General features: G+C 43.2%; 3 protein-coding genes across 4 annotated transcripts; 2 read left to right on the top strand and 1 right to left on the bottom strand.

The window, feature by feature from the left end:
* Positions 1-79728: 79728 nt before the first annotated feature.
* Rdh10 (retinol dehydrogenase 10) lies at positions 79729-108270 on the bottom strand. The gene is made up of 6 exons (XM_021170724.3): positions 107292-108270; positions 105602-105837; positions 85199-85297; positions 84104-84249; positions 82249-82380; positions 79729-82165 (listed from the first exon to the last, which is right to left on the bottom strand). The coding sequence occupies exons 1-6, from the start codon at positions 107578-107580 to the stop codon at positions 82042-82044; spliced, it is 1026 nt and encodes a 341-aa protein (XP_021026383.1). The 5' UTR covers positions 107581-108270; the 3' UTR covers positions 79729-82041.
* A 696-nt stretch (positions 108271-108966) lies between these two features.
* On the top strand, positions 108967-112347 carry Rpl7 (ribosomal protein L7). Of its 2 annotated transcripts, none has more exons than XM_085835747.1 (7): positions 108967-109210; positions 109885-110062; positions 110253-110419; positions 110742-110879; positions 110973-111082; positions 111636-111845; positions 112283-112347. In XM_085835747.1, exons 1-6 carry the CDS (start codon positions 109197-109199, stop codon positions 111842-111844), a joined length of 816 nt encoding a protein of 271 aa, XP_085691873.1. In that variant the 5' UTR covers positions 108967-109196; the 3' UTR covers position 111845; positions 112283-112347. The 2 variants fall into 2 exon arrangements, with proteins under 2 accessions (XP_085691873.1, XP_085691878.1); XM_085835752.1 differs by having other exon boundaries at positions 111636-111852.
* Positions 112348-119398: 7051 nt separating this feature from the next.
* On the top strand, positions 119399-141670 carry CUNH8orf89 (chromosome unknown C8orf89 homolog). Its single transcript, XM_021174404.2, has 5 exons — positions 119399-119723; positions 130922-131085; positions 133215-133347; positions 138855-138910; positions 141402-141670. The coding sequence occupies exons 2-5, from the start codon at positions 130959-130961 to the stop codon at positions 141548-141550; spliced, it is 465 nt and encodes a 154-aa protein (XP_021030063.1). The 5' UTR covers positions 119399-119723; positions 130922-130958; the 3' UTR covers positions 141551-141670.
* Positions 141671-144179: the final 2509 nt, after the last annotated feature.

The following is a 144179-nucleotide window of genomic DNA, read 5'->3' as shown; positions in this document are numbered from 1 at the left end:
CTGCACACTATATTTGGAGTAAGCAGGGAGTTCTCTCTTGCAGATACAATGGGCGAGTTGCCATGCACCGGGAAGCCACTGAGAAAGGGTTAATATGGACACAGGACATTTGGTTTTCTTTAAGGACTGCTCAGCCTCCCTAAATACACCTGAAAAACTTGAAGTCCCAATTCCCATGGAACCCACAACCAAAGAGCCCCGACCTGTGATTTATATAAAGTGGCTATTCCTTAATTTCCCACAATGGCCTCATTCTTACCTTATAAACCTGTTGTGCCAGTGTGCCCTTTGATTTGTGGAGGAATTCCAACCCTGAATAACTATCCCTTTTCTTTTCATTAAAGTTAATCCCCACAAAGACACTTTCATCCGCAGATTAGTCATGCCCCAGTGCACTCCTGCTAACCAGGGGCTAAGTTACTGATGTGTTGAAGATGTAATCTCTAAGTCTTGGGACCACTGGAGAAACCCTAACATGGTATTCAACAGTCGGCCCTGCACAATGTATCGCCTCCTTTGAGCAGCCTTCGTCACACATGTTCCTTGGGGCTCATACATTTCTGTGGCTCATCTGCCTGTGTGGGCTGAGTTTACTGTGGAGCTGAGAGTCAGCTGCCAATGCGGATGGCTGTGCCTTCTCCAGGCTCACATTTCCATTCCCAATAATTGGAGTCCAGCAAAAATCAATAATTGGAGTCCAGCACAAATCTATCACGCTAGCAACTGCCACCCAGGGCTTGAGCCCTGCCTGCAGCCTCTCTCACAAACTCTCACCAGCCCACACGTCTGTAATCTGCATGTGCTATGGGCCCCAGAGGCACTGTTCCTTCTGATTTGGAGCATGCATAAGCTGGGTTCAGTCCTGAGAGAATCTATTTTGCACATAGAGAACCCTTCATGGAAATGTGTGGCAATCTCTCACCAACCAAGTTCAAACTTGTAGGTTTTAAGAAGAATATTTTTTTAATTTTAATTTTTTTATTTAACACCTGGTGTCCATATACATGCTTGGTGTCTGCAGAGACCAGAAGAAGGCATTAGATTCTCTGGGATTCAAGTTACTGACAGATTGTTTTTCACCATTTTTAAAGATTTATTTATTTTACATATGTGACTATACATTGCTGTCTTCACACACACCAGAAGAGGGCATCCCATTACAGATGGTTGTGAGTCACCATGTGGTTGCTGGGATTTGAACTCAGGACCCCTGGAAGAGCAGTAAGTGCTCTTAACCGCTGAGCCATCTCTCCATCCTAGATTTCTTTTTATTTTTTTAAGTGATTAACTGGAGGGATAGTTCAGTGAGTAAAGTACTTGCCACACATTCATGAGAGATGAGAGAACCTCAAATCTTAACACTAGACAACCAAGGAAACTACTATGATGGCAATTGTACCCTGCAAGCCCACATATTAAAAAGCCAGCAAGTTTGTAATCTTAGCTCTGGAGAAGTAAAGACAGGAATGTCCTGAGGGCTCACTGACTAATCAACCTAACTTACAAGTCCCAGGTCCTAGTGAGAGACCCTGACTGAAAAAGCAAGGTGTTTGGTGTCCTGATGTTCTGAGGAGTGACACATGAGGTACACACAGACACATGCACACACACAGACACACACAGACACACACACAGACATACACACACACAGACATACACACACACACAGACATACACACACACACACATTTTCCTGCAGATGGTTTTAACTATCCCTGAAAAGACAATCTGCTGACACTCAGTTTAAAAACATAATAACGGGCAGTGGTGGTGCATGCCTGTAATCCCAGCACTTGGGAGGCAGAGGCAGGCAGATTTCTGAGTTTGAGGCCAGTCTGGTCTACAGAGTGAGTTCCAGGACAGCCAGAAATACACAGAGAAACCCTGACTTGAAAAAACAAACAAAACAACAACAACAAAATAATAATAAAATAAAAAGTCACAAATGGTAGGAGTGGGTGTTCCCCCCCCCCCAGCCTCAAATATGGTGTTAGACTCATCCTGGGAAGCGCACAGTTGTGTCCCATGACATCTTTTACCCCAGTTTTGTGACTTTGTTGTTTAAATGACACATATTACAAGCATAAAGTTCTATGGCTCAAAAGACCAGATGGCCCACAGTGGGTATTATGGGTAGAAATAAAGACCATGATCTTGTTTTTGTTTTGTTATTGTTGTTGTTCTGTGGGAAGAAAGAAATTTATTTCAGTTTGCAGTTGTAGTCTCTTATGAGGGAAGCAAGGGCCCGAACCCAAGCAGAAGCCATGGAGAAATGCTGTATGCTGGCTTGCTCCCTTGGACCTCTTATCCTGTTTCCTTTTTCAACTGGGGAACAGGAGTGGCACTGCTCACAGTGGGTTGGTCCCTCTCCTGTCAGTCATTAATTAAGAAAATGTACCACAAACTTCTCTATTGGCCAAGCCAATGGACATATTCTCTTAAGTGAAGTTCCTATTCCCAGATGACTCTGGCTTGTGTCAAGTCAACAAAAATCTAACCAGGACAGGTTCCATGCCTGCTGCCATGAGTGGGAGGAAGAGCTGTATTGCTGGGCCCTGACAAGGTTACCTTAGGCTTTATAATTTCCTTTCCCTGCTTTTTGTTTGCTTCTCTTTCCCTTCTCAAAACCCTACCACATGCCCCTCCCCATTACCTTCACATTCATGGCCTCTATTTTCATTAACAATTATTTCATCACATATGTACATACATATATTCATAAACATAACCTGTTCCAACTACATATTGTTACTTGTATGTATATTTTAGGACTAAGTGTGTAGCACTAAACAGTCAATTGGTGTGCCCTTCCTTGATGAGACTTCATGGGCACAGCTTCCAATGTTACTAATGAGGCACAATCTCACATCAAACCCCTTGACTCTTTTGATTTTACAATATTTCCACTCTCTTTTCAGAAATGTTTCCTGAGCCTTAGATGTGGGGGTGTTTTTTAAGTGTTTCCTTTGGGACTGGGCTCCAAAACAAAGCGCTTGATTGGTTGTAGTTTTTTATAATGGTCTCCATTTAATACATAAAAGGTTTCCTTGATGAATAATAAAGACCACATTTACCTGAGGGTAAAAGACATGTTTATAGATTATTGTTAAGATCACCCTGGGCTGTAGCTTATCCTCCAATAACTAACATGACTGTAGATTATCCTCAAATAACCAACATGACCTCACTAGCACCAGGTAGTTGGCTAGTGTTCCCGTACCAGGAATGGTTCCATTCTTGTTTACTGGGTCTAAAGTCCAATTGGAAAGCTGTTGGTTACTGCCAAGGTATGTGAGCTGCACCACAGGGTACTGCACCCTTAGGGTTATCATGCCACCCTGGTGGTTGATGTGGTTGGTAGAGGTCATAGCTAGATAGTGCTGTTGTCTAACTCATCCCTTTGGAAGCTCACATGATGCTTTGCAGCTCCTGGTACCACGAAAGTTGGCCCTTAGGGAGGAGGTATTTAGGTTAGTTGCAGCTCAGGGGCTCTGGGTCTTGCTTCTGAAGTGCATGGTGTCTTCAGCCATAGGGATTTACCTTCTATCGCTGGGGGACAGAAGCATCAGCCTATATGACTGGAAAGTCCCTTGGATAGCCTTAGCCAACTACTCAAAAGAGGGCTTCCCATGTCTGGTATTTGGGTTTTTGTTAGAGAGCATTGTCAACCTAACCGTGTTCTTTAATCTAAATCTCCTTCTTTACTAAAGCAATTGGGTAATTTTTTTTTTTTTTTTTTTTGGAGGAAGGCCATATAGCCCAGACTGGTCTTTGCATCTTATTACCTCAGCTGCCTTTACCACCATGCCTGGCTGAGACTTATGTTTATTGCTCATTTAAAGATCCTCTTTGAAAAACAAGCTAGGTATATTTGTGACCGTTTTTAAATTGGCATGTTTAATTCTTAGTAATTTATATGCATTGTTCTATGTTTTAACTAATCTTTTGCCTTATGAGATGTAAGTTTTTCTTACTTTCTCTATTGCTAAAAGTTTGACATGATAGTGCCTCATTGTAGAGGAGACTTTTATGTCATAGTTGTCATTTTTTCTTCTATGGCATTTAATTTTTTTATTTTTGATCTTGGGTTTATAAGTCTTCTATCATATATTAAGATGATTATTTCTTCTAATTTTTATGACTTTTTTTTACATGTGTGTGTTTCTGTCTGTCTCTGATACAAAATGGCGACCTCAGGTCTCACATTTCCAAGTTTCATGTATTTAATAATCTTCCCTTTTCCCACTGAGCTGAAATACCACCTCTATCTGCTTTGCCATGAAACCCCATCTCTATACACCAAGCAATTTTTTAAGAAAAAAAATCTGACCCTGAGTCAATACCATGCCCTCTTAATTACCTCAGGCTTCTGATCCATCCCCTTCTCAGGTGGGAGACATCTTGCCTACTCCATCTCCCTTTGCGACAATTATCTTGGTTATTCTTAAACATGTTCTTTGTGAATTTTACAATCAGCTTGTCAAGTGCCAAGGAAAAATCATGTTAAGATTTTGGTTGAAATTATTTTAAACTCACCGATTACTTTTGGGAACTTCACACAGCCATTGTCAAAGATTTGTAAAAATGAGATAAAAATCAAACCTCAGTGCAAAGTTGTGAAGTTTGAAGCTGGAGTCACCTGGGACAGAGTTCGTTTCATGCAACCCCAAACCGTGTCTATCCAGAACTAGTGCCGCAGGCTTCCATTTCCAGAGCTGATTTGACCCTGTTCTCCTGGAGGGTTGATGTCTCCTCATAAAAAAAAAAAAAAAAAAAAAAAAAAAAAAAAGGTCTCTCACTTTAATTCTGTTTTCAAAATAGGAAGGGTCGATTTCAAAACCTTAAAAGGGGAAAGATGGCCCAGCACAGGTAAAGAGACTTGTAGCCAAGCCTGGCAGAGTGAGCTCAATCCTTGGAGCTCCTTTGGAGAAGGAAAGAAGCAATTTCGCTAACTGTCCTCAGATCTCCTTGCTTGCCTCTTAATGGATGCCTACATCTTTACACAATAGGGAAATCAATGTAATTAAAATGTTTTGATGTTTAAAAAAGAAAGAGAGAAACAAGAGGCAGAGGCTGTATAACATGAAATGAGGAAAACACATCATTTGTATGTTTTTTCAATAGGATGAGTTTTTTTAAAAAGATTTTATTTCAGTTCTATGTGTCCGTGTGATTGTATGCATACCTCTGTCTTGGTGTTCATAGAGGCCAGAGGATGTCAGAGGCCTTGGAGCTCCAGTTACAGCTCCAAGTTTGTGAGCTGCTTTATGTGGGTGCTGGGAACTGATCTCGGATCCTCTGCAAGAGCAGCAAGCGCCCATAGCAGCAAGACTGGCGCTGTGTCTCCAGCCCCTCAAACAATCATTTTTGAGCGTTTTTTTTATGACTGAGACACTATGTCCATCCACCCCTACACTTCAGGTCATCTTTAGATTCCTTACAATGCCCAATACAATGTGCACACTGCTACTAAAGGATATTGTTAAGGAATAATGACCCCAAAAATCTGTACACGTTCAATAGATGTGGGTTTTTTCTTTTAACCTAAATATTTTAAATCTTCAGCTGGTTGAATCTGTGGAAAATGGAGTTCACAGATAAGAGGAGCAGCTAGAGAGATGGAGATAGAGGGTCTTCTCTGGGGGAAACTGGAGCCACCACGTGACCTGGCCCAGACTGCTAAGACCTGAGGGCTATGGCTTGAGGGAGAAAGAATACAGCCTTGAGGCTCCCATGGAAGCCAGTATGCAGACCACTGGGGATTACACACAGGACTCTGGGCAGACATTATTCTACCCATCCTGAGCAGCTAGGCAAGAAGCTGAGGGGAGAGCTAGGTGCTAAAAGAGACTCCGAGACCAACATGTTTATAAGTGGCTGTCTTCTAGAATTATTATTTACTATGTTTAAGATAAATTTACTATCTTTGCAAGAAAATAATCTCAGACTAGGCAAAGACTACACACACTACCTTGCCTTTCTTGAAATAGTAAAAACAAAACAAAACAAAAAAACTCAAAACAACGACTATAAAACAAAAAATAAACAAGCAAACAAAAAACCAAAAGCAGTTCTCACTTCCATCTAGAAGCACTTTGTTTGTTTGTTTGTTTGTTTTTGCCTTTGTTTTTCTGAGACAGGGTTTCTCTGTGTAGACCTGGCTATCCTGGAACTCACTCTGTAAATCAGGCTGGCCTCAAACTCAGATCTGCCTACCTCTGCCTCTCAAGTGGTGTGCACTGACACTGCCGGTTAGAAGCATTTTGAAATGCTGCAGTGCTGCTTACTGAGGGGAAAGGGTCCAGTAAGGAGTTCTTCCCCTTCCTATTTGCTGTGAAATAGACTCAACCTTGAGCTGATAAAATCAGAGTCTGCTAAAGCTCATAGTGTCTATCGTAATCTAGGAAAGGACTTAGCCTCCTCTAGAAAGAATTTGCTCTCAGACCATGGAGGGATGCTCTGTGGCCTGAGCCTTAACTGGAGAGCATTCATTTACTCTGAGCTTCGATCTCCTCCTCAGGCTCTGGACAGCATCCTTCAGCGTGAATAAATTCCCAGCACACGCACTTTATCTCACCCAGCTCATCAAAAGCCTTGGCCAGGCGCAACCGACAATGAAAATACTCAGTTACCACAGATGGGATTAGGTGCATACGGATTAGGAACTGACTCTGATACAGGAACCAAAGAGAAATAGAAACTGGTAGAAACGTCCAAACAGTGGACAGACATTCCCTTACCTGTAACTGGGAGTGGCGCTTTAAAAGCCACAGTGCAAGCCATCCAATTAGGTAATCGACTTCACAGCTGTAAACGGCACTGTTAAAACTGCAGTCCGGGTGGGCGTGGTGGCACACGCCTTTAATCCCAGCACTTGGGAGGCAGAAGCAGGCGGATTTCTGAGTTCGAGGCCAGCCTGGTCTACAGAGTGAGTTCCAGGACAGCCAGGGCTACACAGAGAAACCCTGTCTCGAAAAACAAAAACAAAAAAACAAAAACAAACAAACAAACAAAACCCTGCAGTCTGACAGATCACTCCTTGGGTGAATTGTAAAGCGTCATTTCTTTGATCTGTAAAATGGAAGCCAACGTACCTTCTCATTGGGCGGTAAAGATAATGAGATAGGTTAGCTTAATGTCTGGGAGCGCTCTTCTGCTTGTAAATGTGTACTAGTTCTCCTTCTCAATGCTGTGACAAGACACCTGAGGAAGGCAGCTCAAGGGAGGACGGCTTCATTTTGGCTCACAGTTCAAGAGGAGGTGAGGGAGGTGGCAGAGCACATGGCATTGTGGCTCTGAAACTCCTTCGTATCTTGACTGAACAAGAAGTTGAAATGGAACAGGAAGCAGGGATGAACTGTAAAGTTCAAGACACCCACTTCTCCACAAAACCCATCTCCCAAAATACTGTTACTAGAAGAGGCCCCAAGTGCATAAGACACATGAGCCCACGGGGATGCTTGTCACTGAAACCAGAACAAACCATTAGTCTCACAGGAAATACCAACCCAAGACTGCAGAATACCTCAGTGGGGCTGTCTAGTACCTCTACAGAATATGTACAATCCATGCCCCAGATATTTATCAGACTTGCAGGCCTGCCCACCCTGCACTTCTTCAAATGTGTGTCTCAGCAGCTCTCCCACTCCGTCTTACCTCATCTACATTTTAATATTGTCTCTAAGTATCTATCACGGTTTTTTTGTTTTTTGTATTTTGTTTTTGGGGTTTTTTTTGTTTTTTGGTTTTTTGGTTTTTTGGTTTTTCGAGACAGGGTTTCTCTGTGTAGCCCTGGCTGTCCTGGAACTCACTCTGTAGACCAGGCTGGCCTTGAACTCAGAAATCTGCCTGCCTCTGCCTCCCAAGTGCTGGGATTAAAGGCGTGCGTCACCACACCCAGCCTATCATGGTTTTTATCCTTACCTTCTGGCCCATATTTTATACCAGAGGCCAGGAAATCTTCTCTTAGAACAACACATAGGTGTGTGTGTTGTTGTTGTTGTTGATGATGATGATGTTGATGTTTTCCCTGCTATAGTTTCTGCCCTAAGTGTTATAGCTGCCTTAGGACTGGAAGAAGAGATTGATTCCTGAAGCCCCACCCCTCATCACCATACCAAGATCTATAGATATTCAAGCCCCTTAATACAAGATGGTTTGGTAGTGCATGAAATCTCACTTATCCAGCTGTATACTTTAAACCCTCTCCATGTCTATTGCACTACCAAAGCAGTGCGAATGGTGTGTAAGTGGTTGTTCTACTGTATTGTTTAGGGAAAGGAAGCTTGTTCATGTTCAGTACAAAAGTCCACATTTTGCACTGGAGTTAGATAAGTCTGTGAATGCACACCGGCAGATACATATTGCTGAGTGGTTTTAACTCTACAGTTCTAGTAGGATGGCAGCTACAGGCAGTTACTTAAAGGAATGAGCCTGTCTTGGGGTGCAGCTTAGCCTGGGGGCCTGGCCTGCTCAGGTTCCAACAGCATTGTTCAAAGGGTGGAGGTGGGAGGGGTGTGGCCAAATTCCAACAAAACTTCATTCACAAAATATAATAGAGACATAATTTCATTCTCCACATGTAGTTCACTGGCCTCTTGACTTAGCCTGTGCACTCCCTGACTATGGTCCCCTTGAATGCCTGCTATAGTCCTGACACACTTCTGTGCTAGAGTACCATGTAAGGCCATTCCCCCGCACGGAGCTGCATCTCTGCCCTGAGTTCTGCCACTTTTACTTGCATCTTCCAATAGTTTCTTATTTTTTCACATGGTGACTTTGGACCATACTGTTAGAAAGCCAGAACTGCCTTCTTAAATTCAGAGTTCTGGGCTCCTCTTCAGAATCATGAAAACATCGTTGCTGCTGGATTGTTAGGGCAAAGAGCTGGGTTCTGCCAATGGCTCCAGTAAACTACGTTTCATTACTCACCCCACTACACTGATTAAACAGACAAGTGGTGCGGAAGAGCAGGGAAAGGAGGTTTCATCAATGCGCATTGGGAAAAGGAGCCAAGAAAGGGACCTAGGGACTCCCAGTCTTTTATCAGGGTGCTCATGTAAGCTTTATTTAGCTTTGAGAGGAAGTACTGAGTCATGAGGCACATGTGGTATGCAGAATCAAGTGAATCCTGATCAAGGTGTGGTCTGGTTGACTATTGGCTTTGTTCTATTTCTACGAGTGATTCAAAGGGGTTGCCATCACTGTCACCTTGAGAGGATCAATATGGTTCCCATAAGAAGGTTACTCCTACTGTAGAGTATGGCCTTCCCATCAGAGAGAGCTATTCACATCTAGGGAGTGTTCTGTCCCGTTTATGATTCCTTGGAATCCAGGTGACTACAAGTTTAGAAAATAACTCATTTTTATGGCTTCAGGCTTAAAGGGGATGAGATGGGTCGGGTAGATAGTCAATATTTAATTGATCACCACCCCTCGTCAGACTCAAGTAGGAGTCTGACCCAAAGTAACTCAAACAAGGCAGAGATGCCAGGCTCTTAGCTTACTCATGAGCCCAAGTGAGGAGTCCACAGTCTAGATCAACCTTTAAGTAAGTGGCTGTCTTGTCTTCATTTGTGGTGGGCTGCTAGGTTTGATCTTTATGAGCTCCTAATGCAGGAGATTTCACAGTGGGGGTCCCTAGACCTATGAGACCCTATATGTTTTAGTGGAGGTTTGCAAAGCTGGAAAGAATAATGGAGTGTGCTGTGTGGGAAAAGTCTAAGAGGAGCAATGCCTCACAAAGAGGTGATGGGTAAGGCAAGGCCTGAAGGAGCCAGGAAGCACCTTGAGCAGGTGCCTGGGGGAAGGGGGCAGACACTGCAAGTTCAAGCACCCTGAGACTTGAGCAGCCCAGAGTGGCTGGTGTGAGGAAGGGTGGGATCTCATCAGTGGGGGTTGGGAGAGGTGTGAGCAGGGTAGTGAGGCTGAAAAGAAAAGGAACCAACGGATGGAGCAGGGCCTCTAGGCACTTAGAGGACTTCAGCTTTTTCTCAGGACAAGAGCAGTGTCTTGGCATGTTCTCACAGGTTGAAGTATGGAAGCTATTCTGGGAATCTAGCCCTGTCTTCCTTCTGGACATCCTGCTTCCTTTTCTTCAAGGGTTTTCATCCTCCCATAAACCCTGGAAGCCCCAACTTTGCCCTATGCACCACTAGCCTCAATACGAACCTCAGCCAGGCGCGCGAGGAATCCAGCAGATGCTGGCGAGGAGAACATCACTGTATTCTTTGGGGCGTGGCTCTGGCTTGAGGTAGGAGAACTTCTTAGGAAAATTCAAAGTTTGTTTTTTTTTAAATAAATAAATAAAAGATTGAAAAAAAATCCTGTTGGTAACAGTAAATTATGTATTATCTTAAAAGAATCCATCATTAAAAGACAGTACTTCTGCAGAAAATCAGACATCACCAATCTGTTCCTTTGCAATTATGAATAAAGCTGGATAAAAGAGAAGAATTCTCTGAGTGCAATTCTCAGACATTGGGAAAGCAAAAACCCCTTTTCTGTTTCAGTTCTCTGGAGGAATTTCACTGTGTGTATGTGTATATGTGTGTGTGTGTGTGTGTGTGTGTGTGTCCTCTTCTCAGATCGGGGCTGATTTACCCTAGTGTGACTACCCTTCCCTTATTAAAAGTCCAAGGCCAGACCCCAGCTACTATGGAGCATGGCTTCCCCTGACTTTGTGCCTAGTCTTATCCTCTGCCCAGTGTTGACCTCATCAACTCCCACGGGGCCAGTGGGACGGGAAGTCTGGAAACATTTTGGACCCCTGTCCTCAACCCATGCTTGAGAAAGGGATAAGGGAAACCAGTCCCCGAATTCTTTTTAGTAAGTGCTGGGATCTCTGCTGAGCTAGAGTGTGGGCTAGTCCGTGCTGTGTTGATAAAGCAGAGCACCACGGACTGGATAATAAAGAAAGTCTCTCACCTCATGAATCTGGAGAGTGAGAAGTGTCACATCAAGATGTTCCATTTAGAGACTGCTCTGGTTGGGGAGAGAGAAATCCGGCCTACATAGGGCCACTAGCCTCTTCCGATCAGAAAAGCACCGGGGCAGCTAGGGCGCAGGGTCGGCTGACACTCGCCAGCTACCCACAACACCTGCCACAGGATCTTAAGACTTCTGGTGAGTGGAGCACAGCTTCTGCTCCAATCCAAGTGCTCGGGACCTGAGACTGCCTTAGTTAGGGAAGCAGAAACCAGCCTGAGTAGGGCCACAGGCCTCATCCAGCCGGATCAGCGCCGGGGTAGCTAGAACACAGGGTTGCCTGACACCCGCCAGCTACCCACGACCCCCGCCACAGGATTTTGGGACTGCTGGTGAGTGAAACACAGCTTCTGCTCCAATCTTTAAACAGTGACAACGATAACAACTAACCCCAGAGATTACCAGATGGCGAAAGGTAAACGTAATAATCTTACTAACAGAAACCAAGACCACTCACCATCATCAGAACCCAGCACCCCCACTTCGCCCAGTCCAGGGCACCCCAACACACCGGAAAAGCTAGACACGGATCTAAAAGCATATCTCATGATGATGGTAGAGGACATCAAGAAGGACTTTAATAACTCACTTAAAGAATTACAGGAGAACATGGCTAAAGAGTTACAAGTCCTTAAAGAAAAACAGGATAACACAATCAAACAGGTAGAAGTCCTTAAAGAAAAACAGGAAAACACATCCAAACAGATGATGGAAATGAACAAAACCATACTAGACCTAAAAAGGGAAGTAGACACAATAAAGAAAACCCAAAATGAGGCAACACTGGAGATAGAAACCCTAGGAAAGAAATCTGGAACCATAGATACCAGCATCAGCAACAGAATACAAGAGATGGAAGAGAGAATCTCAGGTGCAGAAGATTCCATAGAGAACATCGGCACAACAATCAAGGAAAATGGAAAATGCAAAAAGATCCTAACTCAAAACATCCAAGAAATACAGGACACAATGAGAAGACCAAACCTACGGATAATAGGAGTGGATGAGAATGAAGATTTTCAACTCAAAGGACCAGCAAACATCTTCAACAAAATTATAGAAGAAAACTTCCCAAATCTAAAGAAAGAGATGCCCATGAACATACAAGAAGCCTACAGAACTCCAAATAGACTGGACCAGAAAAGAAATACCTCCCAACACATAATAATCAGAACAACAAATGCTCTAAATAAAGATAGAATACTAAAAGCAGTAAGAGAAAAAGGCCAAGTAACATATAAAGGCAAGCCTATCAGAATTACACCAGATTTTTCACCAGAGACTATGAAAGCCAGAAGATCCTGGACAGATGTTATACAGACACTAAAAGAACACAAATTCCAGCCCAGGCTACTATACCCAGCCAAACTCTCAATTAACATAGATGGAGAAACCAAAGTATTCCACGACAAAACCAAATTCACACATTATCTCTCCACGAATCCAGCCCTTCAAAGAATAATAACAGAAAAAAACCAATACAAGGACAGGAACCACGCCCTAGAAACAACAAGAAGGTAATCCCTCAACAAACCTAAAAGAAGACAGCCACAAGAACAGAATGCCAACTTTAACAACAAAAATAACAGGAAACAACAATTACTTTTCCTTAATATCTCTTAATATCAATGGACTCAACTCCCCGATAAAAAGACATAGACTAACAAACTGGCTACACAAACAAGACCCAACATTTTGCTGCTTACAGGAAACTCATCTCAGAGAAAAAGATAGACACTACCTCAGAATGAAAGGCTGGAAAACAATTTTCCAAGCAAATGGCATGAAGAAACAAGCTGGAGTAGCCATTCTAATATCTGATAAGATTGACTTCCAACCCAAAGTCATTAAAAATGACAGGGAGGGACACTTCATACTCATCAAAGGTAAAATCCTCCAAGAGGAAATATCAATCCTGAATATCTATGCTCCAAATACAAAGGCAGCCACATTCATTAAAGAAACTTTAGTAAATCTCAAAGCACACATTGCACCTCATACAATAATAGTGGGAGACTTCAACACACCACTTTCACCAATGGACAGATCATGGAAACAGAAACTAAACAGGGACACAGAGAAACTAAGAGAAATTATGAATCAAATGGATCTGGCAGATATCTACAGAACATTCTATCCTAAAACAAAAGGATATACCTTCTTCTCAGCACCTCATGGTACATTCTCCAAAATTGACCACATAATTGGTCACAAAACAGGCCTCAACAGATACAAAAATATTGAAATTGTCCCATGCATCCTATCAGATCACCATGGACTAAAGCTGATCTTCAATAACAAAATAAATAATAGAAAGCCAACCTTCACGTGGAAACTGAACAACACTCTTCTCAATGATACCTTGGTAAAGGAAGGAATAAAGAAAGAAATTAAGGACTTTTTAGAGTTCAATGAAAATGAAGCCACAACATACCCAAACTTATGGGACGCAATGAAAGCATTTCTAAGAGGAAAACTCATAGCTCTGAGTGCCTCCAAAAGGAAACTAGAGAGAGCACACATTAGCAGCTTGACAACACACCTAAAAGCACTAGAACAAAAGGAAGCAAATTCACCCAAGAGGAGTAGACGGCAGGAAATAATCAAACTCAGGGGCGAAATCAACCAAGTGGAAACAAGAAAAACTATTCAAAGAATCAACCAATCAAGGAGCTGGTTCTTTGAGAAAATCAACAAGATAGATAAACCCTTAGCCAGACTCACTAGAGGGCACAGGGAAAGCATCCTAATTAACAAAATCAGAAATGAAAAAGGAGACATAACAACAGATCCTGAAGACATCCAAAACACCATCAGATCCTTCTACCAAAGGCCATACTCAACAAAACTGGAGAACCTGGATGAAATGGAGAAGTTCCTAGACAGATACCAGGTACCAAAGTTGAATCAAGATCAGGTTAATGATCTAAACAGCCCTATATCCCCCAAAGAAATAGAAGCAGTCATTAATAGTCTCCCAACTAAAAAAAGCCCAGGACCAGATGGGTTTAGTGCAGAGTTCTATCAGACCTTCAAAGAAGATCTAATCCCAGTTCTTCACAAACTATTCCACAAAATAGAAACAGAAGGTACTCTACCCAACTCATTCTATGAAGCCACAATTACTCTGATACCTAAACCACAAAAAGACCCAACAAAGATAGAAAACTTCAGACCAATATCCCTTATGAATATTGATGCAAAAATACTCAACAAAGTTCTTGCTAACCGAATCCAAGAACACATCAAAACAATCATCCATCCTGACCAAGTAGGTTTCATCCCAGGGATGCAGGGATGGTTCAATATACGGAAATCCATCAACGTAATCCAGTATATAAACAAACTCAAAGACAAAAACCACATGGTCATCTCCTTAGATGCGGAAAAAGCATTTGACAAGATCCAACACCCATTCATGATAAAAGTCTTGGAAAGATCAGGAATTCAAGGCCCATACCTAAACATGATAAAAGCAATCTACAGCAAACCAGTAGCAAACATCAAAGTAAATGGTCAGAAGCTTGAAGCAATCCCTCTAAAATCAGGGACTAGACAAGGCTGTCCACTTTCTCCATACCTATTCAACATTGTACTTGAAGTCCTAGCCAGAGCAATTCGACAACAAAAGGAGATCAAAGGGATACAAATTGGAAAAGATGAAGTCAAAATATCACTTTTTGCAGATGATATGATAGTATATATAAGTGACCCTAAAAATTCCACCAGAGAACTCCTAAGCCTGATAAACAGCTTCAGTGAAGTAGCTGGATATAAAATTAACTCAAACAAATCAATGGCTTTTCTCTACACAAAGAATAAACAGGCTGAGAAAGAAATTAGGGAAACAACACCCTTCTCAATAGTCACAAATAATATAAAATATCCTGGCGTGACTCTAACTAAGGAAGTGAAAGATCTGTATAATAAAAACTTCAAGTCTCTGAAGAAAGAAATTATAGAAGATCTCAGAAGATGGAAAGATCTCCCATGCTCATGGATTGGCAGGATCAACATTGTAAAAATGGCTATCTTGCCAAAAGCAATCTACAGATTCAATGCAATCCCCATCAAAATTCCAAATCAATTCTTCAACGAATTAGAAAGTGCAATCTGCAAATTCATCTGGAATAACAAAAAACCTAGGATAGCAAAAACTCTTCTCAAGGATAAAAGAATCTCTGGTGGAATCACCATGCCGGACCTAAAGCTCTACTACAGAGCAATTGTGATAAAAACTGCATGGTACTGGTATAATGACAGACAAATAGACCAATGGAATAGAATTGAAGACCCAGAAATGAACCCACACACCTAAGGTCACTTGATCTTCGACAAGGGAGCTAAAAACATCCAGTGGAAGAAAGACAGCATTTTCAACAAATGTGCTGGCACAACTGGTTGTTAACATGTAGAAGAATGCGAATCGATCCATTCTTATCTCCTTGTACTAAGGTCAAGTCTAAGTGGATCAAGGAACTTCACATAAAACCAGAGACACTGAAACTTATAGAGGAGAAAGTGGGGGAAACCCTTGAAGATATGGGCACAGGGGAAAAATTCCTGAATAGAACAGTAATGGCTTGTGCTGTAAGATCGAGAATTGACAAGTGGGACCTCATGAAACTACAAAGCTTCTGCAAGGCTAAAGACACCATCAATAAGACAAAAAAACCACCAACAGACTGGGAAAGGATCTTCACCTATCCTAAATCAGATAAGGGACTAATATCCAATATATATAAAGAACTCAAGAAGGTGGACTCCAGAAAGTCAAATAACCCCATTAAAAAATGGGGCTCAGAACTGAACAAAGAATTCTCACCTGAGGAATACCGAATGGCAGAGAAACACCTGAAAAAATGTTCAACATCCTTAATCATCAGGGAAATGCAAATCAAAACAACCCTGAGATTCCACCTCACACCAGTCAGAATGGCTAAGATCAAAAATTCAGGTGACAGCAGATGCTGGCGAGGATGTGGAGAAAGAGGAACACTCCTCCATTGTTGGTGGGATTGCAAGCTTGTACAACCACTCTGGAAATCAGTCTGGCGGTTCCTCAGAAAATTGGACATAGTACTACCGGAGGATCCAGCAATACCTCTCCTGGGCATATATACAGAAGATGTCCCAACCGGTAAAAAGGACACATGCTCCACTATGTTCATAGCAGCCCTATTTATAATAGCCAGAAGCTGGAAAGAACCCAGATGTCCCTCAACAGAGGAATGGATACAGAAATTATGGTACATTTACACAATGGAGTACTACTCAGCTATTAAAAAGAATGAATTTATGAAATTCATAGCCAAATGGATGGACCTGGAGGGCATCATCTTGAGTGAAGTAACACAATCACAAAAGAACTCACACAATATGTATTCACTGATAAGTGGATATTAGCCCAAAACTTAGGATACCCAAGATATAAGATACAATTTGATAAACGCATGAAACTCAAGAAGAATGAAGACCAAAGTGTGGACACTGTGCACCTTCTTAGAATTGGGAACAAAACACCCATGGAAGGAGTTACAGAGACAAAGTTCGTAGCTGTGATGAAAGGATGGACCATTTAGAGACTGCCGTATCCAGGGATCCATCCCATAATCAGCTTCTAAACGCTGACACCATTGCATACACTAGCAAGATTTTGCTGAAAGGACCCAAATATAGCTGTCTCTTGTGAGACGATGCCGGGGCCTAGCAAACACAGGAGTGGATGTTCACAGTCAGCTATTGGATGTATCACAGGGCTCCCAATGGAGAAGCTAGAGAAAGTACCCAAGGAGCTAAAGGGATCTGCAACCCTATTGTTGGAACAACATGATGTACTAACCAGAACCCCGGAGCTCTTGTCTCTAGCTGCATATGTATCGAAAGATGGCCTAGTCGGCCATCAATGGAAAGAGAGGCCCATTGGACTTGCAAACTTTATATGCCCCAATATAGGGGAATGCCAGGGCCAAAAGAATGGGAATGGGTGGGTAGGGAAGTGAGGGGCGCTATGGGGGACTTTTGGGATAGCATTGGAAATGTAATTGAGGAAAATATGTAATAAAAATAATAAAAATAAAAAAAAAAAAAAAGATGTTCCATTTAGTGATGGCCAGTCTGCTGTGACATGACATGGAGAGAAAGCCCCTAAGAGACAGCAGGAGACCCAAGTGCAGACTCTTAAGGCCTCTCTAGAGGATGTTAATCCACTCCCAGGGTGGGCTCTTCTTCACCTTACTACTTCCCACCAGGACCCAGCTCCCTCCCTGTTTGCACCAAGGGTGGACTTTCTCACAGGCAAGTCACAGAAGGGAGTAAAGAAGATGATCGTTGTTTCAAGGGGTGGGTGTGTCTTATTGAGTCATAAGTGTGACCTCTGCAGCATTTTCATACTCGGCAGGATTTTTTTCTTTTATCACTTTTCATTTATGAACCAAAGTTGGGGGTATATTAAGAAAAGATTTTTTAATATAGGTTTAATCGGGAGGAAAGGGAAGAGAAAAGTTGTACATCCAAGTGTGGCTCTTTGTTTTGTTTTTATTTTTATTTTTATTTTTAGACAGGGTCTCACTATACAGACCTGGCTGGCCTGAAATTTGTTCTGGAGACCAGGCTGGCCTCAGACTCACAGAGATCTACCTCTCTCATGTACTACCATACCTAATGGACTTGGACTTCTCCTAAAGACTTACCTAGATGTCTGTCCAGTGTTTTGTTCCTCATGTGTCTGCACAGAGCACAGGGTTTCCAGTGCATGAGAGATCATGGCTGCTTCCTCCAACTTGCAAGCTGTGCTCTGCATTTTCAGCTCCACAGAGCAGCAACTGTTACTATTTTGCTTTTGAGGTAGAGCCAGTAGCTATATAGTGACTGTCACAAGCAAGACAGGCTCAACTAATATTTATTAAACATATGAGATGTGCAGTTTAAAAATGTTAATCTCTGCTATCCCCAGCCTTTCCTTCCAACCCCTACCTCTTGATCCAACTAGGATAGACAGCCATGGAAAGGAACTCACTAACTTGTGAGCTAAGGAGCTGGCAAATGGGGCTTGTGAGAGAAAACCCAGGACCCAAACTATCAACTTGACAGTATTTGATAGAGTTGTAAATGAAGTTACAATGAAGACTAAGTTCATGAAGACTAAGCAGGGACTGAGGAAAGAAGGGCTTCCCTAATTCACTCTCTGTCATTATGTCACATCCCAGATGGAGATGACAGCATAGCCCCACAGATGTCTGAGGAGAGAGACAGGGCCTGAGTTCTAGCTCAGTTGATCTCAAAAGAAAGCAGTTGCCAAGACTCCAGAGTGCATAAGGATGTGGAGCTGGCTTCCTTGAAGCTGTGCAATGCTCCTACATGTGCCCAAGGATGGTAAATAATGGTGGCAGACTGCCTCTGTGGGTATAACCACAGTCCACTGCCACAGCTCAATGTGGCTTCCCAAAAGCACAGCCAACAAACACAAAGAGGCCTTGAGACTGGAAATGGCAATGATAAGGTTAGAAAGTAGGGCATCAACTACAACAAGAGTGAACAGCAGCCACAGAGACCTACAGAGCATTCGGAGGGTCCTTGTAGAGGTTCAGGGACACACATGGTCTCCATCTACCCTACCCAAACTTCTAGCTATGCCAGCTGTCAGATGTGAGCTCCAGCTGGAGAAATGGAAGACAAACCTTGAGCAGAGAGTCAGTAGTTGTTCTCCTACCTGGGCATATGGAGGGTTTGGGTTGAAATCTGATTGGCTATAGGGAAATGAATGTATTTTCTCTCAAGTGTGAGCATGTCATCACTACAAATGAATGAATGAGGGAGCCCTAGGAAGACCAATCTTCGACATCCTTTCTTTCATCCTCCCCCCCCCCTTCCTTGGCCTGATTATGATAAGACACACAAAAGTAGAAAGAGGGTCCCCACCCTTGAAACCTGCTGTGTGGGATATCCAGAGGGAGAGAAGCCAATGAGATAGAAGTAGAAATTAAGTCAGAAGGTTTTGTTCTGGGAGTATAGGATGTAGGATGGCTCAGTTTGGGGAGCTAATACCATGATTTATAATGACTGCTTTTACCCCTACTATGGCATACTTAGCCAATCTTGGGATACATTAGGTGTCTTCATTAAGGTTTCTAGTGCTGTGAAGGGACACCTTGACCATGTCAACTCTTATAAAGGAAAGCATTTAACTAGAGGACTTGCTTACAGTTTCAGAGGCTTCGTCCATTATTGTCATGGTGGGAAGCATGGCAGCATGAAGGTAGACATAGAGAAGAAGCTGAGAGTTCTACACCTAACTTCTTCCAACAAAGCCACACCTACTCCAACAAGGCCATACCTCCTAATAGTGCCACTCCCTATGGGACAAGCATTCAAACACATGAGTGTATGGGGGCCAAACCTATTCAAACCACCACACTAGGCATTCATGAACACTAGTTCATCTCATCTCTAAAACAATTCTGTGAGGTAAACATATTCCTGTTTTTTATTGCTAAACTATATATAACATTTTATTATTTTAGGTATGCAATTCAATGCTATTCTCGGTACCTTGTATGAATAGAATCATGCAATATTTCCCTTTTGATACTAGCATGCTTTACTTATCATGAGTTTCATCTATGTTGTAGCAAGTATCCAAAGTTCATTATCTTTTTTAAAGCTAGTAGTCTGCTACATGTATATGCTACAGTTTGTTCATGCACTCATGCATTAGTGAACGTATGAGTTGCTCCTACTTTGGGGCCACTTTTAATTTATAGTGCTATTTGTGCATCTGTTCAGGCATCATGAGTTCCTGCTTTCAGCTCTCCAGCATGAGATTTCTAGAAAATATAGTAATTCCATAATTATTTTTCCCAGCGATGATCCCATTCTGTCTTGCCACTAGCAAAACACAACAACAGTTCTTCTGTCTTGACAACTTCACCATTATCTTCTCCATAAAATAATAAATATCCTAGTGTCTGTGAAGTAATATTTCATTAATGTAATATTTTAATAATGAAAGGTTAAAGGTAATATTTCATTCCTCCTTCCCTAATGACTAGTTATATTGATCACTTTTTCATGGGCCTACCGATCAGTTACGTTTCTTTTTTGAAGAAACATCTGTTGACATTTTTTTGTCTGCCTCATAGAGATCAAACTCCAGCCCTTGCACATGCTGGGCTCACTAGCACCTTCCCACTGAGCTGTAGCTTCGATTCCTAGTTTCAAACTGGATTTTCGGGGATTTGTTGTTAAATTCTAGTGGTTAATTTATATTTTGGATATTAATCCTTGCTTATCTTGGGAAATGCTATATTTATATGGTTTGCAAATATTTTCTCCCACACTGAGGAATGGGATTTTTTTTGAAGATGGTTAATAGTGTAAATTTTTCCATTGTCTGAGCTTTCCATGTCTTTATCCCAACTTTTCATATGGACAAACCATAGCAGAGAGGTTAAGTAGATTGTGTGTGATCACTATTGTTGAGATTGAAGATGTAACTGTGAGCTGAGGCCCTAGGCTATAGATCACCTGCTGGTGAGACACTCAGACTACTTAGTTGCCTCTCTTGCTAACCCTGGGACAGTGCTTTGCACAGCGTAGGCACTTGCTGAGTAGTGAGCTGTTTTACCGAGGTGCTCAGTGATAATCTCCAGCTCGCTACACTTCACCTTAGGCAGTTGGAACACAATGATGCCCATTATTCATCGATGACTGTGGAGACATCACAATACTCCTACTAGAGACAGCAAGGGAAATAGCTGACCTGCTGGTTATCTACCTTGCATCTGGCAAGTCATTGTGGTGATGATGCTGAGATGGCCCAAACCCAGATATTTGCTGATTGGGAGGACAAGACTCAGGTAGTAAAAGGAGGTTTATTAGAAAAATAAACATATAAAAGCCAGATGAGGTTGACATCATTGCCAGGGGAATAGAGTGGAGAGAGACTCTGGGGGACGAGGACAATGAAATATGAACTGGATTGAAGGGAGGGGGAGGCATGCTTTCGGTGAGGAGTAACCAGCCTTAGTGTTGCTGAACAGTAGATGAGTTCAGAGTCTCAGAAATGTTGAACTAACTGGAGATGATGAAGAAAAAAATTCGGATCTAGGAGTCGTAGTGCTTGGGTAGCCCTAATGCTCAAGGCTCTGACACAGGAGGATTCTAAATTTGAGATCAGCTTGTATTGTACAGTGAGTTGGCAACCAGCCTGAGGCTATATGTAAGACACTGTCTCAAAAGGGGAAAAGTGTGGGCAAAAAGAGGAAGAGGAGGAGGAGAGGGAGGAGGGGGAGGAGGAGGAAGAGTGGGAGAGGGAGAAGGAGGAGGGATGGGGAGGAAAGAGAGGAAGTGAGGGAGGAGAAAGAAGACTGCAGTTGTGCAGAATAACCAACCTGCTCTGCCTTTCAGTGCTGAAACATGGTTTTGAAAAAGGAATGTCAGGATATTAGTAAAATGTATGAGCATCAGCTGTCAAAAGGCTCTCATGGCAGGTTCCTGAGCCTTCTCCTCCCCTTTCCTCACTTTTTAATGATCCATTTATTTTTCAAGCAATTCTTGCAGGAATTTGAAAGTTTAAGCAGGGGTTACAGAGAGAACTAACAGGAAATGTCTCATCTTTCCAAGTTTATTGTTGAGAGTGGCCAGATGTCATTTGTTTGTAAGTGGGGAATGGGAAGTTAGATCACAGAATGTGAAATTTAAAACTATATATATATATATATATATATATATATTCTAAGAAAGAAGAGAGTGTAGCAGAGGAAAATGCTCGCCTTTGCAGCCTGTGTCAGCATCGGAGGGCAGCGCTCAGGAAAAAGCCACTGACGCGAGAACATGTTTACTGTCTGGAACTTTGTTCTTGCCATGGTCTGTGGTGAACAGCTGGTCTCTGCCTAGCCAAGGCATGGTGTTAGGAGCTCTCTGTGGATCTGCTGCAGACGGCCAGCAATGGATGCCAGCATCCTTAGTGGTTGTCATGCTTCAGAATAAAGAATCAGGACATTAACTTACCAAGAGCCCTTTGACATTCATTAACAGAAGTTACAAAAGCAACTCTCTCAATTTTATTTTTAAATTATATTTTCATCCTTGTGGTTTAAACTCTAGGTTAAATACTTCCAAGCTGCTAGGGCCTGCTGGCTAAGATCTGGCCCTTGTCTCTAAATTGCTCTGCTGACAATCCAGGAAATACCCTCTCCATCCTTCACTGTTGCTACAGTGGGGTTTTGGCATGCTCTGCTTGGCCAGGTGTTGTCCCCAGTCATCACCATGACAACAATATACAACAAAGACTCCAAGAGGCTCGGAGTTGACAGGCCAGAGATGGTGCCTGGATTCCTGTCTCTAGCCCATGGTTAGCTGATCTACCTGTCAGAGAGAGAGAGAGAGAGAGAGAGAGAGAGAGAGAGAGAGAGAGAGAGAGAGAGAGAGAGAGAGAAAGAGAGTTGTGTGTGTGAATTGGGCTTCTTTGGAAGGTCATGGGCTCCAAGCCAGACAAGCATGAAACCTTGGACTTTATTATTGGACCACGGGGCTAAACATGGTTCACTTAGCTGAATGCAAGGATACAGAGCAAAATGAGGCAGGAGCAGTCACAAAGCTCAGCTTTCAGCTTTGCAAATGAAAAGGAAAAAGGAAGCCCCGACACCACTCTGCTTGCTGGATATCCAGGGGTAAAGGGAAGATTTTCTTCCAAGCCCATTTCCTCCTCTATTCAAGGTCTTCATCAGCTCCATGCTCCTTGAGTCCTGCCTAAAGTCCTCAAACCCCATACCCGCCTCTTCTTGAAGTTATTCTCACAGCTTCATTCTACACAAGCATTGAGCTAAGCAAGCCAACTCTTGACTAGGTCCATATGTCACACTGACTTCTTTGCCATTTTCTGTGAACAGCTGCAGGGGTGTGGAAAACAGACATGGGTTGTTGGTTTGTTTATTTGAGATAGATAGCACTATATAGCCACACTGTCTTCTAAACCCTACCTTCCCCTGCATCAGATGCTTGCATTCTTATGTTAGTAGGGCTAACAGTTACGATTTTAAACATTTTCAAGAGTAGAGCCCAGTGTTATTAAGTTACTGTGTTGTGTGGCCATCATTACCATTTTGGAACATCCCCATTTTCCCAAACAAAAACTCCACCTTTTAAACAGTAATTATTTAATTCTCCCTCCCCATCAATCAGTAACCTCCATTTTCTATCCAATCTACATGAACATTGCCTTGTTTGAGTATCAGCAGATAAGCTATAATAATATTATTACTTTGTAAAAAGTATGCAGGCACACACACACATATATATATATGCATCTGTATTTGTATATATATTGCCCATTCATACACAATAAAATTGTAAAATAACAAACCAGAGAGATGGCTCAGAGGTTAAGAGCACTGGCTGCTCTTCCAGAGGTCCTGAGTTCAATTCCCAGCAACCACATGGTGTGGCTCACAAGCACCTATAATCAGACCCTCTCTGGCCTGCTGTATACATAATAAATAAATTAAGTAATTAATTAATAAATCTTTTTTTAAAATGTAAAATAACATGTCTAATGTGTGAGTTATCATAACATTTGTCTAGGCTACTTCATAGAGACTTGAATGTAAAGCAGCATTGACTTTACTGATAGATGACTAAAAAGATGAGGGAAAAGTTTGGCATCTCTGTATTCATATTATATCTGTCGGTTCTGTCTCAATCTTTGAGTCAGACTCTGCTCAGCTTCACATGTGGACATGCTTGAGAACTGTGTTGTCCAAAACCATAATAGAGGGTAAATTTGGCCTATTGCCTGGAGTGTGTGTGTGTGTGTGTGTGTGTGTGTGTGTGTGTGTGTGTGCCCTATCAGACCCTGTGCTCTCTCAGAAGACCAAGCACCTACAGCCCCATCATAGGTCAAGGCATTTCTGTGAGACAGTGATGCCTGAATGGATGGGGCTGACTATCCTTAGCCCACCAAGTACAAAGTTGGAATGTTCATGTACAAATGCCCATGACCAATGGGCAACTGCCAAGTCTTAGCCCATCACCCAAAAGAGAATCCTAAGCTTGCTGTACCTCTTCTCCACATAAACAGTAGCTGGGCCACCTCTGGCCAGTACTGGTACCTTTTGCCTTAAGTCATCTGGCTCAAGTTGAGCTCCCAATAACAGAGCCTTGCCTTGGCTTGGTTTCCTTTCCACTGTCTCCATGTTACAAGCGTGTGCTATCCAGTGTCCTTGGGGCCCAGCCAGCCCTGTGTACTGACATGGTGAATTCCCTTGAGTGATCTCAGTTTCTTGTCTCCATTCTACCCCAATCTGGCAGATGACCCAGCACAAAAGTGACTCCTCCAGGCACACAACTCCAGATCAGATCTGCCCTCTCCTTCTAGAACCATCTCTTTCTGAACTTTCTCCCTGAATGAGTTGTCACTTGGCAAATTTAACTAAAAAACAAGATTCCCCTTTGAATGAGCATTTCTTGTTGGTGTTGTATAGAGTACAATCACGACTACCAGTAACAAATTCCCACGAACTGAATGCCTTAGGGCAAGCTCAAGTTCATTCATGGGTTAGGGATACACGTAAAGAAAGCCACTATCAGTAAACAGCATAGAGTGTTCCTACACAAACTATGTCACCTATGAACCAGTAAGCATTATAATGCCACATGCTATTTAACCCTGAAACACTGGGACATAGCTCATAGCTGTAGTCTTCACAGCTTTAGAGACTAAGAGTCTAAAATCAAGGAACCAGATTGGGCCTCACTCCACATAAAAGCTTTAAGAGAGAACATTTCCCTGTCTGCCCAGACTTTTCTTGGTGGCTTGGGATAAGCTGACATTCCTTAGCTTGTTATTGTACCAGTTCAATCTCTACCTTCTTCACATCTTCACATCTGTTTCTCTCATATAAGCACATTGACATTTGATTTATAGCCCAGTCTACTCTATTGTAATCTCATCTACTTATTTTGTTTGCTCACTATGTAGAACAGGCTGGCCTTGAATTTATGGAGATCTGTCTGCCTCTGCCTCCCAAGTGCTGAGATTAAAGGCATGCACGAACACACCCAGCTTCTCATCTCTAGACAGTCAATTACATTTAACAAATACCCTTGTTCCAAGTAATGTTGTAGTCCCTCTTTCTGCGTGGATGTGGCTTTGTGGTAAAGGGACGAATGTGTCAAGCCCACCAATCTTGGGCAAAAAAGTGCCAAACACAAACTTTACTGCATCACAGGAGGCAAATTCTACCTTCCAGAGCAACAGTGACTGCTAATGTCCCTGCACCTTGTCATTTCACAGGAATTCTCCTTAGGGCTTAGAAATACACATCTACAGTGGATACGAGAGCAAGAAGAAACTTAAGCGAAAAGCTACAAGTCCACGAGGCTGTGTCCCAGTCTGTATAGCGGGTTCTCCTGTTGATCATACAGATACCCTACAAAGGGGACTCTGTATGATTTGAACAGTCCCCAAGTTTATAGAACATATGATGACAAATTATTTTAAGGATGTAAACATTGTCCAGAATATACATTAAAACCTGAAATGTTTGGTTTGACTTCGGGCTGTGCCCTGTGGGTATGGTGGTCAGAATTCTAAGGCCTCCCATCTCAAAGAAAGCAGACATGAATGGATCTACATGTGTAGATCTTGGCTCCATGCTGGCCAGGAGGCATTGACACTATTTTCTTCCAAAACATCTCTCTCTCTCCTCTTCTTTCTTCCCAGTTTATTCTGCACCAAAGTCAAGATACTTGAGATGGATACTTCTCTGATCCCAAAGATTCTCATAAGAGAGGAGACTCATTTCTCATCAGTTTGGCTCCCGGTCCTCTCCTTCCTTGAATCCTTCCTCACTGTGCTCTGGCTTCACATTTCAGGTATCTCTGTGAAGTCCTTTCTTAGTGACTTCCTTTGTCAACCCTTATCATATACATCTTTGCTGATACTGGAAGACAGATAATGCCAATTTCTTGCCTCTATCCCCATCTGTGTGATGTCAATATTGACTGGCACTGAAAGCCTCTGGTTTTTCAGGAATGTCCCCAGCTCCTACCCCAGGCCACCAGTAAGACCCATAGCTTCATAGAATTCATATATTTTAGAATAGTTCCCCATCAATTAATATGTAACTATTCTCAGAAGTAGTGGTAGAAGTTCCTGGCTTTGATCCTTAAGAAAGACTTATTACTAATTGTATTATTTGGCCAAAAGAAAAGCATCATATTCAGGGATCTGACCATTTCTATCTATGACTAATGTTGTCATCACAGAATCCATGTAATAGGAACTATCAGGCATTAATTCTCCAAGGCTCCTTTTCTAGAAAGTGACTTTCCAACAGCCTGCTTACTGTCAAATGCATGATTCAGTGAGAGACATTTTCTGTCACTTCTGTGTCATAGGTCACACAGGCCAACCTGAGTCAGCCACTGTCCACCTGTTCTTTAAAGAGCTGAATTCTCTTACAGGCCTATGTAGAGAATGTTATTATCATATCCATCTAAAAAACAAGAAAACTAGGATCCTGAGTGGTTAAATAACCCACCCAAGGTCATAGAGTTGGACCCTGGCTGGCCTCAGCTACCCATCTGACCACTACTGTGTCATAGCCATGGCCACAAGACCACACACTGCCACCTTTGGGAAGAAATAGTGCATGCCTTAATGACCTGCACTTGGAATGTCACAGTGTGTAAAGGAAGCATGTTCAATGTCATAAGGCTTCCATGGACAATGCCTTAGTTAGGCTTTCTTTTGCAGCAATAAAACACTATGACCAAAAAGCAATTTGGGGAGAAGGATTTACTTGGCTTACACTTCCATAGCACTGTTCATCATCAAAAGAAGTCAGGACAGGAACTCAAACAGGTCAGGAACCTGGAGGCAGGAGCTGATGAAGAAAGAGGCTGTGGAGGAGTGCCACTTACTGGCTTGCTCAGTCTGCTTCCTTATAGAATCCAAAAGCACCAGGCGCCGATGGCACCACCCATCATGGGTTATGCCCTCCCCATCTATCACTAATTAAGAAAATGGCTTACAGGCTTGCCTACAACCCAATCTTATGGAGGCATTTTCTTAGTTGAGGTGCCCTCGTCTCAGATGGCTTTAGCTTTTTTGTAGTGACGTTAGCATTTTTAGCATAGAGGTGTTGTGCTTAATAATAGATCTCACTCAATACACAGTCCTGTGTCAAGTTCATAAAACTAAACACCCAGGTTAAGAATGAGGGCATTGTCTTTAGATATATTTTACATATGAGGAAACTGAGGATAAGAGAGTCTGAGTCCAGCTCCTCTGTCCTCAGGTCCTAAGTTCTTTCTCCCAGTCTTAGCTAGTCTCCAAGAACACCCCTTTCCCACCAAGCTGACGTGATGCCTCTGGGTATGCTCTGCTTCTATTGAGAAAGCCCATATCCTAGAAAGCAACTTTTGTACTTGTTGGTCTCCCTGTCTGCAGCCTGTCTACAACTCTACCTCTCTTGATAGCCCAACTCTATAGGATGTCCTCCTTCAGAAGGGCTGGAGTTATTCCCAGAATGGACCCATTTATTCCCAGTAAGCTTCCCCCAGGAAAATTTCAGTTACAATGCAAATATGTTTCCTGGCAGAGAGGTCTCTGTTTATTGTTTTCATCCTAGAGAACACAGCTTGGAGTTGGTGAGATTTTCTAGGGTGAAATGATGGGGGTGCGTAGTGCAGAGGACAGTGGTCAGAGAATTCAAGTGCAGCAGGAGGAGACAGACAAGGATAGAACAGGCCCTACTCTCTTCAGTTTCACCATAGGCCACTTGGCTCTTGGAAGCAATGAGTCTGATCCAGGCTGCAGAGAACGGCTAATCATGGGTAAGTTCAAGGCTATGTCTTCCTCCGTCCCTAGAAGGGCAGTAAAGTAGATTTTCCAGGAGTGCCCAGCTGCTCACTCACTCAACCTCTCACGTTCATTCCAGGTCTGGCTTTTTCCTCACAGAACATCAAATGGGGAGGAGGCAACATCCCTTAACCACCTCCCAGTAAAGTTCATCAATGAATCTGCTTTCCCTTTCCCTAAAGGCAAGCTTTCTCCCAACCCTCTAGGCATAAAAACAACAACAACAACAAAAAAAACAAAAACAAAACAAACAAACAAAAAAAACAGATAGAGATGTTGTGCTTAATAATAGATCTCACCCAATAAACGGTCCTGTGGCTTATAGTTCCATTTAAATATATTGGACATCTCCCTGTCAATTCCAGTAGACAACCTATAGTTTTGTTTTGTTTTGGTTTGGTTTTTCGAGACAGGGTTTCTCTGTAAAGCCCTGGGTGTCCTGGAACTCATTTTGTAGACCAGGCTGGCCTCGAACTCAGAAATCTGCCTGCCTCTGCCTCCCAGGTGCTGGGATTAAAGGCATGCGCCACCATTCGAAACCTATAGTTTTAAGACAGCTGCATTGTATCATATACTACAAACTCTTTGTGTCCTGGTATTCTTTGGTTGCCTCTCTCCTAAACAGCATGGTCCTCTTCATGGTGGCTTTTTGTTTTGTTTTGTTTGTTTGTTGTTGTTGTTGTTTTATCTTGTTTTTGAGTATTGCTGCCAGTTACATGTGTGTGCCAGTATCTCCTGTATGTGGAATGACAGCTGCATTTTAGAGATGTCATGGACTTCAGTGTTTTATTCCTGTGGTCTTAGGAAGGGAGAGGAGAGAAAGGAATGCCTCCCAGACTCAGCCTTAGAGGCTCAGCGCCAGACTTTTCTTCTGACTGAAGGGCAGCCAGTGAATCATTTCACCCCAGATCGGAGCCAGCATCATGGAGGTCAACCATGAGTGAAACTCTTGACCCTACAGTCACCACCCAGGTGGCCTCTGGCCTCCCATTCCGGGGCACGCAGGCTCTCCTGCATCATTTTCTGTAAATGTCAGAGGAAATCCCCAGAGAAGGTGGACTCCCTCCCTGCCTCCCAGAAGGTACTCCCACGGAGATAACCGGAGATAACCGGATGAGCACTTCCCTCATCCCCACTCACAGTTCTCAATGGACTCTGCCTGCCAAAAAATGATAGTTTAGTTCACTGCTACCGCCACCATACACAGCACTTCCTAGAAAACCCTAACTCCATTCACTGTCTAATCTCAGGGTGGCTAATCATTTCCCATAAGCTCTTGCAGTCTGAAACAGGTTTTTGGTAAACCTCACCCAGCATCTACGTGGGGAGGTGCTGAGTATCTATCTCACATACTCAGTGTTTAACGTTCCAGAAAAAAGGAAGCCAAGAGCTTATCCTTGGTTCATGATAAACAGAAACATTCACTCGTTCTCTACAAAACTCAATACTGTTTTACCAACATTCTCTTTTCTGATGTAAAAAGTCCCTGCACTATGTAGGTACAGAAAAATAATAAGATCATTTGCTTGTTACAGGATGGACAGCACAAATTTTCCACACTGATCTTTGGATTGTCTTTGGATTTAGTCAAATATTCTGTGAACAACTTATACAACTAATTTCTTGTGATATTTAACAGCATTTTTAGTTGCTGTAGTTTCATCCTCAGTAATATAATGGATTTGGCATGTTAATTGTATCTTTAATGCATATTAAAATGTAAAATTGTTGCCTATCTCCTAAAGTGCTCTGGAGCCCAGAACAGTGGCACACTGCCAAGCACTGCACCACATGAGGTCCCAGGCTCAAACCTTCCGCAGGGAAGCTGTCTGAAGCTAACATGGGCTAACTGATTAGTATTCAGACATGGAGAGATCCTGCCGTTTCCCTCTACGTTTTATATATCACGAGTCCAGAAGCTGGGTATTGGGAAGGATGGAGAAACTGCATCCTTTTCATTTGAAAGATAGAGAAGCTGAAGGGAGAACAGTATAGACCTAAGTACCCTTGTGAGTGGCAGTAGGCCCAGCTCCTCATTTTAAAAGGGGGCATATTTCTAAATAACTCTGAGAGCTACTTTCTAAATTGGAATAAAGATTAAATGAGGTAAAATATGGAAGGTGTCTGAAGTCAGCATGACTTTCAGAGAAATTGCAAATGTGAATATCCCCCCAAGTGTAGGCAGGCCTAGCTTGTTCCTGGAGGACCCTTGCAAAGAAAATGAAAACTCAACAGACAGAAAGCAGCTTCAAGTGATGGGAGAGTCAAGATCTCTGGGAAATGGAACCCCACTGTGAATCCATCAAGAGTCCCTTTGAGATGTCCTGAGTTAAATCCCTGAGTATTAGCCAGCTCCTGCTGTGAGCTTAGGTTGGCTTGCATGTCTTTTGGAGGGCACAGTGTAGGACCTTGAAAGAAACTCTAAGAACCCCAGCTAGTTATTGGAGCTGACATTTGAGGGTCTGTTGAGTGGTGGACATTTTTCACCTGAGCTTCTATTCTGCCCAGATGATATCAGGCATATCACAGAGCTGATGTCTATTTCTCTATGCCTGAAATAGAAGCTGTGGTAAACAGTTTAAATGCCGTAAGAACAATATTTATCCAAATTCTTGTTCCTAAAAGGAAATGGAAATCTTCCATTGTAGTCAAGTTGGCCCCAAGTAGACACTGTAGACAAGTTGGTCTGCAATCTGAGATGAAGGACTGTCATATCTGACCCAGATCAGGTCTTGTTTCTGCTTCTTTACAGCCATGTGATCATAGCCAACAGGGATCCCAGGGCCTTCAAAGATACAGTAGAGATAACAGTATCTAGACACAGAACCATTGAAAAGATCAAACGAAAGACACAAAAGCCCCACTTCCCTAAGCCCACAGAAAAAGCTGGCTGGTAATGTTTTAGCTCTGTCCCAGGTCACCTGGCTTATTGGTACCGAAAGACTTGGTCTCTTCTCTCACTGTGTTGCAGAACTGGAGGGCACAAAGAAGTACTCTTGGCCCTAAATAGCATTTCTCAAGTTCTAACAGCCATTCTGGATTCATGACTACATTAATGAAGCCATAGCCATACCAGGAAAAACTTGTACATCAGGAGCTTCACCTGCCCTTGGGCTGGGTCCAGTGTACCTTAACAGCTTCCGCGTGGTGTGGGGTCCAACCCTCTCCAGCTGATGCCACAGAGCAGGACAATGTTGAGCCACGAGAAGGACTGTTCCAGCTAACTTCCTGCAGTGAGATCTCACACAGTCGGCCTCCCTTGGAAGATGCGCTCAGATGTGCTGCTGAGAAAACAAGCCACTTCCTGTGGAGACTTCAAAAGCCCACGCCCGCTCTACCGCTGCACATTTTTGCAGCTGAAGGAGAAACTGCTGGAAATAGGAGTTTCCCTGATGTCATCCTCCAAGGCCAACTGTGTTCTGTGGGAGACACCAGGGAGTTGGCTCAGGAAGGGCTGGGTGGGAATCGATGCTCCTTTGCCTTCACTAAAGCTGTGGTTCTGGTCACATGACATGACTTTACACTGCACATGTTGTGACTCTGCAAACAGCGAACACTGCCCCCAAAAGCTCAGCTTGAATTAGAGACTTCTGGCTTCCACATACACACTGTGGCATAAGTGTGCCCACACACTCATACACTCACACTCATACACACACTAATACTGCAGTGTTTTTCCTGTACATATAAAGAAAAATTTCTCATTGAAATATATAGGTTAATTTCATGTAATTAATTTAAATTCCTACTATCATTACTCCATGTAAACATCAAATTACTCTACCTTTGTCTTGAATTGTATTAGAATATTCTCATATTCTCTCTCTCTCTCTCTCTCTCTCTCTCTCTCTCTCTCTCTCTTTGTGTGTGTGTGTATACATATATGAGACAGAGTTTCTCTATGTAGCCCTGGCTTTCCTCGAATTCTCTCTGTTAGACCAGGCTGGTCTCGAACTCACAGAGATCTTCCTACCTGAGCCTCCAGAGTGCTGGGATTAAAGAAAGATGAGCACCACCACCACCCAGTTAGAATGTTTGACTTTAAGAATTGTTACCAATGGGCTGGAGAATTGGCTTAGTGATTAAGAACAATTGTTGCTCCTGCAGAGAACCAGGGTTCAATTCCCAGCATCTGTAGTAACAGCACAACCATTTATAACTACAGATCCAGGGATCTAACATTCTATCCTGGCCCCTACAATCACCAGACATCCATATAGTTCACAGACATACCTGTAAGCAAATCACCTATTCACATAACATAAAAAACAAAAACAAAACAAAACAAAACAAACAAACAAAACCAAATACTGTCTGGGGACTGGGTGAAAATCAGTAGATAAGTGTTTGGTGTGCAAGCATGAGACTCTAGTGTGACCCGGAGGACCCCATGAAAAGTGTAGACAGGAAGGTGCATACATACTTGTGATGCTAGCTCACAAGAATCACAATGGGGAGGCACAGACAGGTGCATCCCTGGTGCTCACGGGCCAGACAACCTAGTGAATGAATTCTAGTGAAAGATCTTGTCTCAAAAAAACCAGTCAATTAAGTTAGTGGTGAGGGAGACGCCTGGGTTAATGTCTGGCTTCCATACATTTGTATACACACACACACACGTGCACAATCACATGTGCTGCATGGAAATGCACTCACAAACATACACATGTACATGCACACACACATGCATACACAACATAGAAGGGTGACTAGCAAAGGCAGAAGGACAGAGAGGGGTGATCAAGCACACTATGTACATGTATGAGAATGTCATAATGAAGCCCGTTATTATGTATGATTGATATATACTAAGAAAATCACTCTAACTCTTCATCTAGAAATAAACAGGCAAATCCATCATATCAGTTTGCAAACTTTCTTTCATATTAGTAAATGACAAAAGACCAATGGATTGTTACTATTACCAATGAATTGTGTACTAATGAATTGTTCTTTTAAACTTTTCTTTGTAACATTTTAATCAGTAAACATCTGAATTGTACATCTGTTCTGTACATCTAAATTCCTGGTGCTATATAGGAATGTTTGAGGCAAAGAAGGTCCAAGTGGCTAGAGCGCAAGAAGTCTCATTTAGACTGAAATAGATGAAGCAGCCAGGTGCACACAACACATGACCTTTGTTTGCTTCCTCAGCAAGCAGTTACTCAAAGAGACCTCGGGAACAATCCGGAAAGTCTGACTATTGGGACTGGCTATTAGGTCATATTAAGATTTTATTGCTTATTTTGTTGGAGGTAATAATGGCATAATAGCATTCACAAGGACACACACATACATGCACACATACGTTTATCTGTTAGAATTGTGTGATGGATGATTTTAATGTCAACTTACCACACATTAGAGTCACTTGAATAGTGATTCCCCAACTAAAGAATTTTCCTGACTGCTTTAATTGGCACAGGAAACTGTACCCTAACTATGGTCAGCACCTTCTTGTTGGGAGCCCAGATAAAGGAGGTGACAGAGGAGGAAGGTCACTCTTACCTTTTGCTCACTTGGCCTTCCTGCCCTCTTGCTGCCTGGCCTTCACTCTAGACACCAAGTTAATTTATCCTGTTGCTCCTGCTGGCGCTTCATTTGATGCTATCAGAACCAGCGTTTCCATCGTGGACAAAAGGCCCATGGCTCTCCAGGACCTGTCTAGGGTTTTGCTGCTAAATTGGAGGTGCTGAGGTACCTGCGCTTGTGAACTGAGCAACTACCTACCTGGGTCTCAGCTTCTCAGGTGTGAGAGAGACAACATGTTACTATTTAACATAAGTTGTATTAATAGAACACACACACTCTCTCTTGAACGCACATACACGCATGCATACACACATTCTGCTTGTTTTGTTCCTCTAGAGAACCCTAACTTACAGAGAGTGTAATTACAGGTATTTGCTTTAAATACTTTTGGAGTCCACAGTCATGGTGGTCTGGAGAAAGGACACCAGATGGATACAGTTCTAAGCAGTCAGCATCCAGAGCTGAGAGCACTGCTTACACCTGAAGTCCCAGCACCTTAGGGGTTGAGGCAGGAGGATAGCTGTAAGTTTGAGAATTGCCTGGATGAGATAGTTATAGGATACCCTTGATTATGGTGACCCTATCCAAAAATAAATTAATTAATTAATTAATTAATTAATTAATTAGAGGTGTGAAGAGGAGGGAGAAGAAAAGCCCCATCCACTCTGGCCTCCAGCCTTGTGGTGTCATAGATCATGCCTTTGTTATCATAAAGAGTGCAGCTACCCAAGAAAGCAGCTCAAAAGTCCTGGATTTCTAAAATGGGAGGAGGATTGACAAAGCTTGAGGTCATCTAGGGAAGGTCTGGAAGGAGCCTAGGGTGAGCCAGACCAGATCATCCCACAGGCTGCCACTCGTGTGTGTGTGTGTGTGTGTGTGTGTGTGTGTGTGTGTGTGTGTGTGTTTGAGATAGGATCTTACTATATAGCCCCAGCTATCTTGGAACTTGCAATCCTTTCGCCTCAGCCTCCGGAGTGCTGTAGAAGTCTCCTTTAGAAGACTCTCACAAAGGTCCTGTCCTGGACTTACTGTGTCACTGGGAATTAAGTTTCCATAAGATTTTGGGATGACATAAACAGTCCAACTGTAGCAGATGGAAGCCTTCAGTTACCTCGTCAAGTAGAGAGAAGGGACAGAAAGCATCCAAGGGGGTGCAAAGCCTCACTGTATATAACACAGGCCCTGGAGATGCATGTGCTAGGATTTCATTTAATCCACTGCATCTGTTGACCAATTGTGTGGCCTTGAGCAAATAGCCCTCTAAGCCCTGGTGCCTTAAAAATCAGGCCTTTAATATTCCTGTGAAAAAATGATCATATAGCATAATGCTGGCACCTGGTAAGCACTTGATAAAGGACAGCTGTGGGTGTTGTATCACTATCATTGAAGCACTGAGTTCTCCCTGGCTAAGTACGCTTTGCTCATAGGGGTCAAAGTATACATCCAGACAGAAGTTTAGCCTGCTGCAAGCCCAGGTTAGACCTGCACACCGTGCTGCTGCAAGCCCAGGATCTTCTTTCTTGTCCTTTTCTGCCACTGCCTTTTCTCTTTGTTTCATTTTGACAGAGTCTTACCATACTGCTTGGGCTTGTCTTGAACTCACAGCCTCCTGCCTCAGCCTCCCCAGTGCTGGGATTACAAGGCACACTAACTCAGTCTCTAGACGTCAACTGTGCAGCCTTCCTCTTCCTTGGTAAGGATGGTGTGAATGAATGGTGGATAGAGAAATATTCCTTCAGAGGAATATTCGCTTTTATTTTGTTTGATTGATGTTTGTTTAGTTTCAGTGTGTGTGTGTGTGTGTGTGTGTGTGTGTGTGTGTGTGTGTGTTAGTCTTTGTATGTAGTACAGGGTGTTCCCAGGCTGCGTCAGCCTGCCAGGTGCTGAAATGACAGGCATGTACTACTATTTGCAGCTGATAAATTTGGTTCTAAGCTCAGTATAAATTCCAAGTCACAAACCAGTAGTAATTCCCAAGTGCTATTACCAGAAAGGTACTTAATAAATATTTATTAAGTGATGAATGGAGGTTTTGGGGGTTTTTTGGGTTTTTTGTTTTGTTTTGTTTTGCTTTGCTTTGCTTTGTAAGGCAGTGTTGTGGAGTCCTGAGGGACATCGTTTAAGCCTGAGGTCTTTGCTGAGACCAGTCTAATCACACCACAGAGGGTGGTTTCCTGGTTGAGGTATCCACAAAGCCAATCCTGGGTAAGAGCCTAAGACCAGAGTGTCTGAGAGTAATAGTGATGGGGGCTGGAGCTCATCCTAGCTGGCCTCAAATCCATTAAGGTCTGCTGCTATGGGATGGCTTCCCATGGGGGTGGGGGAAGAAAATTCACCACTTAAGTCATTTATGCTCTGATGGTCCTGGCCTGAGAAAAAGACCCCTGGGAGCAATCCTGAAGTGCAAGAGGTTGTGTTAAATGGCTTAATAGATCCTGGCAGCTTCAGGAAAGACTAATGGTTCAGCATTAATTGAAGAGGGATTTCAGATTTGCACGTTCAGCTCTTGCTGGCTTCAAAGCATTGCAGGCTTCCAACTCCACAATGGTTATGACAGAAATAGGAACTCTGGATTCCCACACCTATAGTCTTCTCTGGACGTCTCATCTGAAGCAGACAGAGTGCCTAGGTTGTGTACAACATGGGGAGGGAGTCCAAGAGACGATGAAGTTGCTGGCCATGTCCCCAGGAGCCTCCATTATGGTGGGCAGAGTTAGCATAGAAAGAATGAGACTGGCGGTGGCCCCCAGTATATCGGAGGAAGGCCTTTTCAGGAAGCATGAATCTCATGGCTGTGCTGGGAACTGGAGGGGGACGGAGGCAGAAGCTTCCTGGAAGGGAGGATTGTAGCCAGCTTTTCAGGTGGGCAAACAAGGGCTCTCAGCCAAGGAAGCCCTGTGTTAACCGGTCCGGGAGAGACACAGGAGCACAAAAGACCTGGGGCAAAGAGCAAGTGGACAGGGTAGGTTGGCAGAAACCGGATCTGGAAGGGCCTCGGCTTCCTCGGGAGTGTTTTGCTTACACTTGCTTACACATGGTCTCTGATGAGACCATGAGTCACAAGAGGTTGGGAGCACAGCTATGACATGAGCAGTTATGGGCTGTGGCAAAGCGCAGAGAACACATACACGAGGTCAGAGACTTCTTAGAGTAACGATGGAGGCAACCGTCTGAAGTAGTGTTGGGGCTGCTGCTCTCACTGTAGCACTGGGCAGCTTCGTTCTTTTCTCTGAAATCCTTCCTCAAGAAATAAAAAGGAAGATGGACCTGTTTCACACACACTGGGTGGCAGTAAAAAGTGTTTACATGCCAGGAAAATGAGGATTCTCCGAGAACCACACCCTCCGGTGCCGGCTTGTCTTAGTTAGGGTTTCTATCACTTGATAAAACACCATGACTAAAAGCAACTGGAGGAGGAAAGGGTTCGTTACGTCTCACATGTCCAGGTCAGAGTCTATGAATGGTGACGCCAAGGCAGGAAGTCAAGGCAGGAACTGAACAGAGCCCATGGAGGAGGGCTGTTTACTGCTTACTGGATGTCCTCACTCATGACTTACTTTGCTCGCTTTTTAATTGCGTGGAGAAATACCAGCCTGGCAGTGGTGCCACCCACAAAGGGCTGGGCTTTCCCAGATCAATCATTAATCAAAAAGAAGTTCTACAGTCTTGCTTACAGCCAGATCTTTTTTTTTTTAATTTTATTTTTTTGGTTATTTTTTTTATTTTTTATTAGATATTTTCTTTATTTACATTTCAAATGTTATTCCCTTTCCTAGTTTCCTCTCCAAAAATCCCCTATCCCCTCCCCCTTCTCCCTGCTCCCCGACCCACCCACTCCTGCTTCCTGGCCCTGGCATTCCCCTATACTGTGGCATAGAACCTTCACAAGACCAAGGGCCTCTCCTCCCATTAATGACCGACTAGGCCATCCTCTGCTACATATGCAGCTAGAGCCATGAGTCCCACCGTGTGTTTTCTTTGATTAGTGGTTTAGTCCCAGGGAGCTCTGGGGGTACTGCTTAGTTCATATTGTTGTTCCTCCTATGGGACTGCAAACCCCTTCAGCTCCTTGGGTCCTTTCTCTAGCTCCTTCATTGGGGACCCTGTGCTCCATCCGATAGATGACTGTGAGCATCCACTTCTGTATAGTGTCAGGCACTGGCAGAGCCTCTTAGGAGACAGCTATATCAGGCTCCTGTCAGCAAAATCTTGTTGGAATCGGCAATAGTGTCTGGGTTTGATGGTTGTTTATGGGATGGATCCCCAGGTGGGGCAGTCTCTGGATGATCTTTCCTTCAGTCTCTGCTCTGAACTTTGTCTCTCTAACTCCTTCCATGGATATTTGTTCCCCTTCTAAGAAGGATTGAAGTATCCACACTTTGGTCTTCCTTGTTCTTGAGTTTCATGTGTTTTGCAAATTGTATCTTGGGTATTCTGAGCTTCTGGGCTAATATCCACTTATCAGTGAGTGTATATCATGTTACAGCCAGATCTTATGAAGGCATTTTCTCAGTTGAGTGTCCCTTTTCTGGGGTGGAGAGATGGCTCAGCTGTTAAAGGCTAGTTCACAACCAAAAATATAAGAGTCTTTCTGCCCAAATGACCCTAGTTTGTGTCAAGGTGACATAAAACTACCCCGCACACTGCATCTTGTATTTCTTAGTCTCCAAAATTCAGAAACAAGTGTGTGATATTTTGTTGTAGAACCCCAAGTTAAAATAGCAAGTAACCACCTCCCTCATACCCCTCCCACAAATACTAGACAGCACCAAAAAAATCCTTTCCAGGTATTCAAAGTTGTCGGGATAGAAGGGCCTGTCACTCTTCGAGACCACAGCTGCTTGGCTCTCACTGCTCGACTCACAGGACACAGAGTATTTTCCTGAACATGGTAGGAACTTTCTTACATGTGGTATTGGATTAGTGAACACCATAAACTGAGTTAATGGACAATATAACACACAACGGGTTCCAAGTTGCTAAAGTTATCATGGACAATGGAAGTATCATGCAATCATCACAACCCTTGAAAACTCCCCCAGGAAATCCACTATAGAAACCAAGTGACCACCATCATGGCAGAATCATGTTTTCCTGAGACATGTTGGTTGAACATGTTGGCCTTACCTGAGGGAAATACTTTTTGAGAATCACCAAACTCGTGCTGAGCACAGTGAGACGTTCAGATGAGACCAGCTGAGCCAGTCTCTCCATCCGGCTGTCTGCAGTGAGCTCTCACTGAATAGTGAGACACTTCAGCATCAATGGAAAGACCCTATTTCCAACATGGAGAAGGAGCTGTCAGCCAAATCAGCAATGTAAGAAAAGTTGCGGATGGTTCTTCAAGCTTTGTTAAAAGATTTATCAACACTGCAGGAGGTAATGTGGGTTTGTTTGTGGGTGGTGGGTGGAGTCCTGAGGTAAGCAGCTTCAGTCACAGGCAAAGCCAGGAGCCTATCCTTAAAGTTGATTGAGAGAAGAGGGAAGGCAAATGCGACAAGGCAGCAGACATGGTTACTATGTGACAGAAGTCACAGAGACCCTAGATAGGGGAATGGAGTTAATTAATGTACCACCATGGTCAAGCTACTTTGTGGACCTGGGTGCTTCTAAGAACAGTGGGTGGTCTGTCAGCTCTTCCCAGCAGCACCCAGAAGGGAGGGAGTGTACAGGGGGTGTGCTCAGGTTTGTGAGGCAGGAGGACCTTGAGGGAGGGAACAGTGGCCAGCTTCAGTCCACAAGGTCCCACTGCTGTCCCATAAGGGCCACAAGTTGGAGTCCATGCCTTCAACACTGGAGCTTTGGACACTAAGTATTTAAGATACAAACATGAATGAGACAGAAACCTTGGATAAAGGAGGCACCCAAGAATCAATGGAGGTGACCTTGGCTGTGACTCACTACATTGGGGATATGGAACCTGAAGAGGCCACCTCCTGTACAGACAGGAACCCCACTGAAGTGATAGAGTTACCAACCCACCCACAAAACTTTCAAACCAAAAATTTATCCTGTCTACAAGAAAAGCATGAGAGATAGAGCAGAGACTGAGGGAATGGCCAACCAATAACTGTCCCAGCTTGAGACCCATCCCATGGGCAAACACCACTCCTAACACCATTAATGATACTGTACTATGCTTACAGACAGGAGCATGTTACCCTCTGAGAGGCTCCACCCAGCAGCTGACTCAGACAGATACAAACATCCACAGCCAAACAGTGGATGGAGCTTGGGGACTCTTATGGAAGAATAGGAGGAAGGATTGTGGGCCTGAAGGGGATAGGAAACTCCACAGGAAGACCAACAGAGTCAACTGACCTGGACTCTTGGGGCTCTCGGAGTCTGAACCACTAACCAAAGAACATTTGGGCTGGAACTAGGCCTCCTTGCACATATGTAGCAGATGTGCAGCTGAGTTCATATGGATCCTGGACAACTGAAGTGGGGGCTATCCCAAAAGCTGTTGCCTGTATGTGGGATATGCTCTACTAGCTGGACTGCCTTGTCTGATCTCAGTGGGAGAGGAAGTGCCTAGCCTCACAGAGACTTGAAGTGCCAGAGTCAGGGGTGGGAGGGGGAATACCCAAGGGGGCACCAACTGCTCAGAGGAGAAGGGGAGGGAAGTGGAGGAAGGGCTGTGGGAGGAGCTAACCAGGAAGGGTAGTGAGTGGGATGCAAAGTGAGCAAGTAAAAAAAAAAAAAAAAAAAAATCCAAACCTAAAGCAGAAGTGAAACTGTCCTTAGGGATCTTCCTGACTTTCCTCCACACTCCATCCTGATTGGTTCTGTATTATTCAGTCAGCTCTCAGCATCCGCCTAGCCCGGGTGTAGTTCAGATTGCCTGATGCCTAAAGCCCACTGCTCTGGGGCTCTGCCGCTAGGGAGGTGATCTTCGGGGACACTGTGTTCCTTATATCTGCACTGGGATCAGACATTATAAGAACTGATGTCTGCTGGATGATCCTCCTCAGGACAGGTGGGAAACCCTGCACCTATACTGCCAGGGTCATTATGAGGGTGGGACTCAACTCCAGAGATCTGCTGCTGAGGACAGCTCTCTCCTCTGCTCTGCTGTCACAGAAGGGGCAAAGTGTGTCCACTGCTTGGTCTGACCTGCTCTGGGATGGGATGGCTTTTTCTGCTGTAGGCCTTAGATTCACATCCCAGATGCAGCACCTAAGGTCATGGGCAGGGCCACCAGGTACCACAGAGCAAAGCAGCCACCAGACTCACCAGCAGCCAGGTCACTCACAAGCTACATGGAATGCAATATGCATTTTATTTTGCTGCAGAAAAATAAAAGTAGAATGAAATTCTCTGTGTCTATAGATACATCCATTTAAGCCTATTAGGGCTACTGTAACAAAAAAGATCATAGACTGGATGGCTTATGACCAACCAAAATGATATTCCAATAAAAAAAAACCCACAAGCCTATTCTGTGTCTGCGAGGCCCACTTCCTCATAGACGGTGTGTTAATCAGCTTTCTGTAACTGTGACAAAATACTCAAGAGAAACAACTGATAAAGAGGAAAGGTTTATCTTAGCTCAGGGTGGGTGCAGTTCAGACCATGGTCAGCTAGCCCATTTTCCTTTGTAATTATGTGGCACAGAGAAATGGGAGGCTATATAATGGAAGAAAGGGTTCACCTCAGGGTAGCTAAGAAACAGAAAACAAGGGGAGTGACCGAGGTTGCAACATTTTCTTCAAGGATGTGATGTAACAATCTACTTCATTCCACAGACCTCCCCTTCTAAAAATTCTTCCATCTCCCCAAAGTGTCACAGCCCAGGAACTGAGAGTTTGACACATGAGCCAAACTATACAGTAGAGGCCATGAGGGTGCTACTCTTACCTCCCAGAAGTCCCATGTCACCCATCAGGGGTGAGAGATTCAGCATATACATTTGAGGGTGAAGGATATGAATATTCAGGCTAGGGGCTGGAGAGATCCCTCAGCAGTTAAGAGCACTGACTGCTCTTTCAGAGGTCCCGAGTTCAAATCCCAGCAACCACGTGGTGGCTCACAACCATCTGATGCCCTCTTCTGGTGTGTCTGAAGATAGCTACAATGTACTCATATAAATAAATCTAAAATAAAATAAAATAAATATTCAGGCTATAGCAAATACAAAAACGGAGTGATATTTTACAACCTGATCCCCTGCCCCCCCCCCACACACACACACTTTTCCACATCAGGATCACCATCCAGTGCTTACATGCAGCGATGTCACCCTCTTCTTTTGTAGCTACATAATATTCTGGTATATGAATTTGCCATCATTTCTTCAATAGTGTCCTATTTATTATTGGGCACACTGAGTTGTTAGCTATCATTTGCAATTATTATAGGCAATACTATCATGAATGCTTTTGTGTGTAATCACATTTGTTTGATAGTTCCTAAAACTATTTTCCTTGAAGTACAGGCATAGAGCTGAAGGATGTGAATGCTATCATATTGGGTCAATTTACATGCTCTGAGCAACAGACAGAAAGTCTCAATGAAACCCAGATTGGTGGCACACAATTTTAATCCCAGCATTTATAAGACAGATGGAACCCTCAGTTTGAGGCCAGTTTGGTCTACAAGGTGAGTTCCAGGACAGCCAGGGTTACATGGAGAAGCCCTGTCTTGAAAACCAAGAAATAAAAAAGTGTCAATGGATATACTGATTTTTAAGTTGTAATTTTATCTTCTATATAGATGTTTTGCCTGAATGTATGTCTGTGCACCATGTGCATGCCTTATGCTCAAGGATTCCAGAAAAGGATATTGAATTCCCTTGGAACTGGAGTTACAATGGTTGTGAGCTGCTACGTAGGGACTGAGAATTGAACCGGGCTCCTCTGGAAGAGGTGGCACTATCTCTCTAGCCCCACATACATTATTTTTCGTCTTTACTACTCTTTACTACTTTGTTCTAGCTTTTGTGTTTTTCTTTACTTTTTAAAGTTAGGCATGCGTGTTTATATGCTGTGTGTGCGTGTGTTGATGCACGTGGCTGCCGTACCGATGGAGAACAGAAGAGAGCAGAGATGTCCGATTCCCTCTGGATCTGGAGTTACAGGTAGACAGAGTGGACAGAGGAGGTGCTGGGAACTGAAACCAGGACGTCTGCAAGGGCAGTAAGTGCTCTTACCTGCTGAGCCGTTTCTTCGGCTCCATTGAGTTTTCACTGTTGACCACTAGAGAGTTTGGGTTCCTCCTTCTACATACATAATGTTACTTTAAATTATAACGAAGGTAACTTGTATGTGTATGTATGTATATTTGAGACAAAGTCTCACACTGTAGAACCCTGATTTGCCTGGAATGTGCAATGTATATCATGCTGGCCTCAAACTCACCGAGTTCTCCTTGGCTCTGCCTCCTAAACACTGACATTAAAGGTGTGCACCACCACACTGGTACTTTCAAGTCTGAGCCAAAATGGCCTTTTCCACTTCATAAGGTAATTATGTGGACAGCAAAGACCCAAAATCTCTTCTGTCACTGGGTCTCGGTCCAGGCCTCACCTCCTCCAGGAAGTCTTCTCTGGCTTCCTGAGCTTATCTAGCTGTCCATCACCTCTTGGAACAATCCTTTCCCAGGGACTTACTCAATGCATATCACCTGCTACTCATTTGTCTGCTTCCCAAGGGTGGCACCCATTAGGTCACACTTGCATTCTCAGTGAGTAAGAGATTATAAACGTCAGAGGGCACTGGGTGTGGGGAAGAAGGAAGCAGTGGCTATCAGAGAGCCCCAGGACAGGCAACAGGTGATGGGATTAGGCAAGCAAAAATAAAACTTTGAAGATTTGGTGTGGCAGAGGAGGAAGATAAGCAGGATGGCTGAATAGGCAGATTCAGGCAGTGTTCTGGGGAGAGAAACCTCAGCTCCAGCCTGCGACTGTCTGAGACCGAATTCCAGGTCTCTTTCTGGATTCCTTAAGATACTCTGAAAACTGTCTGTGCCTCCATTTTCCTCTGGTAGAAAGGCCTGTCAATCACGGCAGCACCAGGCAGGGCCAAGCAGGGCCAAGCAGCAGACTAGCATCCTCACATCCCCCCATCCCACCCCGTGCCCCACATCCTCTGGGCATCTCTTGTTTTCTTGAGACTCTGCTGGAAATGTGGAGTACAGGCAGCCCAGGTGGGCCCCAGGAGAAGGGGATTGTATGCATGCTCCTCTCCCGCTGCTCCCTGGAAAACACTCCTCCACTTTCTCTCTCTGTGAACTGACCTGCTCTGATGTTTCATACAATGGACTTGTACGGAGTGTGACAGTCTGTGACTGAGCGTGAGTCTGCTTTCATTTGTTTTATTTTTTGGAGACTGGGTCTCGTGCTACCCAGGCTGGCCTCAAGTGTCCTATGCAGCTGATGACTGAGGCTGACCCCCTTGCTGGGGCCTCCCCATTGCTGGGATTACAGGTATGTATCACACCTGAGTCCCTTAGCATACGTTTGAGATACAGTGTATCAATTGAAGGTACTTGATTTTTTTTTCTGGCTAAATAGTATTCCAGTTATTTCATACCTTCTATGGATAATCCGTGTATTCATTCATTGGTAGGTGTTTGGGTTGTCTCTTCTGTTGATCATTAGCAGTACTGCTAGGAAGAGTAACAGCATCTTTTCCCTTAGCTGCAGAGGAGATGGTCCATGAGCTCTGTTTGCATTGTTCTGCTTTTACTCATACATGCACATCTATGCTAAAGTTCGATTCGTAAGTTAGGTACAATGGGATTAGCAATAATAATTAGTGATTAAAACAGAGCAGTTAAGTTATCAGCTTGACACACCTAGGAAGAGGGAATCTTAACATTGAGGATTTGCCTCTGTCAGATTTGCCTATGGGTTTGGCTGTGGGCCATTTTCTCTTTTTTTTTGTTTTTTGTTTTTTTTTTGTTTTGTTTTTGTTTTTTTGTTTTTTTTTAAAGATTTATTTATTTATTATATGTAAGTACACTGTAGCTGTCTTCAGACACTCCAGAAGAGGGAGTCATATCTTGTTATGAGATGGTTGTGAGACACCATGTGGTTGCTGGGATTTGAACTCTGGACCTTTGGAAGAGCAGTCGGGTGCTCTTACCCACTGAGCCATCTCTCCAGCCCCTGTGGGCCATTTTCTTAACTGCTAATTGAAGTAGGAGAATTCAGTCCACTGTAGGCAGCATCATCCCTAGGCTGGTAGGACTGGGCTGCACAGAAAATGTAGCTGAGCTGACCCGGGGACAAAGCAAGTGAGCAGCACTCCTCCATGACTCTACTTCAGTTCCTACCTCCATACTCTTGTCTTGGCTATGTTTCTGTCTTGGCTCCTCTTGATGATATAAACCAAATAAATCCTCCCTTCTCCCAAGCTGCTTTGTGGTCAGACACAGTATCAGAGAAGTAAACTAGGAAAAAACAGTGACAAGAGCTACTTGAGTGGACTCTTTCTTTGTTCCTTGACATAACTTTCCACACTGGCTTACCCACTCCCCTCCCAAAGCTGAAGAGAGGTAAAATACATGCTTGGTGTGAGCTAGGGTGATGACGTCAGTGTCACTCTTGAGTGTGAGCTGTTATGTGTGTTACTGAACACGGGCACCATGTGCTTTGAGGCTGATCTGGTAACTGACAGGAGGGGTATACATGCTGGATTTGTGTGCTGGGTCAAGGGGAGATTCATGTTCCTGGCCAGACAAAGCGGGATAAAAATGTAGAACTTCTAATTGTTTGCTTCTGGATGTTTTCTTTCAATGTTTCCTACTGAGATTGACGACAGAGAGTACCAACAGTTCAGACAAGGAAGGCTACTCTGAATATTTTCACTCCTCAGATTCTTTGGGGTATGTGTAAGAATTTCTGGGTTCTGTGATAACTCGACAGCCTGCTCTCAGAGGAGGAAGCTGCAGCATTTTGCATTCCCACCAGCAATACTGAGAGTCCCTGTCTCTCCACACTCTGATGCTATTTATTTTCTGGAGTTTCTGTTGGTTTGGGTTTTACATAGCTGTGACAGTCAACCTGACTGGATTGAAAGGTATCCAGGAGTAAAGCCTATTTCTGGGTTTATCTGTGGGGGAGTTTCCAGCGGCCAGACAGGTATCTTCAGTACCTGAGGATGAGAGACCCACCTTGGATGTGGGAAGCAACATCCAATAGGCTGGGGTCCCAGGCAGAATAGAGGCGAGGGACAGCCAGAGAGTGAAACTCAGCTCTTTCCCAGGGGGAGAACCGGAGGCTGCAGCTGCCTCAGCCTTTCTGGATACCAACACCAGCACTAGCAGGACTTGGGGGAGTCCCCAGGGCCTTCAACCTCCGACTGATTGCATCATTGTTGCCTTTATTCTGAAGCCTTAGCTCACTGGGCAGAGCAGCTACAAGGCTCTCTACATCCACTTTCCTAGGTACTAGGTCTTTTGAGAACTCTCGTACTCTTGGCACTATGTTAAAGGTGTAGGGCACACAGACATCTCACTCTGGTTTTGATTTGCATTTCCCTAATGACTTAGCTTCTTCCTACACACTGAGTTCAGTCCCAGGCAAATTTTGGTTTGATGGCCTTGTACTATACAGGAAAAATGTCTTTAGAGAATTCAAGCTTCTCGTTGCCTTGTCCTTCCTACCCAGGTTGTGGGGTTGTCTGCCAGGTGTGGCCACCATCCTGTGTCAAAGGAAGTCAGTGGTACCTGGCTCAGACTGAAGGTGCATCATACAGTGGAGTAGCTGAGAGTGAGAACTTTGAAACCATTGAGTTGTAACCTTGGGTTACACTCAAGGCAGCACTCAAGGGCACTGGCTTGGCTTCTTGTGTGTAGCTGATTTATAATAATAATGATTGCTCCACAGAGTCATTACAAGAAATACATTATGACTATCTTCAGCCATCACTCACTCAGCACAGCGGGCTGGTGCTACCTTGGGCCTGTTGTCCTTGAGCTCCCTGTGGACGTGGGGTTAAGCTCCTGTGTGTTCTTCTGTTCTCAAGCTCCTTGGAGGTCTTTATGATCCACCTCCTTTTGAACTACATAAGGACTCTCGCCTCTGTTGTTTGTCTGAGCCAGTCTTCAAATCAAAAGAATGGGTCTTCCTGCGATGGTGCATTTGTGTCCGAGCAAGACTTTGAGGAGAGCTGTTAAGGAATTAGAAATGCCAGCCTCTTTCACCACACCAAGCTGTCAAGGAACACCAAGGTGATAGCTTTCCTCTTCCCATCTCCGAACACGGAAACCCTGAGGCATGCAGCTGGGCTATCCTAACTGAACATTCCAGAAACACCTTGATCTCACCCATTTCCAGCCATGCTTTCTTCTATGCAATCTGAGATTCTGTCATGTTCTCACTCTTGGTCTGAAACCTATCAGACCAAAATGTTCTTAGTTGGGGGAAGAAAGTTCCTTTGAAATTTTACTTGAACTACCCTTTAAAGCTCCCCTTTTCCCTAATAGCTACAACGAGCAAAAAACATTTTAGATCATGGGAAATACATTGTTCTATTTTACTTTGCAGTGTAGGAGATTGAATTCAGGCCTCCCTAGTCCTGTGGAAGCTTCTACCACAGCGCTGAGGCCGAGCCCGCTGGAAAGCATTCTCTTCTTTGTGGAGGAGTAAGAGATACTTTATTCTGGAGCCATCTAGTAACCATGGTCAGGGCACACAGGATTTAGGCTACTCCAAATTTCCTGTTCCAATGTGAAGCAGTTTCACAAAGTTTTTGTATTTTTACAGAAGAAAGAAAGCCACAAATCAGGACAAGTTTAAAATATGTCCGTGTATACATCAGAGAGATGGAGATGGGTACAGTAAGATGTATAGGTCTAAGATGGAAACCATTCTTGTAGCAAAAAAGCCAGGTATGGGATAGACTGTTGGGGTGGGGAACATGTTAGGGTAATACCCTGGCTGTGAGGGCACTCCCTGCTCACCACTATTTGACCAAAAATCTAGCTCTAGTAGGTTTTTGTTTTGTTGTATTCTGTTTTCTCTGCCCATATTCTGTAATCCAGCCTTAAGCAGTCCTTTTGGACAGGTTAGCTCATGCATGTGCTTCTGGCCATGAAAGTGGAGACCTACACATGAACTCTCAGTGAAGCAAAGGAATGTGTCCACATATGTACATACCTGCTTGTAGATTCACTGTGCTGCGTATCTATCTCTGTTAGGTTTATGACTAGGGTAAGCATGTTCCTGCCTCAGAACTGTCAGATTGGCTGTCTCCTTTACTTAGTACCGTCTCCTCTCAGAGATCTCTATGGCTTACCTTCTTTCTTGCCTCCTGCAGGGACTTTTCCTTGAAGGTTTGTTGACTGAACTCATATGTGGTTAAATGACTTAAGTAGGCACAGTTTTGGATAGTGAAGAGAAAGGAGACTGGGTGCCCAACTGACTGGGTTTGGTGCCTCTTCTGTGCCTCATAGACCAGGTTAGCTAAAGAAATCATCTGGAAATGTGGGTTTCTCCACTCCCCCATCAATCAAATGGGGCCTTTGGTACTCATCTGCTGTGTTCTGGACACTTACCCAGTGCCCTGCCTTGGGAACAGGGCAATTTGTGTCTCATGAAGCAATGCAATATTCAGTCCACATAGAAAGCAGTTTTTGTTTGTTTGTTTGTTTTTGTTTTACTAAAAATATTTACCCTTAGCATAAATAAGCCACTTGACCCAGAACCTAGTTAACAAGAAAACCAGGAACTAGTTAAATGGATATCATGAAAGAAAACAAGCAAATTTAGAGTTTGGACTCTTCCACTGGAAGCACATGGGTTTTATGAAAACAGTTATAAAGGTGAAGATCTGCTCTTGATGAAAATGTTGGGACTGTCACAGTTGATGCTGACAGTCAGTTTGACAGGATCTGGAACCCCTCTGAGCATACATCCAGGAACTGTCTAAATCAGGTAACTGAGGTTAGAAGACAAACTTCCAACTGTGGGTAGCAGCAGTGCCTAGGCTTGCATCCTGAATTAAAAATGGGGAATTTGGGACTAAAGAGACTGTTTGAGAGCACTTGCTGCTCTTGTAGGGGACCTGGCTTTGGTTCCCAGCCCCCTTATCTCCATAGTTAGCAGCTCACAACCATCTGTAGCTTCAGTTCTGGAGGATTCCTCGCCCTCTTCTGGTCTCCTCAGGTTCTGCATGTGTGTGGTGCACATACATACATGCAGGCAAAACACCCACACACATAAAATTAAAAAGCAATAAATGAAAAAGAAGGATTACGCTATCTGAGCATCAGCATTCATTACTCTCTGCTTCCTGCCTGTGGCTACCATGTGACCAGCTGCTCCACACTCCTCCATCCCCAACTTACAGAGATGGAGGTACCTTGAATCATGACTGTAAATGAACCATTTCTCCCATAAAGCGCTTTTGTCGTGTTTTACCACAGCAGAAGGACAAGGAGCAAATAGAGAGGCATGGGGCACATGATCCTGGCTTGGAATGCAGTTTTTAAAAACATCATTTGACCAGCTAAGACATGATGACCCAGTATTTAGGGGACTGAGGCCAGGGGATTGCTGTGAACTAAAGGGCATCTGGGTCTACACAGAGACATCATTTCTCCAAACAAAAAAAGCCAAGGAAAAAAATTTCTATCTATATAGGCAAAGCCTAGAGAAAATAGCAATGCATAAAATGCTCAACAAACACCTAAGCATCAAGTATAATATCAAACACTATCAGGAAGGCAAAGCAGCACTGTGTGCCCCCCAGCCCCCAATTCCCCAACCCTGCCCCCTGTCCCTAGCTGGCTTTGACCATGTGACCCTCCCTTCTCTAATACAGGAGGGTGGCCTCAGATACCTGTGCCATGCATGAGGGTAAATGACCCTGGTTGGCATCCTACACTCTGGCTGTGGAGAGAGAGAGAGAGAGAAGTGGAAGCTAGCGTTCTCCAAAGACATTCCCCTGTACAGGGCAGTCTTGGATACAGCTATCCTATCAAGCCCACTAGGGTCACCTTTTCCTTCTTAGGAAAGCTTTATTTCTTCATTTTTGTTCTTCTAAATCATGTGTATGAGTTTGTGTGGATATGTTCACATAAAGTGCAGGTGCCTGAAGGGCCAGAGGTATTGGATCCTCTAGAACTGGAGTTCCAGACAGTTGTGAGCCACCAGTGTGGGTGCTGGGATTCAACTTCAGGTCCCTCAGAAGAGCAGTAATTACTCTTAACTGCTAAGCCATCTCGCCAGCTCCTCCCATTTAGAAGAATAACTTTTATTGGTTCTTTGTCAATTTCATCCATGTATCAATGTATCTTGATCATTCTACCTCCAGCTATCCCCCCACCCCAGAGCCCTCCTACCTTCCTGCCCACTGTTTCTTGTTAATACAGTTCACAGAGTTCATTTAGCTGCCTGCTGGAATGTTGGCTGATTTTGTTGGCTTGATCTGATGCAGGTTAATCATACAGATTGGCATCTGGCCAGAACAACATCTTTCAGTGTGCCTTCCCATTCTCTGGCTCTTAAAGTCCCTCTACCCACTTTACATGATGATTCCTGAGTCTCGGAGAAGGGGGAAATATAGATGCTCTGTTTGGAGCTAAACGTTCACCTCTTACTGATTCTCAGCATCTTAACAGGTTATAAGTCTCTGCACTATGATTGCTATAATACCAACCTGCCAAGAAAAATGGCCCTAATATCTAAAAACACGATGTGAATTAAATAAACTAAGCTCAGAAGGACAAAAAGTCTATTATCTGGATGCACTGGAGTGTGGATTTTGATGTAAATAATGTCAGAAAATTATTAATGTCGTGATATAATATTTTGGCTGTGTGTTTCAGAAGATTCACATACTGGAGCTCTTGAAATATATGCCTTGAAGTACTAAGAAAGAGGAGGAATGTGAGAAAAGGAGGGAGGGAGACAGTGTTGGTCTAGTTAAAGAGGAATAAAGGAAAGTTGGGCATGGTGGCACACACCTTTAATCCCAGCATTCTGGAGGCAGAGGTACATGGACCGTTGTTAGTTCAAGGCCAACGTGGTCTACAGAGTAAGTTTCAGAACAGCCAGAGCTAATACAGGGAGAAAACCCAATCTTGAAAAACCAAGAGAGATGGGCTACAGAGATGGCTCAGTGATTAAGAGCCCTGATAATTCTTCCAAATATCCTGAGTTCCATTCCTAGCAACCACACGGTGGCTCACAACCATCTGTAATGGGATCCAATGCCCTCTTCTGGTGTGTCTGAAGACAGTGTGTTCATATACATAAAGTAAATCTTTAAAAGAGAAAATCAGTGAGAGAGAGAGAGAGAACAAGGATCAGTTGACAGCTACAAGATACTAGGTAGTATTCATTGTATTGTACGCTTTTGTCTTTTTTTTTTTAATATTTTTATTACATATTTTCCTCAATTACGTTTCCAATGCTATCCCAAAAGTCCCCCATAGCGCCCCCCACTTCCCTACCCACCCATTCCCATTCTTTTGGCCCTGGCATTCCCCTATATTGGGGCATATAAAGTTTGCAAGTCCAATGGGCCTCTCTTTCCATTGATGGCTGACTAGGCCATCTTTCGATACATATGCAGCTAGAGACAAGAGCTCCGGGGTTCTAGTTAGTACATCATGTTGTTCCAACAATAGGGTTGCAGATCCCTCTAGCTCCTTGGGTACTTTCTCTAGCTTCTCCATTGGGAGCCCTGTGATACATCCAATAGCTGACTGTGAACATCCACTCCTGTGTTTGCTAGGCCCCAGCATCGTCTCACAAGAGACAGCTATATTTGGGTCCTTTCAGCAAAATCTTGCTAGTGTATGCAATGGTGTCAGCGTTTAGAAGTTGATTATGGGATGGATCCCTGGATACGGCAGTCTCTAAATGGTCCATCCTTTCATCACCGCTACGAACTTTGTCTCTGTAACTCCTTCCCTGGGTGTTTTGTTCCCAATTCTAAGAAGGTGCACAGTGTCCACACTTTGGTCTTCATTCTTCTTGAGTTTCATGCGTTTAGCAAATTGTATCTTAAATCTTGGGTATCCTAAGTTTTGGGCTAATATCCACTTATCAGTGAATACATATTGTGTGAGTTCTTTTGTGATTGTGTTACTTCACTCAAGATGATGCCCTCCAGGTCCATCCATTTGGCTAGGAATTTCATAAATTCATTCTTTTTAATAGCTGAGTAGTACTCCATTGTGTAAATGTACCATAATTTCTGTATCCATTCCTCTGTTGAGGGACATCTGGGTTCTTTCCAGCTTCTGGCTATTATAAATAGGGCTGCTATGAACATAGTGGAACATGTGTCCTTTTTACCGGTTGGGACATCTTCTGGATATATGCCCAGGAGAGGTATTGCTGGATCCTCCGGTAATACTATGTCCAATTTTCTGAGGAACCGCCAGACTGATTTCCAGAGTGGTTGTACAAGCTTGCAATCCCACCAACAATGGAGGAGTGTTCCTCTTTCTCCACATCCTCGCCAGCAACTGCTGTCACCTGAATTTTTGATCTTAGCCATTCTGACTGGTGTGAGGTGGAATCTCAGGGTTGTTTTGATTTGCATTTCCCTGATGATTAAGGATGTTGAACATTTTTTCAGGTGTTTCTCTGCCATTCGGTATTCCTCAGGTGAGAATTCTTTGTTCAGTTCTGAGCCCCATTTTTTAATGGGGTTATTTGACTTTCTGGAGTCCACCTTCTTGAGTTCTTTATATATATTGGATATTAGTCCCTTATCTGATTTAGGATAGGTGAAGATCCTTTCCCAATCTGTTGGTGGTTTTTTTGTCTTATTGATGGTGTCTTTAGCCTTGCAGAAGCTTTGTAGTTTCATGAGGTCCCACTTGTCAATTCTCGATCTTACAGCACAAGCCATTACTGTTCTATTCAGGAATTTTTCCCCTGTGCCCATATCTTCACGGCTTTTCCCCACTTTCTCCTCTATAAGTTTCAGTGTCTCTGGTTTTATGTGAAGTTCCTTGATCCACTTAGACTTGACCTTAGTACAAGGAGATAGGAATGGATCGATTCGCATTCTTCTACATGTTAACAACCAGTTGTGCCAGCACCATTTGTTGAAAATGCTGTCTTTCTTCCACTGGATGTTTTTAGCTCCCTTGTCGAAGATCAAGTGACCGTAGGTGTGTGGGTTCATTTCTGGGTCTTCAATTCTATTCCATTGGTCTATTTGTCTGTCACTATACCAGTACCATGCAGTTTTTATCACAATTGCTCTGTAGTAGAGCTTTAGGTCCGGCATGGTGATTCCACCAGAGGTTCTTTTATCCTTGAGAAGAGTTTTTGCTATCCTAGGTTTTTTGTTATTCCAGATGAATTTGCAGATTGCACTTTCTAATTCGTTGAAGAATTCATTTGGAATTTTGATGGGGATTGCATTGAATCTGTAGATTGCTTTTGGCAAGATAGCCATTTTTACAATGTTGATCCTGCCAATCCATGAGCATGGGAGATCTTTCCATCTTCTGAGATCTTCTATAATTTCTTTCTTCAGAGACTTGAAGTTTTTATTATACAGATCTTTCACTTCCTTAGTTAGAGTCACGCCAAGATATTTTATATTATTTGTGACTATTGAGAAGGGTGTTGTTTCCCTAATTTCTTTCTCAGCCTGTTTATTCTTTGTGTAGAGAAAGGCCATTGATTTGTTTGAGTTAATTTTATATCCAGCTACTTCACCGAAGCTGTTTATCAGGCTTAGGAGTTCTCTGGTGGAATTTTTAGGGTCACTTATATATACTATCATATCATCTGCAAAAAGTGATATTTTGACTTCATCTTTTCCAATTTGTATTCCTTTGATCTCCTTTTGTTGTCGAATTGCTCTGGCTAGGACTTCAAGTACAATGTTGAATAGGTATGGAGAAAGTGGACAGCCTTGTCTAGTCCCTGATTTTAGAGGGATTGCTTCAAGCTTCTCACCATTTACTTTGATGTTGGCTACTGGTTTGCTGTAGATTGCTTTTATCATGTTTAGGTATGGGCCTTGAATTCCTGATCTTTCCAAGACTTTTATCATGAATGGGTGTTGGATCTTGTCAAACTTTTTCCGCATCTAAGGAGATGACCATGTGGTTTTTGTCTTTGAGTTTGTTTATATACTGGATTACGTTGATGGATTTCCGTATATTGAACCATCCCTGCATCCCTGGGATGAAACCTACTTGGTCAGGATGGATGATTGTTTTGATGTGTTCTTGGATTCGGTTAGCAAGAATTTTATTGAGGATTTTTGCATCAATATTCATAAGGGATATTGGTCTGAAGTTTTCTATCTTTGTTGGGTCTTTTTGTGGTTTAGGTATCAGAGTAATTGTGGCTTCATAGAATGAGTTGGGTAGAGTACCTTCTGTTTCTATTTTGTGGAATAGTTTGTGAAGAACTGGGATTAGATCTTCTTTGAAGGTCTGATAGAACTCTGCACTAAACCCATCTGTTCCTGGGCTTTTTTTGGTTGGGAGACTATTAATGACTGCTTCTATTTCTTTGGGGGATATAGGGCTGTTTAGATCATTAACCTGATCTTGATTCAACTTTGGTACCTGGTATCTGTCTAGGAACTTCTCCATTTCATCCAAGTTCTCCAGTTTTGTTGAGTATAGCCTTTGGTAGAAGGATCTGATGGTGTTTTGGATGTCTTCAGGATCTGTTGTTATGTCTCCTTTTTCATTTCTGATTTTGTTAATTAGGATGCTTTCCCTGTGCCCTCTAGTGAGTCTGGCTAAGGGTTTATCTATCTTGTTGATTTTCTCAAAGAACCAGCTCCTTGATTGGTTGATTCTTTGAATAGTTTTTCTTGTTTCCACTTGGTTGATTTCACCCCTGAGTTTGATTATTTCCTGCCGTCTACTCCTCTTGGGTGAATTTGCTTCCTTTTGTTCTAGTGCTTTTAGGTGTGTTGTCAAGCTGCTAATGTGTGCTCTTTCTAGTTTCCTTTTGGAGGCACTCAGAGCTATGAGTTTTCCTCTTAGAAATGCTTTCATTGCGTCCCATAAGTTTGGGTATGTTGTGGCTTCATTTTCATTGAACTCTAAAAAGTCCTTAATTTCTTTCTTTATTCCGTCCTTGACCAAGGTATCATTGAGAAGAGTGTTGTTCAGTTTCCACGTGAAGGTTGGCTTTCTATTATTTATTTTGTTATTGAAGATCAGCTTTAGTCCATGGTGATCTGATAGGATGCATGGGACAATTTCAATGTTTTTGTATCTGTTGAGTCCTGTTTTGTGCCCAATTACGTGGTCAATTTTGGAGAAGGTACCATGAGGTGCTGAGAAGAAGGTGTATCCTTTTGTTTTAGGGTAAAATGTTCTGTAGATATCTGCCAGATCCATTTGATCCATAACTTCTGTTAGTTTCACTGTGTCCCTGTTTAGTTTCTGTTTCCATGATCTGTCCATTGGTGAAAGTGGTGTGTTGAAGTCTCCCACTATTATTGTATGAGGTGCAATGTGTGTTTTGAGATTTACTAAAGTTTCTTTAATGAATGAGGCTGCCTTTGTATTTGGAGCATAGATATTCAGGATTGATAGTTCCTCTTGGAGGATTTTACCTTTGATGAGTATGAAGTGCCCCTCCCTGTCTTTTTTGATGACTTTGGGTTGGAAGTCAATCTTATCTGATATTAGAATGGCTACTCCAGCTTGTTTCTTCAGACCATTTGCTTGGAAAATTGTTTTCCAGCCTTTCATTCTGAGGTAGTGTCTATCTTTTTCTCTGAGATGAGTTTCTTGTAAGCAGCAAAATGTTGGGTCTTGTTTGTGTAGCCAGTTTGTTAGTCTATGTCTTTTTATCGGGGAGTTGAGTCCATTGATATTAAGAGATATTAAGGAAAAGTAATTGTTGTTTCCTGTTATTTTTGTTGTTAAAGTTGGCATTCTGTTCTTGTGGCTGTCTTCTTTTAGGTTTGTTGAGGGATTACCTTCTTGTTGTTTCTAGGGCGTGGTTCCTGTCCTTGTATTGGTTTTTTTCTGTTATTATCCTTTGAAGGGCTGGATTCGTGGAGAGATAATGTGTGAATTTGGTTTTGTCGTGGAATACTTTGGTTTCTCCATCTATGTTAATTGAGAGTTTGGCTGGGTATAGTAGCCTGGGCTGGAATTTGTGTTCTTTTAGTGTCTGTATAACATCTGTCCAGGATCTTCTGGCTTTCATAGTCTCTGGTGAAAAATCTGGTGTAATTCTGATAGGCTTGCCTTTATATGTTACTTGGCCTTTTTCTCTTACTGCTTTTAGTATTCTATCTTTATTTAGTGCATTTGTTGTTCTGATTATTATGTGTCGGGAGGTATTTCTTTTCTGGTCCAGCCTATTTGGAGTTCTGTAGGCTTCTTGTATGTTCATGGGCATCTCTTTCTTTAGATTTGGGAAGTTTTCTTCTATAATTTTGTTGAAGATGTTTGCTGGTCCTTTGAGTTGAAAATCTTCATTCTCATCCACTCCTATTATCCGTAGGTTTGGTCTTCTCATTGTGTCCTGTATTTCCTGGATGTTTTGAGTTAGGATCTTTTTGCATTTTCCATTTTCCTTGATTGTTGTGCCCATGTTCTCTATGGAATCTTCTGCACCTGAGATTCTCTCTTCCATCTCTTGTATTCTGTTGCTGATGCTTGCATCTATGGTTCCAGATTTCTTTCCTAGGGTTTCTATCTCCAGTGTTGCCTCATTTTGGGTTTTCTTTATTGTGTCTACTTCCCTTTTTAGGTCTAGTATGGTTTTGTTCATTTCCATCATCTGATTGGATGTGTTTTCCTGTTTCTCTTTAAGGACTTCTACCAGTTTGGTTGTGTTTTCCTGTTTTTCTTTAAGGACTTGTAACTCTTTAGCCATGTTCTCCTGTAGTTCTTTAAAGTCCTTCTTGATGTCCTCTACCATCATCATGAGATATGCTTTTAAATCCAGGTCTAGTTTTTCAGGTGTGTTGGGGTGCCCTGGACTGGGCGAAGTGGGAGTGCTGGGTCCTGATGATGGTGAGTGGTCTTGGTTTCTGTTAGTAAGATTCTTACCTTTACCTCTCGCCATCTGGTAATCTCTGGAGTTGTTATAGTTGTCTCTGTTCAGAGGTTGTTCTTCTGGGGATTCTGAGTATCCTCTGTCAGCAGACCTGTACAGACTAAGTTCGGTGGAGTCCCAGAGCCAAGATGGCGCTCCCTGCAGGGCAGGTCACTGTTCTCCGGCTGGGAGGGTGTCGGATGTCTGCGGCCCCAAAAGGGTGCTGCCTCAGCGGTTCTGTGGCTCCCGCCTGTCCCAGAAGCTGTCTGCCTCTGTGGTCCTCACTCTGACCTGTACAGACTAAGTTCGGCGGAGTCCCAGAGCCAAGATGGCGCTCCCTGCAGGCCAGGTCACTGTCCTCCGACTGGGAGGGGGCCGGATGTCTGCGGCCCCTAAAGGGTGCTGCCTCAGCAGCTCTGTGGCTCCTGCCTGTCCCAGAAGCCGTCTGCCCCCGTGGTCCCCACTCTGACCTGTAGAGACTAAGCTCGGCGGAGTCCCGGAGCCAAGATGGCGCTCCCTGCAGGGCAGGTCACTGTCCTCCGACTGGGAGGGTGCCGGATGTCTGCGGCCCCAAAAGGGTGCTGCCTCAGCGGCTCTGTGGCTCCCGCCTGTCCCAGAAGCTGTCTGCCTCTGTGGTCCTCACTCTAACCTGTAGACTAAGTTTGGCGGAGTCCCGGAGCCAAGATGGCGCTCTCTGCAGGGCAGGTCACTGTCCTCCGACTGGGAGGGTGCCGGAAGTCTGCGGCCCCAAAAGGGTGCTGCCTCAGCGGCTCTGTGGCTCCTGCCTGTCCCAGAAGCTGTCTGCCTCTGTGGTCCCCACTCTGACCTGTACAGACTAAGTTCGGCGGAGTCCCTGAGCCAAGATGGCGCTCCCTGCAGGGCAGGTCACTGTCCTCCGACTGGGAGGGTGCCGGATGTCTGCGACCCCTAAAGGGTGCTGCCTCAGCAGCTCTGTGGCTCCCGCCTGCCCCAGAAGCCGTCTGCCCCCGTGGTCCCCACTCTGACCTGTACAGACTAAGCTCGGCGGAGTCCCGGAGCCAAGATGGCGCTCCCTGCAGGGCAGGTCACTGTCCTCCGACTGGGAGGGTGCCAGATGTCTGCGGGCCCAAAAGGGTGCTGCCTCAGCGGCTCTGTGGCTCCCGCCTGTCCCAGAAGCTGTCTGCCTCTGTGGTCCTCACTCTAACCTGTAGACTAAGTTCGGCGGAGTCCCGGAGCCCGCTTTTGTCTTTAAAAACAAAATTATGTTTTTTTTTTCAGGGTTTGTGTTAGGGCCTAGTTAACTGTTACCTGTCTAAGCCTTTCATTTTATACTGTCACTAGGTTGCTTCTGCTGTTAACTAGGAAACTTTCTTGTGCTTAAGTTGACTACATATTCTGTTATGTTCTGTGCCCTTGAAAAGCAATTACAATGGAAGTCAGTAGAACTGCTTTGTAGAATTAGCCATAATAAGCTTGAACCCAAACCAATCACCCAACAGTACTTCCTTCACCTATGTATATGCTTTTCTGGCTACTTGCCTTTATAAGTTGTCCTTGAGATGGACCCCCAACATAAGAGAGACACCTGCACCAATCTAAGAAACTATTTGGAATAAGACTTCCATGTTGAATAGTGGTATTTAAGTTTCCAAGACCTCCCGGGAAACTGACATCCAACTTGGCAGAAAGAGACATATATACAGGTAACTGACATCCTGGTTGGCAAATTAAGACAAGAATGTTAGACAAGACAAGTTCCATCCTGGTAGACAAGACATGAATATTAGACAAGGTAAGTTCCCTGCCACAGTTTGATACCCCAACCAATGAAAACAGGATAAGTGTCCAACCAAGACATGTTCCTAAGGAAATCCCCTATCCCGAAATCCTGATGGATGCAATAACTTGGCACAGATCTCAACTCAATGTCATGGTTCAGTTCTTAAATCTGGACCATGACCCTGGTCAACCAGTCCTGGAGCCTATGCTCAATAAACTCTCGCTGTCTGAGTAAGATCGGTGTTTGTGTGGTTGCTGAGGCAATCCCTGCACTACCAACTGGGTGTGCTTGTGAATGTGAGTGCAGCACCCTCAGAAATCGCAAGAGGCAGTCGGGTACAATTCCCCATCTTGGCTACTAGGAACCTTTTTTTTATTACTGTTTTGCATATTATAATTAAAAGATGTGAGATGAAACATTTCTATAGACTACAAGGTATCTTAGTGGGTACTTATAGTCCCAGCTCCTCAGGAGGCTGAGGTAGGAGGATTGCTTGAACTCGGGAATTGGAGAGTAGGGCAGGCAGGAGGACAGAAGTGAAGTTCCATGGAGCTCTTTCCTGTGCTTGTGCCTTGATGGCTGTGAGCAGTTTGGATGATGCTCACTTCTCACTCAGGGGCCCTGGGAGATCCCTCTGCCACACTTAGAGGGTGCTATGCTGGCGTGAGCTGCTTTGTGGTTGCTGCTGCTGCTACTTTGTTTTGTTTTGTTTTGTTTTGTTTTGCTTTGTTTTATTTTGTTTTGTTTTGTTTTTAAATGTTCCTTGAGAGGAGCTCTGAATGCAAAAGAAGAAATCCTATTTGAGAATAGATTTTAGACATTGTGTTTAGGGCTAGGAAAGTGGCTCAGTAGGCAAATTGCTTTTCATGAGAGAATGAGGGTGGGGCATGTCTTCCTGTAACCCCCATGCTGGGGAGACAGATTCAAGGGGAACCCTGGGGCTAGTCAATCTAGCCAATCATTGGTAAGCCTCAGGTTGGCCATCTGACATTTCCGCATATGTGCCACACATAAATGTATGCATTTGCATATACAAAAGTTGTCTTCAATTTACTTAAATACATTGAGGAAAATAGCTGTTTATTCTCTCTCTCTCTCTCTCTCTCTCTCTCTCTCTCTCTCTCTCTCTCTCTCTTTGGTTTTTCAAGACAGGGTTTCTCTGTATAGGACTCACTTTGTAGACCAGGATGGCCTCGAACTCAGAAATTCACCTGCCTCTGCCTTCTGAGTGCTGGGATTAAAGGCATGCGCCACCACATCTGGCACATTTGAGTTTTTAATTTCAAATGCTGAACAATCAGAACATTCCCAAACTCTAATAAGGATAATTAATTACACTTTAGCCGGGCGTGGTGGTGCACGCCTTTGATCCCCGAACTTGGGAGGCAGAGGCAGGCAGATTTCTGAGTTCGAGGCCAGCCTGGTCTACAAAGTGAGTTCCAGGACAGCCAGGGCTATACAGAGAAACCCTGTCTCAAAAATACAAAAAAAAAAAAAAAAAAAAAAAAATTACACTTTAAAATACAGAACATCTCAAGTACTCATAAACATTCCAGTATTGTTTACAAATCTAGTAAAATCACAAATCTAAACAATTACTCAGTTACACATTTTAAACTGGAATCATGAGGCTCATATATTAAATTCTTAAATACTGACATACAAACACTGGAAATGCCCAATATACACAGATCACTGTGAAACCACGGAGAAAAGTGTTACCACTCCATCTGAACCAAGGTCAGCAGGCGCTTGTGCAGAGAGAAAATAATTAGACTGACCCCGGCAGCTTGCAGTTTTCACCTGGGAAATTGAGGCAGCATGGAAGGTTCTATTTATCCTGAGACATTCACAGACAAGAGGAATCACCACAGCAGAGACTCCATGAAGGGGCTGGAATCCACTGCCTAAATGACACATCTGTTCTAAGGTCTCTCTCTCCCTCCCTCCCTCCCTGCCTCCCTCCCTCCCTCTCTCTTTCCTCTCTTTCTCTCTCTCCCTCCATCCCCCTCCTCCCCTTACATAGTTTTGATGTGTTTATTGATTGCCTAATTTTGGTCATGATCTGCTCCTCACATTCAACCCTACCTATTACCCTAGTGGGACCGACCACAGCTCTTAGCTGTGGTACCCAGGTAGAACCTACATCTCTCTAATGGCTTTGTTTAGCTCCACATTCAGAATGCAGAACTCATGCTGGAGGTTGTCCTGGAGCCCAGAACTCACAGACTGCCTCCCTGCCACACTGAGGGAAGATACACACTACGCTTTCTGGCACAGGTCTCTCCTACACGCCAGTCCTAAGAAGCTGGCTTGGCAGGGCAAGGACAGGGACCGCTTTCTTTTGTGTGCTTCCCATATCTGGAGGTATTTTCCTGCTGTGCCAGTGAGTAGGGTGCACGGGTTTCTCCAAACCTCATGAACTCAAGAACTTTATCTCTACTTTGCCTTTCCAGGAAACTTTCCCCCCTTAAGAGCTTTAGAAGGCAAACACAAGAGATTTCCACATCTCTCACTCCTTGCTTTTATTTATTTTATTTTGCGTCTTTAAGATAAGGTCTTGCTATAGAGCCTGGGAGGCCTTGCTTATGCTGGGCAGGATTCCATAGAAGGGTCTTCTTGCCTGAACTGTTCTATCTCCCTCCCTCCCTCCCTCCCTCCCTCCCTCCCTCCCTCCCTCCCTCCCTCCCCCCCTCCTTTCCTCTCTCCCCACTCCTTCCCCCCTCCTTCCCTCCTTCCTCCCTCCCTCCTCCTTCTTCCCTCCCTCCCTTCTCCCTCCTTCTTCCTTCCTTTCCTCCCTTCCTTCATTTTTTTCTTTTTCCTTTCTACTTTTAGAAAACTATGGAATATTTCAATCATGCAAAGAAAAGATAAAGGACGTCCAACACTGCCCTTTACTGTTTATTTAAAGGCAAAGCATTGCTTTTTAAGTTCTCACCTCTCTTACTCTCTAGCCCTCCTTCTCTCTCTCCCTTCCCCCATCTCTCCACGTCGCCATGGCCTCTCCCCCTCTTTCTCCCTTCTCTCTTTCCCCCTGCCTTTCTACAATAAAGCTCTAAAACCATTAAAAAAAAAAAAGCATGTTGCCAAGAGGATCTCTGAGTTCAAGGTCAGCCAGGTCTACAGAGCAAGTTCCAGGACATCCAGGGCTCCACAGAGAAACCCTGCTTCAAAAATAAAATAAAATAAAAAATAAGTCAGGTGCTTGGCAGTGGAAGCCCTTGCGCTCTCACCCTCACCTGATCTTGCTTTTGCCTCCATGAGTCTGAACAGTTTGGAGCAGGTTCTTACCACTCATATATATTTATTTACTAAGTTCATCCATTGTCAACAAACAGCTCTACATCTCTGGATCATAAATAAATGACATCATATAAAGTAGCCTCTGGCCATTTGCTTTGGTATTCGGGAGTACGTTGGTTTATATACAAACATGTCCTTCCTTCTTTCTCAGCTTTTTAAATGAGCGTGCCACAGTGGGCTCATTCTCCTTGTGATGGACAGGTTACTTGCATTGTATCTACCCAGTCATACTAGAGAGAGAGAGAGAAAGAGAGAGAGAGAGAGAAAAGGAGAGAGAGAGAGAGAAAAGGAGAGAGAGAGAGAGAGAGAAAAGGAGAGAGAGAGAGAGAGAGAGAGAGAGGGTCTTGCTACATCCTCTGTGGTGCACATTGAAACCCTTCTGTGTGTGGGGTGTGTGTGTGTGTGTGTGTGTGTGTGTGTGTGTGTGTATGTATGTGTATATGTGTGTGTTGTGTGTATATGTGTGTGTTGTGTGTGTATGTGTCTGTGTATGTATGTGTATATGTGTGTGTTGTGTGTGTGTATGTGTGGGTTGTGTGTGTGTGGTGTGTATGTATGTATGTGTGTGTGTATGTGTGTGTGTGTGTGTGTGTGTGTGTTATAGGAGTGGATGGGTGCATTCACCTTTACAGAGTGAGAGGTGGGATCCTTGCACCTGCAGTGATGGGGATGTCCCTCCCTACACACGCCAGAGAGCCGCTTCAGACTTTGATAGATGACGAGAGACATGATGTCTCTGGTTGCTAATTGTCAGTCAGGCTGAATGAGACAGTGAAACAGACTCACTGACCATTCTTTGCAGAATTTTCTAAGCTGCAGTTTCATCTCCTGCACTCCTGAGCAGAGCTAGTCTGGTAATTTTTAAAAGGAAGAAAGGGATGCGTAGCTTCCTCAGCCCTACAAGGAGAAGTGCTTATTTTTCATTCTGAGGTCCTGGGGATCGAGCCCAGGACTCAGCAGGTGCTCCGTGCCCCAACTCCCCACAAAGCCTCTTTTACTGCTCTGTAGTTGCCTGCAATGGCAGGACTACCTTACTCCAGCGCCTTCATCTTGTGTTGCCTGTTGCCCAGACAACAGGGATCTTTTCTGTTTTATTTTGTTTTTTCAAGACAGGGTTTCTCTGTGTAGTTCTCTCTGCCCTGAAACTTGCTCTGTAGACCAGGATGACCTTGAATTTAGAGATTCGCCTGCCTCTGCCTCCTGAGATCTGGGATTAAGAGTGTGCACCACCATGCCCGGCTAAATATCCTGTGACTGTCCACACCCAAATGCTTGGTAGCTGCATGGAAACTCTTCCAGCCGACATGTTTGTCTGTATGAGCAACTTGGCCCTTTGTGCTTAAAGTGCTGCACATCGGAACGTTCTTCATCTTGATGTCTGACCACTCCCTTTCTCACTAATGCCTGGATTCCCAACATTAAAGAGTGTCCACATTTTCCCTAAAAGCTTAGAAGCTTCCACTATATGCTAAGAGCATGGGCAGCATTGAGCTGTTAACAGGTGTCTGGTATCTATTAACTGTGTCTCTTTCACTTCCTTTCTACAATCATTTACTATAGTTTTTAAGGAATACTGAAGCCACCTGTGCAGACCCACTCTCTAGTACCCAGTCTCCCCACTGGATCCAGGGCTCTCCAGGTATAATCCAGCTTCTCAGTTTGCACACTTGAAATTAGATGTTAGCAAACCTTAAATAGTAGGCATGGCAAAGCCCTTGGTGTATTGTATGAACATTCTCACCCATTAATGATAACCTTTGACTATTAAAAGTTTCTTAAGGGCTAGCAAGACACTTGCTACAGGTAAAGGCACTTGCCACCAAGCCTGATGACCTAAATTCAATCACCAGGACCATGTGATGGAAGGAAAAACCCAACTCCAGACCCCTCATACCCAAGAATGTATGTGTGCACAAGGTATGTATGTATGCATGTATGTATGTACGTACGTATGCATGCATGCATGCATACATGAAGGAGTGTGCATGCTCGAACACACACAAATACAAATACACACAGTAAATAAATGTTAGATGTATTTTTTAAAATTTATTAAACATGTTCATTTGTTTTTTCATGTAATTTTAAGAGCTCTATTGGAATATAACTTACACATCATAAAAATTACCATCTTGAAATGTGTGGTTTAACAGCTTTCAGTATCTAGAGTTATATACACCCCCATCATGATCAGTTTCAGGTCCCTTCACCACCCCAAAGGCAGACTCAGTCTCGTTGAACTACCACTCATACCCGCAGACTAAAACACCTACTGATCTTTCTGTGCCTATACATTAGCCTCTCCTGGACATTTCATAAAAGCGAAGTCATTTATCTGGTATGTTATGACTGGCTTCTTTCACTTCACACAATGTTTTCAAAGCTTGTCTTGTTATATATAGCACTCCGTTCCTTTTTAGTGGTCAAATAACATTCCATTGTATGGATGTTCCACATTTGTTATCCGTTCACCCTTTGGTGTCCATTTGGATTGTCTTTACTTCTTAAACATCTGGACTAGGGCTTCTATGGACATTCATGTATATGTTTTTGTTTGAATACCTATTTTATTTATCTTTGCTTTTGGTTTATTTATTTTTGGATAGGTTCTTATTATGTCCTCAAATTGTCTTAGAATCCTAAGGGCTGATATTACATATGCGTACCTGCACAACTAACATGCATCTCTCCCATGTAAACATGAGCACATACATGACTGACAAGGTAGGCTGGGTATGTAGCTCAGGGGTAGAACCTAGCATGTTTAATCTTCAGCACCATAAAAAATAAGGTAAATTTTGAAATTTTACAAGAAAAAAGCATAGCATAAAAAAACAAAAAAAAAATAGAAAGTTTCACCCCATGACCATTACGACCTGGGACATCTGTAGTAACCCTGGACTTCCAAATGATTGCCAGAGTAGCTGCACCCTTACGTATTCTCAGAAGCCAATGTACAGACTTCCATTGCAGTAGCAAGAGGGAAGCTCTGTGCTCTGTGCCTGGGCTGCATTGCTCGGGCTTATGGGAGTTATTGAGAATAGGTGTCCTTGGCTACTGCTAGGAATTATCAGCATTAAATTCTGGACTGGAATGGAGGGTCTGTGACTATGTGTGGCCTCAGTCCCTGCCCTAAGGTTACCACTTGACTGTTGAGGCACCACACTGGACTCTACAGACTGCCTACAAGCTCCAGATGCCAGCCTTGCAGCTACTCATCATACCACAGGGCATTTGCTATGGAGAGGAAAATCAGAAGGATTCTGTAGAATAAAGCTCCATTTCCATCTGCCAGGAGCCAGCCAGCTCATTCCCATGGGGAAGTACCTTTCTGAATGTTAGCAGGAAGATACATAGTACAATAGTTGCTCTGTCCTGAGGGCCTACTGAGTGCCAAGTACTGCAGTAGGAAGGAAACCAACTGGAGCCTGACTCAGGAAGACAACTGATGCAGCCAGAGTCAAACTGTGAGGTGTGAAGACTCCCAGAACTGAGTGCCTCTCAGAACAGAGGCCAGTGGTATTGTCACTGGGAGCAGTCTCTGGCACTTAAACATGGCTTGAATAATACCCTGCCAGGCTACTGTTCCGAGGGGCATGGATGGGGAAATGTTGCCTTATGGTGCTTGACATTATGTCTGGGTGAATCTGAGGGTGACTGAGAAAATGACTGGAAAAGCCTCAGTAAGCAAGGTCACCATGGTCACCAGCGAGATGATTCCTGTGGAATGTTTTGAGCTGAGCTGAGAACACTGACATGTTCTTGTCATCCTCAGCGCCTGCAATAGCACACTGGCTTGCAAGCTATGTGTTTGTCCTGTGATTTCTTCCTTCCATGTCCTAGATAGGCCTTGGAAAACATGAGCTTTGGTTACTTACAGATGGAAATCCACTCTCTTAAATGTCCTAAACAAGCCAAGCTAGTCTAGAATTTTATACATATCTGTGGCTATGTCCACAAGAATTTAAAGTCACACTGGTGGCCAAATGTACTGGTGGCTACCTACAGTTTTTGTTGAGGCAGGAGGATCACATAAGTATAGAGATTAGGACCATCCTAGGCAACATAGAAGTCTTTATCTCTTAAAGTAAAAAACAATATTTGACAAAGCAAAGAGAACAATGCTAGACTATGCATTTAATATGCACGAGGACCTGTATTCAGTCCCTAAGAGAAAGAAAGAAAGAAAGAAAGAAAGAAAGAAAGAAAGAAAGAAAGAAAAAGAAAAAAGATAGTAAAATTCACATTTTATCACCTTGGTAACATTTACCATCTTAACAGCTTAAGATACATGTCATCATGAAATCATGATATCATTAGGCCTTTTTGTGACTGATCTATTTTATGCAGTCCACAAAGGCCCTCGTGGCTCATTCATGTCAGAGTATGTATGCATGTATGTATGTATGTATGTATGCATATATGTATGTATATATGATGGTGGTGGTGACCATGATGATTTGAGATAAGGTCTTATTATGTTGCCCAGGCTGCCTTCAGACTATGGAACTCAAGGGATTCTTCTGCTTCAGTCTCACAAATAGTTGGGACCACAAATATAGATTAAGCATACTTGAATAACAACTTCCTTTTGTATGCATACGTGCTTGAGTGTGTGTGTGTGTGTGTGTGTGTGTGTGTGGTGTATTTGTATGCATGTGTGTGGTGTATTTGTGTGCATATGTGTATATGTATGTGTGGTATATTTGTATGCATGCCTGCGTTTGTGTGATTTGTGTGCATCTGTGAGCCCTGAGGCCAGTGTCAGATGTCTTCTTCAATCATTCTTCCCCACTTATTTTTTGAGGCAGGGACTCTTATAGAACCTGAGACTCACAGATTTGTAAACAACAGCTGGCCAGCAAAGCCTGGAGATCTTCCTGACTCCACCACCCAGAGGCATGAGATGCAGTACCTGGCTTTTTGAGCTGACGGGCCTTTCAAATGGGGATACAAGTAAGGTCTTCACTCTTCATGCTTTTGTGGTAACCTTTACCCACTGAGCCATCTCTCCGGCCTGCCTTTCTTTCTTTTTTTATTTATCAATCATTTTATTTGTTTACATTTAAAATGTTATCCCCCTTCCATGAGCCCCCACCCCATACTTCACCACTTTGCTTCCAAGAGGGTGTTCCTCAACCCACCCACCCACACCCACCCATTCCTACCTCACCCCACTAACATCCCCCTTTGCTGGGGCAACAAGCCTCTACAGGACCAAGTGCCTCCACTCCCATTGATGCCAGATGAAACAGTCCTCTGCTACGTAAGTGGTGGGAGCCATGGACCCACACATTTATACTCTTCAGTTTGTGGTTTAGTCCCCAGGAGCCCTGAGGGGTCTGGTTAATTGATATTATTGTTCTTCCTATTTGGTTGCAATCCCCTTCAGCTCCTTCAGTCCTTCCTCTAACTCTTCCATTGGAGCCCCTGGGGTTAATTCCAATGATTGACTGGGAGTATCTGCATCTATCTTAGCCAGATGCTAGCAGAGCCTCTCAGAGGACAGCCATACCATGCTTCTGTCTGCAAGCACATCTTAAGCAATAGTGTTGGCGTTCAGTGGCTGTGGATGGGATGGATCCCAAGTTGGGGCAGTCTCTGGACGACCTTTCCTTCAGACTCTGCTCCATTTTTGTCCCTGCATTTCCTTTAGACAGGGACAACTCTGGGTTAAAAATTTTGAGATGAATGGGTGGGCCCATATCTCCACTGGGGGCAATGTTTATCTACTGGAGGTAGTTTCTTCAAGTTCCATCTCCCCACTGTTGAGCATTTCAGCTAACGTCATCCCCCACTGTGCCCTGGGAGCCTCTGGAATCACTGGGGTCTGGGAATTCCTAGTGGTTCTCCAAATTCCCCACCACTCACTGCTGCTTATTTCAATTAGTTCTCCTAGCCCTCTGGACTTCTCTCCTGTCTCTTCCCATACCTGGTCCTGCCCCCCTCTTCCCCTCCCCTCCCCTCTCCCAACCATGTCCCTCCTTCCTTCTGCCTTCCATGATTATTTTATTTCCCCTTCTAAATGGGCTTGAAGCCTCCACACTTTGAATGATAATTTTTAGTTCTGACTATTTACCTGTGAGTTTCATGAAGTAATTGTTTTTAATAGCTGAGTAGTACTCCATTGTGTAAATGTACCACATTTTCTGTATCCATTCCTCTGTTGAGGGAAATCTGGGTGATTTCCAGCACCTGGCTATTATAAATAAGGCTGCTATCAACATAGTGGAGCACATTTCCTTGTTATATGTTGGAGCATCTTTTGGGTATATGCCCAGTAGTGGTATAGCTGTATCTTCAGGTAAAGCTATTTCCAATTTTTTGAGGAACTGCCAGATTGTTTTCCAAAGTAGTTTTACCAGCTTGCAATCCATCATCAATGGAGGCGTGTTCCTCTTTTTCCACATCCTTGTCGGCATCTGTTGTCACCTGAGTTTTTGATCTTAGCTATTCTGATTGTTGTGAGGTGGAATCTCAGGGTCATTTTGATTTGCATTTCCCTGATGACTAAGAATATTGAACATTTCTTTAGGTGCTTCTTGGCCATTTGAGATTCCTCAGTTGACACTTCTTTATTTAGGTCTGTACTTCATTTTTTAATCAGGTTATTTGGTTTTCTGGAGTCTAACTTCTTGAATTCTTTGTATATTTTGTATATTAGCCCTCTATTGAATATAGGGATGGCGAAGATCTTTTCCCAATCTGTAGGATGCCATTTTGTCCCATTGACAGTGTCCTTTGCCTTACAGAAGCTTTTCAGTTTCATGAGGTCCCATTTGTCAATTGTTGATCTCAGAGCCTGGGCCATTGGTGTTCTGTTCAGAATATTTTTCCTTGCACCCATGTGTTTGAGGCTCTTTCCCACTTTCTCCTTTATTAGATTCAGTGTCTCTGGTTTTATGTGGAGTTCCTTGATCTACTTAGACTTGAGCTTTGTACAAGGAGATAAGAATGGATCAATTCGCATTCTTCTACATGCTAACCACCAGTTGAGCCAGCACCACTTGTTGAAAATGCTGTCTTTTTTCCACTGGATGGTTTTAGATCCTTTGTCAAAGCTCAAGTGACCATAGGTGTGTGGGTTCCTTTCTGGGTCTTCAATCATATTCCATTGATCTACCTGCCTGTCTCTGTACCAATACCATGTGGTTTTTATCACTATTGTTCTGTAGTACAGCTTGAGGTCAGGGATGTTGATTCTTCCAGAAGTTCTTTTATTGTTGAGAATTGTTTCCACTGTCCTGGGTTTTTTTGATATTCCAGATAAATTTGAGAATTGCTCTTTCTATCTCTGTGAAGAATTGAGTTGGAATTTTGATGGGGATTACATTGAATATGTAGATTGCTTTTGGTGAGATGGCCATTTTTACTGTTAATTCTGATGATCCATGAGCATGGGAGATCTTTCCATCTTTTGAGGTCTTCATCAATTTCTTTCTTCAGGGACTTGAAGTTCTTGTCACACAGACCCTTCGCTTGCTTGGTTAGAGTTATGCCAAGGTATTTTATAATTTTTGTGACTATTGTGTTGTTTCCTTAATTTCTTTCTCAGCCCTTTTATCTTTTGTGTAGAGAGAAAGGCTGATTTGTTTGAATTAACTTTATATCCAGCCACTTTGCAGAAGTTGTTTATCAGGTGTAGGAGTTCTCTGATAGAATTTTGGGGTTGCTTATGTATACTATCATATCATCTGCACATAGTGATACCTTGACTTCTTCCTTTCCAGATTATATCCCTTTGATCTCCTTTTGTTGTCTAATTGCTCTAGCCAGAATTTTGAGAACGACATTGAATAAATAAAGAGAAAGTGGTCAGCCTTGCCTTGTCGCTGATTTTAGTGGGATTGCTTCAAGTTTCAGTCCATTTAATTTCATGTTGGCTGTTGGTTTGCTGTATATTGATTTTTACTATGTTTAGATATGTGCCTTGAGTTCCTGATATTTCCAACATGAGGGGGTGCTATATTTTGTCAAAGGCTTTATCCACATCTAATGAGATCGATGATCATATGATTTTTTCTTTGAGTTTGTTTATATAGTGGAGTACATTGATGAATTTCCATATACTGAACCATCCTGCATCCCTGAGATGAAGCCTACTTGATCATGGTGAATGATCATTTTGATTTGTTTTTGGATTTGTTTTCAGAGAATTTTATTGAGTATTTTTGCATCAATATTCACAAGGGAAATTGGACTGAAGTTCTCTTTCTTTGTTGGGTCTTTGTGTGGCTTAGGTATAAATGTAACTGTGGCTTCATAGAATGAATATGCAGTATTCCTTCTGTTTCTATTTTGTGGAATAGTTTGAGAAGTATTGGTATTAGGTCTTCTTTGAAGGTCTCATAGAATTCTAACTAAAACCATCTGGCCCTGAGCTTTTTTGGTTGGGAGACTTTTAATGACTTCTTCTATTTCCTTAGGGGTTATGGAACTGTTTATATAGTTTATCTGGTCCTGACTCAATTTTGGTACCTGGTATCTGTCTAGAAAAACCATCTATTTCATCTAGATTTTCCAGTTGTGTTGAGTATAGGCTTTTGTAATAGGATCTGATGATTTTTTAAAATTTCTTTAGTTTCTGTTGTTATGTCTCCCTTTTCATTTCTGATTTTGTTAATTTGGATACTCTTTCTGGGCTCTTTAGTTAGTTTGGCTAGGGGTTTATCTATCTTGTTGATTTTCTGAAAAAAAACTAGCTCTTAGTTTTTTTTGAATATTTGTATAGTTCTGTTTGTTTCTACTTGGTTAATTTCAGGTCTGAGTTTATTTCCTGCCATCTACTCCTCATGGGTGTATTTGCTTCTTTTTGGTCTAGAGCTTTCAAGTGTGCTGTTAAGCTGGTACTGTATGCTCTCTCCAATTTCTTTATGAAGATACTCAGTGCTATGAATTTTCCTCTTAGCACTGCTTTCATTGTGTTCCATAAGTTTGGGTGTGCTGTGCCTTCTATTTTTGTTAAATTCTAGAAAGTCTTTCTTTGTTTCTTCCCTGACCATGTTATCATTGAGTAGAGTTATTCACGTTCCATGAATCTATGGGCTTTCTGTTGGTTTTGTTGCTGTTGAAGACTAGCCTTCAATGTTCTTCAGTGTTCTGATAGAATGCATGGGATTATTTTAATCTTCTTATATCTATTGAGGCTTGGTTTGTGTCTGATTATATGGTCAGTTTTAGAGAAGGTACCATGAGGTGCTGAGAAGAAGCTATTTTGTTTTAGGGTGAAGTGTTCTATAGATATATGTTAAATCCATTGTGGTTCATATCTTCTGCTAGTTACACTCTGTCTCTGTTTATTTTCTGTTTCCATGATCTGTCTGTTAGTGAAAGTGGGGTGTTTCTCATTCATATTGTGTGAGGATCAATGTGTCTTTTAAGCTTTAGTAATGTTTCTTTTACAAATGTGGGTGCTCTTGCATTTGGGGCATAGATGTTCAGAATTGAGAGTTCACCATGGTAGATTTTTTTCCTTTGATGAGTATGAAATGTCCTTCCCCATCTCTTTTGATAACTTTTGGTTGAAAGTCTATTTGATTGGATATTAGAATAGCAATTCCAGCTTGTTTCTTGGGACCATTTACTTGGAACATTTTCTTCCAGCCTTTTATTCTGAGGTAGTGTCTGTCTTTGTCACTGATTTATGTTTCCTGTATGCAGCAAAATGCTGGGCCCTGTTTATGTATCCAATCTGTTACCCTATGTCTTTTGATTGGGGAATTGAGTCCATTGATGTTGAGAGATATTAAAGACCAATGATTTTCAGTTCCTATTATTGCTGTGTTAGCGGTGATATATATTTGTGTAGTTCTCTTCTTTTGGATTTGTTGTGAGAAGATTCAGTTCCTATTTTTTCTTCGATGTAGTTTCCCTCCTTGAGTTGGACTTTTCCTTCTATTATCCTTTGTAGGGCTGGATTAGTGTAAAGATATTTTTTAAATTTGGTTTTGTCATGGAATATTTTGGTTTCTCCATTTATGGTGATTGAGAGTTTTGCTGAGTATAGTAGCCTGGGCTGGCATTTGTGTTGTCTTAGGGTCCGTATGACATCTGTCCAAGATCTGCTTTTAGAGCTCTATTGAGAAATCTGGTATGATTCTGATAGTTCTGCCTCTATATGTTACTTGGCCTTTTTCCCTTACCGCTTTTAATATTCTATCTTTGTTCTGTGCATTTAGTGTTTTGATTATCATGTGACAGGAGAAATTTCTTTTCTGGTCCAATCTATTTGGTGTTCTATAGGCTTCTTGTATGATTATGACCATCTCTCTCTTTAGGTTAGGGAAGTTTTCTTCTATGACTTTGTTAAAGATGTCTACTGGCCCTTTGAATTTGGGATCTTTACTCTCTTCTATACCTATTATTCTTAGGTTCAGTTTTTTCATTGTCCTGAATTTCTTAAATGTTTTGAGTTAGGATCTTTTTGCTTTTTTGTATTTTCTTTGACTGTTGTGTCAATGATTTCTATGGTATCTTCTATGCCTGGGATTCTTCTGTCTCTTGTATTCTGTTGGTGATGCTTGTATCTATGACTCTTGATCTCTTTCCTAGGTTTTCAATCTCCAGGTTTGCCTCCCTTAGTGATTTCTTTATTGTTTCTATTTTCATTTTTAGATCCTGGAAGGTTTTGTTCAATTCTTTCACCTGTTTGATTCTGTTTTCCTGTATTTCTTTAAGAGATTTACATGTCTCCTCTTTAAGGGCTTCTATCTGTTTACCTGTGTCCCCCTATATTTCTTTAAGGAGTTATTCATGTCCACCTTAAGGTCTTCTATCATCTTCATGAGATTTTTAGGTCGGAGTCTTGCTTTTTAGGTGTATTAGTATATCCAGGGCATGCTGTGGTGGAAGAACTGGGTTCCTATGGTGCCAGATGGCATTGGTTTCTGTTGCATATGTTCTTGTGCTTGGCTTGCCTCTTGACATCTGGTTATCCCAGGTGTTAACTGACCTTGCTGTCTCTGACTGGATCCTGTCCTTCCTGCGAGTCTGTGAGCCTGGTTGTGTTGGAGCTCCTGGGAGTCAAGCTGTCTCTGGGTATGGGAGGGGGTCTGCTCCAGAGGTGGGCCAGAAGGAAGATGTGTCTCTGGCAGGGTCTGGCCTTTCTTTCTTTACCCTTTCAGGTTCAATTTCTGAGTGTGTCTCTTGTGCTTTCTTTGGGTTGCTTTCATCTTTAGGGGTTGTATTCAACCTGCTACAACAAACCCACGAGTGTATACATTGAGATGACTTTCAATTTTGAGGGGGTATATACACAGGAGTTGGTTCACATGGATTTCCTGGTTTTATTTTTATCCTTTTGAAACCACATTTCCCTATATAGTTCAGGCTAGTCTTGATCTCAAGATCCTTCTGTTTCGTGCTCTAAATGCTGGGATTATAGGCATATACCACCATGCCTGGCTCATTTGTAAATTTGAAGGGCTATTCCGCCTTCTCTTCCTCCAACATGGAGCATTCTCGTCTTTTCCATAGCTATTTTATTATTGGAGTGTGCCCCTTGAATAGGTTTCATTTGAAGTTCAAAATGTAGACATTCTCCTCATCTTCCTTTTCCTTCTTCTCTTCTCCCCCCCCCGCCCTTTTTCTCCTCCTCCCTCCACCCCTTTTCATCTTCCTACCTTCCAGGAGGAGGCTTTTGAACCTGGTGTTTGTTACTTTGTGGTTTCTTTTTTCTTCCATCCTTCTCCACCATTTTCTAATCTTTCAACCCCCTTACAGTAGGTAGGAGAGAAAAAAGAATAGAGAGGAAAAGGGGGACATAGTTACCAGGCTGCCTCCTGCTAATTAGGGGTATTGAGTTCCTTGGGACAGGTTTGATCTTTACCATCAAGACACCTAATTTCTTCTCGTTGTTGTTTCTTCTTTGAGAATGACTACTCAACAAGCCTTGACCAATAGCAATCAACCAACAACCTGCCCTGCCACTTGGGGCCCTATTTATGTATCCTGAAAAGTCCCCAGAATTCAAACCACACAATCATGGAAACTACAGCTGGCAAAATGACGCCCCTGCTAGAACATGAGGCAAATTATAGTCAGCTGCTATGGACAATCTGAAGCAGCCCTATATTCCACACCTTAGATTAAAAGAAAAACATTCCCATAATATTTCTGTGGGTTTTTTTTTTCTCACTATAGGTTTTAGAGGTGTAAAACAAAGAAAAGAGAGAAAATGCTAGAAGCAGAAAGACTGCAAATATACCTGGGCCTGCAACCTTTGCAACGAAGGAACACCTAGTAGGTTGACAGGCAGGAACTTAGTAGGATAACAGGCACTAATAGTCTCTGCTCCAGAATTTTGTTCTTTTTAGTTGACACCTCACTTATCTCCCAAGTCACTTAGTGTCTTCTTAATTCATAGAATACCTCTTCCTTTATAAGATAAGTCATTTCAAACTGACACTCCCTTGCGGAGGATAAAGAGAAAGGCCTCAATCAAACAAACATTTTTTTTTTCTCTGTGGCTTACTGAAATAAACCCTCTGAGGCTTGAGAGAAACTTGTTCCCCGAAGTTCTGTTCTAGGACTTTACAATCCCTGCTTTATGTGTTGCAGGTAAGGAACATGGTTCCTGAGTTTTCAGCTGGCCAGGGGAAGGTCTCCGGAGACACAATCCAGGCACCAGAGGACAGGAAGTTGAGCAGCTGGAGGAGCTGTGGTTAGGGAATCTCCCCGGGGCTGCAGCGTTTGCTCCTCCAGCTCCTTCTAGGACAGCCACATTCATTTCTTCACTCCCTGGCCATGTTGTGCGTTTCCTGGCTCTTAGGCCTCCAGGAATGTGAGGACAGTGACTTGGGCTTGGGTCCTCAGGAGGAAAGCTGGAGGCTTTCCCCAAACCCTCAGCATCCTGCCTTCTGTCTCAAAAAACCTGAGAGTGCCCAGCCAGCATGGAAGGCTGAGAGAGCAAGGAGGAAATGGAGCAGTGTGCTGCAGACAACACTGGCTTCCATTCTGTCTTCCTGACAGAGATACGCTTCTCATTGTAACTTGGAGAGTGGTGCTGATAGGTTCCTCTCTGCCTGCCTTGGTGCCTGCCTCTTTAAAACCCTGCCTAATTTCTGTTTTATTCTCTGAAATGCCAGGCATCATGAGGGCTTGGGGAGGTTCTCCCTGTTTCATCTGAGTCTGACTGACCTTGGAAAGGCTTTGACAGCTTCTCTGGCTTTCTGTAACTCTGTGTCCAGGACTGATGTAAGGGCCAAGGCCTCCGAAGCCTAGTTTCTTCTAGCAGCTCTTTGGAAGCAACAGAGCAGGAGAAAACACATGGGTTCATAAGTAGAAGATGCAGGAAGTCCCTTTAAGGCAGATGTTTACACAATTTGATTTCTAGATCATGGACTCTAGGCATCTGAATTCCATAGAGGAGCCCAGGCCAACCTTTGTGGAATATCTCCTGTGTCCTTGACTCTATGCAGTGCTAGGACCAAGCCTCTGAGATCAATAAAAGAGGCCAAGCCCTTACTTACAGCAATTGATTCCAGCACAATATCCAGAGTACAATAAAACAACTTGGATTTGTGAACCATGTTGTATATGTACATACACATACAAAATTAAATGCCACCCCAAATATATGTGATCTTTGTCTTCAGCACCCAGCAAAGAGCTCCTAGAAGTCAAGAGTTTCTAATGTGGCAAGAGCTTGTCTTCTTATGCATAAGGTGCCTCTTTCAATCATATCTGAATTTCTGCTAATGGAGATTAGGTGCTTACAGACTCTGATGGTTTCTCTTAGGGGTGAAGGGAATTTTAACCACCATGCTACTCTGAGGGAGAGAACCCACCTGCAGTGGCCAATGATTTGATTCAACAAACCTCCATTATAAAAGTCATCTTTATTTTATTGACTGATTGATTGATTTGATACAGTCTCTCTCCATGTAGACAGTCAAGTCCTGGAACTTGCTATATAAACTGGGCTGGCTTCAAATTCACAGAGATCCTCCTGCCTTTGCCTCCTCAGTGGCTGGAAGTCAAGAAGGGCCCCACTTCACCCAGCTATTCAAAATCTCTTGCTCTGATGATGAAGGTTTATCGTCTTTACCACTCTGGAGGTGGAGGCCTGAGGACCAGAAGGTCAGGGCCAGCCTTGACTATATAGCAAGTTCCAGAAGGAACTGAGGCAGAAGAATGTTAAGACAAAGGCCCAGACCATTTGGTCAGGGATAAGCAAAGTAGGATATGAGTTCAAACTGACAGCAGATGCTAAGCTTATTGAGAATGCAATAGGAGTATTTCAATCTGAGTGGTTTAATAAGAGAGGAGTCAGACTGAGGACTAGCTCAGTAATAGGTACATGTCTCCACATGGGATGTCCTGAGTTCCATTCCCAGCACTGTAAAATTGAAGTAACAGAAATCTACCCCTTTACAAGTGTGACCACCTGGAATCAAAGTTTTAGTGGGGTTGGCTCTTTATGCTAAGGGAGAGTCTTACACACCCTTCTCCTAGTCCCTAGTACTTGGTGTAAAAGTGTCACTGTCTCTGCCTCTGTGTCACTTCTCCCTACACCTCCCTACCACTCCAGGTTGGCCTTGAACTCACTATGAAGTAGAGGTCTTGAATTTCTGATCTTCCTGACTCCACTGGAGATTGTAGGTGTGTACCATGTCCTGTTTGATGCTGGGCTAGGGACAGTACCCATGTTTTTATATATATATATATATATATATATATATATATATATATATATATATATATATATATATATATACCAGGCAAGCACCATTGGATCACACCCCTCACCTTCCAAGTTCCTTTTGGTAAGGATACCAATGACCGAATTTAGGGCCACTCGGATCAAAACTGTCTCATCTTGGTTTCATCTTAAGATGCCCTATTTCCTCATATGGGAATTTCTAAAACTTCACTGCATCTTCTCAGAGGACATGTTTCAGTTTGTTTCTGCACAGCAACTCTTCAGGATGCTGTGCAGCTGACACATATAACTTGCCCATGATGCGCCAGGATGACCACCCGCTCAGTAGCCATCTGGACCACTCAGGTCCTGGATGGGATGAATGGGCTAAAGAGTGCAGGCTCTTAGTGGGGAGGTGGGGTGCTGGGATGAAGGAGCTCTTCCCTAGGGGGATGGGAGGCCTGTGGTGGAGCCTAGGTGGACCACCCAGGATGCATGAGCAAGGGATGGGGACATTTTTCTTGGTTGCTAGGCACATACATCTTCCCAGCAGCATGGTTTCAATCACCTTGACAGCAAAACCTCAAGCTTTGAGTCTGGGCTGACAATGCTTTGTTTTTCTTGCTAATCAAAGACTCTAGCTTTTGGCTCATGGTAACAAAGATTTCAACAGCCACAGCTAAAAAGGTTGTTAGGTGCTCCTTCCTGGAAGTAAGGCATTATGTTAAGCTCTCCATGGAAACAGAGCAAGGTAAATGAGAAATGACCTGGGAAGAAAGGCTTTCTGGAAGGAGGGGTCATGTGTCTTTCAGCATCTTCAGAGAGACAAGCCATGAAATGTTTGCCATCCCTAAATAACGGTAAACCCAGGAAGAGTTAAGAGCACATAGGAGCTGAACTGAGGCCTCAGACTCTGTCTTGGCATTCTCTGGAGGGCAGGCACATCCATCTTGATCTGGGTCCTGGCTTTAGCAGCTCTTGGTCTCTGGTGAGTTGAATGCTTCAAGGATCAGATAGGAACTCATTGCTGTGAACAGATTGATAGAAGCTGGTCCCATTTCATGTTTTGTCACACAAAGAGAATTTATTTTAGCTACCATGTTTCCATTTGGTGACTCCTGAACTGTATTTTGTTTTCCCCCAGGGTTATCATGAAACATTGCCTGCACATTTAAGCAGTTTTTGCTTCTGAGGCCAAGCAAGCAAAATTGCCAGAGAACAACAGCTTCCAGGTTTCACTTAGCAAGAAACTGTCCTTCACTGTTTTAGCAATGGATTCAGTTACTAGAAACCCTAGTGGAAGATTAAACACACCATGTGCTATCTGTTAACACTGCTCTTCACCTTGTCTCCCCGCACCCCCCCCAAGCCCCCTCAGGGCTGGCCACACAGTTTCTTATTCTTAGGACAAACTAAAGTTTCTGCAGTGTGACTCAGGCTAGGGTTCAGGCAGGGTGGCATTGTTTCTAGTTGGGTTTCACCTTGGGAGAGGAAATTCTTCTGAATGACAATCTGTCAGCTTTTATGACCTGCTGAGGCTCCCTCAGCTGTGTCCAAGCTGAGTCTCTGAGTCTCTTCTTATTCTCTTATTGCCACCCTTGGATCTGTCTTGCCCTTCTCCTACCTGGGTCTGACTATTTCACAGCTTCTAAGTCTATAATCACAGTGTCAAACTCCTTCTCCATGCCCAGCTACAGGCCAGTGAAGATCATGCTGTACCAAGAATGTCCCTCACTCCTCCCAGTACTGGGGTCTGAACCCAAAGCTGTGTACATGCTAAGGCTGCTCTACCACGGAGCCACGTCTCAATCATTTTCTATGGAGACACAATCTTGCTAAGCTGCACAGAATGGCTCTGAACTTGCTCTGCAGCCCAAGCAGTCTTCAATGCTTTTGCTCCTCCTGCTCCAGCCTCTCTTCTATGTAGCTGAGTTTGTTAAAGGCCTACATTGTCTGGCCCACCCTAACGTAAGTTTGCTAAAGCTGTGTGGAGTCTGCTTTTTCCACTGAAGATGTGCTGATTCCTCGTAGGTAGCATGCTGCTCTTCAGTCCTGAGAACTGGCAAGTTAAATCTTCTGTAGTTCAGCCCAAGAGCTCCGTCTTCACTGCTCCCTGTCTTATAGTGGGCAGCCATCAGCCTGGCTATTGGAAGCAGCTGCCCAGTAGCTTCTGGCTTCCAGTGTCTTAGGAATCCACAGAATTCTGGTGGATTCCATTAGTTCGATTATTTTGCTTTCTTCCTATATCAAAAGGAGCTTGTTCTCATCCAGGATGCTGGCTATTCTCAAGATAGAATCTCCTTAGAGAGTAGGGGCCATTTTCCCCCTATGTTCTGCTTTGGCCACAATGAATATAACTTAACTTCTGGCACTTCCCTGGGATAGCAGCCAACCCTATGTTGGCTGCCATATCCCCACACCTCATCTTGCTGAGACCTCACTAGAGTCTGAGGCTTCATGCATGGTGTGTATAAACAAAGGTAGCAGCAATGAAATTAACTGCAAACCATGCACATCCCGGTGCAGATGGCTGGTGGATCTGTTCTGTGGACACACGTGGCCTCTGTACTTCCGGCCCCAAATCCTGGCCACTTCTGGCCCTTACAGCTTTGATTTTCCTCACTCATCTCTGTAAGCAGGTGCAGTGCAGGCAGAAACTCTGGCATAGAAAGGACCTACCTGCTTCCCCAGACCCTGCCGCAGGCCAGCATCAATTTAGAACAATTTCTGCTAGTTGGAAAACAATCTGAAAAAGGCACGTCACTTTTTTCAACTTGGGAAAAACTAGAAAGGTATATATAGCCTTACAAAGAAACAGGATACTTACACACACACACACACACACACACACACACACACACACACACAGAAACAGGATACTTACACACACACACACACAGAAACAGGATACTTACACACACACACACACACACACAGAGAAACAGGATACTTACACACACACACACACACACACACACACACAGAGAGAAACAGGATACTTACACACACACACACACACACACACACACACAGTGCCTGGCTTTATGGAGTTCAATCATGTCATGCTAGTCTTACGTGATAGAGCAGCAAACACTGTAGATCAAGAGGATGACAATAGTTGGAATTTATCTTTGTCAGCTTTGAAACTTCTGATTTCTGAGTCCTACTCAATATGATTATCATTAAACTGGTTGAAAATTTAGAAAAGACAGGGCCAGTGCTGGCTAAGGACAGAAGTGGGACTCCTCAGGGGTCAGCCTTGAGCCCTGTGGCCCTAGGCACTCACATGAGTCAGCTCTTTTTCTAAAGAGACCACAAGAGTCAGCATTACTTTCAAGGTGAAAGCTAGGGGAAGGGAACATGGGGAAATGGGGGTTGGGTGGGACCTGGGGACAGATGATCAGCCAGCCAGAACAACAGCCTTGCAATGGCCGCAATGATCAATGCAAGTATGGAGGCTTCAGTGGAAGCGATTCCATGCTGAGGAAGTACAACAGAGCCGCACAAATGCACACTAGGAAGGCACTACTAATGTGGTGCCAGGTGAGGAGAACAGCTCACGGGGCTCTGTAGTCCTCACCCTGCCTCAACACTGTCCCTTCCAAACTGGATATAACCTTGGGGAAGACAGGTGGACAACTCAAGTGATCCCAGAAATAAGGAAACTAGGATGGGATATGGAAATGAAAGACAAAAAGTTAAACAAATTAGGTTTATTGAACTTGGAGATGGACCACTTTACAAGGGCCAAACCAAACAAAAATAGAAACAGATTAGACTCCAACACATGAGGACAAAATTAAATGTAATGAGGATTCTTGTTGGCTTTAAGGCTGACGAAACAGACTATTAAATTAACAGATTTCTCTAGAATGGTTTTGTATATCCTAGCCTAAGTGGGAAAAGACCTAGATAACTTGAAAATAGCTGACCTACACAACATTGTTAGAACATTACTTCAAGTGCTTATTTAAACCCATAATTGAAAATCAAGCAGCAGGTGGTAAATTCAGTCTTACACTGCCTCAAGGCATGGTTGGTTGTCATTCCTAATGAGAAGTCCAAACGCATAATAAAGATCAGCAGTGAGCCAGGCCCCTTCCAGAATGTGAGATCCCTGAACAGAGACACCCACACTAATACAGGCAGTGGAGTAACAGAGACAACCACACTAATACAGGCAGTGGGGTAACAGAGACACCCATACTAATACAGGCAGTGGGGTAACAGAGACACCCACACTAATACAGGCAATGGAGTAACAGAGACACCCACACTAATACAGGCAGTGGAGTAACAGAGACACCCACACTAATACAGGCAGTGGGTTAACAGAGACAACCACACTAATACAGGCAGTGGGGTAACAGAGACAACCACACTAATACAGGCAGTGGGGTAACAGAGACACCCACACTAATACAGGCAGTGGGGTAACAGAGACAACCACACTAATACAGGCAGTGGGGTAACAGAGACACCCACACTAATATAGGCAATGGGGTAACAGAGACACCCACACTAAAACAGACAGTGGAGTAACAGAGACACCCACACTAATACAGGCAGTGGGGTAACAGAGACACCCACATTAATACAGGCAATGGGGTAACAGAGACACCCACACTAATACAGGCACTGGAGTAACAGAGACACCCACACTAATACAGGCAGTGGGGTTGTTCTTTCTTCCCATTTCTAAACAAGCTCTTGCTGAAGTACCTACTATAGGCAGATGGTGAGACTAGAGATTGGAGTATGCAAAACCCACCCTAATTATGACCCCATTCAAACATTTTCTTTGAGTAAGCAGGATAAGATAGGCAGAGGAAGACCTCATAATGCTTTTCCTTATAATGAGGCTGATAGCTAATAACCACAAACTCAGTTATGTACGTATTTAATCAGTTCTTTAGAAAATGTCCCGATTTGTAAAAGTTGGCTTAACAGCCTTAAACATTGGTCACTATTTAAAAAAGACATTCTAGAACAAACAAACAGAAGCAATCACAGAGTAGTTCATAGTAATTTACAAGAGGATGGTACACATAGATACAGAGGTAGAAATTCACTTTTACAATGTTTCACTAATACACATATACCAAATTCAAGGCACAAAATAGTTTGCTTTACAAAAAAATACTGTAAAAATGTCATTTGCTGTTCTACAATGTGAATAAACCTTTCAAAGAAATCTTTCCACCCTTCCACAACACTCCATATAAGATTTGCTCCCCAAGCTAATCAAAGTTGGCACAAGTATGGGGACTTTTTAATCAGAAATTCCCATTATCTTTGTGGAGCTGCTGTGTCCTTTAGACAAGTTCCCCCACTTCCTCCCCTAATACAAGTTTGCAGCTCCGTGAGGAAAGGGCACTTTCTATATGCAGCAAGATTCACAGGTAGAAAATGTACAAACGTGGATTAACCAGGTCTCTAAACATTTAATTTAGTATTTCAGAGAATGAATTTGAAAATCATCCAATATTTAGTCACTGTAAGTTTAAGAAAGAGACTGGTGGCCTTCACTGTGATGCTCAGACTGCGCTGATCTCAAACTGACATCAAAAATCCACAGACACCATGAGCAAGCCACCCAGGCTTGCAGGAGAAGAACCGAGAACACAACAGAGCACTATACTGTCAGTCCTTGAATGCTGGCTGGGCTTCCACGATAACGAATGAATCAATTCTGTGGGGACCCACGTGAAACACACTGTAGTCATCATTTCTAGACTTTATGTTCATTAAAAAAATAATGATGTCACATAGTGTTTGTCTAAATATTGGACTCATTTTTAGGGCCCTGTCTAGAAAAGACCCCATTGGCAAAAACCCAAGCTCACAGTTTTCAAGCACACTAGTCAGTTAATTTACACTTTATTTTTTAAAAAGTTGATTAGAAAAAAAAAAAAAGAGTCGGCATGGGGTTAGAATCCAGACTGTCAGTACTGATTGATTTGCACGGACCACCTATCCTGATAGAAACGGCACTCCGTACAAAAACACTCTTAGATTCCATTTTTTGCTTCATTATTGTTTGTGGCTTGTTTTCTTTGAGCAATAAAGGGATACATACACTTGTCCGCTCCTAGAAATCGATACATGCACACGACGGCTTCAAAAGGAAGGATGCTGCAAAGGAAAGAGCAGTTAGTAAATGGCAGGTCACATGTTCCCTGGGATCTGGCAGCAGGCAGGGCAGGGCCCTCACTCACCTCTTCATGAATGTCACGATGTACATGAGGCGGGGGGTGCAGATCATGGGCTGGTCAGTGAGGATAGCCTTCATAGCCTGCTTTACACAGTAATCAGGCTTCAAAGGGGGCAAAAAGGGCTCAATTTCTTTTCTGAAAATTTACATTCAAAAATGAAATTTAGAATTAACACAGTATAGAAGACTGACAACACTCCAAAATACTGTGACATTAACTGAGGGACAAGATTTTTGGAACACTTTATTTCTTTCCTGGTATTTTTGTTTTGACTCACATTTTCCTACTATAAACAAACCCCATTTGTATTATCTAGTAAACCAATTAGGAGAAAAATAAGCAAAAGTAGTTGGCTTTCCTGTAAAATGAGATCAGATTGTTGAGATGCCTTATAAGATAAACTTCAAATGATTCTGATTCTTCTCTTTGACTAGAAAGGTATTTGTTATCACAAACATTAAACTCCAGCAAGCAACACAGCTTGCTATATTAGGTGTGGCTGAGACAGTGCAGACGCAACCAAGCAGCACTGTGCAGTGTGAGACTGTCAGGGACCCACCTCAAAAAGCTGGGTGAGGATGTTAAGCTGTATTCTAAGGAGTCTCTGAGGTAAAGGACCACTTTCTAATTCACTGAATGGTGTGCTAAGTACATAACAATGGCACATCTTTTTCATAGCTTCAGACTTTGGGCCTGCCACTATGGTAAGTGGAAAACAGGACCACACTAACACACCAGAAGCACACAGGCATCTATCTGCAAAGGATACTAGGCAGACACAGATTTCAATTTCGTTTCTCTCTTCATTTTCCTGTTGGAACTGGGAATCAAACCCAGGCCTTGCACATGCTAAGCATATGCCCAATCCTGAGCCACATCCCAGGCCCTAGAGCTAATGTCTCAGTCTAGACTTACAGCCAGCGGGAGAATGGAATGACTCAAACCATTCTCCATCCCTTGTTCCACTCATTAAGTCTAAAGAACAGTCCCCAACAAACGGGCAGTCCTGATCATTGTCCTTTGTCTTGCAAATTCACCCAAGCAAAGGTCTCAAGTCAGCAAGTCTTCACAAGTGTCCCTGCTGAGTCACAGTAATAGTCCTCCAGTAAAGCCCAGGGTTGAGGTATTTAGATTCTCATATGCCTCCTCCCAAGTGTGAGGGGAATTCCACTTCACTGTTAGTAAATCTAAACAGATTTGTCTTAATCAAGTTGAATCTAGCTATACACAATTTCCGGGGGTGGGGGTGGGGGAAGCTTTCAAATCTGGAGCGGGACAGTCTCTTTAAGATGACATGTTAATCCTTTGTACGGGTGACATTGTTTCATATCCAGATTAAAGTCACATTAAGGACTTTCCCCTGTAACCATCATAACAGTAGAGAAATCAAATGACCATAAGGACAGACACAGCATCTAAGAGAAATCCCGGACATTTGTCGGTCCTCCTTGAAGATGGAGAGAAACCCATTCTGCCAGATATTCTGAAGTAATCCCAGCAAGCTTGAGTCAGCTTGGCTTCAAACCTTCACTTGTGATCTTACGCAGCCTTGTCACAAACCTGAATGGGGGAACTACAGGTTAGCTGCCTTCTCTTTTAGCTAGGTCTCATTTTGTAGCCCTAGTTGGCCTAAAACTCACCTTGTAGACTAGTCTGGTTTCCGACTTGTGACAATTTCCCTGCCCCTGCTCCTGCCCCAAGAAGTGCTATTGATTCCAGATGTGTGCTGCCACACTTGGCTAAGGCAGTTAAAGTGTCTACTGACAGTTCCTGTGCAAGACTGGCTGACTGAAGATGAGCTCCACACATCATGCTGATGTTACTCTGTTGTATCAGTAGAAGATGGGTTCCCACTGACCTGATTCGGCAGCCTCTGAACATGCCCGTGTCTACAAGGTAAGGGCAAACCAGAGTTGTTTTAATTCCATCCTTTTCAGCAGCCTTTAGCTCATGGCTCAGAGACTCGTGAAAACCCACAACTCCAAATTTACTGGCACAGTAATCCTGAGCAAAAGAAGAGAGAACAGAAAGGGTTAGTGAGTCTCTGCCTATGTTCCCATCCAATCTGCAGCTTCCTGGTCCTGTCTGACTAGATGTTTATTGTAAAAGGTTATAGGTAAGGAAGCAAAGAGAAGGAAGGTGTCTTAAAGGGTATACATGTCTCTGATGTGGTTCAAAGCAGAAACACATTCCAGGCAATGACAGAAACATAAGAATGCTTTTTGCCACATCAACTAAGTATCATGTTTCTTTGGAGGAAATCACTGAAAAGGGTTCTATGACAGCTAAAAGAGTGGAATGAAAAAATGAGGGAGCTTCCCTTTGAAGTGCTTGGAAAATTACAAATGGTCTTTTGTTTAGCAGAGGAGACTGAAAAACCTGTTTGTTTACATTAATGCAAGAAGAACAAAAACAAGTCTAACTGGGGATATAAGCTATTCTGATCCGAAGCTAAAATGGCAGTAGTACCACATCTTCTGAACTTGAACTAGAACTTAAGAGCATATGATATGGAAATATTTGCAAGAAGTGAGGTTTTTAATTTTCTAGAACAATTTTCAGAACAATGCTGTATAATCTGGACGCAGTTGAGAAGGGATTAAGAAACCCAGTTCTATACCAGTGCACAGCACCTGCCACTGGCCATAAGCTCAGTTAATGAGCTAGCAGCAGGCAGTTCACTTTTGGCTGGTTGACCAAAAAAGAATGTGAGCCTTTGACCTCACTTATCTATCCTCACTCCATGGGCCCATCTTGACCCTGTGTCTTAACCATCAGCAAAGCTGCTAAGGAAAACGGCTCTGTGAGGACTGTGCTGTCCTCTGCCAGAGCTGGCCCTGTGCTAGAGGGAAGCACCATTAGCTGACAGGAATGTGTGGCACCAGGTCTTCTTGTGATGTGCTCACCGAAAATAAGCTGCATGAATGAGAAAAATGCCTTTGAGCTGACAAACCTCAACTCCAGCAGTGCTGAACAGTCCCAGGGAGCTCGCGACAGTCACAATGTGGCCATGATTAATCTCTAGCATCGTTGGAAGAAATGCCTTAGTGGTCTGAAAGAAGTAAGATACAGGTTTTAGAACTGATATGTCAACATCTCCTCTAAAACCCAGGATCACAGAACAGTCTCTGAGTCGTAAAAATTACATTTCCCAGTTCATTTAGAAACATCCTACATCTATCAAAAGGAGACGCTCCTTTAAGTGTCTGGTTAACTTAGCACCGTATCATTGCCCTGCTGGGCCTATTATAAGCCGTGACCAACAAAGCTGTAACCCAAGAGTGTTGAGTGTCCAGATATGAAAAGAAAGTCATTAGGAGAAGCTCTTCATCACTTTTCGAGCGACAGCGGCAGACGAATCTGAACCACTGCTGGATCAGAGGCCTTTTTCTGCTCATGCCATGATTTAGCTATGTTCTAGTCTGTGAGCAACTGCCAGTCTACCTACCAGCAGGCACCCCATAGTGTTGGTTTCTTCATGGCAATGTTTCCACGGTGACATTCCCATGAATGAAGAGCCATCCTTGTAGTCTGACTTGGCACCCAAGGTTTACAGTCAAAGTGGACTAGCAGGAGGTAAGGTATTTTAGAACATAAAACTTATAAAGCACAGACCACCATTTCAGTGAAATATGAGTGCCAGGTTGTAAGTGTGGTACTGTTGGGTACCTGGGCACTCTGGGGGGTCACACTACAAGTCCACCTACTCTGCAGGGTCACACTCCAAGTCCATCCACTCAGGGTGGCAGAGTCAAGGGTGGCACAGGCTTCTTACTAAACTCCTGTCTCCTGTCTTCAAGACACAAGACTTTATTTAAACAAAAATCCTTTGAATTGCTTAAGATGATGTATAAACCATCCCAGCAGGCTCCCAACAGTTTTATAACCTGCTTCTTAAAAGAAAGCAGCAAAGAGCAATCTGTCTACTGTTGAGCTATGGTCTATTGCCAATGCTGGTCCCTAGGATTTATGAAGTTAAAAGACAAAACACTACACAGCCTACTTGAAGAAGAACCGTGTTCTATTTCAGACACTTTCCTGGCTAAAGTATCAAGTCTAAGCATAGATTTCTAATGTTTGGATAACTCATGTGTACAAGATCAAAATCAGTGGTGCTGTTAATTCTGAAGCTTTCCACACTTGAATTCATGGAGCAGTTGCCAAATGAGTGTCGGTCAAGCATCTCAAGGTCTTCCCCAGCCTGCCCCTTGAACTGTCTCAGAGCACCCCATCCCGCTTGGAACCCATGCCCAACTCATTCTCAGCTGCCCTTGCCCCTGTCCTACATAAACCAACACATAATACTAATTACTTATTTATTTAGTTTTAAAGTGAGTTTTAAATACTTTATATCACTGGAATCTCTAATAATGTCTTTAATAATTTTTAAAATACAGATAATTCTTTCTGGAAGATATTTTCATCTTTGTGTATGTGTTATCAGAGATTGAAACCAGAGCACTATATAGCATGCGCATCACTCAGGTACAGCCAGGCCATGCTGTCTAAAAGTATTCTAGACCAGCTTAACTTTATTTGATTTTCTCAAAGTGGTAGTTTATATCATTCACTTTAACATATCATTATATATTTTAGTATTTTGATTCTGCTTGTTTTATAGTTACTTGTCTGACTGTCTCAACAAGCCCAGAGACATCTGTCAGTCAGCCTTGCATATACTGGGGTCGACCCTCTCATACTGCACAGGGCCAGCACACAACTGCTGTCGGAAACATCAACATTTTGGTTCCATTGTGTGTCTTTGTAAATGGGAGCAGGGCAGTTATGATTCTAATACTACTTTGCTCAGTCTGATACCTCAAAAGAACTGGAACTTCAGGTCATTTATAGGCTCTAAAACTTACATGTGGTTGCTATGTCATAGAGCTGAAATAAAGTAGTTTTTAGAGGAGCATATACATTCCAAACTAAGGTAGAAAATAGTATAAAGTCTTAAGAGTTCTACATCTTCTAAATATCTAGCTAAGATTAGTATTTATAGATTAGGGTAAAAAAAAGCCTAAGCTTGTATTTTTGCTTTGCTCATTTAAAAACTTTATATATGTGTGAATGTTCTCTGTATGTATACCTGGGAGTCAGTGAAGGGGTGGTTAAGGTGCACAGAGTGTACACAGAGGCCAGAGGTCATCATCAGGTGTCATCCTCTATTGCTTTTCCATCTTTGTGTTTGAGACAGGGCCTCTTACTTACCCAGATCTTACTGACTGGCTAGACAGGTTGAATGGTGAACTCCATCCATGTCCCTGTATCCTAACAGCAGCAGATTCACACCACTGTAGTTGACCTTTAGGTGAGTGCTGGGGACCCAAACCCAAAACCTATGCTTGCACAGCAAGCACTTTGCCAACTGATCATTTCCCCAGCTCCAGGAAAATGTATTCTTCATGTTCATCTGAGGTCACTTCCAAGGATTGATGAGCCTACCAATAAACTCACTGTAAGTTGAAAGGGCATTTGCTGTACCATGTCTACTGAACACTCCTGCTTATCTTAGCTCACTTCTAGTGTGCTCAGAGCACTTGTGTCAGCTGGGCACAAGGGCAGAGCAATTACAAAGATCAGAATTCAAGGCACAGTTCCTTCTGAACATATTATCATTTCAAATCATCAGAAGTAAAAGGAGCCTAAGTCAGACCATTCTGAGCTAGAGGGATTGTCGATATTAACTTTGCCTAGTGTTGAAAGACACTAGGAAAGGGATAAATTTAGTGCCCTTTTAACTTTTTGTTTTAGAAGTTCTTACTGTAGTACTGTACAAGGACTTGACATTATATGCTACGAAACTGTACACCGTCAAAAACATCAGCAAAATCTCAACCAGATCCTCTTGTTTAAGTGGCTATGGTGGGCTGCAGACTGAAGACCTAGATACCAGAGGAGGTGAGCTCCGGATAAGGATCATGAGCTAGGGTCCTGTCTACAGGATAAACAACTGCCCCAGGCCCCCAGCACAGACCAAAGGCAGGTGACAGCATATTGACAAGTTTGTAACTAGGTTTCAACTATAATTTGCTGCAAAGTTCTGAATCTGATTAATGTTCTTTCCTCCTTTCAGAAAGGAGTCTGGTGAGAGATGGCTCAGTGGTTAAGACTGCTCATCTGAAGGTCCTGAGTTCAAATCCCAGCAACCACATGGTGGTTCACAACCATCCATAAAGAGATCTGAAGCCCTCTTCTTGTGTGTCTGAAGACAGCTACAGTATACTTAGATATAATAATAAATAAATCTTAAAAAAAAAAGAAGTCTGGTGACATTAATGTGTCCAAGGAATAAACATTTCCTCAGCATCTATTATTTGCAGATCCTATGTAATGAACTGGCCAAGCAGCAATTAGTGAGACAGGAATTGATCCCATTCCTGCATTCTGGTCTTTGAGCAGAATTCTATATTTACCTCTGCATCAAATGTAAGCCAGTTAAAAGTTTACCTTGCACATAAGACAGTTGCTACACAGTATAAAAACAATGTGATCTGGGTCTAATTTTGCTCTGGTGTCCCCAGTCCATCCCATCCACTTGTAATGTTGTTCAAAAAGTGAAGCTACATTGTGTTTAAGGGAGGTGGGCAGTCCAAATATGGCCATATAATTAATGTCTTTATGTGTGCACTACAAACACACTATTGGAGAGAATTATCTGAGTGGCTTATAGTACAATGTGGGAGGAGTGTTGCTCAGATATGAACCTTTTTTAGGTTTTTTTTTTTTTTTAAGATTTATTTATTATATATAAGTACACTGTAGCTGTCTTCAGACACTCCAGAAGAGGGCGCCAGATCTCGTTACGGATGGTTGTGAGCCACCATGTAGTTGCTGGGATTTGAACTCTGGACCTTCGGAAGAGCAGTCGGGTGCTCTTACCCACTGAGCCATCTCACCAGCCCCCCTTTTTTAGTTTTAATCTTTAAAGTAGCAGCGGGCCAATGTTCAATTTAAAGCATATGCTCTCTTCACCTAACAAGCGCAGAGCTCTGTGTGAGGGAAACGGAATGGGCCTTTGTGTATTTTTTGCTTAGAAAGAGTCCTATTGTAGGTGAAGCTAGAAATCACTACATGACTCCTGATGATGCCCATTACAATCATGCCGTTGTTGACACTAAGAGGTGAAGACACCTGAGGCCACACAGTCAGCCTGTAGGTGTCCTGTCACTTGTATAAAACTCTTACCAGGCCTCCCTTTGCTAAGCAGGGACAACTCAGAGGCAATGCAATCAGGTACATTCAGCCTGTGCTCCGGCTGAAGTCAGCACATGTGACTTGGCAATGGTTGTTAACCATTTCCTTGCTGCCTGAATGGATATGGACAATGACATCTTACCTCGAGCAAACTTACCTGAGGAATGAGGTACTCTATTAAATAAACTTTGTAAGGAAACTACTGAAAATGGGTGACTAGAAAACGTGCCTTTCTCAAAAGTAAGCCGACTGGTTTCCCTTTCAAATAGTTCTTGCCCTCTACATTCTGCTAGATGGCACCTGAGATAGCACAGTGTATTCTGTCCTTGACACAGCTTGACAGCACAAAGAAACCTGGCACTTTGTAATGAATTATTAATGTGCACAAATGTTGTAGCATGTGTGAGGTGGAGACCAGCAAAAGGTGAAGTTCTAGTTGCCATGACACCAGTCAGTTCAAGCTGAGGTTCACGATCTTTACCTTTGTCTCAAAGAGTCATTAGGGGTACATACAAGGCAAATCGGAGCCTTATACCTAAGTGACTTCAGGTATGAACCCAAGCGTGTGCTCCCGGTCTGATCTCAAAGGGGCCACTCAGAGAGTCCACTGACCATCAAGCATGTGTTAAGTCATCAGTAGAGACAGAGAATCTAGATGGGTCTTTCAGGCAGTATGGCTGGCTGGTGGGACTCGTTAGCTGACTGATGCCCATGGTATCTGATAAGGCTTGCTAAATCCTGACTTAACTTAGACAACTGTTGTCTGCTTCTATCTTCTTGTCTATATGTCTATAAAGAAAAACAGGAGCAAATCTAATGTTCCTGTTGGTCCCAGTTGACCACAATACCAACAACTCTTATTTGAAACAAGGAAGTTGAGTGTGTTTAGAGTTGCAAAGATACTAGGTCTGTTTCTGTTTAGTGTTTGTCCACCTCCCCTACCCCAAACCCAAATTCACACTCATTTGTAAAAAATGAAAGCTCTTTAATAATTGGCTCATACCGTAAAGTGTAAAGACAGAGCTTCAATATTCTCTGATTAATTTTATCACAAGCCTCAAATACCACAACTTGTTGGCAGCTAAGGAATGGTGGATGATTAAAAGGAAAGAAAGCAAGCAAACAAGCCCCACTGAATGAACACTGGCATCCCACGAAACTGTGTACAGCTCCTCAGGGCTCCCCTGCAGAGCTCTGGGCACTTGGCAAGGAACTGTAAAGGTCCCATTTACACTCTGAGCAGGGCCTTCCTGACAGAGGGGCAAGTGGCTGTACAGGAACTCAGCATGCCACAGCTTGAGGAATCTCTGAAAGCCGCAGTTACACCATATTAACTTTCAACAGCGCGCTGTCCAGATTGCCCTTGGTGCTCTTATTGACAGTCTGGGCAGCATACAGCCTGCAGCTGCAGTGTCAGGACAAGTTAGGCTCAACCAAGGAGACGGAGAAGAAATGTGGGACCCAGCAAAATCTGACTTCTGAGATTTGGGGAGGCATCAGACCATGGAGGTACAGGCTAGACACTCAGAATATACTTCACAGATCTGAGCTACTTCAGGTTCACAGACACTAAGGGGAAAATTAATTTCTCTCAATAAAAAATGATTTCACATTATATTTTTTGTACATTTGCCAGACCATTCTAAGAACAATTTCAGAAAAGCCATCTTAAAAAAAATTTTTTTCTCAAAATATTTGTCTCTCAGTTGAATATTCAAAGGAGAGTAGAAACTCATTTCAAAAGTGGGTTCTAAGTTATATTATGGTAGAAAATGGATTAATAGCGCTGACATATATAGCTAAGGGTTTTTTAGATCTCCAAATGACAGCATGATATACAATTCAGGGAGGAAAAAAATAAAGAGAAAGAGGAGGAGGGATATGAAGAAGGAGGAGTGCCACCAAGAATACACTGAGCACAGATGTCACACAGAAATGCTAAGTCCTAACAATAGCTAATGCTTTTCCTGTTTTTTTGTTGTTGTTGTTCTTGTTTTTTTTTTTTTTTTTTTTTTTTTTGCTAGTTCTACCAGAGTCCTTATCAGGCCCAACAAAAGAACATTCTTCTTGTTTACAAAACTATCATGGAATCTGGTATCTGGTAGCATTCCTGGGAGGCCTTGGTCACTGCTCCTGGAAAAGTATGAGTCAACAGTGAAAACTCTGTGTGTATGTGTGTGTGTGTACGTGTGTGTGTGTGTGTGTGTGTGGCCTGGGTTCCATGAATAAGGCTAGGCTAGGCAGCCAGTGAGCTTCAGGCATCTCCTTGGCTCCATCTTCCCAATGCTGGGATTACAAATGTGGGCCACACCTGGCCTTTGAATGTGGGTCCTCAAAAGTGAGCCTTCTTCCCAGCCCTTGGGGCAAACTTTTTATTATTATTATTATTATTATTTATAATAAGCCTTAATCAGAGCTAAATCTGGATAGATATCTGCCCTCTATGCTATTATGTCTACTTCCCCATCAGTAACCCCAAGTTATGACTTACCATGTTCCACCTGGGCTGCTCTTAACTCTAACTGGCTAGCCCTCATGGCCATGTTTTCATGATTCACCTACCCCATGACATATTCTCTCTCTACCTTCTCTCTCTTCCTCTCATGGTCTTGTCTTCAACCCCAAACTCAGGAACCAAAGTGGGGAAAACTTTTTAAGGCACCAGAAATGTAGCTAATTATGTGAGGAAGACTAATAGGATAAGTCACTAATACAGTCAAAGAGTACAAATGGTGGCACGCTACACTCTGTCTGTTGAAATAAATGGCTGAATTCTATGAATTTTACAGACTCGAAGGTATCTGCTTAATAAATAGAATGATCAAACTTTATAACTTTGGCCATAGACAAGTGTTACTTGATAAAAGCAATTTTTATTACAAAAATACCTTTCATTGAGGGAGATAAAATATATTTGCTAGGAATTTACTGATTAATTCTTTTAAATGCAGTTGACAGACCCTGCTGTTCATGTAGCTGCATGAGAGTCTGTGTTCCCTGTCCTAATTGTTAGAGGCAGAAAGGTCTCTGAATAATTATGCAAGGCACTAGAACCTGGAACTACTATTCTCTTAGCCTTAACAAAATATACATTTGTTTCTTGTTTTGTTTTCGAGACAGGGTTTCTCTGTGTAGCCCTGGCTGTCCTGGAACTCACTCTGTAGACCAGGCTGGCCTCGAACTCAGAAATATGCCTGCCTCTGCCTCCCGAGTGCTGGGATTAAAGGCGTGTGCCACCACTGCCCGGCCAAAATGTACATCTTAATTTCCATTAAACGGAGACACAACGTTTGCTTTAAATACAGGAGGGGAACTAAAGCATGTGTCACGAGAGTTACATTTGTACCAGTATTGCAGAGCCTAGCTTTTAAAACATGACTGTGAAGCTACAAGCAATGGCTTAAATTTGAACAGCATCAGCAGTTAATACTTGACACACATGCACACAACTCCTACAGTTGCCCTGCAACCAAGAAGCTAATAAAAGCTCAGCTTTTCAAAATGAACACCTCGATGATGGCACCATGAGTTATTCAGCAAAAATAAATGCTTCATTAACTTGTCTTCCCACTGTTAGAGATGAGTGAATCTAGCCCAGGGCAGGGTACGATGTGACACCAAGAGTCGCTTACAGTGTAGGATTGATCTGCAGAGGGATCAGAAAGGATGTGACTTAACACTCCATCTGTTGGGAAAGTATACTGATCTTTGAAATCCAGAACCCACAAGTGCCAGGTCCTTCCCCTCCCTCTGTAGCTTGATCGACTCATTTGTGGTACAATAGGATATCTTCCAGAATTTATACTTTATATTCACGCATTCCTTCATCACTCTAGCTTCAAGCACTCACACACAACCCTCAAGCTACAGCGCTCCTTGCCTAAGCCTCTCGTAAATGACTCCATAAGGAATCCACTCTATTATTGCAGCTGCCAGCATCTGGTCATCAACCCATTAAATATTTATTTGTTGTCATGGCTGTACCTTTTCATACAGTTTCACATGCGCTCATACCTTATTATCTATTAAAAGTACAAACTCTCTGTGTGAGAAATACTTGCCACTTTTTCTTTTGTACTTGAGTCTGTGGCAGTCTCATGTGTTAAAAGAAATGATGAACATGGGTTTGGAAAGGCTGGTTCTCCACTTCCCACTACTCCCTAGATGATCAAAGGAGAGGTCCAAGGGCTCTCAGGCATGGGCCCCTCATCTATTTAATAACTCATGGAATAATGAAAATAACTCAGAAAATTGCAGCCATTCACCTAGTGAGTAGCAGGCTGTTGCCAATGCCTGTATCTCCCAATTGTACCCCTTCCCAGAATCCATAAAAAAGACAGGTCTGTCTGACGGGCAGACAATGTGGCTCTGCCTAGGAACCAGGAACCACATCCAGAAGCCACAAGCACAGGCATGCCATCTTAGCCACTGCACGCAGCAGGATGTCTGTCTTTGCCCCTGTTTGCTCCATGACCATCAGCCTTTGTAACTCACAAGTGCAAATAGTTCAAATTCTTCGCTGTTTTCTAATGTGTTTACAGCCAGTCTTTAAAAAGAAGTCTCTTACACAGAGTAAGTATAATCAAGGAGTTAATTTGTGAAACACCTATGGTACTTGTGCTAGTTAGGTGCTGCTAAAAACAGAACAAAAATAAGCACTTGTTTATTTTACAGAACTTTCAGAATTATAGATACTACCTTTTCCTATAAAACAGTAGTTCTCAAATCCTGCTCTATACTAGAACCATCTGGTAGGCTTTCTCCTGATGCCCAGGCCATTTCCCACCAGTGTTCCCGGCATTCCCACGGGGGCTTACTCCCCAAGAGACTGCAGTAAGTAACAGTAGGGGATGCGGTGCTAGAACACAGACCATCTCATACTCAGGGCCACAGAAAGGGTAGTGTTAGGATGCCTCTCCTCTCTTCACTAGATGCCAGCTTCAGCAAACTGGCAGGAAAAATGTTTCCAAAGGTTGTGTGTGCCCCATGAAGTCAAAGATGCCTCTTGGAAGCTGTTCTCTGAGGAACACAGCCATGAGTAAAGCAAATTCTAAATACAACCAGAATGATTTTTCTCTTAATGTTAGGGATACATTCTGCACTGTTACATCTATGAATTTGTACTCAATCCTTTTAGTTTCTATAGCTTTATGCTACCACTTTACTAATAGGTAAGGAATCTCTATGACAGACAACAATGCTGATGATACAGCTGGGAACAGAACAATAAAGTTGTGTGGTATGGGTATGGATATTTGTGTGTGTGTATATATGTGGTGTGTGTGGTTTGTGTGTGTGTGGTATAGATACAAGTATTTGTCTCTGTGTGTGTGTGTGTGGTGTTGTGTGTGTGGTGTTCGAGTTCAATTCCATGCATACTAGGTAAATGTTTCACTACTGAGCCACATCCCTCACCAAAGAACAATACTAAAGATAAAACATGGTGCTAGGTCCTGGGCTAGGAGCTAGGGCTCCAGCTAGCAAACTATGGTCAAGTTCAGTTCGGTTCTAAGCAGAAAGAACACAGCTTTTCATTTTTTGCCACAAAGCTTATAGTGGTGGTCAACAGTGACTTGGAGAGACAAGGGGACAAGGACACCCTGGACTTACCCTTTCAGACTCTAAAGCTAAACCATAAACAAACAAACAAACAAACAAACAAACAAACAAACCTCCCTTCCTCCCTCCCTCCCTATCTAGCTAGGTGTACTAGTGTTTTTCTGGAGTCTCAGCACTCAAGGGCTGAGTTGAAGATACTGAACTCCAGGCCAATCTAGGCCATATAGTAAGACTTTATCTGAAAAGCAGACAGTAAATGACTCTTGGGTGGGTGGACTCAGTAGATAACACTGCTTGCTGTGTTGAGGGTGAAGATGTTAGTTTGAATCATCAGACCCTAAGTAAAGCTGGGCACAGTAGTGTGTGTCTGTAATCCCTGAACTCCTATGGCAAGACAGAGGCTGAAGTAGCCTGACAAGCTCACATGCCACCCGCCTGGCATATTCAACAAGGTGAGAGAGGACAGACACTTCAGGTTCTCCTCTGGTCTCCATAAGAGCCTCTTCCACGTTATAGTTTTCCTTGGAGCAAGTCTACCACAGCTTGTGCTCTGATGAACCCATGAGAAAGCTCCACCTAAGAAAAGTTTGCCTCTGTACCACCCGATGCTTGAACAATGGTGTCAGCTGGTGGAAACTGTGCGATTACAGAGAGATCTGGAATCTTTATCCCATAAGATGCTTATATAACAGAATAAAGACTTTTACATTTCCGAGGAGCTAAGGAAACAAACTCAACCCATGGTGATTAAAATTCTGTACCAAGCACTTACAAGGCTTTGTTCATATGCCCACGTGAAGAGCCCCTTTCACGTGTTGCCCTCTTGGGCTCAGTTAGCAATGCTGCTGTAAGCCAGGAAGTGAAGGACTGAAGCTGGGTGATGAAGGATGCAACCATACTGACTCTCCAGGATGTTGGCCACCTCCACTATAGACCATGGGAAATCACAGAAATGCAAAGAAAGGCCTAGAGTCAGACTCTAGAATACAATTCCAGATGCCGACATTGATTCTTCAAGCTTGGATTTTATATGCATGTCTAATTTATAGAGCAAACTTTCTAAGGATATTAGCTAGGGTTAATTATTACTAAATTTACCATGCTAATTAAGGGGAAAAAATCCCATTTGAAGATTTTTACATTATACCACAGGGCAAAAACTGTAAGTGAGTCATAGGAAAATCTACTTCCTGTACGAGAGCTTTGAACATTTAGTTGGGGTAGCTACTTCACACGCTCTCAACTGAGGTTCTGGGTCCTACCACCTGCCTTCCTTGTATAAGACCTGAAGGAAGTCTCATGATACCTAAGACTGCTGCTTTATCCACCAATGAAGGGATAATGGTGCTACTTAACTCAAAGTTGTGGCAAGACTCAATTGGAAGATCAGTGTTTGTGAAAACTGCTAGTTTATATGCCATATAGAAAGGCTAGGGAACGGACAGAGGTTCATTACGGATATATCTGTAGGCTGTTTTGGTTGAGTGCTATTTATTTTTGGCTGGGTTTCTTCTTGTTTCTTTCTTCAAGTTCTTGGTTCTAACTATGTATAGCTGCAATTCCTCCCTGCCCTCCATACAGCACCAGCCCATACTCTGGGTTAAAATCCAGTAATGGGAACACCAGAGGAAGCCTGTGGCTAGGCTGCTGAGCAGTTGTTTCACAGTCTCCAAATCCCAGAGGATGCTGGGACAGCAGAAACACTTCACAGCAGTGCCTCTTTTCTAATTATTTTCTTCAGTCCTTTAGGCCTGAGAACTGAAAACAACTTTTAAATACGAACCAAAATGCTTGAATCCAGGTTTAAAAATACTTTGCTACAAGTCCATACAGAAGTATTTAAAACAACTGACTGTATCCTTCAGGTTTCTTCCCGTGAGCACTCAGAAGCATCCCATTTAAAAGTCCTTGAGAAATCAGTAGGGGGCAGTATGCTAATTACAACTTGCAAGTGGGAAAACCAAGGCTTTGAATTGTAAGTTTCACTTGTCCTCAAAATACCCACGTGTTTATGTAACTTACACTACAAATATTTTCCCAGTTACACTGATTTGGGAAGTGTTATTTTGAGCCTCATTGCTTAGAATAACACTAAGAAGCCAAACTTCATTAATATTCAAAAATGCCAGTACTACAGTATTTGAAGGAAAAGCAAGAAATTCACATTTTCGGCAAGCAGCAAAACTCCATTTGTGTGATCTTGGAAAAAGCTTCACACACCAAGTAGGGTTTTGTTTGCAAATGGGAATGCGCATGCGCACTAAGGGAGGCCGGGGGCACTCAGCGCTCCCCAGTAACTGCTCTTTCTTGTTAATCTCATGGCAGCCTTCAGTCCAGGGCTGGCACTTCTGGGATCATTACCAGAGACTCACTTTCCCCTGTCCTTGCAATTTTAGTTTCAGAGCTTTTAGGACAATGGGACTCTCCAGGTGTGAACTTGGGTTTTGAGAGAACTTATTAATGTCATGAAAAGGAGGGAAGGGCTTCACAATCAGGCCATGCTCATCAAGTAAAGCAGGCCAGCATTCCAGTGTAGGAGAGCCTTCTCTTAGTGGGGGATGTGAATGCCTGCATAAACTCAGAGATCCGGGTCACTGACTGGTCGGCCAGGTATGTCATGAGCAGTGTGACTGAGCCCTGAGGCCATGCTCTACCAGCAGGGTTAAGTGGAAACATGGGGACATTTTCTCATGCTACCTACCTACTTCATATGTCCAGAGAGAGAGAGAGCCAGGCATCCATCCTTGAGCTATTTTCTAATTACACTGTTGTGAAAGGCTCAGTCTGAAAGGAGCTTCTATGTGGGCTGATAGAAGTGAGAAGGGCAAGACTTTGAAGAACTAACTTACTGCATTACCTTGAGATAAGAAATCACTAATTAAACTAAATGAGATGAACACATTTCAGTCTAAATCTGGGCATTACAGGCCCAGACATTGGACTTAACTCCTCCAGTGAGGCAGGCAGTGGACCCCTACTCCAGACCGTTGTTACATTTTTTTTTTTTCTGCCATACTCTAAAGATTAGTAACAAAGGGTCCTTTCTCCTAGGGAAAATCTGTTATGTTTATAGGAAATAAGACATAAATCTGCCCTGCCATGACACCCCCTAGTGGAACTTAAGCAAAGTACAGTTTGGGGGGGCGTCTAAAAACATCTTGGGTATAGGTTGTTTCCAATCCAAAATGCCTCACACCACCAGAAGGATTTAGAAGTTTTCCATATTTGCAGATGCAGATTGAAGTGTCTTGGGGATGGGATCGAAGATTAAACAGTTAATTTAAGGTTTTCGTACTAAGCACACATACAAAGGTAATTTATACAATCATTTTGCCTGTGTTTTGACTTCATCACATGGTCAGTGTGGAACTTGCACATTTCTATGGAGAGGTGCTCTTGTTTCTCAGGACTTCCAATCAGATGGACTTTCTTGAGGCATGGCTCTGTGCACCAGTCCCCTGCCCACTACTTATCATTAGACAGAAGGAAAGCAAGCAAGGAAATTAGTGAGGCCCGTCCTCTGCACGCTCAACCAGAGCATGGATCTGAGCACAGGCAAACCTGCTGCTTGCCTTGCTTGCTCGCTCACTCGCTCTCCAGCAGTCATTTTAGTTTCTGAAAGAACTGAAGCAGAAACTTAGGTGACTCTGTGATTACTAATATTCCTTATCCCAAGAAAAGCCTTAAATAAAAAGGATTCCTCCTTAAAATTCTTCCAATTCTCAAGGAAGGTTATCAAAAGTACTTCCAAGTAATTTTCTGTCACTAACTTAGTTCACTAAGGTCACTGAATCAATCCTCTGGAATTCGTCAAAGATCTTGAACGGCTCCCAGACAATCGGAGCAACAAATTTAAGGGAAAGAATAAACTGAGAGGATGTGGGCAGCTGAATGTTTAACTACAACATTTGTAGCTCTTCTCCCTGCCCCAGGGGCCGGCCAGTCCTGCAATGGACTGGGCACTCTCCATTCAGCCTTTAGGAAAAGCTACTTAGTGTTAGTTAGCATTCGCATGTGCTAAAGAATGCTCCACGGACATGCCTATTTGGACAGATAATGAATAAAGCCCTGGGTATAGAAATTCCCAGAGAAAGAAAACAAATATCAACTTTGCTTCAAGAAATTGAGATAAATAGTACAAGTCACTCCATGAGCAAACAACAAGGTCATTCCTTGAACCAAGAACCGGGGACTGTCCATCAGGGCCTGTCATCCTTATAGAGAAAGACACTATTTGGCCCATGTGGAAACATCTGGAGTCTGTTTCTCTTACACAATCATGGTGTGTCTGCCTACCTCTGAGACGACAAGGAATCACTCTGCAGCTCAGACTGGCATCTAACCCATGACAGTGCTCACTCAGCCTCCTACATGTTTGGGTTATAGGCATGAGCTACCATATTGGAGATATATATAATGTGTGTGTGTGTGTGTATATATAGTTGTCTCCCAATAAAGCAATTTCTTCTCAAGTAGCAGAAACATTTCTAGGAAACATTGCTACAGGCTCTCTCAGGGTAGTGAGGTGTCTAGTCCAACTGAGGTTGAGACCATACCAGAGGACATAATAGGTACTAAACTGGGAAGATAGGTAGAAATCGGTTTTGTAAGGTTCAAGACACCATGCAAATAACCTCTGATTTCTGACTGTGAGCAATATGGTCACACAAGATTTTAAGTAGGCACATTTCAAACTCAATACTAGTTAGATAACCATGGTTTGGGCAGCAAAGAATAGACATAGGGAAAGAAGTCCAGAGGCTCATTAGAGTCCAGGTGAGAGATAATGACAGAGGAAGTACAGATTTGTCTGAAAAGAACTTGGTGACCAGTGAATGAGCACAGGAGAGACAACTGCTGCCAAGCTTGGTGACTCAGCCAGTGGTTTAAAAAAGAGGGAGTTATCTTAGTATCAGTGTAACAGGAGAAGAGGTCAGCAGCTAAGAGAGCAGCACAAGTTTGCAAATGACCTAGAATCACAGTTAGGCAATTGAAGCAGATCACCCAGTTAGATAGAGGCACAGGGAGAATGGTATGAACACCAAGGAGCCAGAGAGCTAAGGTGGTGGAAGGGTGGATTCCCTTGCATTTCAAGGAGGTAGTCAAGGGCACATTCTGTGATAATACAGGCTTCCCTCTGCACCAGGCTCCGGAAGGAGCACTGCTAACTGCCCAGACAATTGAGAATTTAAGGCACATGCTACCTAGTGCTTCCTAAACGAGTCTGACAACCAGGCACATGTTAGCACACATTCATTAAAGATGAAGTGACATTTTTTATGTATGACATAGCATCTTGTTCCTTGTTTACACCACTGATTCGAAGTACATTATATCATGTTGTAAATTGTGACGTTCAAGAGCAATAGATTTGGGCCCCACAGGTAATGTTTCATATATAGAAATTCAAGTTTCATTGAGCATGTGATCTCTTTCCGTGTACACAGTCCAGTCCCATATGTCTCCAAGCAGTTGCCAATCTAGAGAGATGTTTCATCAGTTTTCAACTACCACAGAATCTGACAAGGTGTGTCAGCTCTGACCGATGCTCAGCCTCCACCCTTAGCCAGTGCTCCTATGCTCACACACTCTTACACATAGAATGTGCACGGAGGCAGAGAGCCAGTGCTGGCACACTTTGTCAAAAACACGCTACAAACTCCACATTTTCAGCAGCTATCCTAAAACAGGAAAGCAGTATTACATAAAGGATCTAGAGTTCTGTAATATTATAGTACAGAGAGGAAAGCATTAGACAAAAAATTTTATGAGTACTGTAGAAATAAAAAAATTTAAATTCTAAGCCTAAGAGAATTTAAGCTAAACTATATTTCTCTAGTCTGAGAATACAGGAATACATATGTAAGATCGAAAACCAGTAAATCTTATAAGAACTCAGAATGTTAATGATCAGGGACTATTCTTGAGATATTAGGTACCATGGTTGCACGCTAATGTCTTTAAGTGCTGCCTTATTCTGGTCTAGCTGGTGGGCTTTTACTTTTCTTGGATGGATTTTAACTAAATAGACTTTAGACGTTTGGATATAGATAAATGCTGAATTCAGTAATTAGTATTTTAAAACTGTGAAACCTTTTAAGTTAAGTGGTCTATTAATTAACTACCAATTATCTTGTCTGACTACCATATCAATAGAAGTAAATTACTGACTAGCTATCTGACAGATTTAGTCCTTTACCATGGAAAATTCCTTCTGCACATAAAAGGCCTGGGGTGAACACCTTTGCTTTCTTCTTTTGAGTAATCAGGGATCAGTTTGCCATTTTGATGAAAGCCAAACACAGTCCATTGGCCAAAAAGAACCTACAGATAAACTCTGGCTCAGGAACAAACAGATTCTACTCCTGCTCCAGACAAACAGTAAGTAAAGCTAAGTTAAGTATTTTGGGCAAGTATGAGAGTGCAGTCGCCCTATGCAGGCCTGCTTCTGTGGTATGCAGGCCTGCTTCTGTGTCACCTGGTGGAATAGAGGGGTGTTTTCAGGTTCTGGCCTCTTGCTGAGACCATGACTTCCATGCAAATGTGCACTTGTCCTCGGGGGTCTGGTTCCACTAAAGCCTACCCTGCATTATTCACTTCCTGACTATCGACCAGGAGAAGGTTCCTGCAAGATCTGTTAGGCACAAAAGGACTCTAAAAGTTAATGTCAATGCTGACCAGGAGACTTTGCCAAATATGACAGGCAGCCAAAAAGCCTTCCAAGTCTGCCAAGTGCACTTGGCTCAGAAGGACACAAACCACTGCAAATACAGGTTCTCTTCTGGAGGCCTGAGTCACAGGGAACATGAATGATGGCTGCCCTGCATTCGGTCTGAGTCTAATTCACAGTGGCCTACAACAGCTCTCTTTTAAAAGCCTGAGCCTTACACCAAGTAGCAGGCACAGTGCACTAAGGAAAGGTGAGTACACAAGGGGCAGGACAAGAGGGTAGTAAACAAAGGGAGACACAAATAATGAATGGAAGCCAACTCTGACTTGAAGTCTTGACAGCTTGAGTTAGTCCAGCATGATATTTCCCTATCCAGAATTCACAGCAAGGACCCAAATTAGTGCTTGCTGAATAGGTTATCTTCTAAATATTTAAGCAGAAGCACATTACATCTGATCAAATATTTATTAACTAAGAATACAGCTCCAGGGGTGTGTGTATGTGTGTGTGTTGTTGTTGTTTTGTTGTGTGTGTGTGTGGTGTGTGTATGTGTTGTCTGTGTGGAGGAGTTCAGGTATAACAAACTGCCACCAGACAGTTTGTCATCAACTTTGCTATGTAGTTATCCCCCAAAGCACTTCCTATGCACCAAAGGACAAAATATGCCACAAAAAGTTAGTGGAAATGGAAAAAACAACAAAAAGTTTTATATCATTCATTTAGCTGCAGCTACATTGGAAAGTAAGGGTTGAGGCTGTGGTGTAGCTTAGGAGTAAAGGGTTTACCTAGCATGTGCAGGAACCAGAAGACAGGGTGTTGAATAAGACAGTTCTAAGGCTCCTTACAGTTCCCAAATTCAAGAATATCAGTAAAGGCAGGGGTGGGGAGGGAAGCTTACATCACCATCTTGAAATAGACCTTAAAGGAGAAGGAGGGAAGGAAGGAAGAGGGAATTCTGGGCAGTAAGAGGGGGGGCATAAAAGCAGTAGCTGGAGCCTGCATGGCACCTCCAAAGTGGAAGTCGCATGCTATTCTAGTTCACGATAAATAAACAGGACTTGAACTCTGAGTCAGGATCAACACTCACGTTGTTATTCTATGAAAACAGACACTGACTGCTACTTAAAAGTCTGTCTCAAGATGACCTGTCCAAATAGTTGAATGCATTCTCTGCTCAGTGGATCCACGATTTAACTAGGGTAACTTCTCTTCCCCACCAGGCACAGTCAAAAGACACACTGGTCATTTTCTTCTGAAACAATGGTGGAAGCCAAGGCAACACATCTTTGAAAACATACCACTAGCATTTTCAACTAAGAAACACGAGAAGGGAAGGTGAATTGGAGTGGTGCTCAGCAATACTGCCAACCCTATAGCAACCACCTTAAAGAGGAAAAACAGCCTTTTATGTTCTAGTTGCTAACTCTCAACTTCTCCAAAGGTTTCTTAAGTCTTGGCAAGAAGTCAGAAATTCCAATGCTAAAATGAATTTTCTGACTCAATATTGAAAATAAAATCTTAAGTTTAGATGCTTAGGGGAAAAACAGCTGGAGAATTCAGGAGCCTCCCATAGTTTAATACAAAGTGATGTCATTAGGAACCAGGCTTCCAAGAACTCCCTAAATTGTGTGGTTAAGCAACTTCTCAAAGCTCAGTGAGGAGGGTAGGAAGGTGCAGCTCACCCTTGGTCCATGATCCAGAGTAAGAATTGATGCAAGTCCTTCCTTATGTTAGGAAAAGACCCAACGACGAACTTGTACAACCTGCATCCACTCACAGGAGGCTGTAGATTTCCTTTCTTAACACTCTAAATCAGCACTTATTTCATAGAATGTCTAGAGAAGATTTGCTACTGTTCCATGGTGCTGAACTGAAGGCTGTATGGCTTCTTTATAAAAACCTGGATATAGGGGCTAGAGAGATGGCTCAGTGGTTAAGAACACTGACTGTTCTTTCAGAGGTCCTGAGTTCAATTCCCAGCAACCACATGGGTGGCTCACAACCATCTGTAATGGGATCTGATGCCCTCTTCTGGAGTGTCTGAAGACAACTACAGTGTACTCATATACATAAAAATAGATTTTTTTAAAAACCTGGATATATTTACATTTTTATAAGTTATCAAAATAATTTTGCAGAGAACAGTCAAGATGGTGAATCTTGAGGGAACTTAGTGAGGGTAAAAGTTTATAGTTAGGAAACCTCGCACCATCTCAGACAAAGGTTATTGAGGAAATAAAAATCAGTGTCTCTGGCTCGTACTAACCTTCTAATGGTTGCATAGGTTTTTAAGACTGACAAGTCAACTAGAATCAACGTGGCAGCTCAACCACATCTCAAAAATGGAATTGATACTCTACCTGAGACTTGTTTGTTTTGGAGACAGGGTCCTGCTATTGTAGTCCTGGAATTCACTGTGTTACCAGACTAACCTTGACTCATACAGATACAGCTGCCTCTGTTTCCTGAGTACTGAGGTTAAGGGTGTGTGTGGCCACCTCTAGCCCAAGCAAGGGCCAGACCTATTATTCAGAATTATAAACATATAGTATTGTTGACAAGTTATCCTGCCAGGTCCATTCTGTTGGCTGTGACATGTAATGACTGTTCTTGCAGCAGCATAAAGCTTGTCTGTTGCTCACATTCATCCACCGCACACGGAGTACACACGTGTGCTCATCCCTCCTGTGTATGGTGATCTTATTCATTAAAAAAAAAAAAAAAAAAAAAAGCCTCGACGAGAGACCTCAGCTTATTCATATGTTTATTTCTAGAAGCTTGGAAATAAACTATATAAAGCTTGCATTTCCAAATAAAACATTAGGATAAGCTTCACCCAGGACGAGAGAAGAGGCCTGATACTGGATAAGCAACGTCTGAACACTTCCAAAGCCAGATTAAGTTTTTAAGCAGTTGCTTAAAAATTAATGAGGTTTAATGTGACCTATTTAGGAGAAACAGTTCTTTGTTTACTTCTATGAGAGGATGTCTCTGCCTGTGGGAGTATAATCCTATCCTCTACCTTCTCTTCCTCTGCCCCTTGGTGCTAGGAATGTAACCCAAGGCATGCACATATTCGGTTAGCACTCTGCCAATGAGCTACCCCAGTACTCCCTATCCCTTTTACTGGATTACTTTTCTGTCTATATAAGTAAAGGGAAAATAATAAAAAGGAAAAAGTATAAAATGGCTCAACACTGCATGCACAGAATGAAAGGGGAAACTCACGTCTACCTTGACTGACAATCTAGCTAAATAAAACGCTGGTGTTATGGTAGCCCTCTGCGAACAGACAACCCTCCCTACCCCTGGATGCTGCAGGAGCTCCAAGAGCTAAAGGCAAACATAGTTTGCCTTTTGCATAGTTCATGGCTCGCCAGGCCTCCTAAGTCCCCTGTCCTTTCAAGATGACTCCTCATTCCAGAGATACTGGGTAAGCCTACAAAGTTCTGAGATACCCACCATCTGAACAGTGTGGATGGCTGGTGGATGGTAAGTAGCTGCCAGGGTGGCCCAATCACTCCAGTGAACCACAAATGCTGATCTCAGAATGTCTAGGACTTTCTAAAATGTGGCTGAGCAGTAGTTTGGAAGCCTAACCCCTGACTTTACGAATTCATAAGAACCAGGGTTTTATAAACTCAACAGAAAGCTAAATAAACAAAACTAGGGTTTATACTCCCTCTTGTTATTTTTACAGCAATCTTTCAAACTAGTTCCCATAGTCAATTTCTGCCTTCTTAAGAAATACCAAAAGGGGAGCAGTTTAAAATTCTCATCAGACACTGTAACCCAGCATGTGGGGACAGCTCATTAGACAGGCATCTCATGCAGAGGACTGAGATGGCTTCCATGCTGGCACGTGCTTCTCTTCCCAGCCTTTTCATTGAGGAGGGTCCAGGGAACAAAAACAAAGATGTTTATATTTACCCAGAAGTGTGCGTGGCAGTTGACCATCATGGTTCTTTCAATGAGCTCATCAGGACATTCCAGAAGGTGATGTCCAGAAACCACACCAGCATTATTGACCAGGACCGAGACCTCGCCAACCTCCTTGCGGACCCTTTCAGCTGTCAGGTAGACATTCTCTCTCTTTCCCACGTCACAAGTGTAGGTAAAAACCTGCAAGTTACACGGGGGCAGGGTCTCCTCCTCACCTTTTCCAGCTGTCCTCACAAGTCCGGAGGAGGGGAGAATACAAGAAAGAAGGGTTGCACAAAGTGAGCCACAAGGCAGCCAGTAGGAGAGAAATCATACAAAGCAAAATACTACAGTGAGCTTCAAATTTCTAACACTGTAATGCCTGCCAATAATTCAGCTTACAGCTGCCTTCCTCCCCTGAAAGTCTTTGGGAATTACAGCAATTTACTGGACAACCTTGCTTAGGGGAAAGTCATGTAATTGTGGCAAGTCCAATACAAGTAGACCACATGGGATCAACTTGCTGGAGCTAGACACCTGCAAAGAACTGATCTCAGCCCAGAGAATAACACACATTGCAGATGGGGGCGGGGAGGAAGCCGGTGGCCAGAGAGAGCTCTGCTCTCAAAACAAAAATTCACTTTAAGGCTGACAAATCCAAACTGTAAGCAACAATCTAAACTCATGCAAAGCCAAGCAATGAATGAGCAGTTTCTAATGAAAGAATGCAGGCCACTGGTTTATTTTTAAACTGATTCCCCTAAGAATTAATCTCACAGATGAAGTTTAGAGGTTAATAATATGCAAGTGTACCACATTAGAGTCCAAACAGCATCGACATCAAAATCTCTAAAGCATTGCTTTTAAGATTGGGCAGGGAGCACAAATGCCCAAATTTGTTGCCTCTCCACACTAGCTTTGAAAATGTAACATTTTGAACCTTACATAAAAAACACAGCTTCTGGTAAGTTTGGTAACAAATGACAGGTATACGGGAGAATGGAGCCCAAGTCAATCTAGCTACCAGTTTTCCTAGAATAGTATCTATGGTGGGTCATGATCTCTACTTAGGCTTTAAAAAAGTTTCAGACGCAAACTAATTGTTAAAACACATAAGATGTAGATTGGGGTGCCTCCAAACCATGAGAGAAATTTTGCAAAAGGCCGGGGGTGGGGGCACGTTCTCAAGAGGAAGGGAAGCACGCATATTTACTCAGGGTTGGTAACTAAAGCACTTACTTAAGGCTGGGGAAACAATGTAATTATTTTCCAGGAGCTAAAGTTATAGTGAAAGCCCAAGTCTAAGCAGCTCAGACCTCACAGAAACAGATAACTGTTTCAGTCCACTGTGGAAACAACTTCTCCAGACTCTCTATCTTCCCAGCATGCCACATGCAAATCAGACTGAGAAATTACTTTTGGACCCAAGCCTGTGGTAGCAAGTTCCCCCTGTCTTACACTACTCGCAGAGTTTAGGGAATCTCGCTTGGGACCGAAGAAACAGGATCTCCTATGTTTTGCACGCTTTCGGTCTTCTAACGCAGAAAACCGTGCTCTCTTATCAAGGGGCAAATTCCACTCGCCTTCCAGAAGACCAGCGGGGTGTTCCTTTCCGGGAGAGCGAGGCTGCCCATGACACTAGGCAGTGGAGACCCTCCGGGCTGGGGAGATGTTTGACTCAACAATACACAGGCATTACCTTGCAGAGCAGCAGCGTCGGCCGCCTCCAGGTCCCGGTAGATGTGGCGAACCATGCCTGCGGTCTCCTCATTGCTCTGCGTGTTGATGTCCCAGAGAACCAGCAGCGCCCGGCGCCGGGCGAACTCGAGAGCAAAGAGGCGGCCCAGGCCGCTGCCCGCGCCCGTGATGAGGCACACCTGGCCGGCCACGCTCTTCTCCTTGGGCCGCACCAGCCAGCGCGCCGCGGCCAGCACGAACGCCCACAGCACTTTGAAAGTGACCACGAAGAACTCCACTACGATGTTCATCGCGACGCCCCGGGTCCCGCAGCAGCCCAGCACCGTGTCCTCACTCTCCCTGCGCCAGACAGCCCAGCTCCTGGCCCCGGAGGCGCTTGTCACCGCGATCCGGACGCGAAGGCTGAGCCCGGAGTCCGCCCCCGAGGTGCTGCGGGGCTGAATTGCGCGGGGCCAGTTCCGCCCGGGCTCGGCGCAGTGGCCACGGGCTGTGCCTGCCGCTGCTCCCGGCTCGGCGCCTCCTGCTGGCGGCCGCCTGTTTGTCCCACAGCGTCCGGCCGTCCAGTCCCGCTGCAGCGGCGGTGACAGCCGCGACTTAGGCGACGCGCGCTGCCCTCATGGCCAAGCCGCCGCCGCCCGAACGTCCCCGGCGCTGCTGCAGCGGCTCCCCGTCTTCCTAGGACAGGGGTGCGCCGGGCGGATGCGTCGGGACGCGGGAGTTGTCAACTTGACTCAAGTTGCGGGAGGGTGCGGGCAGCGCCGGGAAGGGCCGACTTGCGGGGCGCACGCGAGGGCTGCCAACCGCTCGAGCTGCCAGCGCGACTCGGGTCCCCTGCCCTGCACTCGCGCCGCTGTCACTCGGGCACCGGGCCCCGCAGCGTCGGAGCGTTCCCAGCCGGCTCTGAGGTAGCTCCACACTCCCCGCTATATAACCCACCGCCGGGAAGCGCCGGCCGCTGCAGTGGCATCGGCCCTCCCTCAGCTCGGCCCTCCCCGCCCCCGGTCGCACCCCGCCCCCGGCCCAGCCTCCCCTCCCCGCTCGCCCTCCCGCCGGCCGCCCCACCGCGCGGGGCAGCCCCTCTTCCACGACCGCGGCCGAAGGCTCCCGCCCTCGTCGCGCCACTCTTCGCGGCTCACGCCCCCTGCTGTGGGTCGCCGTGGCTTGCGCCTGCCGGGTCCCCCAGCAGCGAACCCCCCCATCCTCCTCGGACCTTCGGGTCATCACTCTTCCCGGTCTCGCTGCTTTCGCCAACCGAGGGACTGTGGACTTGGCGGCCGATGATCAGGCGCTGCGGAAGACAGCCCGACAGTCGGGCGAAAGAGGACCTCGGCAGCGCAGCCGAGGTGGGGGAGCAGGGCTGTGTGGCCACGGGCCGCAGAGAGCCCGAGGAGGTGACCGACAGTGATTTCCTAGCTCAGCTAGCCGCTGAGGACCTGAAGCCGCATACTCTAGTGAGCCTAATGGGAATCACCGCCGCGAAGGCTGCCCAGAGTGTCGGTCAACGTCGCCCTCCAGCCCCGCGGGTTATGCAGTGATGCATGCTGGGACTTGTAGTTCACATCCTTGAACATGCCTTTTGGGTCCAACGAATTCCGCAGAGCTGGACCCTAGGGTTGTCAACGCAACCTGAGGAAATTAAGCCCAGAGCTGACGAGGTGTCCCCACTCTATTCGTTTAAAAAAATGTATTCAGTGCATTTGTTTTCCGATGAGTTTTACCATAAAGTTGTCTGGCCGTGACTAAACCAAGCTGTTAATTTTGCGCCAGCAAAGTGCAAAAATCTCAATTCTAGATTATTTTCCGGCTTATCTCAGGACAGCTATAAGGCGTGGGGCTTCGCGCCCTCAGACCTTTAAGGAGACAGTGCGCATGCGCCACCCTTCTCTCTTCTTTTCCGGCTGGAACCATGGAGGCTGTTCCGTAAGTCAATTCTTCTCATCCCCAGAATCCTTCTCCATCCCCCAAACTAGAGGCATTTTGTCTCACTTTTCCTGTATCTGAGTGTAGCCTGGAACCACTGCCTGCCTGTCTGGGTGTTTGTGACGCCGTGTGGTCGGTCCTAGGAGGGAGTGCGGGTGGCCTCCGCGCGGAGGCCTTGGCAGTACCAGGAGCAAAGTGAGGGCAGACTGCGGATCCGGCTACTTGGGCGGAGGTCCATTCTTCGGTAGAATGTATTCCGCGGAGTCATGGGGCGAGATCCTTCGTAGCTAAAGCTATCTTAGCCGGCTGCTTACCGGCAGCCTCCTGCATATGGAGCTTGAGACTTGGTCGAGGGTCAGTGAGTCCTGGAACCCTAAAAGTGTGCAGTACAATTTTTTAGTGTGACTTACCAACTTGTAACAATTTACAGGCCAGGACTGGTGGCCGGGGTTAAGCATAAATCTCTTTAATATCGTATGTGTTTACCTGTGAGGTGTGTGTGTGAGGTGAAGGTTGTGGGCATGAACTCTGCATCGCCAGTAGGGCTTTCGGGAAGGACGGAGATGCTGCCGGTTTGAGTGGGTGACAGTTCTAACCTAGTTCTGAGCACCTAGTGTGTGTGATACATCACCAGGGAGTTTTTTGACCTACTAGTAATTCTCTACTAACAACAGAGAGAAGAAAAAGAAGGTTGCCACTGTTCCAGGAACCCTGAAGAAAAAGGTTCCTGCTGCTGGGCCAAAAACTCTCAAGAAAAAGGTTCCCGCTGTGCCAGAAACCCTTAAGAAAAAGCGAAGGAATTTCGCAGAGTTGAAGGTGAAGCGCCTGAGGAAGAAGTTTGCCCTGAAGACAGTAAGTAAACTTTGGAGGTCTTCAGTGGGCCAGGGAGCTTATTAGGACTGAGAGTGGAGTAAGATTGAAGAGAGATCTTCCTGCTTTGATATTCTCAAGTAATCCGTGGAGGCAGGACAGTTTTATAAAACTGATGCTGTGCTCTGTTGCAGAGCCAAGAATTATGACTAACTGGCCATTGGTTTTTCAGCTTCGAAAGGCAAGGAGGAAGCTCATCTATGAGAAGGCAAAGCATTATCACAAGGAGTACAGGCAGATGTACCGCACTGAGATTCGCATGGCCAGGATGGCAAGGAAAGCTGGGAACTTCTATGTGCCCGCAGAACCAAAGCTGGCCTTTGTCATCAGAATCCGAGGGTGAGTTCACTTTGCATCGTGTTCTGGCAGCAATGACTGTATTATGGCTGCCCTTAGGAAGGGGACCGAGAATTACAGGGGCGGGGGCTTGTTTGTGAAACCTGTGCCTAAGCTGCCTGCTCTGACTGCATTTCAGTGTCCTGTAGTTGTCTAAGAGCTTAAAAAACACTTTAGTTAGTATCATTCAGTTATCTTTTATGATATAACAGGAATCAATATAAGAGAAGGCAGGCTAGTAGTGATAGCGTGTTGAGACTTACATACACATGCTATGTGGTGACTCAGTGGTAAAAGCTGTATGGATCTATTTTTCCTCTGGCAGTATCAATGGAGTAAGCCCAAAGGTTCGTAAGGTTCTGCAGCTCCTTCGTCTTCGACAGATCTTCAATGGCACCTTTGTTAAGCTCAACAAGGCTTCAATTAACATGCTTCGGATTGTGGAACCATACATTGCATGGGGGTGAGTTTTCTGTCTAGTGGGTTGGCTTTTATGATAAGATGGATGTTAGACACTTGGGCTGTATTCTAACTTAACCTGGTCTTCCTGGTGCAGGTACCCCAACCTGAAGTCAGTAAACGAGCTCATCTACAAGCGCGGCTACGGCAAAATCAACAAGAAGCGGATCGCCTTGACAGATAATTCCTTGATTGCTCGGTCTCTTGGTAGGTAATGGTTTTTTCAGGGAGGGATTGATACTAGTCCAAGGTCATGTTTTCTGGCCAGACTTTAAATTTATTTTTTTTTTTTTACTTTTATTTTGTATGCGTGTGGGTGGTGGTCCAAATGTCATGTGTCTTCCTTGATGACCCCACCACATGGTGGCTAGGTTCTCCCCAGAACCCAGAGTTGCATTCCAGCCTAGCTGACTGTCCCTTCTGTTTATATGCTGGGATTACAAGCAGGCCTTTAGGTTGGAGCTTGGGTCATTGAATCTGAACTCCAGTCATTCTTAAGCAGCAAGCACTTCCCTCTCCTGAGCCATTTCTCCCAGCCTGGCTTCACTTCGGACAAATTTTCACATACATCCTTAAAGGCTCTGCATCCTTAATTTTGAGACAAGATTTCTCTGTAAGTCAGATAGCCTTCATCTGGCTCCCACCTGATAGATTAAAGGCATATGCTACCACACCTGGCTTGTCTTTGTTTGATGGTTCTGCCCATAATTGTGTTTGGAATACTTTTAAAAAGTTGATCTTGAACTCAAATTTTTTTCAGGTAAGTTTGGCATCATCTGCATGGAGGATCTAATTCATGAGATCTATACAGTTGGGAAACGCTTCAAGGAAGCAAATAACTTCCTGTGGCCCTTCAAATTATCTTCCCCACGAGGTGGAATGAAGAAAAAGACAACTCACTTTGTAGAAGGTGGAGATGCTGGCAACAGGGAAGACCAGATAAACAGGCTTATTAGACGGATGAACTAAGGTAAGAAGTAAGTGTTGTTTTTTGAGACAGAATCTCTATATTTCTGGCAATTGCAAAACTATGTGTAGACTCACCTAGCTTTGAACTCAAAACCTTGATTGACGGCTTTTCTGTTGAGTGCAGATTGGGTGTGTCCTTAAGTGTTTTGGGTTTTTTTTTTTTTTTCGAGACAGGGTTTGTCTGTATAGCCCTGGCTGTCTTTGGAACTCACTTTGTAGACCAGGCTGGCCTTGAACTCATCCGCCTGCCTCTGTCTTCCAAGTGCTGGGATTAAAGGCGTGTGTGCGCCCCCCCCCCCCCCCACGCCCGACCAGTGGTTATGTTTTACTTTGGAGAAATGTTCTTTAATGGAAGCGTGCTCCTTTACGGGAGGGGGGTGGGGATGCTGATGTGTGACTTGGAAGATGGTCTCTAACTTGTTTGTTTTTCCCTTTCAGGTGTCACCCATGGTATTTTTGTAATCTGGTCGGTTAATAAACAGTCACAGCTTGGCAAATTGAAATGTGTTGGAGTCTTTGTTGGCCTGCCTCTGCCCTGCTTACCACTGTAGTGGCTAATCCTGGAGTGTTCAGTCTATGATGTACAACGTTCCAGTTTATGGTTTTTAAAAGAAAATTTGTTAAAGGCTTTTCTCTGAGAAGTTATATAAAATATATATATGACATATATATATATAAGCTATGCTGAGTGTGTCAAACTAGATAAGCATTTATGATTTCTAGGAAATTGTAAAAGACATTGTAGACATTTGCTGCTGCAGTTCCGTGTTTCAGGCATGGACTTGTTGGCCTACACATGAATGCATCCTTTTTTTCATGTGTTTGGATGTCTTGCCTGCATGTGACTATGTACCACATGTTAATTAATGCAACTGGGGTTACTGATTGTTGTGAGATACCATGTGGGCATTGAGACTTGCTGAGCCCTTATGTCATGAGTTAAAAGTACTTTTTAAATTTTAAATACATAAGTACTTCTTAGCATCTTAGGCAGTTGGAGTGAGATGGACCAAAACCTAAAAGCTTGGGGTTTTGGGGGGGATTCTCTGTGTAGCCCTGGCTGTCCTGGAACTCACTTTGTAGACCAGGCTGGCCTTGAACTCAGAAATCCGCCTGCTTCTCCCAAGTGCTAGGATTAAAGGTGTGTACCACCCCCTCCGGGGGAGTTTTTTTGTTTTAAACATGTCTTCCTGTCTTGTCCCACTAAATCCCTTCATAAAAAGTCCTTCCTTGCACTTGAGCATGTTTTTGTTACCCGCTGCATTTAGTTAAGTTACCTACATGAACACAGGTAAAGTTGTTAATGCAATGTCAAGTAAATGACTTGGGTACTGTTGGTGAAAAGTTCTTGTCAGGTTATGAATTAATTTCTATTGTTGATGGTCCTAGATAATATCAGATTGAGTCTCTGAGTTCTGGAGAGGAATCTAGATACCTCATTAAATACATTAAGCTGGATGTGGTGCTGTGCCCCTTTAATCTCAGCATTGCAGATGAACCTCTGAATTCCGTGCTGCATGGTGAGATATTGTCTAAAGACAAGAAAGTGTACGCATGTTCATCTGTGCTTGTGAGTGGAGTTAAAGGTTGACTGAGCAACATGGTAGTTGAAGACTGAACTTGAGTCCTCGGTAAGAGCAGTAAACTCTCCATCCCTAAAGCATCTGCCAAAGAGTGTCTGTCTTTGCGTGTCTACTTCCTTGAAGTATAGGCATATCCCAGCTGCTGGAACTTTCCAGGTTTGGGGGGAATAGTGATGGGTCAGTACTGCCTCAAAGAAATTAAAATCAAACAACTTGGTGGCCCTTATCAGTGCTGGGGGGTGTATGTTTTTGACAAGGTCCTGGAATACTTGTCCAGACTTGCTTTGAAGCTTTCTAAGTGCTGTCCTAGGTGTGTGCCACCATTTGCAGCCAAGTTGTTTTTATTTCATAAAACCACCTACCGTCATAGCAGTGTACTTTTGAGTCCATGGACTTAACTATGAAGTCTTGGAGTAAGATAAGCATGGGTAGGAAAGAGTGCATGGGAAGAAGAATGGCTACGTTCTCTGCAGAAAATTGGCATTGCTACAGATACTCTACTTGTAGCTTGAAGACAAAATTGGCTAGTCTAACACTGAAAAATAGAAAATAGCTTCTGCTTGTCTACAGGCAGAAACCAGAAGCCCAGCATTGGCCTCACTGGGTCATGTCAAAGTTTCAGACCTACCTATTATCCTCTGAGGGAAACCAGTTGCCTATAAAATGAAAACTGTGTTTTAATTTAAAAACCCAAGGAGACAAAAGAGTTGACTCTGGCTAGAAGTACTAGCTGCTCTTCCAGAAGATGTTTAACTCCCAGTGTTGTCCATATGGCAGCTCACAATCTGTAACTCCCAATCTTGGGACCTCTAGGAGAATACCAAGCATGTATATGGTACATGGACAGGCATACCACCCACACACGTAAAATTGCTTTTACTTTGTATTTATGAAGGAAGGTCCCAGTTGATGGCAAGCCCCTTTACTGAGCCATTTCATCTGGACCCTACTTTCCTTAAGATCTCGTGACATTGGGCCACTGGAATACACTAAGATGATAGCTCAGTATCCTTAAACACATCTTCGATCTCTTTCTGTATGTTCACACAGGCTCCAGGATTTGGAGCATGGAAAATTTACAAGGGACACTGACCTTTACTTTCAAACTACCTTGTCAGTTGTTAATTTTGAGTCTGAAGCACTTGGGTACCCTCTATCCAAGCCTAGATCATAATACAACTTAAAATAACTTTGAAGCATTACTCATATCTGAAATTTTGTTGCTCTTCCTAGCTACTCAGTGTAAGGCTTAATTCTTAAAGTAGCATTAAAGTTCTTGGTGCATTGTAACCATTTCACACACAGACCTTTTCTGTAAATTTTTTAACTGACAAAGCTTTTAATAGATTACCAGTCAGTAAAGGAAGTTATTTTAAGTAAAAAATTATGCCCTGGTTAAGTTTGCCAAATAGACACTAGGCATTTTAAAAACAGGGATCCTCAAATTTAGAAATACCCCTCCCCCAACCAGACTGGCTTGTGGGCAAGCCTGTGGATAGATGTGGAGTGCCTAGCTCGTTGTGGGCAGTGCCACTCCTAGGGCACTTGGTCCTTAATGGTTTATATCTATTTTAAAAGGCTGAATAAGTCAGGAAGCAGCAACCTCCATAAGTTCTGCATCAGTCCCTCCTGCCTGAAGTAATCCCTTTCCTTCTCAGCTTGCTTTTGGTCAGTGTGCTTATCACGGCAGTAGAAACACTAATAAGACTTGTACGCAAAAGGAAACAAAATTGTTCGTATTTGATCTCTTAAAAACTAATTCAGAACTCAGTGCAACTCCTGAAAGTTTTCATCTGACACTCACAGATGTACATGTGCACACAGAGATGTGGTTTGCTTTTATTTTAAAACAAACTTTGTTAATACATGTGAAAAATCAAGACAGCTTTGTGGAAACATTCTAAATCTTCAAGTGAACACCAGATAATCTCTCTTTAAAAAATCGCCAGGCGTGGTGCTGCACGCCTTTAATCCCAGCACTCGGGAGGCAGAGGCAGGCGGATTTCTGAGTTCCAGGACAGCCAGGCTACACAGAGAAACACTGCCTCGCAAAACCAAAAAAAAAAAAAAAAAAAAATTGTAAAGCTGAATGAAGTAGTCATAAGTCCAGTTACCAGTGTCTGCCCCAAATTTCCTTTTTGCCAAGGAAAAACAAGCCATTTCCAATCCTGATATCCAGCCCCAAAGCGCCAGCCTTTCCTCACCTATCTTCTACCCTGGTTCATGGTCTTTCCCAAACAGATTCAAGATACCCCACAGTCCTGAATGCTTCTGGTTTTCCCTTAAAAGCAGCACCCCGGTGTTCTCAGATTGCCAGCCCCTGCTGGATCAGTCTACTTGGTACTGCCTCCTTGAGACCTGTTCGTGACCACAGCATTAAGCTCTCAGTGCCTGCTGACAATCCAATGAATCTACCCTTTAAAACAGTAGCGTTTAAAATTCCAAGACTCCTCTAGTAGCTGTCTTTATTGGTGGAGGTGGAGGAATAAGAGGTGGTCTCAGTTTGGGTTGTATTGCTGTGAAGAGACACCATGACCAAGGCAGCTCTTTTTTTTTTTTTTTTTTTTCGAGACAGGGTTTCTCTGTAGCCCTGGCTGTCCTGGAACTCACTCTGTAAACCAGGCTGGCCTCAAACTCAGAAATCTGGCTGTCTCTACCTCGTAAATGCTGGGATTAAAGGCATGTGTCACCACGCCTGGCTCCAAGGCAACTCTTATAAACAAAACATTTAATCAGGGCTTACTTACAATCTCAGAGTTGGCATTGCTACAGATACTCTACTTGTAGCTTGAGTAGTGCCCATAGTCAAGCATATTCAAACCACCACAGAGGTGGAACATGAAGTAAGGATCTGTGTATACATGTGCATAGACTGACTATATATATATATATATGTGTGTGTGTGTATGACAGAGGTGCACATATGTTTCAGGAATATGTGATGTAAATTAGAAAAGTAAGTTAGAAATTTTTGTTTGGTTGGTTGGTTTTTAGAGACAGGGTTTTTCTGTGTAGCCTGGCTGTCCTGGAACTCACTTTGTAGACCAGGCTGACCTCGAACTCAGAAATCCACCTGCCTCTGCCTCCCAAGTGCTGGGATTAAAGGCGTGCCCCACTACCGCCCAGCAGTAAATTGGAAACTTTTTACAAAGAAAGTTAGAGGTAGAGATTTCTATTAATACAGTCTCTAAGACACAAGATGAAATAATTATGAACTTCTTCATTTTAATAGTTTTCCATTAAATTAGTTAATTTTTTAAACTTTATTGTGTTACACATGTGTGTGTGTAGATCACGTGTGTGTATGTGAGTGTTGAAGTGTGTATGTGTGCATGGATGGATATGTAGAAGCAAGAGGACAGTCATGTGGTGTTAGTTCTTTTCTTTCACCTTATTACGACTCTAGGAATGGGACTCAGATCATCAAGCCTGCATCTAATGCATTTTTAACCATTTGCTGCCCCCCACCACCCAATTTACTGTTTTAAAATATTGTATTTATTTTGTGTGTGTGTGTTCACATGCAACAGTGTGCCTGTAGAGAGAGGGCAGAGGAAAACCCCTGGGATTCCTTTCCTGTCATCATGTGGCATCATTGATGGATGGAACTCAGGTCATGAGGCTTTGGAAAAGGCTTCTACCTAATGAGCCATCTTACCATCTCTAACTTAGTTAAAAAAATAAAAAGTGCAACCCAGGCTGACCTTGAGGCATGCTGAGTTGTCATCAAGTGTGACTTGTGAGTAATTGTTAGGATGGTTAGACACTGTATGTGGGAGGTATTAGGTACCCTTTGCCTTTTACATAGAATCATTTGTGTTTGTAAATGAGGAAAACCTTTTCTGACTAGAAGAATTTAATTTTCCATTCTGTTAAAAGTCTAGGTAAATGAGTTTGCCATGTTTTTTTATGTGCATTATTTTCACGTTTGCCCTTTGTTGTTTCTTCTGGCTGCAATGTGTGGATAAAGACTTGTGTTCCAGAGATGGCTCAGTGAGTTAATTACCTGCTGCTCGACTATGAGGCCTGGAAGCCCAAGTACCCACGTAAAAGCTGTGCATGATAGACTAAGTCTGCAATCTCTTTGTTCTTACAGGGGTAAGAGACAGATTTAGCAGAGTCCACAGAAGCTTGGAGGCTAACTAGTCTAGTACAGACAGTCAGTAAATGACATAGACCTTGTCTCAAATAAGTGGATAACAGCCGAGGTTGTTCTCTGATCAAACGTACTTGCTCTCTGACATATGCTCATGTGTGACACACACACACACACACACACACACACACACACACACACACACACACGAAAAGACTTTAGCCTGAGGTGGGGGTTGTGCATGTCTTTAATCCCAGCACCTGCGGAGGCAGGCAGATCTCTGATTTCCAGGCCAGTCTGGTCTACATGGTGAGTTCTAAGGACAGCTAAGGCTACACTGTGAAACCTTGTCTTAAAACACCCAAAATAACAACATGAACAGACACTTTAAGGAGAGATGGTAAAACAGTAAAATACAGTGGCCTCCCTGAATTGTATTATACCACTGGCAAGTAATAAGAGGTACATTTTCTAGAATTGGCTCCCTCTTTGTTTCTACTGTGCTTTAAATGTTTGTGTTCATGCTGAAACTTAGTGCTCAATTTAACATTTAAAGGTCCGACAAGATCGGTTGTGGTTAGATTAAGAGCTTCATCCTTATCGGTGGGATCAGTGCCTTATAAATTGGCTGGAGGCAATAGAGTAGGTGTCATTTTTACCCTTCTCCTTGTGACATTTGTCTTTCTGGAGGGATGCGGTGTTCAAGAATCTCAAAGAAAACATTGTGTCCTCACCACACACTGACCCTGTCTTCACCGTGATCTTGAATTTCTCAGCAGTAGAACTTTAAGAAAAAAAAAAAAAAGAAGAAGAAAGAATTATGGTAGAGTTTTAGATGTGCAGCCAAAGAACAGTATGGGGAAAGGCAGACTCTGTAGGGTACAGGAGCCAGGGGGGCATGGAAAAGAAATCCTTTCAATCTTAAATGTTTGAATGCTGGTATATTGTTTAACCCATATAATCTCTTCTATGTGATTCTCCACTATGCATCCCCAGAACTGAATTTATCGTTGGTTTTGAGATGGACTTCAGACATATCTTCTCCTAATTTCCACCCTTGTCTTAAGTTCGGCTGGTTAGTATGCAACCCAATCCTAAATATGTGTCTCTTCATCCTTATTTTTCATGAATTCTTTTAGTTCTACAAAGTACACATCCGTGGTTTTATTGGAGGTAGGATCACGTGCTTCCTAGACTGGCCTTGAATTTACTGTGATGACCTTGGACTGACTAAGGACCAAACCCAGCTTCAGCATGCTGGGGAAATATTCCACCACAAAGTCCATCTCACTGCTCTGCTACCTCCAGTTTTTCACGAGGGGCTAGCTTTCTCTACCCTGGTATCACAGCTTGGATCTAATCTGAATTGGCTTTCTTAACCAGGGAACTTCAATACTGATGTTCTCTGTGTTAAGCAATGTGAGGCATGCTGATGTTGATTGAGATCTTACTAAGTAGGTGAGGTGCTGGTCCAAGGTAGGGTGGAGACACACTTTCCACAAAATACTTGAACCGATCTAGTTACAATGAATCTGAAAAATGAGACTGATATCAGCTGATGTGCCAGTGACCCGGCACAAATCCCCTCCTTGTCCAACTGTCCATTCTCACTTCTACCCTTGGAAGAGTATTTTGACAGCTGTCAGCCAGCCTTGTTTTTTCATCGCTCCCCTCTCAGAAGTGACCCAAAGGCGGCATCCACCCTGGCTTCATACCCTGACTGGGATTCCTTCCCTGCTCTCTCAGCCATCCCAGCATCCACCTTGGCCCACTATCTGGAGGCATGGCCCACTATCCTGAGGCTGTTGTATCCGCCTAGCTCAGTGGGGCGGCCCCAGGCTACGGGCGCCTAGCAACCAACGGTGTACCGGGCAAGCGGGGCCGCAGCTGCGAGCGCTCGCTGGCCCCGGCTGGGCCAGGCCTTGCTGAGCGGCGGCCGAGCTCCGAACGTCGCCGGGCTGCCGGCCGCCGAGCATGCTCGCCCTGAGAGTGGTGCCAGTGCGAGAAGGCTGCCGGCTGCCCCGCCCCACCGCGGTGGACAGCCCGGAGACGCGGCTAGCCTCAGCCGAGAGCTCGCATCCACCCACGGCCGTCGCTGGCTCCCACACTGCCCGCTGCCCCCGCTGGCCCAGCCATCCTCCTTGGTGCCGTGGGTCCGGCACCTGAAGAAGCCCATCTCCTCTGTACAGCTGCGGGGACGGTGAGTGCGGGGAGCCGGGGCTCCAGGCTGGAGCCAGGAAGGGCTCTCTTCAAGAAGGGAAAACTGATGTCTTCAGAGCCACGTGGGACACTCCAAACCTGCCCTCAAGGCGCTTCGACAGGATGGCTTGGGCATGAGGACCTAAGTTGGCACCGTTTGTGGGGTCAGGTGTCAGGAAACGAGGCTGAGACGCTGAATATTCTTTTCACACTTCTTAGGTTCTGTCCAAGCAAAGGACCCTTGAGTTTCCTGGACAGAGCTTTACAAGTTCACTTTGCATCTCTCCTAGAGCTTAAACCTAAGGTTGGGAGCAGAGATGTTGCCTTTCTTTCCCATGGCCTTCTTTCTCCAGTCTCAACTAGATGGATCAGAACACCCTATATTGCCAATTCTGTTTTGTATCATTTGGGTATATTTTTTATTTTCATTATAATCTAAAGGTACAAGAAAATAATTGTGCTGGTCATGTAGACTGTTTTATGTACTAGTCCTCCATACTGGTCATCTAGCCCCTTTGGAGTCATAAACACCAGGGAAACCATAGGGACAAATGCAAACAACTTGTCAAACAGGCTATTGTGTTCTTTGAAACAAAACAACGTCAGGTCTCAGATTGTGTCTGTGAGTGTGCATATGGAATCCCTATTAGTTAAATGTTAGAATAATATTTCGTAAAACTTTTGTTGTTAAAACACACTGTCTGTTTTTGAAATTGTGCATTGGTGCGCTTCGCTGACTCGCCCTGAGACACAGGTTTATTTTCCAACTACTTCCTTTACTTTAAAATATGTCCGGTGTTTTCTTTCTTTCATAATTTTCCCCTGTTATTTTAGCCACGAGTGGTATAACCTATACATTTCTAATTGATACAAGATTCAGGTTTTCCATTTTACAAATATTTCACAACAACTTTTATTTATTTATTTATTTATTTATTTATTTATTTATTTATTCACTTTACATCCCGATTGCTGTCGTGGCTCCCCAACAATGAACATTCTTACACAAAGAAACAGTTCTGTGGAATAAATCCCTTGAAACAGAACTGCTAAGTAGGGCTGGGAATGGCTCAGCACGTGAAGGCTGGGCATTTGCAGCACAGATGTCTTGGCTTCAATTCCAGAGCTCACAGAGAACCAGCGCCACAGGGTTGTCCTCTCACTTCCACATGTATGCTATGACAGGTGGGCCCCCAGCCCCCTTCTCCCTTTATACAGGAAAAACGGAACCTTTGGGTCAGGTATATGCACATTAAAAGTTTTGACAGAAATTTTTCTTTTGATTTTTTTTGTATTGGTTTGCATTTTCTTTTGGGGGCAGGGGTGTGAGACTGTCCATGTAGCCTTGAACTCACTATGTAGCTTGAACTGACCCTCTCCCCATTACTTCCCAGTTATAAAAGCACCATTATGCAGGGTTTGAGTTACCTTTTCATCATCAGGCTGTGGTGAGAGAAACACGTTTATTATTTAAAAATAAATTATGGTTTCTGTTTGCAGGATGCTTATTACATGCTTGTCACCTCTGGACACTTAAAAGTGTCTTTAAAAATTCAGTCTGCCGGGCAGTGGTGGTGCATGCCTTTAATCCCAGCACTCGGGAGGCAGAGGCAGGCAGATTTCTGAGTTCGAGGCCAGCCTGGTCTACAAAGTGAGCTCCAGGACAGCCAAGGCTACACAGAGAAACCCTGTCTTGAAAAACAAAACAAAAAAACCAACCAAACAAAAAAATTCAGTCTTTGTCCACTTAGAGTCAGAAGCATGACCCTAAGATTATGTTTCTATCAGAGGACAAAGTCAAGACTAAAATCTAGGTTCACTTTACTCTAGAGCTTATCTTTGTAGAGTTTGATGCCTCATTGAATCATTGGCTGGCAATCATTTCATAGGAGTTTGAGCATAAAGTTCTATATTTTAAGGGTTATTTTATGAATGAGTAGTCTATCTGCATATACACCTTCGTACCAGAAGAGGGCCATCAGACCCCATTACAGATGGTTGTGAGCCACCATGTGGTTGCTGGGAATTGAACTCAGGACCTCTGGAAGAGCAGCCAGTGCTCTTAACTGCTGAGTCATTTCTCCAGCCTGAGCTACTATCTCTTAGATTTGTTCCCTTGCCTCCAAAATGCTCTAGGTTGGCTGTCTTTCTAGACCCTCGCCCTTTCTTCATCTTCATACCCAGAAGATCTTAAAGCATATTCTGGCTTTCTTCTCCTTCTCAAATCCCCCTTGCCAACTTTAGTAAAGTTTTTAGCCTTAATTTTTTATCTGGAAATAGTTCTTAACTTTTTTATCTCTAGGGCAGCTACTCTGAGCTTCTACTGCTTGGTTCTGGATTGTGTCTGCCCGAGGGAGCTTTATGTACATAAAGCTACATTTGCTTTATGTAAGGCAGTGTTCCTCATTGCCTGTCAACCTATGCACTAACTCAGTCTCCTTGAACACTATGTATTGCTTGCCTTGTCAGGTCCACAGCCACAGTCACCATTAAGTCCCCCTTCCTTGTCACAACTTCCTTGTCACAACCTGTTGTCCCATTCTCAGTGATATATTTTAATAACTGCTGAGCAGGGCCTTGCAATCATGCCTGTCACCCTGGTACCTTAGAGGCTGAGTAGGAGGTTTATGAGTTTGTGACCATCCTAGGCTATGTAATAAGATGACTTTGTATAGGAAAAAAGAAAGAAAGAAAGAAAGAAAGAAAAGAAAAAGTCAGTCACTTGTTTTAACAGTGTGCCAGCTATTGGGGCATAGAGATCCCAGTATGTTACACACACACACACACATACATACACACACACACATATATATTATATACATATATATACATACACACACATATATAGTATATACATATATGTATATATATGTATATATATATATATATATATATATATATACACATACACACACACACACACACACACACACACACACACACATACACATAAAGTTGTTCTTGCTCACATTGTAACAATTCCAAGGCAGGTGTATTTATCAACAGTTGACTTTCCCAGGTTTTAGAAGAACCCAAGCTCTGCTCTAATCATTTCACTCTTGTCTAAATTCAGTTAACATACAATAAAGAGTTTTACTACATACTTATCTTGTACTATCAGGTTGTATACTTTGGGCCCAATAGAATTTCATTTAAAAAAAAAAAAGACAGTAGAAGAGGAAGGAGAAAACACTTTCCCATCAGATTTACTTCTTTTCTCAGTACAGTTAGGACCTGGTGCATCGCAGAATGTCAACATAGCTTTATGGGTAACAGTTATCAGAATGAACTCTCATTGTTTTTTGACTTAAATCCTCTTTTGAGAGGATTTAGACTTTTGCTTCCTAATTACCACTATTTTATTTTGACTTTCAGCCCTTAGCACTGGCATTGTAAATGCATACATACCTCAGTGAATATATAATCAGTGAATATATAATCCGCTCTTTGTTATATTCACCGGACCCTTGTTCTAAACAAAGCTGAACCTGGGCTTACTTTCTTCTACAGTTTAATACTGGGTGATCTTTTCTCATAAAAAAAGAAAGAAAGAAAGAAGATTTGATATCCTTGAAGATAAACATTAGTATATATTTGTGATTATTGCTTTAGAATAAATTTCTGGATGTAGAATTGCTCATTAAGAATATTTAAAATTGTGGCTGGAGAGATGGCTCAGTGGTTAAAAGCCCCGGCTGTTCTTCCAGAGGACCTGAGTTTCATTCCCAGCACCCACGCTGTAGCATGCAAGCATGGTTGACTGCCGTATACAGGCAAAATGTATGGAATACTATGCATATTATGGAAGTCAGAAGAAGATATTGGAACCTCTTGAGCTATAGTAGTGAGCTGTCCCACTTGGGTGTTGGGAACCAAATGCAGGTCTTGTGAAAATGCAGCAAAAATTCTCTCTCTCTCTCTCTCTCTCTCTCTCTCTCTCTCTCTCTCTTTTTAGATATTTTCTTTAATTACATTTCAAATGTTATCCCCTTTCCTAGTTTTCCCTCTGAAAATCCCCTATCCCTTCCCTCTCCCCCTGCTCCCCAACCCACCCACTCCAATTTCCTGGTTCTGGCATGCTATACTATCATCTCTCTCCAGACCCCAGCTGATAAATATAAAATTATTTTCCTTTGTGTTTATAATTTTTAAATATATTTAAGAAATTGAATTTTGGCCGGGCAGTGGTGGCACATGCCTTTAATCCCAGCACTTGGGAGATGGGCAGATTTCTGAGTTTGAGGCCAGCCTTGTCTACAGAGTGAGTTTCAGGACAGCCAGGACTATACAGAGAAACCCTGTCTCAAAAAACCAAAAAAAAAAAAAAAAAAAAAAAAAATTGAATTTTGGGTGCCCACAAAATGGCTCACTGTGTTAAAGTACCTGGTAAGAAGTCTGATGGAGTAAGTTTAATGCCCAGAATGTCATTGGTAGAAGGAGATAACTAACTCATGATAGCTGTCTTTAATAGTCACAAACATACAATGCTGTGTGTGCATGCACACGTATAACTGTAATAAAACACTTTAAAAATAAATAGATTTTCTGAGTTATTTATGTCATTGTTTAAGAATCTATTTGGAGGCTGAGTGTGGTAGTGCACACCTTTAATTCCTGGCAGAGGTAAGCAGATATCTGTGAGTTTGAGGTCAGCCTGATTTACAAAGGGAGTTCCAGGCAAGCGGGGCTACATAGAGAAGCCTTATCTCAAGTGTTAGAGCCTCCCTGTGTTATGCTCATGGATTCTGTATGTCTGGTATTCTGACCATTTGTAGAAGCAGTTTGGCTGTATTTCATGAAGTATAGGCCTCAACTGGAAGTTTTTGATTTTTAATTTTATTTTTATGTGTATGGGTATTTTGCCCACGTGTGTGTCTATGCTGATGGCCTGAGGTATTGCTGAGAGTGGTACCTGAGCCCGAGGAGACAGTTCTGAGCAGCTGACACCAGAGTCAGTGTAGAGCAGAAAGGCCGAGAGAACCTGCTCTGTGAGCTGGCGCTGGACAAGCGCTGTGTTTCTCAAAGTGCAAGGGTGCACTGTGAGGGGGCCGTCTGAGAAGGTCCCAGCATGCTTCTTCCAAGGAGCTCAAAGCCCAAGAAGAGGTAGAAAGAAGTGCAGACTGGCAGAGTGAAAATCTGCCCTACCATCTGTGTGTGTGTGTGTGTGTGTGTGTGTGTGTGTGTGTGTGTGTGTGTGTGTGTGTGTGTGTGTGTGCATGTGCTATGGAGTTTCTGACCCCAAGGAAAAGACCATAGATTTAATCCAATAATAATTAAAGGAGTTACGGATTACTACTATCAGGACAACAATCTCTAAGCCAAACTTGAGATGGGGGTGAGGGAAGGAGTTTTAAAGGCAAAACTCAGGAGAAGATCTTGAGTGTCTGCAGAAGCAAGTTTTAAGCTGTTTTGCTTTACCAAGATTAGGTAGTCAAGGCAACTTGAATGTCTTCATTAACAGTTTGCAGAAGCCATAACACAACCAGCTGTACATTTCTGTGTGGCAGGGGGTTACTGAGTCAGGGTTAAATGGCCAGAAGGGTGCCAAGATGGATGTGCATTCTTAGATATTACAAAACGGAATTTACTTAGGGTTCTAGAATGCTTCAACCTCCCTTCTAGCCCAGCGACCAGAGGTAGCGGAAAAGGGAGGCTTATAGGAAAAGGGGGTTGTGGACCTGTCTAGAAGTAGTTCCTTGGGAGGAGGGCAATTCTACTCTTTGTTGTCAGGATAGCAGCAGTCCAGTCCAATAGCAAACACATGAATCAGTAGCAGTGACTCAATCCAGCAGAAGCTGCAAGGCTCCGCTGCATCTGCACGAGTCAGCAGAAGCTGCAAGAATCAGCCAGAATATCATGAGAAATCCTTTGGCACATTTCTCTCTACAAAGTGAAGACCAGGAAAACAATGGAAGGCATAGCAGTGCAAAAGCATCCTTTAACATCTGTGGGATTCTACTTATACCCTTTCCAAACATCAAGGGGGCCCTCTCAAGTATTTGCTTCCGCAAAAACCCTCTTGGGTGTCTGTTTCAGCAAAACAGCGTCCAAAAAAAAAAAAAAAAATCATGTGATCTCTCTCTCTCACAAGATAACTTCCAGAAAAACATCATGTGATCTCTCACAAGACAGCTTCCAGGAAAAGTCACGTTATACAACAGTTTCCAAAGAAACCAGAAATTTCTCCTTCATGAATGTCTAGCATAAACTGGAGGGTTTTCAGCCATCATGTTTGTGCAGGGGATCTGCTTCTCAGTGTTGGACAGAGCAGATGAGAGTCAATGGGTCTGGACTCACTATGAGGGAACGCAGCACAGGCTGTGCCTATGTCCTTCACCCAGGCTTACTCAGAGGAGCAATTGCAGAAGGAGAGCTCTATGCATGTCATTGTTACAATGTTCTGGATCCACTCTTGTGAGATCTACAGAGAAAGCAGGGCCCTTCTCTTCCTACATAGTATGCACATTTGAAGATATACTTATCCCTAACCCAGAAAGAAACAGGAAAATTTACTATTAAATCCATTAGGGAATATATTTACCATTTCAACATTCTCATATGTTGTATCAGTAAGGAGAGGTTCTTCCCTAAGAAGGTTTGTAAAAAGAAACTGACTCCAAGGTTATTGAAATGGATGAAATGCTGGATTATAAACATAATAATAATGACTTTTTAAGACTAAGGTGGGCAGGAAAGGTGCCTCAGCAGGTAAAGGCACTTGCTACCATGTCTGGTGCCAAGAACTTGATTTCTGATGCCGAGGGAGGAGAGAATTGATCCCTGGAGTTATCCTCTGACTTCCAGGCCTGTTCAGTGTGTACCCACTCACACACACACACAAAGGAATAGATAGATGTAACAACTTAAAACATCAATGAATTTGGTGGAGGCTGAACTAATTAAGGAAGATAATATGATATGAGCAACAAGTTTAATAAAGAGATTGTTTGACAAGAAAAAAAAATTGTTGGATATGAAAAACTGGGTATGTTGAAATTAAAACTCTGGAAAGCTTTGCCAATAAAGGAAATCAAGAATGAAGATTTTTGAGGCTTGAAGAGAAGGTTCAAGGGTTAAACTATTCACATAGAAATAAGAAAGTGCAGATCTGCCGGATGGTGGTGGTGCACACCTTTAATCCCAGCACTTGGGAAGCAGAGGCAGGCGGATTTCTGAGTTTGAGGCCATCCTGGTCTACAAAGTGAGTTCCAGGACAGCCAGGGCTACACAGAGAAACCCTGTCTGAAAACAAACAAACAAACAAACAAACAACAACAAAAAAACCAAACCAAAAAAACAAAAACAACCCCCCCCAAAAAAAAAGAAAAAAGAAGAAAAGAAAAGAAAAGAAAAGAAAAGAAAAGAAAAAATGAAAAAAAAAAGTGCAAACCTTTCATCTGAAGTACCTGAGAAACTGGAGCAGGAAAATTATAGGTTCTGAGCCTATATCTGCCTACAGAGTGAGTTCAAGACTAGCCTGAGCAACTTAACCCTGTCTCAAAATAAAAAGCAGAGAGTAGAGAGATGGCTCAGCAATTAAGAGTGTTTACTGCTCTTCCAGTGGATCCAAGTTCACTTCCCAGCACCTCTATTGAGTGGCTCACAACTTCCTGTAATTCTAGTTCAGAGGAAGAAAACAACACAACCACAAATGCACAGAGAAGGATAAATCTCACTAGGAAAACAGATAAGCAATCAAAAAAAAAAAGATTTAAAAAAAAATGATAGGAGCAGCTTTGCAGTGGCAGTGCTTGTCTTTCATCTCAGCACTCAAGGCAGAAGCAGGTGGATCTCTGTGAGGTTGAGGCCAGCCTGGTCTACAAAGTAAGTTCCAGGACAGCTGGACCTATGCAGTGAAATTCTGTAATGACTTTATGTCTATAATTAAAAAGATATAGACTGGCTAATTAGATTGAAAAACAATATCCAACTATTTGTTGCCTGTAAGAAACACATTTCACCAGCAAAGACAAACAGAAACTGAAAGAATAGAAAATGATACTCCAAACGTGGAATCTGGAAGAATTAACTGTGCTCATATTTAATAAAGCAGAATTCAAGGCAAAAATTAGACGAGACAAAGCAAATCCCTCCACATTACATTAGCACAGGGAAATCATCAGGCGGATATAAGATGTAAATATATATGCACCAAATGTTGGTGTACACAATTTTATAAAATGTTACAAAACAAAAACTAGAACAAAACAATCAAACAAAAATTACTGGACATAAGGGACATATAGGCCCCAGTATAATTATAGTGACTTCAACACCCTATTTTTACCAATAGGTTGGTGGCCCATGAATACCCCACCCTCCAAAAAAATATTGAAGGCACTTGAGAGATGAACTATATGATAGATTAGTGGAATTAACAGACTCTCAAGCATCATCTAGCAACCGCAGCATACATATTTTTCCACATATTTTATAGAAAATTTCTCATGAATAGATCTCTGAAATTGTCATTTTTTAGGCCATAAAGCAAGTCTTGAGAAATTTAAAATGCTTGCAATAATTCTTGGCACATTATCATTAAGAAATAAATTAGAAATCAACAGCAGTATATACACGCACAGAAAATACATGGGCATGTAGACAATGAACAATGCCTTTTTGGTATTGTGAGTAGGGCATTGAAGATACAAGGGGATAGGTTTAAAAGCTACTGGAATCAAACTTAAAATGTAGATTCAATCTATCACATATGTGAAACAGCAAAAGCAGCTCTGAAAAATGTGTAGATAGCTATGAGTGCCTATGTTAAAAACCCAGAGAGTTCTCAGATAGCCTGATGATACAACTCAGGGTCTTAGAAAATCAAGAACAAACAAAACCCAGTAGAGTTACAAAGGAAGGGTACAGCTCAGAATTGAAGTCAGTCCAATAGAGGCCAGAAGAACAATATGAAGAAGCAGGAAGACAAGGAGCTGGTTCTGTGCACAGGCTAATAAGACTGAGAAACCCTTAGCCTAACCAGCCAAAGGAAGATATAAATTGATAGGATAAAAAAAATGAGATATTATAACACTGGAGACATCAGAAATTTAGAAGACATATACCAGGAATTCTTCCATAAACTTAAATACAACTATCAAAGGGTCCACCTGCCAGGATTGGCTGGACTTTGGGATTGACCTCATTGGGGTAACAGTGAATAAAGAAACAAGAGATGGGTAAAGAATGTTGGGATTGGGTGGTTTGGGGCTGTGAGATGGCTTAGTAGATAAAAGTGCCCGATGACCTAAATCTGAAATCAGAGCTCCACAAAGAGGAAGGAGAGAAGCACTTTCCACCAAGTGCTCTCTGACCTCCACATGTGTGTGGAACATGCATTTTTGTTGTCCTCTAGGTTTCCTTGGATTTTTAAAGACAGGGTTTCTCTGTTTAGCCCTGGCTGTCCTGGAACTCACTCTGTAGACCAGGCTGGCCTTGAGCTTACAGAGACGGGCCCGTTTCTACTTCAGAAGTGCTGAGATTAAAGATGTGTACCACCAAGCCTGGGTAGTTTTTTTTGTTTATTATATCAATGCATTCCTGAAGTTGTATTCACTTGCAAATGCAGAGTATTATTTTTAAATTTCCTTTTCTTCTTTATGAAGAAGAAGAAGAAGAAGAAGAAGAAGAAGAAGAAGAAGAAGAAGAAGAAGAAGAAAGAAGAAGAAAGAAGAAAGAAGAAAGAAGAAAGAAGAAAGAAGAAAGAAGAAAGAGAAGGAGGAGGAGGAGGAGGAGGAGGAGGAGGAGGAGGAGGAGGAGAAGGAGAAGAGGCTTTTCTAGACAGTCTCACAGTCTTATAGAGCCCAGGCTGGCCTCAAACCTGCTTCATAGACATGAGTGATCTTAAAGTTCTCATTCTTCTACCTCCATGTTAGTGCTGGATTACAGCAGACATCATATGGACAGAGTCTCTCTCTGTAGCCCTTACTCTCTGAGAATGTATTATGTAGCTGAGTATGGCTTCGAGCTTACCAGCTTTTGGCTGTCTTCTGAGTGCTGGGGTTAAAGATATTCACCACAGTGCCTGGCTCTCAAAGGTGGACTTTAAAGCAAACTTTTATCATCAGAAATTTTAAGAATAGATATAAATCTAGAGGTTAGAGTCTTCATGTATTTATTGTAAAGATGCTCTAGGAAAACCCAGTTCTAAGAACATTGTTTTCTGACGCAGCAGGACAAAATGCTTGAGGAAGACATTGTAGTCTGAGGTGTTCAGAAAGTCCATTTGTGTGCCCTCATTTTCCCACTCTTACCTGCAAGCAATATTGTCTCTGCCACTCACTCCTGTCCTGGGGCTGTTGAAAGGCTGGCTTGAAGCTGAAAGTTATCCAGTCATCTCTACTGCTATAGATAAAAGAAGTTCTTAGAATGGAGTCTGGATTGTGATTCTAAGAGTCTTTTTTTTTTTTTTTTTGAGCCAGAATCTCACTTTGTCCTTCCGGCTGTCCAGGAACTCACTGTGTGGCCCAGGCTAGCCTTGAACTCACAGAACTCAGCCTGTCTGTCTCCTGTGCTGGGACTGAAGGTGTGTACTACCATGCCTGGCTAACAAAGTCTTTTTTGAAGAATCTGGAAATGTGCACTTCGTGTTTGGTTCTGAGATCATTTTCATGGTCTTTGTTGTCTATAGAGTAGTTTTGTTTGGTGTTGTAATCTTTAGCCACAAATCCTGTGGCATCAAAAGCACTTAAGGGGTTGTGTTCAGGGATATCAAAGTGGTGGTGGTGGGCTGTGTCTTTCTGTTATCCCAGCTCTGGGTTGGTGGAGGCCTGTAGGTCAGAAGTCCAAGGCCAGATTTGCAGAGTTCCTTTAGCCTAGGTTACTTGAGACACTGTCTCAAAACACTAACCAAATGAAAGGTTTGTTAAAATGCTTAAAACACAATAAATTTTATTCTTAAAACTCTCTAGCTTTAAAAAATCTTAATAATATGGTGGACATGGTGCCACATGCCTTTAGTCCTAGCACTTTAAGGCAGAGGTAGGCATATCTCTGTGAGTTCAAGGCCAGCCTGGTCTACATAGTAAGTCAAGGTTAGTCAAGGGCTATATAGTGAGACTTTCAGTGAACAAAATAAAACCCCACGAATCCATATGTCCATATTGTAGTAAATGTGTGTTAATGTCTAGCCTTCCCCGGGGATATGAGAAGATATTTACAAGAAGTGCTTGTGTTTTTCCCTTTCCCTTACTGGAGCAGTGTCTCCTTCTCATCCGGGCTATTGAAAGAAGAGAAAATGTCAATGCTATCTCCTGAGATCAAATTTGAGACTTCTAATGCCACCAGAAGCAACCTGGACAACTGCTTTCTGTTTGAGAGCAGTTGGAGGAAGGCAGTTTTGGAAACACAGAAGATGAGGAAAGGTAACTCCACCTCAGTTCTTAATCTCTTGGAGGAACATAAGTGCTTGCATGGGCTTGACAGATGTATTTTTCCCTTAAGCAGTCGAGGCATTATGTAACTCATATGACATTTACACTGGGCTAGTAGTATATGAACTTTACAGAAAGGAGAGATGGGAGTGAGTTAAGATTAATATTCTGTGAGCAATGAAAACACATTTTATTTATTGTCTTATAATTTTGAATTGATTTGTTTATTACTTATATTTTAAAATTGTTTTTGAGACAGTCTCACTATGTGGTCCTGACTGGCCTGGAACTTGCCATATAGCCTGGGCTCATTATTTTTTTCCCAACAGGTTTTACATACCTTGAATTCATCCTGTAGTCTACACTGGCCCTTACTTTCTGATCTTCCTGCCTCCACCTTCCAAGTGCTATATTACAGGCTTGTGTCACTATGACCTTTCAAGCTTTTAGCCTCTTTCTACTTTAATGCCCTTGTTTTTATTACTTGTTTTGTTTTGGTTTTGGTTTTTCGAGACAGGGTTTCTCTGTATAGCCCTAGCTGTCCTGGAACTCATTTTGTAGACCAGGCTGGCCTTGAACTCAGAAATCCACCTGCCTCTGCCTCCCAAGTGCTGGGATTAAAGGCGTGGGCCACCACGCCTGGCTTGCAGCACTCTCGGTTATCTCTCCAGCCTCTGCTTTGACTTCTTAACTAGGGGATGATGAAAGGTCTCAGCCAGTAAAACACAGGCAAGTTCAAGTCCAGAAAATATGAAAAGGTCAGTAGGCATGGCGGCCCTCCTTAATCCATCATAGGAGGAAAGAGAAAGGTAACCAGATGGTTAGCCAAGCTAGCTTAACTTGACAACTCTGGGTTCTGCTTTAATGAAATTGATAAAGGGACCCAAAGTAAATAGTGTGATTCCGCATGTACACACACTGGCACAGACACACATATACACGTGTACATACATGGTCACAAAGAGACACACATATGCACACACACAGACACATGCACACATACATATAGATACATACACAGATACACAGACACACACATGTATACACCATACACACACATAGAGACACACATGCACAGTCACATGCATACACACACACATAGAGACACACATGCACAGTCACATGCATACACACACACACACACACACACATGCCACACAGGCACTAAAAGATAACTAAACTTGAAGTCGAGCATAGTGGAGTACAGTGATTCAGCTTTTGGGAGGCAGGAAAATTGTTGCAAGTTCAAGTCCAGCTTGAGCTACATAGAAGCTTTGTCTCAATTAAAACCCAAAAGGACCAAACCAAACCAAACACTTGCACCATGCACCCCCCTCCCCCCCAAAAAGGGTAGACCAAATGTGAAGTCAACAGGAACAATCTAGATACTTAATGTTGGTATTTACAGAGTTGCTTTGAATTTTGTGGAGAGAAAATTCAAATCAATGCCAAGGGTAGGATTTTAGAGGATTGTGTCATTTCTGCTTTGTGACTATTTACACGAATGTAGGATGGATTCACTACGAGCAGTGCAGAAGTCTTGAAAGTGACTTTTATCTAAACATGGTGCTAATGTTCTGGGAAGTCTGGATAAAATAGGGAACTTAGCAGAACCACAGGCTGGGCTTCTTCCTTTGTCCTTGCTGCTCTTGCTCTCGGTTTGGCAGGGCAAGCAGCTGGGCTTCGAGGGATGGAATCTAGGGTCTTGCAGATTCTGGGAGATCCCTCTGTTACAGAGTTACTTTCCAATCCCTTTGAGTCTTTTATTTTCAGACCCAATGTCACGAAATTGCCCAGGTTGTCCTTGAACTTGCTTCTATCCTGGACTGGTAGTTAATTTATGGTTCTCCTACCTTAGCTTCCTAAACACTGGCATTACAGGCCTGATGCATCATAGCCCACTCTCCTTGTCTCACTAATAATAATACTCCACCCTCCCAAGTCTACTCTTCCCCGTGGTCAATATGGCCAAGTTTGAAATTCATTCTCTTGAGAGTGACAAGTACTTTAATTTCTTTCATTGCTAGTTGATTTGCTTCGTGGTACTTTGTGTGTGGTAGAAGAATTATGCATTTAACCAAGATGATTATATGATTTTTTTAAATCACAACACACAATAGCATTTGGTCTAGAAGAGCCCAAGGAATGTCTCAAAATGCCGTATTTACCAGAATTGTCAAAGAGCTCAAGTTCATCTTCACTAGAGGCTCACAAGCGCCTGCTGTACACGGACGCTGAGATCCCTCCCATCAGGTAGGTGACCTGGTTTTGGCTCCCTTTTGTTAAATATTTGTTTGTAAGTAAAGATGCTGAAGGCTTTCAGGGCTAATAATTCTGATTCTTGCTTATTGAGTTTTTTCATATAGGATTGAATTTTTATTATTTTATTTTTGTTATTTAGCCGTTTCATTAAAGTTGATGAATTAGGCACTCTTCTGTCTTTTCAGTGCTATTGTCAGAAAGGATTCAAGGATTCCGCCCCCCCCCCTTCCTTTTAAGTATATTGGTTGTCTGAGCCTAGTTCAAATGCATAGGAGCATCAGAGGGGTTATTCACAACAGTCTTCACTGAGCCACAATATGCAGGTTTTGGAACACCGTAGATGAGACTGAGGGACTAATGAAACCTTGCTCTATCAGGAAGAAGAGGTTTAGCCAGTCACCTACCCTTGTAAATTGCCAATAAAAGCCTTTCATGGCTCAAGAGCTGGGCCTGAAGCTAAGGGGCACAATGCTTGTAAAGGCCTCTAGGCCCTGAGTTCCATCTGGAAAAAAAAATCCTAGCTATATGTGCATATCTGTAATTTCAGTAGTTAGAAACCTGAGGCAGGAGGATTTCTAGTTCAGGGCTAGCCTAGGTTACATAAAGAGGCCCTGTTCCCCTAAAAACGAGAACCCTACTTTTCTAGTGTATCTCTGACATCAATGAATCAATGAATACTTCTTTCCAAATAAAAGAAAACACCTTTCTACAAAGAAATTGCTAGTGCCAAACTCTAGCGCTCTTGGAGGCTAAGGTAGGTTTGCTGTGAGTTTAAGGCCATCCTGGATCACAGCATGAGTTTAAAGACTAGCTTGAGCTACTTAGCAAGCTCTTGTGTCAGGAAGCAAAACAAAACAAAACAAAACAAAACAAAACAAAACAAAACAAAAAGCAAAGGAACCAACCAATGAAACAAAAACCATCCTACAGTCTAGAGAGGTGGCTCAGAGGTTCCAGCAACCTGAGTTTGATTCCTAGCCCCACCTTAGGCAGTTTACATGGCTGCCTGTGACTCCAGCTCCAGGGGATCAGATACTTCTGGTCTCTTCACACACACACACACACACACACACACACACACTCACACCACACACACAATTAAAAATATATATATTAAAAAGCAGAAGTAAACTGGGCATGGTGTCAAATACCTTTAATCCCAGAACTCAGGAGGCAGAGGCAGGCAGATCTCTGTGAGTTCAAGGCCAGCCTATTCTACAGAGTGAGTCCAGGAAACCAGTGCTGGTTACACTGAGAAACCCTGTCTTCAAAAACCAAAAACCAACCAACCAACAAAACAAACATAAAACAAAACAGGGATGTATGGGTTAGTAAAACAGCCTCACATTCTTCCAGGCTTCTGCTTCATTAATTCACCATTGAACATGAGTGTCCTAGTTATTGGCATGATAAACATCATGAACTTGGGGTGGGGGCGGGGGGTAAAGTTTTTCATTTTACACTTTCAGGCCATGATTCTTCATTGATGGAACTCAGGGCAGAAACTCAAGGCAGGAATGTGAAGCAGAAGTCATGCAGGAGCCCTGCTTACTGGCTAGCTCTCTACCTTACATTCTCCTACTTTTCATTTAAAACATTTTATTTTATGTGTTAGTGTGTTTTGCCTTTATGTATATATGTGTACTACATGCAGGTCTTCTGTCCTCAGAGTCCAGACGAGGGAATTGGAAGCCTTGCACTGGAGTTACAGATGATTGTGAGTCACGAGTGGGTGCTAAGAATTGTACCCAGGTTCTCTGGAAGAGCAGGCAGTACTCTTAACCTCTTAGATATCTCCTCCTGTACCTCTCTGATACAGGCCAGGGCTACCTGTCTAGGACTGGTACCATTCACAGCTAGCTCTGCCCTTCTCTCTTAATTAGCACTTAAGAGAATGTTCAACAGACACATAATACAGGCTAACCTGATGAGGAAGTCCTTCAGTTAGGGTTTGGCCATCTTATATAAAAAAGAAACATTATGTGAGTTATAACATTTTTTTAAGGAGATGTATATATATATATATCCTTAAAAAATATATATGTATATATATATATATATATCTGGGTGAGTTGGTTTTGTTTTTGTTTTTGTGCTAGATTATAGGCATGAACCAGTAGGCTTTCCAGATTTACATTGTTGTATGATCTTCATACTACAATGAACTTTAAAGTCATTTACCCACAGGGTGCATACAAGACTGGTATGTTAGATTTATTTTTTTCAGATGGACATCTCTGTAGCCTAGACTGGTTTGGAACTCATGCTGTAGATGAAGTGGCCTTGAACTACCTCTGTCTCCTGAGCACTGGGATTAAAGATATTCACCACTGTTTGCTTTTGTGCTGTTAGAGATTGAGGTCAAGGTTCTGTGAATGCTGTGCTAGTAATTACCACTGAGCCACATTCCCAGCCCTAGCTTTATTATTTTGTTTGAGACAGTCTCATGTAGCCCAGGCAAGCCTCTAACCACAATATAGCAGAGCAGTAAGTGAACTCCTGGTCTTCTGTCAAGTTTTATAGGCATGTGGATTACAATTTTTTTTTTTTTTTTTGGTTTTTCGAGACAGGGTTTCTCTTTGTAGCCCTGGCTGTCCTGGAACTCACTCTGTAGACCAGGCTGGCCTTGAAATCAGAAATCCGCCTGCCTCTGCCTCCCAAGTGCTGGGGTTAAAGGCGTGTACCACCATGCCCGGCCTGAAAAATTTATTTTATGTGCATGAATGTTTTCTGTGACATATGTACGTACACCACATGCATGATTAGTGCCTGCAGAAGCCAGTAGGTGGAGTCACATTTCCTGGAATTGGAGTTACAGACAGTTGTGAGTAGCCATGTGTGTGCTGGGAACCAAACCCAGGCCCCCTTGCAATACCAGAAAATGCTATTGACTGATGGCCCACTCTTCAGCCCTCAGATTTATTTCTAATAGGATTGCTGTTAAGTACTCTTGATATTAATGGTGAAAAAGCAAGTACATAACTAGAACATATTAATTAAAAGTCAGCCAGTCTTATTCATGTGCATGTGAGTTCAGGTGCCCAAGGAAGCCAGAAGTGTTGGCAGTACCCAATGTAAATGGGGAGAAAACACTATTAGTTTCTAACTGTTGAGCCATCTCTGCAGCCTCTCATTCTGCTGTTTAAGACTTAATATTGGCCAGGCATTGTGGACCACACCTTTAATCCCAGCATTTGGGAGACAGAGGTAAGCAGATGTCTGTGAGTTCAAGTTCAGCCTGGTCTACAAAGTGAGTTCCAGGCCAGCAAGGGTTGCTTAGTGAGACTCTGTCTCAGCAAAACAAAATAAACCAAATCCACCATCACCACAGCAACAAAAAATCCAAACCCAGTGACACCCAAGCCCCTGAAGTGGCCACTGACCATGTCATGTGATCTTTATTTTACATCGTCTTGCTAACTACATTATTGTGCACACACTGTTCTGAGGCCTGCCCAACTATGTCCTATTTCAGACTTTTAAGTTCCGGTGACATCACAAGGAAGACATTCTACCTATAGACTTTGTCAGCACTTAAAATATTTTCTAAAGACAGATTTCCCAGCATCAAAGTATAAAGAGTAGGCTGGGGATCCAGCACTGTTGATAGAATGTTTGCCCAACACACATGAAGTCCTCAGACATCCAGTAGTGCACAAACTGGATGTGGTAGAGCATCCTGTCATCCAAGCCTTCTGGAGGTAGAGGCAGGGGTCAGAGGTTCAAGGCCATCCTCAGTTATATAGTTATATGGTTATGGGAATTAATCTCAAAAAGAAAAGGCAGAAATCAAGATAGTAAAAGAGAAATGGTGAGTTGCTGGTGGGGCAAATGTGTCAGAGAGGCAGGATGGTAAGAGTGCAGAGAGAGGAAGAACCCTTTGAAGCATGACTGACTCCAGGCCTGCTGAGGAGCACTTACATTATTTCTAAGACACCAGTGTCCATGATGCTCTGCTGTCGTGTGCAGCCACAGCCGTTTGTTGGGGTGCACATGAGAATATGTAGGGTACCCTAGGGCAACAGAGTTTCTACCAGTCTCATCCAGACTTGTTACCCTTCCCCCAACAGGTGCTCAGTCTAAATGAACCAGAAGTCTGGGAAACAACCCATGACTTAACCCTCCTACTTCTGAGCCTTGGCCTTTCTGTCTCTTCCTTACTTCAACTGTGCTTGTTTTTCATTCGTTATCTGGCTGTTTGGGAAATCACTTCTTGACATTGTACACTGACAGTCGTGAATTTGCTTCTTGGTGAGGGATAATCTGAACACATCTGCTCACACTCCGGCTAGCACCTTCCTGTATGAAGGGGAATGACAGGGGCTAGGTGAGGTAATGTCTTGAGCAGGTAGGCAAATGTGGTGCTTTCCCTTGTCTTTGGCTGAAGTGCTTTCATTGCAGCCATTCCAATGAGAACATACCAAGTTGCTTTCAAGGGTTTTATTACCCTATGCATATTGCACACTGTTCTGTGAAAAAACAATCTTGGCAAAGCAGGGACGTACTCTTGTTTATTTGTCTGTGCACAACTCTTTACCTCTTTTAATCCTGAATATTTGACTCTAAAACTCTGGTAAATATCTAATCTTTTCTCAAATTTTCTTAATGAGGATGAGAAGTTTCCAGTGAATCTCACAACACACAAGGGATGTAACTGATAATAGCATTGTAGATGTAAAGGTTTAAGTTTACTGTAGTTATATGAAATGTGGAATCCTTACGGTGGATCACCTTACCCATTTCCCCTAATAATTGGTAATGCTGATGACTCTTTGGGACAAGAGTTTATTATAGGAAATCATCAGATCATTGTGACTGGTAGTGCAGAAATATGGGATCCAGGCATCTCACATGACATGCAGGCATGCCAGTGTGCCTTCTTTCAGGTCTGCTCTGTCATAACTGCGTAAACTTATCTCAAAGGCCTATGTCTTAGTCAATGCTTAGCTACTGGTGATGTGCATTGGGTTGGTTCATTTCCACTTCTGATGGGGTTGATTATGAAGAGTTAGTTCTCTTCTGTATACTTACTTTTAAAAAAGATCTATTTATTTATTTATTTATTTATTTATTTATTTATTTATTTATTTATTTTATTTTTATGAGTACATTGTAGCTATCTTCAGACACACTAGAAGAGAAGATCAGATCCCATTACAGATGGTTGTGAGCCACCATGTGGTTGCTGGGACTTGAACTTAGGACCCCTGGAAGAACAGTCAGTCCTCTTAACCACTCAGCCATATCTCCAGCCCCTGTACCCTTATTTTTATCCTTATGTGACATTTAGCAAGGTGAGTTTTGGTAGAACACATCTGGTGCTTACCAGACGCAAGAGCATAGAGGCGTGTCCCCAGAACAGGACCAAACAAAGCAAAACAGAACATAGAAAGCCGAGGGAGCATTGCTGAGACTATGCTCTTTGCCTTTTGTTGCATTCTTCAAGTCACAGGCTCAGGGCTGATACATGCCATTTTGTGACCACCTGTAATCTTTAGGATAAAGAAGACCAAGGAGTCGTGCAGTGTGGCAGCATTTCAGGAGAAGTCAAAAGGTATGGTACTGTTGCACTGCTTTCTCCCCTGACTTAAATGTCTCAAAGAAGGTTTTACTATGTAGCAAGAATGGCTTCAAGCTCCCAGTAATCCCCTACCCCAGACTTCTGTGAGCTGCCATTATGTGTCCAAGCCCCATGCTTAGCTTGTTAATGTTTTGGCTGAGCTCTGCTTAGTTGGTAAATTTGATGACTCTGAGGTTCACTACACACTCTTCTGTCCTCTCAGGACCAAGGCCAGGCCTCCAGCATAGCTCATGTGGGTGCCTTAGAAGCCTTGAAACTGGCCTCCTTAGTTTAAATCTCTGCATGCAGTCTTCACCTCTACACACACTACTGCCTACTCAAAGAGGCTCCTCCTCGCCAGTACAGACGGAAATGTGAATTTAGCACTGAACCCTATACAACCTTTCCCAAATGTTCCTTTCTATCCTCCTTTTAAAAAATATTATTTTATGTGTATGGTGCCTTTGCTCACATGCATGTTTGTGTTGCAGTACTATGCACCCTGTGTGTTTAGTACACTCAGAGGCCAGAAGAGGGCATTAGATCCTCTGGAACTGGAGTTACAGACAAATTGTGAGTTTCCATGCAGTTGCTGGGAATCAACCTGGGACCTCTGAAAGAACAGCCAGGACTCTAGCCATCTCTCCAGCCTCCTCCTCTTCCTCTTCTTCTTCTTCCTCCTCCTCCTCTTCCACCTTCTTCATTTTAAGATTTTTAAAATTTGTCTATATTATGTATATGTGTGCTTTGTTGAATGTACATCTGCACACCAGAAGACAGACAATTGTGAACTACCTTGTGGGTGTTGGGAATTGAACTCAGGACATTCAGAGGAGCAGTGAAAGAGTGCTCTTAACCACAAAGCTATCTCTCCAGTCCCAGCCTCTCATTCTTTTTTTGTTTGTTTGTTTGTTTGTTTTTTGAGACAGGGTTTCTCTGTGTAGCCTGGCTGTCCTGGAACTCACTTTGTAGACCAGGCTGGCCTCGAACTCAGAAATCCACCTGCCTCTGCCTCCCGAGTGCTGGGATTAAAGGTGTGGGCCACCACGCCCGGCAGCAGCCTCTCATTCTTATCTTCTAATTTTTTTAAAAAATGAAGTCTATGTACTGAACACATTTCATTATAGTACCTACCTATCTGTTTCTATTCCTGCACAAACATCATGACCAAGAAGCAGACTGGGGAGTGTCTTAGTTAGGGTTTACTGCTGTGAGCAGACACCATGACCAAGACAAGTCTTATAAAAAACAACATTTACTTGGGGCTGGCTTACAGGTTCAGAGGTTCAGTCCATTATCATCAAGGTGGGAGCATGGCAGCACCCAGGCAGGCATGGTGCAGGAGGGGCTGAGAGTTCTACATCTTCATCCAAAGGCTGCTAGTGGAAGACTGACTTCCAGGCAACTGGGGTGAGAGTCTTAAGCCCACACCCACAGTGACATACCTACTCCAACCAGGTCACACCTATTCCAACAGGGCCACAACCTCAAAATGGTGCCACTCCCTGGTCCAAGAATATACAAACCATCATAGGGAGGAAGGGGTTTATTCAGCTTACACTTCCACACTGCTGTTCATCACCAAAGGAAGTCAGGACTGGAACTCAAGCAGGGCAGGAAGTAGGAGCTGATGCAGAAGTCATGGCAGGATGTTTTTTACTGGCTTGCTCAGCTTGCTTTCTTATAGAACCCAAGATTACCAGCCCAGAGATGGCACCACCCACAAGGGGACCTCCCCCTTGATCACTAATTGAGAAAATGCCTTACAGTTGGATCTCATGGAAGCACTTCCCCAACTGAAGCTCCTTTCTCTCTGATAACTCCAGCCTGTGTCAAGTTGACACACAAAATCAGCCAGTACACTACCTATATTGTGAATGTTTAGAGCTCCAAACTGCTTATTAAGTCAGTTTCCTTTCCAAGCACCATTGAGTATTTTTATCATATTTGGAGGGAGAGTCTGTCCTTTGAATCTTTAAAATCAGACATTTCCAACTACTCACTTTGATATGTTTGATTAGAATTTTGTTTTTTTTTTTTTTGAGAGCAGACACTAAAAACTCTGCTGAGTCAGGTAACATAATGGCACCTATAAGATGTAGAGAACTTTCTAGCAATTCTGGCATCTACATTTACTGCCTCCTCCTTACTGTACTTGTTAGATTTTGGGGACATTATTTTGGAGGCAGTGTATACCACATGTGACAGAAAACACATATCAGATATCTGAGCCCTACGTTAAACTCTTAACATTTTCCTGAAGTAATTTTACCCAAAGTTAGTGGTAAAGTTTCTTGAGGCATACTCAAAAGTTTGCCATTTTTAGGTATGTTAGAAGTAGGCATTGGCCTTTCTGGTAATTTCGAGGTATGTAGATAAAGATTCGGTAATGTTTTGTGGGCATCAGTGGTACCATGTGTCATACCTCACAAATGTCACCAGTGCCTTCTGAGTTGAGTGCTAATGGCTGGTTTCTTCCCCACAGTCTCTGTCTTCAGTGACCCTTTCACAGGAGCACCCTCTGACTTCTTACAGAGGCTTTCCAGAATGGCCATACTGGAGTATGACACTATTCGCCAGGAAACACAAAAGAAATTGAGGAGAGGAAAGAAGCGAGATCTCCGAGACTGCTAACGGGTTCCAAACCATGTGATGCTTTCTTCCCTGGGTTTGTGGTGCACATTTGCCATGTTTCTCTTTTTTCCTTTCACTTTTTTGATATGTGATGTGATATACATACAAATGAAATGTAAATAGCAAATAAATATTTTATGTTATATATGGAATGGCTTGTATTTTGTTGACATGGCATTTAACTTATTTTATTTCAATTTACTTTTTAAAATTGAAAATGAATATTTTATTATTAAAATAGGATGATTTTATTTTTATTTTTATTTTTATTTTTTTTAAGATTTATTTATTTATTTTATGTATATGAGTACACCACCATTGCTCTCTTCAGACAGACCAGAAGAGGGCATCAGATCCCATTACAGATGGTTGTGAGCCACCATGTGGTTGCTGGGAATTGAACTCAGGACCTCTGGAAGAGCAGTCAGTGCTCTCAACCGCTGAGCCATCTCTCCAGTCCTCATGATTTTATTTTTAAAATAAAAAGGGTACTGAGTTTTGAACCCAAATTTCTGTGTGTGCTAGGTAAGTTCTCTACCCACTGAGCTATGTCCCCCCACCAAGAAATATTTGAATTAGGAGAATACATGCATAATATCATCCTGTCAGTTGTGCTTATGTGCCTACTGATCTGATCTGATAAACGCCCTTGAGGGCTTGTCTTTACAACGGGCTCTACTAGTTGTTTCAGAAGGTTCCAGAAGAATCCAGAAATGGTGCCATACATCTGAAATCCCAACATTCCAGATGCTGTGGCAAGAGATTTTTGGTTCTGAACTACATAGTGAGGCCCTGTCTCAAAACAACCAAACAAAACAGATTCAAGTAAAGTAAGTGTCATTGGCATTGGAAGGAGATCAATAGGACCTCAGAGATAGCTCAGCCGGTAAGGATGTTTGCTGCCCTTTAAGAGGACACAAGTTTGGCATTCACAGCAGGCTGTTTGCAACCACCTATATCTCCAGGACCAGGGGATCTGATTCTCTCCACGGGGCACCTCCACAGCTGTGGCACACACACAAAAAATCTGTTTTTATTTAAAGCAAGAAAGATCAGGGCTATCATGTTTGGAAGCTATTGTGAGATAAATATTCAACCAGATGAAGAGGACTCATTAGCGCAGTTTGCTGAGGAAGTCTAGATGGGTCTTTCAGTACTGAGCTTTACAGTGAGGCAAGGGTTTACACATGGGTAGCGCCCCCTACCTTGGTCACCCGTCACCTCAGGACCTTTACTACCAGGCAGAATAGCATCTCTCCACCGTATTGATAGATGGGATCTGTGAGGGGAGAGGAGGTGAAAAAAGATTTATCCCCTCTTCATGGAGAAGGCCTGGCTCAAGAGAGAAAGCCTTCTGTAGGAAGTCTGAGGAATGTGCTTTTCCATGAAGCCAGGATCCATCTGAGCTTCTAATTTTCTTTGAGCTATGCAGTAACTGACTTCTACTTGGTTGCTATTGTTTATGTCTTGAAAAGTTTTACACGAAACAGTCTAGGTTACTAACAGCCGACTCTGGAGAGTGTGGGTCACAGAGTCTCCTAGGAGGTTAGGAATCAGGCAGTAACCCTTAGTCACGAGAACCCCCTGGAAAACGTAGTGTTTGAAATGAACCTTAAGATGAGAAGTGTGGAAGAGAGACTTTTCTAGAAAGCTGGGCAAGCATATGCAGAGACAGACAGTATACTCAGAGATGGCACACCTGAGGCACTTTGTCTATAGAGCAGTCATTACAAATCCACATGCCTGCAGGTCTCACATTAGCCCCAAGCTGTGTGGCCCCATCAGGCAGAAGCTGTAGAAAACCTGCTGGAAAGCACCTGGGCACCTCCTGAAGCTTCAGTTCTTTGTGCCACAGGAGTCCAAAGTTGCTTTTCATAAGATATGAGAATTTGAATTTTCACACAGCCTTCCTGTCTTAGTTCTATTACTGTGAAGAGTAGCCACAACCATGGCAACTCTTAAGAAAGAAAACATTTAATTGGGTTTACAGTTTCATAGGTTTAGCCCATTATCGTCAGGGAGGGAAGCATGGCAGTGTGTAGGCAGGAGCTGAGAGTTCTACACTGAAATCTATGCACAGTAGTGGTGGTGGGGGAAGATGAGGGGGAAAGGAGAGGAGAGGGGAGGAGAGGGGAGGGGAGGGAGGGAGGGAGGGAGGGAGGGAGGGAGAGAGAGAGAGAGAGAGAGAGAGACAGAGAGAGAGAGAGAGAGAGAGAGAGAGAGAGAGAGAGAGAGAGAGAGAGAACCACTATGTTTGGTTGGTGGCATGGGCTTCTGAAACTCCAATGCCTACCCCACAGTGAGACACTTCCTCCAACAAGGATCAAGGATGCACCTTCTAATCTCTCTTAAGTAGTTCCATTCCCTAACAACCAAGCATTCAGACATTTGAACCTGTGGGGACCATTCTGTTAAAAGCACCACGAGTCCCAAAAGTATCCAGAGCCTAAAGTCAGATGTGGAAGAACTAGGGTTCCACCCACAGCATTGAAGTTCCATATACATAAACTCTTTGGGATAATAACTTAAAAAGTCGGGGCTGGAGAGATGGCTCAGTGGGTAAGAGCACCGACTGCTCTTCCAAAGGTCCAGAGTTCAAATCCCAGCAACCACATGGTGGCTCACAACC

This window comes from Mus caroli, unplaced genomic scaffold, assembly GCF_978045245.1.
Source record: "Mus caroli unplaced genomic scaffold, Mus_caroli_1 scaffold_1, whole genome shotgun sequence".
NCBI classification, from domain to species: domain Eukaryota; kingdom Metazoa; phylum Chordata; class Mammalia; order Rodentia; family Muridae; genus Mus; species Mus caroli.
Note: the sequence above shows the minus strand (reverse complement) of the source record. Positions and strands in the feature narration are given on the sequence as shown.

What these genes read in the sequence shown, in the direction of transcription:
- Rdh10 (XM_021170724.3), bottom strand. Translation starts at nt 107,580, where the DNA reads ATGAACATCGTAGTGGAGTTCTTCGTGGTCACTTTCAAAGTGCTGTGG. An exon ending in ACTGCCACGCACACTTCTGG is followed by an intron (nt 85,298 to 105,601) that starts GTAAATATAAAC and finishes TACTTCTTTCAG; the next exon opens with ACCACTAAGGCATTTCTTCC. An exon ending in TTCAGAGGCTGCCGAATCAG is followed by an intron (nt 82,381 to 84,103) that starts GTCAGTGGGAAC and finishes GTAAATTTTCAG; the next exon opens with AAAAGAAATTGAGCCCTTTT.
- Rpl7 (XM_085835747.1), top strand. An exon ending in TTTGTCATCAGAATCCGAGG is followed by an intron (nt 110,420 to 110,741) that starts GTGAGTTCACTT and finishes TTCCTCTGGCAG; the next exon opens with TATCAATGGAGTAAGCCCAA. An exon ending in GAACCATACATTGCATGGGG is followed by an intron (nt 110,880 to 110,972) that starts GTGAGTTTTCTG and finishes TTCCTGGTGCAG; the next exon opens with GTACCCCAACCTGAAGTCAG.
- CUNH8orf89 (XM_021174404.2), top strand. Translation starts at nt 130,959, where the DNA reads ATGTCAATGCTATCTCCTGAGATCAAATTTGAGACTTCTAATGCCACC. An exon ending in AACACAGAAGATGAGGAAAG is followed by an intron (nt 131,086 to 133,214) that starts GTAACTCCACCT and finishes AACACACAATAG; the next exon opens with CATTTGGTCTAGAAGAGCCC. An exon ending in ATTTCAGGAGAAGTCAAAAG is followed by an intron (nt 138,911 to 141,401) that starts GTATGGTACTGT and finishes TCTTCCCCACAG; the next exon opens with TCTCTGTCTTCAGTGACCCT.